At 41.8% G+C, this 114,585-nt stretch overlaps 10 protein-coding genes, 1 non-coding gene and 3 pseudogenes across 15 annotated transcripts in view; 2 read left to right on the top strand and 12 right to left on the bottom strand.

Moving 5' to 3' along the window:
• smad9 (SMAD family member 9) overlaps positions 1–5,234 on the top strand; it is a 6,040-nt gene extending 806 nt beyond the window's left edge. The window contains exons 2-7 of the mRNA XM_015968326.3: positions 1,313–1,528; positions 1,608–1,868; positions 1,952–2,062; positions 2,139–2,360; positions 2,441–2,697; positions 4,650–5,234. Of these exons, the coding sequence (XP_015823812.3) occupies positions 1,313–1,528; positions 1,608–1,868; positions 1,952–2,062; positions 2,139–2,360; positions 2,441–2,697; positions 4,650–4,793 (1,211 nt within the window). The 3' untranslated portion in view covers positions 4,794–5,234. The remainder of the gene's footprint in view (positions 1–1,312; positions 1,529–1,607; positions 1,869–1,951; positions 2,063–2,138; positions 2,361–2,440; positions 2,698–4,649) is intronic.
• Positions 5,235–5,652: 418 nt separating this feature from the next.
• On the bottom strand, positions 5,653–8,956 carry rfxap (regulatory factor X-associated protein). The gene is made up of 3 exons (XM_015968327.3): positions 8,301–8,956; positions 7,280–7,390; positions 5,653–6,033 (listed from the first exon to the last, which is right to left on the bottom strand). The coding sequence occupies exons 1-3, from the start codon at positions 8,721–8,723 to the stop codon at positions 5,926–5,928; spliced, it is 642 nt and encodes a 213-aa protein (XP_015823813.1). The 5' UTR covers positions 8,724–8,956; the 3' UTR covers positions 5,653–5,925.
• A 1,767-nt stretch (positions 8,957–10,723) lies between these two features.
• On the bottom strand, positions 10,724–12,157 carry LOC107390982 (olfactory receptor 1-like). The gene has a single exon (XM_070555998.1). It carries the CDS (start codon positions 11,870–11,872, stop codon positions 10,892–10,894), a length of 981 nt encoding a protein of 326 aa, XP_070412099.1. The 5' UTR covers positions 11,873–12,157; the 3' UTR covers positions 10,724–10,891.
• Positions 12,158–16,702: 4,545 nt separating this feature from the next.
• LOC107391185 (uncharacterized) lies at positions 16,703–42,483 on the bottom strand. 5 transcript variants are annotated; one of them, XR_011521730.1, is made up of 4 exons: positions 42,218–42,483; positions 37,854–37,990; positions 19,401–19,469; positions 16,703–19,251 (listed from the first exon to the last, which is right to left on the bottom strand). It is a non-coding gene; the product is annotated as an uncharacterized protein (transcript). The 5 variants fall into 5 exon arrangements; XR_011521729.1 differs by lacking the exon at positions 37,854–37,990; XR_011521731.1 differs by lacking the exons at positions 37,854–37,990; positions 42,218–42,483 and adding an exon at positions 30,287–30,403.
• On the bottom strand, positions 23,919–24,970 carry LOC107391183 (olfactory receptor 1-like). Its single transcript, XM_015968325.3, has one exon. It carries the CDS (start codon positions 24,897–24,899, stop codon positions 23,919–23,921), a length of 981 nt encoding a protein of 326 aa, XP_015823811.3. The 5' UTR covers positions 24,900–24,970.
• LOC107390981 (olfactory receptor 1-like) lies at positions 35,113–35,995 on the bottom strand (annotated as a pseudogene).
• Positions 39,503–41,108, bottom strand: LOC107390980 (olfactory receptor 5K16-like). Its single transcript, XM_015968005.3, has 2 exons — positions 40,155–41,108; positions 39,503–39,565 (listed from the first exon to the last, which is right to left on the bottom strand). The coding sequence occupies exons 1-2, from the start codon at positions 41,106–41,108 to the stop codon at positions 39,503–39,505; spliced, it is 1,017 nt and encodes a 338-aa protein (XP_015823491.3).
• A 1,666-nt stretch (positions 42,484–44,149) lies between the features above and the next one.
• On the bottom strand, positions 44,150–45,500 carry LOC107390979 (olfactory receptor 5K16-like; annotated as a pseudogene).
• Positions 45,501–48,037: 2,537 nt separating this feature from the next.
• On the bottom strand, positions 48,038–49,040 carry LOC107390996 (olfactory receptor 8G17). The gene has a single exon (XM_015968015.3). It carries the CDS (start codon positions 49,038–49,040, stop codon positions 48,057–48,059), a length of 984 nt encoding a protein of 327 aa, XP_015823501.1. The 3' UTR covers positions 48,038–48,056.
• Positions 49,041–53,884: 4,844 nt separating this feature from the next.
• LOC107390978 (olfactory receptor 4D11-like) lies at positions 53,885–55,262 on the bottom strand (annotated as a pseudogene).
• A 984-nt stretch (positions 55,263–56,246) lies between these two features.
• On the bottom strand, positions 56,247–57,194 carry LOC129152453 (olfactory receptor 1E16-like). Its single transcript, XM_054730831.2, has one exon. It carries the CDS (start codon positions 57,192–57,194, stop codon positions 56,247–56,249), a length of 948 nt encoding a protein of 315 aa, XP_054586806.2.
• A 27,354-nt stretch (positions 57,195–84,548) lies between these two features.
• LOC107373235 (olfactory receptor 1E16-like) lies at positions 84,549–85,586 on the bottom strand. Its single transcript, XM_015941400.3, has one exon. The coding sequence runs from the start codon at positions 85,584–85,586 to the stop codon at positions 84,606–84,608; it is 981 nt and encodes a 326-aa protein (XP_015796886.3). The 3' UTR covers positions 84,549–84,605.
• Positions 85,587–87,481: 1,895 nt separating this feature from the next.
• On the bottom strand, positions 87,482–88,450 carry LOC107373234 (olfactory receptor 8G17-like). Its single transcript, XM_015941398.3, has one exon. The coding sequence runs from the start codon at positions 88,448–88,450 to the stop codon at positions 87,482–87,484; it is 969 nt and encodes a 322-aa protein (XP_015796884.3).
• Positions 88,451–98,388: 9,938 nt separating this feature from the next.
• LOC139072046 (general transcription factor II-I repeat domain-containing protein 2A-like) lies at positions 98,389–100,137 on the top strand. The gene has a single exon (XM_070555239.1). The coding sequence runs from the start codon at positions 98,389–98,391 to the stop codon at positions 100,135–100,137; it is 1,749 nt and encodes a 582-aa protein (XP_070411340.1).
• Positions 100,138–114,585: the final 14,448 nt, after the last annotated feature.

Genomic DNA, 114,585 nt, shown 5'->3' with positions numbered 1-114,585 from the left:
ATTTCTCCTAACTTCTCTGATTACAGATTCCTGTATATCCATTTTAATTCAAAGTTGTTTGCCACATTGAAAACTTGTTTTCCTGGCCTTGTGTAGCTAAAAGGAGAAGATTTTTTTTTGTATAGCAGGAGCTCTTGCCACCTGGATAAGGGAGTCAAAGGCAAAGTAAGACTTCGAGTGTGTGGTACACGCGTGTGCAAATAATTGCTGAATTGAGACAGGGAGCATTGCGTTATAGACCATAATGCATGCCGGGATGCTGGTCGCTGTAATACTTAAAAAAAAAAAACCTTTAACAACTTTCAAACAACCAAACAATCATCTGAAATAAATTTACATTTGTTGCTGCTTTGTGTAAAAGTTTCAGAGCATCAACTAATCGTCCTAAAATGAACTATTTCATTAGAAAATACATATTTTCAGAAATGTAACTTGAGCCTTTTGTCTTACAGCAATGGATTGTGGGTAATACCCTTCACCCAAGTCTGCATCAATGACTCAAGGGTGCAAAAGGGGCGTGACCAACTTCCGCATTTGAGAGGGCACCCTATGCACTAGCACCCCTGGTCATGATTTTCCAATAGGGCACAAGCGTGGAAGTGCGAGTATTGGGATTGGGCCATGTACTCTCTGGCAATTGAGCACTCCTTCAAACAACAATAGATTTAAAGCCACACTAGATCAGATTCCCTACTTCTCCCTCCTACTGGTTGAAAGTGGAATTACAACGGTCGTAAACAACTCTGCCGCAGCCTGCTGTGGCACTAACAATGAGCTAACACTAAAATGGGCCAACTGATACTAAATAAGCCACTAAGTAAAAAGATCCACATTGTTGGACCAAAAATGTCCTTACTCACAAGTTCAGTAGCAACAAAGCCAGGTCACCATCAGTCTGTGACTTCATAGTATCCTTCAGATCCCTCAAACTAATGTAGGCCACACCGATGTTCACTCTGGTTTTAGCTCTTTGCTTTACCTTAAAAGACATTACTCTTACTTTTACTTCCAGACTCGGCCATGATGCCAACGGAAGAGCAATATTTTCTTTTTTTTTCTTGATGGTCAGCAAACTGAAAAAGCTAACTGCCAGCATTTATATTAGCAACGGTCAATGTAAACAGCCATAAAGCAGGTAGAGAGCTCCCCCTAGTGCACCTACCTGTGCCACAAAAGTGTTACGCTGTTCAGTGAACACTTGGTCTAGTTTCTGCTTCAAGAATCACTGAAACCAGTTTGAAAGCAGTAGCTTAAAGTGATAAAAACTCTTAAGTGTTGCTTTAAAGTTTTGTTGATGATTTTGATGCCTCAGGTAAATGTGTTACCATTCCACGATCACTGGACGGAAGGCTGCAGGTGTCCCATAGGAAGGGTCTGCCCCATGTGATCTACTGCAGGGTGTGGCGCTGGCCAGACCTCCAGTCCCACCATGAGCTGAAGGCCCTCGAATGCTGCGAGTTTCCCTTCGGCTCCAAGCAGAAAGACATCTGCGTCAATCCCTACCACTACAGACGAGTAGAGACTCCAGGTATTTAGATATTATTTCTAAATTTCTTATGTTTTGTTCTTGAGTCTTAAGTTTTTATTTATTGTCTCCCGTTCTTTAGTGCTTCCACCAGTTCTTGTTCCACGTCACAGTGAGTACAACCCGCAGCACAGTTTACTGGCCAAGTTTAGAAGTGCCTCCTTGAACAACGAGCCACTGATGCCCCAGAACGCCACCTACCCAGACTCCTTCCCTCCACTGCCCTGCTCCTCCTTCTCCTCTTCATCACCGGCTTCATCCCTCGCCCAGTCGCCCACCTCGCAGAGTTTCCCCAACTCCCCCAGCAGCTCTGCAGAGCCTGGTAGTCCATATCACGTAACAGGTAAGAATCAAAGGTTCAAGATGTGTTGATTTGGACGCTGATGAATGTGTGTCCTTTACTTTTTATGTGATTTGCTTTTCCAGCTGAGACTCCTCCTCCTCCCTACAGCATGATGGAGACTAATTCCCAAGATGACGTTAAGCCAAACAACCCCACAGAAACTACTAAACTTACATTTTCTGCTCCACACAGAGGTACTCAGAGGTACTTTACCCTTGCAAGGCTGATGTATTACATTTTTCTTCACCTTTAAGACTCTCTTGCCTTTAGATTTACGACCCGTGTGCTATGAAGAGCCAGAGTACTGGTGCTCCGTAGCCTACTATGAGCTCAACAACCGGGTTGGAGAGACTTTCCATGCCTCGTCCCGTAGCGTCTTGGTGGACGGCTTCACAGACCCATCCAACAACAAGAATCGATTCTGCCTTGGCCTGCTTTCCAACGTCAACCGCAACTCCACCATCGAGCACACTCGCAGGCACATAGGCAAAGGTGGGCAACACAGACTGATCGTAATACCATCCTGGATTGTTTGCAGACTTCAACAATGGCATCTGATGTTCTGTTTTCAGGGTTACATCTGTACTACGTGGGCGGGGAGGTGTACGCAGAGTGTCTGAGTGACAGCAGCATCTTCGTCCAGAGTCGTAACTGTAATTTCCAGCACGGCTTCCACACCACCACTGTCTGTAAGATCCCCAGTGGCTGCAGCCTCAAGATTTTCAACAACCAATTGTTTGCTCAGCTTCTCGCTCAGTCTGTCAATCACGGGTTCGAGGTCGTCTATGAGCTAACCAAGATGTGCACCATCCGCATGAGCTTTGTCAAGGTACCAGGGCATTTATTTGTGATTGATGTACAGGAAGTGTAATCTTAAGACTCATAAGTCACAGAGTGAGCTTTTGTGTTCTATGAAAATTTCTCAGAAGTTATCATATATGTAGGCCACTTCCTAAACCGCCCTTTTTCAGAAAAAAATGTTAGTTCTGCTGCCACCTTAACAGCTCCAGTGTCCAAACTTTCAGTTGCAGCTTTATTTTATAATTCTTTACTTTATTAAGTTTGCATAAGCATAAACATCACCAGCTACATGTCTAGTAAGCCCCAATCCACCCTTCCACCCTTACCCTCTGCCTCTCAGAAATTAAAAAATGGTTCACCTCCAACTTCCTTAAACTTAATGAATGTAAAACTGAACTTCTCCTGGTCGGTACCAAGTCCAACATTGCCAAAATTGACAGCTTCTCCATAACCATTGACAACACCACGGTTACTCCCGCCCCTCAGGTTAAGAGACTGGGTGTCATCCTCGACAGCTCTCTCTCATTTCAGGCTCATGTCAATAACATAACTCGGTCTGCATACTTTCACCTCCGATCTATAAATCATCTCCGCCCCTCCCTTACGTCTTAACGCTACAGCCATCATAGTCAATAGCCTTGTTACCTCCCGCCTTGATTACTGTAATTCACTTCTGTATGGTCTCCCTAGCAAACTCACTCATAAACTCCCAACTTGTTCAGAATTCAGCAGCACGTATTATTAGTAGAACTGACACTTTCCACCACATCACCCCGGTCCTCCAGCAGCTTCAGTGGCTTTCCATAAAATTCAGGTCCATTTTCAAAATTCTACTCCATACATTCAAAGCCATCCATTCCATATCCCCTCCATACATTGCCAGCCTCATTACCATTGTTACACTTTTACGTCCCTTGGCCTCGCTAGGAGCACGATGTGATTTAGGGAGTAAAGATGATTTTGCACCGGAATGAAACAACTTTTTAAACTCTCTCAAGGAAATTTATTAACATAAACGAAGCTCTTGGCAGAAAAGGGAAACAAAAGGGTCATCCAAGTACTGGGAATTAATAAACAAAAGGAATTTCTAACTAATAAAACGTTTTTTTATAAACAGAAGGCGCAGCGAAAAGGGGCTGGAATAAAGCTACATGGATAAACACAAAATCTGCACCAAAAGGGTGAGAAAAGTCTCAGTAGACGAGGACACACAGCTACTATTATTATTAATATAACCAAAAATACCACTCAGGTAGCAAAACAAGGACCACTCCAGGTGTCAAACGAAGACTTTAACGCCTATAGTGCAAAGAGAGCTAGAGAGGAGAGTATAAACACCTTCGTGTCAACGCCCATCTGTAACCTCTCCTAGAATGACAGGCAGAGCTCCCTTTTAACAGGGAGGCACCATTAGTCTGACAGCCCGCTGCTGTGCAGGCAGAGTACCGAGGGCCTCTTGTGGCCACAAGGTGATAGTGTCTGTCACATACACCATGCCGTTCTCTCAGATCTTCCTCCTCCATCCATCTGGTAATTCCCTCATTCCACCTCAGCACCATGGGTAGTAGGGCTTTCAGCTGCTCTGCTCCCCGTCTCTGGAACTCTCTCCCTCCTGACATTAGAAACACCGATAGCTTCAACCTCTTCAAAACCAAACTCAAAACCCATTTGTTCCGAAACGCTTACTGTTTGTGATTTAATCAATTTTATTCTGTTTACTTGTCCTTTAGTTGTTTTATCTGTATTTTTATTGTGTACTGCATTCCTTCTCCTGTAAAGTGACCGTGGGTGACCTGAAAGGCCCTTTTAAATAAAATATATTATCAGCACTTCAGGTGAAACCAGGGGTCATGCCCTACAGAAATTTAATATTTCTGCCACAATAATTGATGTAACGTGAAAATGTCAGCACGAGTATAACTTCACATAAACTTGATATCTTCCAAACATCTGAGATGTATGGCTGTTGCTGTTCTGCAGGGCTGGGGGGCTGAATACCACCGTCAGGATGTGACCAGCACCCCTTGCTGGATTGAAGTCCATCTGCATGGACCGCTACAGTGGCTGGACAAGGTGCTCACACAGATGGGTTCCCCACACAACCCCATCTCTTCAGTATCATAACATGAATCGTGTCTCTCGGTCTCACACAGGTAGTCGTTGATTCTGTATGTTTCGCTCTATTTTCTGTCTCACTCTAATGAGGCATCTCACAAAAATGACAAATGTAGCATTTTGTCCTTTTAAGCTTTAAAAATTGTCATTTAATTTCATTATGATGAAGCCTTGATCTTTAATTTAGTTTCTATTGAGACGTGGAACTGCACATTACATAAAAATGGGATATATTTGGAGGTACTTAAATGTTACATATTAGTGTTTTGTGCTGTATTTCTATATGCTGACCAATGTTTGAATGTACTGGTTGCTTTGAACCTTTTTTGTTACTTTAATCATTAGATTTGTCATTTGTTTAAACAATGTGTTTGAATCATGTTTTTCATAAATTGAATGTTTAAAGCTGCTCTTTTTCTCTCTTTCAAAAATAAAGCTTGGCTCATTTGGTCACTGACTTTTTTTTAACCTCAGCAAAAACCAAAACCTTCTCAGTGACCTAGAGGTAGTGTCTGTCCTGGGAGATCCGGTTTCCCATCCGGTCGGGTCATACCAAAGACTTTAAAAATGGGACCCCGCTTGACATTCAGCTTTAAGGGTTTGGATTGGTTGGTTAAACCACCAAATAGTTCCTGAGCACAGCCGCTGCTGCAGCTCACCTTCTCCACGGGAATGGATCACATTTCACCAGCGTGAGATGATGACTAATGTGAACTTTAAAACACACATTTCACCAAAAGAAGTTTCAAAAGAAAAACACAGATTTTCTGTACCTAACCTGAAGTTTACTTAGCTGACAGTATGACCGCTGACTGTCACAAGTAAAAATGTAGCACTCAACTATAAATAAGGATAAGAAAACCAGAGGTTCACAAGAAAACTCTAATCTGATGCAGAATCACACAGAAAAGCACAGGATCAACAAAACAACATACAAACATCACACCTGGGTAACAATCCAGGAAATAAAAAGACTAATTTCAGTAAATAGGATGACTTCAACAATGTGATTATATGTGGAGAGAAATTTTGGGGTGTACTGTAATTTCCTTAGCAGATGAAGGTTAACGTGCAGTGAAGAGAAATGTCCATCTATGCATCAAGTGCTGTTGTCTTTCCAAGTGTATGCAACACCAACGGTTCAGCAGCCCTGGAACTGCTGCTGGGAATGGATGCGGCTCTGTGAGGCCAACAGCTGCTGCTGCTGCTGCTGCAGAAACCGGATCACCTCCGGGCTCCTCAGCAGAGACTGGAAACACAAACGTATCGCATTTCAGAGAAGAAACATCGAGTCTGTCAACACATCAGTACATTTAAATGTGTGTTAGTTAATAATAAATCTATTGCTATGTTTTGCTTTTTTCTAGTCAATGAAAACAACTCCTCTGTAATAAATGGTAACTGTATTTATATACTACATGTTAACTAAACTGCTAAAAAAAAGTACCTCTGATGTATCAAACAACTTGTAACAGTTGATTAGCTTTGGTTCCTCTTTCTTCAGAAGAGCAATTGTTTCCAGATCTATACTTTTCTATTTCTTTTTTGAAAAAGAGAAAAACAACAGGAACAGGTGCAGGAATACTACAGAATTGTCACCCTGAGCCCTCTTCCTACCAGGAGCGTTTCAGATGCAAAAAAGCAGCTAAAGCGTTCCATGCAGCTGGTCCTACCAGTTCACAAAATCACAGAAGAACTGCAAGATCACGAGTGATTTCAGCAGTTCGTACAATAACAAAGAGAAAGACAGCAGCATGCACCTAAAAAGGTCTGTTTTATTTTATGTTCTCTACCTCAGCTACAGAGGGTTTCAAAGGTAATAGCATTCTTTTTTTTACTAGACAAGCACCTGAAATCTGAGTGTGACTTTTATTTTGAAAGTTTTCTGATGTTTTACATTGTTCTTGTGTTAGACTCCGTCTGTCCAATCTGAACTGCAGAGTTCTGGAAGCGTAGCACATAAAAATAGACTTGAAGCTGAAGCAACGCGCCTCTATGCTTCTGAGATGCTTCCAAAACATCATGCATCGCACCCGTCAACTACAACAGCGGCTAATGGCTGCAGACTATCTTTCGTAGGTGTTACACTTCTCTTATGCATCTGGTGGAAAGGCCTGGTCAAAGTGTGAAAACAGAAAAATGCAGAAAACTAAGATTTCTAAGAACCAAGATTTAATGTATTAAAAAAAATTCTAATAAAGGAAAAAAATGAAACACTGTCTTCAAAATAGCTGCAAGATTCATTTATCTTATGTCTGAATTTGGCATCGTTATAGGTTGAGGTATATAGACAGGTATAGGTTTCCAAGCACCTTTCATTATCACTACTTCCTGGTCTCATGTTAAAAACTACATGTTTAAAACATTTTCAAGCATTTCACATCTCTAAAATTATCCTAGAAGGCTTAATATCGCATTTCTTTCTTCTAGTGTTATTGAATGTTTTAATGCCCCTATTTTGATGTTTTTGTCTGATTGCACATTCAATGACTTACCAGTCTTTTCTGGTTGAGGACCTGCTCAATAAGTGAAGGTCTGGCAGGACGGTCTCCCATGGCACCCATGCGCTGCTTGTTCACTGACACAGGCCGCTCTTCTGAATTCTCCTGAACAGACACAAAAGGCAATCAACAGAAAAAATGTTAAAACTGTTTGGAAAAACATTAAATTAACTGTATTTACAAAATGATTCCCAGCCATGTGAGCCTTAATGAGTTATTTCACACACCAAATAACCACTGTATTCTTTTAAAAAGTGCTTCTCCCCCTTGTGTGTCTAGATTTGAACTATGTTAACATGTTAAGAAGAACGGTAAGTCGATATCAGTTAGTGTTTCTTCATTTTACACACATGTAATAAAACGTGGGACGACAGGTGTACAAGTCAGAGGCTCAAACGCCACAAGACTCAAGTGACAGTCATGCAGAAGGCAGTGATGATGAAAAGCACTCAGAAATGAGTAAAAATGAAAAAAATAAAATAAATAACTAAGAGCAGCAGACACCAAAGAAGCTTTGAAAGACCAAATCCCAGTATAATTAAGGATAAAACCAAATGACCTATCCGAGGAGTACTCACATACAATATGGAAGAATGTAAATTGAAAGCTGGGAAAACAGTAATTTTATTTCTTTATAAATAAATTACTAGGACATATGGAAGTGAGAGTATATTTCAAAGTAATTGAAAACAGAATCTGACCTTCACAAAAGAAATCATGTGATGACTTTGGAATAACTTTTTAACAAGTACCCATAAAACAGTGGATTAGGTCCAAAAACTATAATAATAATAATAATAATAATAATAATAATAATAATAATATCCCTTTACATCCCTTGTTTACATTGCAGATCATAAAATATGTTGCTCAGTCAAAACATCTAGTAAAGAGTGTTACTGTAAGACCAAATCAACAAAACCGGTGGCTAAATTATAGAAATATGCATGGTGGTTAAAGTGATGTTTATCAAGATGGATTTAGGTGCAAGTAATTTAAAGCACTTTTGTCTTACATCGAGTTTTCCGCTGGACATGGCCTGGTCACTTTTCTTCCTCTTGTATTTGTCTTTATACATTTTGTTGCGGTGTTTTTTACACATCCATGGCTTTCTCTGCTTAGCCACCTGCGTCGTTGTCTCCGTGCATCCCTCATACGTGCACTGCTTGGGGGCGCTGTCCCCCTCCGAGGTCTCCTCGTCGTTCAGCTCCTCCGGGCTGGCAGCGCTGTCTCTGGGATCCGAAGGGTCCAGAACGTCGCTCTCCTCGTCCGCATCATCCAAGCCATGAGAGGAGACGTTGTTCTCTGCTTCGTGCGGTGTTACCACATTTCTGCTGTCGACAACTCCGCTTTTGTTAACATAGTACCTCTGTCCATCTTTAGTGAATAGAAGGGTCGAGTCTTTGTCTTTTGCTGCTGAACTGTCCTCTTCACTCATGCCTGTAGTCAGCGAACACAAAGCGAGCGGCTGACAGCTAACAAGCTAACTGTTAGCTTTATGGTTAGCTCTTGCTAAATAGCATGATTAACTCAAAAATGTTTGAGACACTATTCTGTATTTGATTTCCCACATTTTAACGTTATATCGAATAAGATTTAAAACCGAGAATTGCTAATATATGTAGCTGGCGTCAGATGTCTCGTCTAGAACCAGCAGCCGAGAACTACTGGTGGATGTCGTCATTTCCGGATGAAACCGGAAACAAAAACAAAACAATAAAAAAATAAAGGTAGTAAAATCGAACAGAAATACATAGGTCAGATAAATGCAGGACTACCAACACACACGCGCGCGCGCGCACACACACACACACACACACACACACATATATTAAAATCAATATATATTACAATCATTGCATTGGCTCCCCGTATGTTTCAGGATCAATTTTAAGGTTCTTCTAATGGTTTTTAAGTGTCTTAACGGTGGGCATTCTTATCTCTCAGAACTGTTTTTACCATATGAACCCTCACAGCCTCTGCGCTCCTCTGGCAGGCGTCTCCTGGTCATCCCTAAAGTCAGGACACACACTCACGGCGAGGCATCCTTCCAGTGTTATGGCCCTCACCTCTGGAATGAGCTGCCAGAGGACCTCAGGGCCGCAGAGAACGTTCATGTTTTTAAGTCCAGGCTCAAGACCCATCTTTTTAGGTTAGCTTTTATCTAAATATTTACTACAGTTTTATTCCTCGTTTTACATGATTATATTTTATTACTTACTTTGCATGTTTTATATGATTATATTTTAGCACAGTTTTATGATTTAATATTATTATTTTACTGTCTATATGATTTTATTTATTACTTATTTTCTAACTTTTGTCATTTATATTAGCTATTTTATTATGGTTTTACTCATTTTAATCCAGTGTTTCCTCTGTAGGGGCCCTCTGCCCCGGGAGCGGTGGTCGACTGAAGCTTCCTGGGCGCTCTGTAGGTGGGGTCTATGCTCCCCCTCCACTGAGCGCACTGACTTAGTGTGGAAGACCTGATGCTGCCGGGGCAGATGGCTCCTCTGATGGCGTTTCCTTGCCTTACCTTACTTGGCTCATCTGGACTCAGCCAAATATAATTTTTACTTGTGTGTGTGTGTGTGTGTGTGTGTGTGTGTGTGTGTGTGTGTGTGTGTGTGTGTGTGTGTGTGTGTGTGTGTGTGTGCTTGCATATGTCTGTTAATTTTTTTAACCTGTTATGGGAATCTGGGGTCATTTTATAAAGCACTTTGTTTGAAAAGCGCTTTATAAATACATCTGATTGATTGATTGATATATATATGCATACACACACACACACACACACACACACACACACACACACACACACACACACACACACACACACACACACACACACACACACACACACACACACACACACACACACATATATATATATATGGATATGTGTATGAATACATATATGAATATACACATATACATATGTGTATATTCGTATATACACATTTACATATATGCATGTAGCGTCCAGAAATGGTCAGTTTTTCATGTACAGTTTGACCTCTTCAGTATCCGGTCATATGGAGACAGGAGGCTACATTTGTTGCCTTTAATCTGCCGGATCCTGCCATTCCATCAGCAGGAGTCCGGGCCTCTGCAGCTCTGAACACATGATAACATACTGTCAACAAACTGTTCTCATTGTTCATAAAGCTAATCAAGACATTACTCGATAGGACTTCCTGTACATTCCTTCAAAATAAAACATTTCGCTAAAGATTTACAACGAGTATTCACGTTAACTGAATAGTTAGTCTAAATAATGAGGAAGCCAGAATGTCTTCGCTTTTACAAACCAGTAAACATATATTTTTTATCTGTGTTCAACAAGATTAAATCAACGGCCTGAAGCAGGAACTATTAGCAGCTAGCTACAGCACTACAAATTAATGATGTCATACGCCATCTGGCGGCCAAAAGGCAAAAATAAATCCACAGATTTAGAGGGATTTAGAAAAAAAATAATTATTATTGTTAAAAGTAAATTAAGGTATTATTAGGTAATAATAAATAAAGTAATTTTGTTATAAAATTTTACCAGCATAAGTATATTGTTTCTAACCAAACAATAGTTTATAATCTTTATTTTTACTTCATTGTTTGAAGCCTGTTTCTTTTGCAAAGCCTTTTAATTTCACTCAGCACTTCTTCTGTCTGTAAAGAGTATATAATAGGGTTCATCAGAGACGGAACCGTGTGTGTCAAACTAGAGTTTATAATTCTGGCATTAGGATGAATATAGGAAGTAAGCGCAGCTACGTTAGTACCGATATAAGGCAGGAAAAAAACAGCAACAAGAATCAGATGAGATGTACAAGTTTTCAGAGCTCTGAGTCTTTGATTCCTTGATGTGGTTCTGCTTAGGGCAAGGGAAATGAAAGCATAAGTTGTAATTATCATTACAAAAGGAATACAAATTATAGTTACAAACGCAGTGATTGCAATTGTTTCATTAATATAAGTGTCATTACAGGCCAGACGATATATTGGTCCATGATCACAGAAATAGCTTCCTATCACTAAAGATCTGCAGAAAGAAAGGCGATTAAGAAGCCCAGCTATGATGACAAAGATACTCAACATAAAAGCCCAGGAAAACAGCAGCATTGCAACTACAGACTTTTTAGTCACAATACTGTGGTATCTTAGTGGGAAACAAATAGCTATAAATCTGTCATATGCCATGGTGACTAGAGTCCATGACTGCACAGCACCAAAAAATAAAACAAAGAACATATAACTCAAGCATGCCTCATAGAGAATATATCTCCTGTCAAACAAGAATGTGTCCAAGACTTTTGGGATGAGAGCAGTACTCCCACACAAGTCTGTCAAAGCCAGGTTGAAAACAATCATATATTTGGGAGTATGAAGAGTCTTTACCAGGTAGATAACAGAAAGGAGAAAACCATTTCCAAGAACAGTCATGATGTAAACAAAACACAAGAAGACATAATAATACTTGGCATAAGGGACGTTAGAAAACCCACTGAGGTAAAATCTTGCAGGGCGAACAAAAGTGGAGTTAATTAGATCAATTTCTCTTCCTTCTGTGTGCATTACCGTCATATTTTTATCATTAAGATATAAAAAGGAAACCACCAAACCCGCATCACCCACTAGCTGTTCTCAGGGAAGACATCTTCAAAAAGAATTGGTTGACTCTTTTGAGACCAGCACGTGTGTGGTAAACACTAGCTATCCCGAGCTGTACTTAGCATTTATGTGTTACCTCATGATCATAAACTACATCACTGTACGGCTGTCCAATGGCTTGATAACATAAATCATGTGATGGTTTGTTACTTAGAACATGGAGCAATTAATGGCAAAATACAAACCTGATTCCTATTCAACATTGAATGAGCACTTTATCATCGCCTAAGAATTACTTTTATTCTAATTGAACCAAAAGGCTGTTTTCTTTTGCTGTTTTTAATTCAAAGTTGTCTAAAATGAAAATTGAAAAATAAGCAAAAAATGTGACTTAAAGTTTCCCTTAATGTTTCTGGATAGTTGAAAGGACAGAAAAACCAAAAAGCCTAATCAAATTAGATGTAAAGCTTACCCAATCGCTCATAATAGGCAAGAATGTAGCGACAGTGGAGAGGAAAACTCGACCATCTGGGGGGTTTTGAAGTTAGAAAAGACACAAAATATGAAGATGCTAACAAGAGTAGGAGATATTTCTGTACTAAAGAAGGTATGGCTTGTGAGGGTACAGGCTTCAACTTGAACCACATGTAAGATCGACGGATTAACAATAAAGAGAAAAATAATAAATGGTAAATAGTCTGTATTTGTATAGTGCTTTCATAGGATTCTACAACCCCCAAGGCGCTTCACAACACAATCAGTCATTCACCCATTCACACACACATGCTGGTGATGATAAATAGAATAGAATATTCTTTATTGATCCCACAGTGGGGAAATCCACTTGTTACAGCAGCACCAACACCTAAGAGAATAAAAACTTGGGTTCAAACACTATGCAGCATACTGCAAGAGACACAGTCATGCAATGTAAATCCAGTATTGAACGAGTATTGAACCCATACTGAATATTGCATTGGTCTTATTGCGTAACAGGATAATGCCAGACTTAAACTGAGGAGTTATACACTCTCACAGCAGAGGGGGTGAAAGATCTACAGTTGTTTTCTGTTTTACATCTGGGATGTCTCAGTCTGCCTCTGACAGTGAGCTATGTAGTCACAGCTGCTCTGTGACAGAGGCAAGACCTGGCCTGCCATACAATGGTGCTTCCGGTCCCACTGACCACCACCAGCAGACAAGGCGTGTTGAGTGTCTTGCCCAAGGACACAACAGCAATTCAATTCAATTCAATTCAATTCAATTCAATTTTATTTATAAAGCGCCAAGTCATGACAAGAGTCATCTCAAGGCATCGTCGTCGTCATCTTCCTCCGCTTATCCGGGTCCGGGTCGTGGGGGCAGCATCCCAACTAGGGAGATACAGACTGTCCTCTCCCCGGCCACCTCCACCAGCTCCTCCGGCAGGACCCCAAGACATTCCCGGACCAGATTGGAGATGCAACCTCTCCAACGTGTCCTGGGTCGACCCGGGGGCCTCCTGCTGGCAGGACATGCCCGAAACAACTCCCCGGGGAGGCGTCCAGTAGGCATCCTGACCAGATGCCCAAACCACCTCAACTGGCTCCTTTCGATCCGGAGGAGCAGTGGTTCTACTCCGAGTCCGCCTCGAATGTCCGAGCTCCTCACCCTATCTCTAAGGCTGAGCCCAGCCACCCTATGGAGGAAATTAATTTCGGCCGCTTGTATCCGCGATCTCATTCTTTCGGTCATCACCCAAAGCTCATGACCATAGGTGAGGATTGGGACGTAGATCGACCGGTAAATCGAGAGCCTGGCTTTCTGGCTCAGCTCCCTCTTCACCACGACAGATCGGCTCAGCGTCCGCATCACTGCAGACGCTGAGCCGATCCGCCTGTCGATCTCCCGATCCCTCCTACCCTCACTCGTGAACAAGACCCCGAGATCTAGACCCGGAGTTGGCAAGCCACCCTTTCCCGGTCGAGAACCATGGTCTCAGATTTGGAGGTGCTGATCCTCATCCCAGCCACTTCACACACTGCTGCGAACCTACCCAGCAAGAGCTGAAGATCAGAGCTGGATGAAGCTAGGAGGACCACATCATCCGCAAAAAGCAGAGACGAGATTCTCTTCCCACCAAACTCGACACACTCCACACCACGGCTGTGCCTAGAAATTCTGTCCATAAAGGTAATGAACAGAACCGGTGACAAAGAGCAGCCCTGGCAGAGTCCAACCCTCACCGGGAACAGGTCTGACTTACTACCGGCTATGCGGACCAAACTCACGCTCCTCTGGTAAAGGGACTGAATGGCCCTTAACAGAAAGCCACCCACCCCATACTCCTGGAGCGTCCCCCACAGGGTGCCCCTGGGGACACGGTCATAAGCCTTTTCCAAATCCACAAAACACATGTGGATTGGTTGGGCAAACTCCCATGCCCCCTCCATCACCCTTGCAAGGGTATAGAGCTTGTCCACAGTTCCACGGCCAGGACGAATACCACTTTGCTCCTCCTCAATCTGAGATTCAACTATCGATCGGACCCTCCTCTCCAGTATCTTGGAGTAGACCTTTCCAGGGAGGCTGAGGAGTGTGATCCTCCTATAGTTGGAAGACACCCTCAGGTCACCCTTCTTAAAGATGGGGACCACCACCCCGGTCTGCCACTCCACAGGAACTGCCCCCGATGACCACGCAATGTTGCAGAGACGTGTCAAACATGACAGCCCTAAAAGATCCATAGCCTTGAGATACCCAGGACGAACCTCATCCGCCCCCAGGGCTCCGCCGCTGTGTAGTTGTTTGACTACCTCAGCAACTTCTGCCCCCGAGATTGGACAGTCCATCCCCAGGTCCCCCGGCTCTGGTTCCTCCTTGGAATCCGCATAGGTGTGATTGAGGAGCACCTCAAAGAATTCCTTCCACCGTCCGACTATAGCCCCAGTTGACTTCAGCAGCTCCCCATCCCCACTGTAAACAGTGTGAGCGAGTTGCTGCCTTCCTCTCCTGAGGCGCCGGACAGTTTGCCAGAACCTCTTTGGAGAGGATTGATAGTCTTTCTCCATGGCCTCACCAAACTCCTCCCATGCCCGAAATTTTGCCTCGGCAACTGCCACTTCTGCACCCTGCTTGGCTATACGGTACCTGTCTGCTGCCTCCGGAGACCCACAGACCAGTCATGCCCTGTCGGCCTCCTTCTTCAGCCTGACGGCTCCCCGAACCTCTGGTGTCCACCAGTGGGTACGGGGGTTGCCACCACGACTGGCACCGGCCACCTTGCGACCACAGCTAGCAACAGCCGCCTCAACAATTGCAGAGTGGAACAAGGCCCACTCGGAGTCAATGTCCCCCCACTGCTCTCAGGACGCGGTCAAAGCTCTGCCGGAGGTGGGAGTTGAAGATCGTCTTAACAGGTTCTTCTGCCAGGCGTTCCCAGTAGACCCTCACTATTCATTTGGGTCTGCCAGGTCTACGCGGCATCTTCCCCTGCCATCTGATCCAACTCACCACCAGGTGGTGATCAGTTGACACCTCCGCTCCTCTCTTCACTCGGGTGTCCAAAACAGAACAGATCAGATCAGATGATACGACTACAAAGTCTATCATCGACCTGCGACCTAGGCTGCCCTGGTACCAAGTGTACCGATGGGCATCCTTATGTTCGAACATGGTGTTCGTTATGGCCAAACTGTGGCTTGCACAGAAGTCCAATAACGAAACACCACTCAAGTTCAGATCAGGCGGGCCGTTCCTCCCAATCACACCCCTCCAGGTCAAGCTGTCATTGCCCACGTGAGCATTGAAGTCCCCCAGCAGGACAATGGAGTCCCCCGATGGAGCACTATCTAGCACTCGTCCCAGGGACTCCAAAAAGGGTGGGTACTCTGAACTGATATTTGGCCCATAAGCACAAACAACAGTCAGGACCCGTTCCCCGACCTGAAGGCGCAGGGAAGCTACCCTCTCGTCCCCCGGGGTAAACCCCAACACACAGGCAGAGAGTCTTGGGGCTAACAAAAAGCCAACCCCAGCCCTCCGCCTCTCACCCGGAGCAACTCCAGCAAAGGAGAGTGTCCAACCCCTCTCAAGGACTTGGGTTCCAGAGCCAATGCTATGTGTCGAGGTGAGTCCGACTATATCTAGCCGGTACCGCTCAATCTCTGCCACAAGCTCCTGCTCCTTCCCCGCCAACAAGGTGACGTTCCATGTCCCAAAAACCAGTTTTCTTGTCCGGGGATCGGACCGCCAAGGCTCCCGCCTTGGTCTGCCACCCGATCCACACTGCACCGGACCCTTCATGTTCCTCCTGCGGGTGGTGGGTCCACAGTTGGATGAGCCCATGTATCCGGTTCAGGCAGGGCCCGGCTGGGCCCAATGGGCGAAAGCCCGGCCACCAGGCGCTCGCTCACGGGTCCCAACCCCAGGCCTGGCTCCAGGGTGGGATCCCGGTAACCCTCCGGGCCGGGTACTCCAACTCTTTGAATTTACATCCATGAAAGATCCTGTGAACCGTTCTTTGTCTCACCCTTCACCTAAGACCAATTTGTCATGGGAGACCTTACCAGGGGCACAAAGTGCCCCAGACAACATAGCTCCTAGGATCATTAGGGCACTCAAACTCCTCCACCACGATAAGGTGACAGTTCAAGGAGGAGTCATCTCAAGGCACTTCACATAATAAACATTCCAATCCAAGTCATTTCATTAAGCCAATCAGGAAAAATGTTTCCTATATAAGGAACCCAGCAAATTGCATCAAGTCACTGACTAGTGTTAGATTGCCTGTTGTTAGTAGGTAGATGGACTGTATCAGGGAGGGAGTTGTAGTGTTAAAAAGTTACAATCTAATTAATGACCATAGACATTAAAGATCCATATCGAGTATGGATCCCATCTAATGGACACTGGGTTATTTAAATCAGAAGATTGGTTCTTTTTATTACAGGGAAATTAAATAAACACTTTGCATGAACTGAGAGACAAGAGAAGAGAGAGAGACTTTCAAACGTTTAAGAAATTTTATTACTAAAATTAATTTTAAACAATTTAACAAAACTAACTCTAATGATGGACGTTTGTGGAATGGAATGTGAGGTGAAGTGTGTGTTGGTGCGATGTCAGTTCAGAACCTCCGTTCCGGAGAAGCGAGTCTGAGTGGGAGATGTTTTGCTCCTAACTGATCAACGTTTGAACCATGGTCATAAAAACATGAGACGACATTTATGTCGCATCCACATGTCCTTCAGTGAGACTCCCATACAGATCAGGATGCCAGGTTCACAACCTTCCACTGGTACTGGAGCCGATGAAACAGCGTCGACAGCACGACAAACCAGTCTTTGGATAGTCTCCAGGTGAAAAGCAACAGGTGTTTCACAGCGTCAAAAGGGACCCCCCTTTGGTCAGCGGATTCAGCTTTTATTCTGAAGGAACCGTTGCTTGTTGATAATAATGACAGGATTCCCCAGCTTGGCAGTTCTTAGCTTAAAAAGGAAAGTATAGATGGTCGGTCCATACTTCACTTAGCATGCGGTGAACTTCAGGGGATCTTGAGATGTTGTTGAATACTGGCCTTAAAAATGGCGTTGGACTGTTTTATTAATATTGATGTTTATGATTCTGGACGAATCAAAGCTGACAGATTAAATAAACACCACAGAGACTCTGCCACGCTTCAGATGTGAAGGTTCTGATTGGATCAGTGACAGCAATGTGTCATGTGATTATTTACCTTAATGTATCAGCGTGTCTAGTGGCTAGAATAAGTCATTTACTTATTATAAACATATTAATCATAATATTGTGATTTCACAGATCGTTCACATGGTATTATTTGATTAACAGTTGTTTTGATTAGCTTTTATTGAAAATAGAGTTATTTGGCTTTTAATAAAAGAAAAGAAAGCAGTCTTCATCTTCTGTCTTCATTGCTGGAATGTAAACAGTTTAGAAGTGAATGCATGACCATGAGGCTGTTTCATGCACTCTGGTGCTGTGTCAAAGGGACTGTGGGAAAGATTAAATAACCTTGGCTGAAATAGCTCCTTCATCACGTTACATACCCCCCTTTTCAAGGGCACAGTGGTCCGTCCAGAGACCACCTGGTCATTGAACAAACCAGAGTTATGAAGGACCCCGACAACAGAGCAGGGTGTTATCCCACAGGAAGAGGCCAACAGTGGTGAGGTACGAACCCCACGCCGAAGAACAGTCTCGCATACTCCTTGGGAAGCACACAAGTCAGTAGATTATCATACATTCCCATGGAAGCAATAATTGAAGCAGCAGCAACTTATATCTCCACAGGTCTGGAATAATTCTAAACAGCAAACTGATCTTTGTAAGAGCACTTATCATAATCCAGCAAAAGGGAAGAGCAGCAGACAGGTCGTCCCAGCGAGCGAAGTATCCCAGCAGCCATGCCGGAACCAACGGACGTCCAGGTCCAATGAGCCGGAGCACCAACCAGGAGGAGTAGATTCCGATGACGAGTCTCGGGTCCACCCTCAGGAAGCAGGATCATCACGAACTCAGCAGGAAAGAGAGAGCACAGCACAGGGCACTTCAATGTAGACACAACAAAATAGTGCCTCATGCAAATCAACAAACAAATATAAACCTATCACTGTGAGTACCTGCAAGTACTATGTGAAGGGATTATGTGAATTAGCTCTAAGCGAAGAAATGGATGCAACCCTCTCTACATGAGATGCAAAAAGGGTGGTGCAAAAAAGCATAAAATTAAAAGAACCCTATACTGCGTATGGGAGAACTCACTGCACTACACAAAAAAATATAATCAACTGAAGGGCAAAAATGGCTGTAGCCCCTGATGGTAATCAACCAAGCTAATCATAAAGATTTCAACTCATTCACTGTAACAAAATTCTACAAAAAGATAGACGTGTGATTGTCTAGGAGCTAAAAATGTACATCAGTGGTTAGTAATCACCCTCATGTGAATGTTCCCATAAGGAATTAAGATTAGTGAGACTAAAAAAAAATTTGGATAACAGTACTATGTGGCCTAAACCAATCTACTGTTACCTGACTGATCACCTGACTTCAGGAACCCACAGCATGTTCATCTCAACTCACCCCAAGTCTGCACGTCATGTATAAACAGGAAAGACAACCATGCGCACACACAAACATAGACAAACTTGTGTAACTCGAGATAGAAACTATGGAACCGACGAGTCTGGCAACCGAAATCACTTCACCTTCTACGTCCTGGCAGACGGAGGAGGAGGTGGACCGGCCGGCTCAGGCGGAGGCACCTGGGCAGCCGGTGCTCCATGAACCGGCGCTAAGGCTCGAGTTAGGCGTCCTTTGACATCACCGACCGAGTTCCCCAGAAGGTTCAACTGTGCGGAGAAATAATGGAATAGGATAAAGAACACACCCCAGAGCAAGCTGAGGTTTAGGCATATAATGAATATCACGACAGAATCAGCAAAGGACCAGGAGTAAGACACTGGTTGAAACTTGGGACCAGGATCTGCCGACAACTCACGTAGCATTCTGTTCACCACACCCACTCGAACCATGGTTGGACCGTCGAATGTAACACGATCCATCGTCGCTGGAGAAAGAGCAAAGGAGATGTTATCGTAGAAAGGAGAAAACTCTACTTCAGCCCTATGCTCACCAGGATCCAAGTAATATAGAGAGACCTCACCCACATGGACCGTAGTGCCACGTGGAACTGTTACCCATAAGGTTTTAGAGGGAAGCACAACTCATGTAGACACACCAAACTGCTCATAGAAAACTTCAGCTTCTCTAGCAGGGGTATTAAGTAACCAACGGTTACCAACAACAACAGCTTTACAACTCACAAAATGTGAACGTGGTTTTGCAGTCATAGGACATTTAGAATCACCTGACAACTCATCAATGCCACACACACAAACAAAGGGTGTCTTCCTGGGGTGTCGGTAAGAACACAAGTTCAGGCTTCATTTTAACTTGGCCTCTATTCTCAGGTGAAAAGTAATAGAAACAACAATGCACAGGGGCACGCAGAACAATGATGCAGGGCTGAGCAATGAATATTCAACTCATTAAGAATTACCCAGAGTTAACAGGGATGTTGGTAGGTGAGTGTGGTCTAAATGAAAGGAAAGAATAATACAGGAAGAACAGATTAACATAAAATATATTCTGCCCCATTTGTTCAAACACAACAACATAGTAGGAGAAAAAAAAAACCTCTAAACAGAAAAGAATATAATAATCAGCAGGTCCAGATCACCTTGGTCTAGGCAACCCAGTCTACATGGCCACACAAGCTAAAAACCCTCTGGGTAAACTGCCAGCGCAGACATGTTACAAGGAGGACATCTAGTGGCCATTTCAGGGATTTACCAACACTCAAATATTCTGAGATTCTAAACCAAATTACCCACTTTTACAGCTATAAACCACCTCACATCCAACACTGCAACCTACACACATGCATAAAATAGGCAACAGGGACCTACACTCTCATACAATAAGGCAGTGCAGATTCATGACAGAACTGTCAAGCATAACTATGACATGAGAACATTCCAGAACATCACGAGGCAAACAAACTTATTCCTCACACATTATGTAAGCAGGTCCAGTAAACAAAGGATTACTTACTTAGCAGTCATTCACGCACACAAAACTGATTTAACCTGGGAACTAGCAAAGTAAAACTCTCCTCCATTCTGCTGTCTCATGTGCTTCTCCACATGCTCTGCTTGGTGGTCTCCTCTGCACTGTCGTCAGCTCTGCTCTGAGAGAGTGAGAGCGTGAGTCCGCAAGTGTGCCACCTGGTGGCCTTTCCAACAGACTAGTGTCAGAGTCTTTACAGCAATCCTCATACTAAGCAAGCATATAGCGACAGTGGAGAGGAAAACTCCCTTTTAACAGGAAGAAACCTCCAGAGGATCCTGGCTCAGTATAAGCAGCCATCCGCCTCCTCAATCCCACCGACACGTCTTCCAGTGAGGAAGCAGAGTCTGGGGACTTTGGGTTGGCCTCTCAAATCTCTGGTGCTGAGGTCACTGAGGTGGTTAAAAAGCTCCTCTGTGGCAAGGCTCCAGGGGTGGATGAGATCCGCCCAGAGTTCCTTAAGGCTCTGGATGTTGTGGGGCTGTGTTGGCTGTCGCGGCTCTGCAATATTGCGTGGACATCGGGGGCAGTCCCACTGGACTGGCAGACCGGGAAGGTGGTCCACTTATTTAAAAAGGGGGACCGCAGGGTGTGTTCCAACTACAGGGGGATCACACTCCTGAACCTTCCTGGTAAGATCTATTCAGGAGTTCTGGAGAGGAGGGTCAGTCGGATTGTTGAACCTCAGATTCAGGAGGAGCAATGTGGTTTTTGTCCTGGCCGTGGAACACTGGACCAGCTCTACCCTTAGGGGGATCCTGGAGGGTGCGTGGGAATGAGCCCAACCAGTCTACATGTGTTTTGTGGGTTTGGAGAAGGCGTTTGATCGCGTCCCTCAGGGGGCCCTGTGGGGGGTACTCCGGGAGTATGGGGTACCAGGCCCTCTGATACGGGCTGTTAGGTCCCTGTATGACCGGTGTCAGAGCTTGGTCCGCATTGCCGGCAACAAGTCGGGCTCCTTCCCAGTGAGAGTTGGACTCCGCCAAGGCTGCCCTTTGTCACCGATTCTGTTCATAACCTTTTTGGACAGGATTTCTAGGCGCAGCCAAGGTGTGGAGGGCATCTGTTTTGGTAGCCTAAGGATCAGGTCTCTGCTTTGAGCAGATAATGTGGTCCTGTTGGCATCATCAGAACGTGATCTTCAACTTTCGCTGGAGCGGTTCACAGCCGAGTGTGAAGCAGCTGGGATGAGAATCAGCTCCTCTAAATCTGAGACCATGGTCTTGATTCGGAAAAGGGTAGAATGCCTTCTCCGGGTCAGAGATGAGGTCCTGCCCCAAGTGGAGGAGTTTAAGAATCTTGGGATATTGTTCAAGAGTGAGGGAAAACTGGAGCGTGAAATCGATAGACGGATTGGTGCTGCATCTGCAGTGATGCGGGCGTTATACTGGTCTGTCGTGGTGAAGAGAGAGCTGAGTCAGAAGGCAAAGCTCTCGATTTACCAGTCGATCTACGTTCCTACCTTCACTTATGGTCACGAGCTTTGGGTAGTGACCAAAAGAACGAGATCGCGGATACAAGCGGCCAAAATGAGTTTTCTCCGGAGACTGGCTGGGCTCTCCCTTAGAGATAGGGTGAGAAGCTCGGTCATTCGGAAGGGGCTCAGAGTAGACCCGCTGCTCCTCCACATCGAGAGAAGCCAGTTGAGGTGGCTCGGGAATCTGGTCAGGATGCCTCCTGGACGCCTCCCTGGTGAGGTTTTCCGGGCACGTCCAACCGGGAGGAGACCTAAAGGTAGACCCAGGACACGATGGAGGGACTATGTCTCTCATTTGGCCAGGGAACGCCTTTGGATTCCCCTGGAGGAGCTGGCCCAAGTGGCTGGGGAGAGGGAAGTCTGGGCCTCTCGCCTTAGGCTACTGCCCCCGTGACCCGACTCTGGATAAGCGGATGAAAATGGATGGATGGATAGAAATAAGTAAATTTGTCGGTCGGCTTCTAGTTCACATAGCCTGGATTTTTTCTGCGTGCAACAAATCGTTTTTTAGACCTCTTCCGAAGGCGATCTGCTTCGGGTTGAACTGGTCCGACACACCCGGTGACAACTGATTGGCTGGCTCAAATTCACACCTACCATCAGGGGGAGCTTTCGATTGGCAGATATAGTCAGCCAGCAGGGGCTTCCCGTATGCGCAATTCATTATCATTCTGGTTACTGAGGAGGAAACATGCCTCTGACTGAAGCCATTTCTTTTTTTACTCTCTCTGCTGTGAGCACACACAAATGCACACACACGCAGCTCTGCAAGACTTGAGCTGCCCTGCGGGAAGACAGGCAGAAGTTCAGGATGTAATATCAGAGTCAGTCTCCAAAAGCATCGCTGCTCACGGCTGCCTTTTTTGTTTACCGCGGACTTCTCCATGCATCTTTTGCCCCGCCCATGTGCTCAGAGGTGCGCTCATGACATCACTGATATCTTCGCGCAAATTAAGGAGATGGCCCACATGCTCAGTCATGTCCGCATTCCTAAAGATGTTTGGATTTAATGTGTGTAATTAACATGGCCAAGCTGGGGCGGGCTGGGACTGACTGGAGGGGAGCCAGCGCTAGTGTGGAAGAGACATAAGTTTTATAAATCAGGCCCCAGTTAGAATAAAGATAAACAACAAAAGCAACTATAATTCACACAATGTGTCTGCTGTTGCCAGATGATCCTATGCAGCACGAACAACTTACCAGGTGTGAAAGACTCAAAATAAGTGCTGAATTGATTCTGGGAGCGTGGGGCATTGTGCATCATACTCAGTGCTGCTCAGATTAATACTGATAGAAATCCATATTACAAATTACTAATATAGTATAAAAATAGGAAGTTAAGATAAACGTTAATGGAAAAAAAACATGTTTAATTTTAGCAATAAAAGACAACCTGAGGACTAAAGTAACTAATTACAAGATAAGGAAAAACTCATAGTACAGCTAAACCATAAAGATAGCATTGTATCCATTTTGAGGGAAAAGAAATACACAAGAATGAACACAACTCAACTAATGGGAATCTTAGGATTTTAATGGAGGACTTCGGGAAGGACAGTCATATTGAGGAAAGATACAGGTCCAGTGATTACTAACATCAATTAGAGTTTGTTATGGTATGAATTTAGAAAAGGCCCTCTGAGAGGAGTTGCATTAGGTACATTGAAACATGTCCTGGGGATTCAGTTTTCATGACAGACTGTCGATGCATTTGTGTTTGTTGCAGTCAAGAAGACTGATGTGTGTCTAAGGGATCCACTTTGAGCAAAACTGCTGGGAGACAAAGTCAGCTGTCTCTTGACAATTCTTAAGGCAGCAGGTGTGGATTTGTAACACAGGAAGGATAACAAAGCCACTAAAACAAAGAAAGCAACATATTAGCCTAACTTATTTTAAAACAAGAAATAGACTTTATGCTCTATTTAGAGGTCTGTTTCTTTTACAAATCCTCTTAATCGCATTCATCACTTCTTCTGTCTTTAAAGAGTATATAATAGGATTCAGCAGAGATGGAATTGTGTGTGATAAACTGGAATTTATAATTCTAGCATTGGGGTGAATGTAGGAAGTCAGAGCAGCTAAGTTAGAGCCAACAAATGGTAGGAAAAACACAGCAACAAGCAGCAGGTGAGAAGTACAGGTTTTTAGCGCTCTAAGTCTTTTATCTCTTGAAAAATTCCTGCTCAGTGCGATGGAAATACCAGCATAAGTAACAATAATCAGTACAAGAGGGATGCAAGTGAATATAGTGAAGGCAATTACCCCTGTTATATAACTATAAGATGCATCATTACAGGCAAGAAGATAGACGGGTGCATGGTCACAGAAAAAACTTTGGATCACTAAAGACCCACAGAAAGAAAGCTGATTAAGAAATTCAACCATTGCAGCAAAATAACCCAATAAAAACATCCATGAAAACAGCAGCATTGCAAATATAGATCTTTTGGTGACAATGCTGTGGTATCTTAACGGGAAGCAAATTGCAATAAATCTGTCGTACGCCATGGTGACAAGAGTCCATGCTTGCATTCCTACAAAGAAATAAACAAAGAACATATAACTCAAGCATGCCTCATAGAGAATGTATCTCCTGTCAAACAAGAATGTGTCCAGGAGTTTTGGGATGAGAGCAGTACTCCCACACAAGTCTGTCAAAGCCAGGTTGAACACGATCATATATTTGGGAGTATGGAGAGTCTTTACCAGGTAGATAACAGAAAGGAGAAAACCATTTCCAAGAACAGTCATGATGTAAACAAAACACAAGAAGACATAATAATACTTAACAAAAGGGATGTTAGAAAACCCCCCAAGATAAAATTTTGAAGGACGAACAAATGTGGAGTTAAATAGAGAAATGAGTTTTTCATCTGAGGACATTACTGTCATCTAACAGGATATGAAAAATAGCTAATCACACAGAAGATGCTGTAATCTAATTCCCTCCAGACAACAGCACATGTATGGTGCTCCGAAGTGAAATCTGCTGTTGCTTTCGAGATTTATATAATCTTCCTCACCATTGTGAATACTGACATCAGTGGGGACTAAAGGTTTACATCACTGGTGACATGATGCAACTGATTTAATTTTTTTTCATTTTGTTACCAAAAAATAAACAAAACTTGAACAAAATGGACACAAATTATGACACCCGATTGAAAATCTTTCGACTGTAGGGACATGTGAAACAGAATGTTATCCTTTATTTGGATCACAGACTTATTTAATCCAGTAATTAGTCAATCTGTGTATTTTAAGGGGTGACAAGTAGTCACACTGCTGTTTGATATCAGTGTGTACCACAATGAGCTCAGGCTATAGAAAGCTTGGGAGAAAAACAACTAAGTTTCAACCTACAAGACAAATAAATGAAATAATTGGCCTTAAATCAACAAAAGTCATAGGTATAATGGCGGGTCAGTCATGGATGTGGAAGAAATGAGTTGGTTTTAAAGAGCAAGTCATCCCCAAATGAACTTTTTTTGTTGATAAACTTTATAGCGTCTAATAGTGGTGTAAAAGTGTATAGTCATCATTTTAGCTTTTTTAGTGCAACATAAGTCTGCCTAAACTACAATCTTAAGATGGCGCCGCAGACGGCTGCCTTGGTACTTTGGTGCGCTGTTTTTGTTCTGTTTTTGTGCGTAAATTGCGTATCTGGGTTCTCCTACTCAAGAGAAGAACTCATAAGTTACAACACTATGATTCTGGTGGACTTCACCTCAATTTTTGTTGCATCCGTGGCCGATTCAATATCAACTTTGATCAGGAAAGTGAGACGCAGGAGGAGAGGTAAACGAGCGGGCGTGCTCGTGCGTTTGAGGAGACGGGGACTGCGCATGGCTCTACCTGGGATCTTCCTCTCTAATGTGCGCTCACTTCGCAACAAAATGGACGAGCTGACCCTGATGAGGAACATAAACAGAGACTTCTCCTCATCTGGGGTTCTATGCTTCATTGAAACATGGCTCAGTGAGGACACTCCCGACTGCGCGCTCCAGCTGGATGGGTTTCACCTCATCTGCGCAGATCGGAAAGTGACTCTCTCCGGCAAGACCACAGGTGGAAGTGTGTGTTTTTACATCAATAATGGTTGGTGCACGGATGTCACAGTGATTGCGCAGCATTGTTCTCCATCTCTGGAATATCTTTTCACAAACTGTAAACCATTTTACTCTCTGTGGGAGTTCGCCTCATTCATTCTAGGCACTGTTTACATCCCACCTGATGCGGACGTGCACGAGGCTCAGCGTACGCTCGCGGAAGAGATACTGTGGAGCGGACGACGTACCCGGACTCCCTCATCATTGTACTTGGAGACTTTAACAAAGCAAATCTGAGCCAGGAGCTTCCCAAATATAAACAGTATATCAAATGTCCAACCAGAGAGGAGAAAACCCTGGACCACTGTTACAGCACAGTAACGGGAGAACTATCATGCAGTGGTGTGCGCTGCGCTTGGACTCTCTGACCACGTGACCATCCATCTGATCCCAGCTTACAAACAAAGACTAAAACTCTCCAAGCCTGTTGTGAAGTCAACAAGACAGTGGAACACAGATGCCACAGATGAGCTTCGCTCATGCTTTGAGACCACAGACTGGGAGGTAATGAAGGCCACCTCAGACAGTTTAGATGAGTTCACAGATACCGTCACCTCCTACATCCACTTCTGTCAGGACAGCATCATACCATCACACACCAGGGTGAGTTATAACAATGACAAAGCCTGGTTTACCCCTAAACTCAAACAGCTGTGGTTAGAAAAGAGAGATGCATTTAAAAGGGGGGAGAAGGACTCCAACAGAGACACTAAATACAGGTTCAGCAAAGAATTGGTCAAAGCAAAACACCAGCATCATGACAAAATGCAGCAGCAAATCACTGAAAACGACCCAACCTCTGTGTGGAAAAGTTTCAGGAACATCACCAACTACAAACCCAGAACCCCCGCCTCCACCGATAATCAGCTCTTGGCAAACAACCTAAACAATTTCTATTGTCGGTTTGATGAGCCATCAGGCAGGCCTCACTCCTCGTCCAGCCCCAACAATAGTCCAGAAAATACGGTATGTTAAAGATAGTGAAAACTTGCTCAAAGCAAAATATATTTTCATTATGGAAATAACTTATAAACGTATCGATTTAATATTTTTTTTTAATCCACAGAAAGGTACTTTTCATGAAAAAGCGCTGCAAGCCTCCACCTGAACTCCATGCAGTTGATGGGTATTCCACAGAGTTAGCTCTGGTTGTAGCTAGGTGGCTACATCCGTTAGCTTGGCTCTCACCTCTGCGTTAGCTTTGGGTTAGCCAGGGTTAGCTTGTAGCTAGTTAGACCGGGTGTTGTCAGTTGATCCCAGCCTTAAGGTTGGTTTATGCTTGACGCGTCCGCGAGGTCCGCACGGCTCCGCGCGGAAAAGTTGCGTCATTTTGCGTCATTTTAACAACCGCGCCCCTCCACCGCGTCTCCGCACGGCCCAAGATTTCCGCAACGCGCACCTCGGAAAATTTCTAACCAGGCGGACGGTCGGACGCGGAAAATCATGGCGGACCGGCACGGCAGAGGTTCGTAAATACAGACATTTGTATGATTCAGCTCTCAGAGATCACCGTGATCAACATGTTGTTAATAATTCTTGGAGAGAAATAGCTCGCACTGTCGGAAAAGACGAGAACGCTGTTAAAAATGCTGAAATACCATGTTGTAAACAGTAAATTCTACTTCTACTATGGTGTAGTGTTGGATGCATGCTGTAGAGCTCCATGCTGCCCCGTTCAGTTTGGGAGAATATTGGCTCACCGCAGAGACAAGCCGCACAAACCATAAACGCTGCGAGTTGTGAAGCGCGTTCCAGCCGCGAGCCGCATCACCGCGCGGAAAGTGAATGCGTCAAGCATAAACCAAGCTTTACAGCCCCACCCTCAGCTCCACCTCTCTTCCCTTTTTTTGGAAATGTCTGGGCTTGACGGAACCTGTGACACGGTCAAAATGGCGGTGGTGGCCACCTCTCATTTGGCCTCAAAAACGTGTTATTGGAGCCTATGGAAATGAATTGTCCAGTATATATGTTGATGGTCCCAACAGACCACTGTGACACTGTAATAAAATTTACCAAAATTGATTGAACACAAGATAATTTAAAGGGACTTTACGGAGTTTTGAATTTTTATGCTCGTGATTGCCCCCTCAGGCCAAAAGTGTAACGGCAGCTTCAATAGTAGGCTCGTGCACGAGGCGCGCATGCTGTACGTGCACACTCATTAACAAAAATAACAGCTGAGACAGTCAGCTCCGTGTGTGTGTGTGGCCAGGAGGACAGAGGACAGGAGAACGCGCAGCTAAAGCCGGGCGTACACTGTGCGACTTTTTCACTTTTTTGAGCCGATTTTCCAGTCGTGCGAGAATCCACAACATCGGGGCGAGTTTTGCGCCGAGGGGTCGTGTAGTGTACAGAGGGTTACGAGAGGCGATTAACACCACGTGACCAGCTACCGATCAGCAGTCGTGAGGTCGCACGGACTTCTGGCGTGTTTAATATTTCGCTCGTCCCTCGTGAGGGTATCGCACTGTTGAAGCGGCGCTGCGAGCAGCTGCGACCCAAAAAGTATCAGAACCGCTCACGGCGCATGTGCAATCCTGCATCAACACCGGTCCCCGCTATTTCCCTAATAACACACGCTGTTCGTTTTTATTTCTACACGTTTTTTTACTCACAAAGATTGTCAAGAAAGCGTGTTTGTCGTGTTCATGTCAAATTAAACTGATCACAAAACACAGATTTACTTTCTTTATTTTGTTTTCCTCATCCAACCCCCATAAATCCCTGTGTGTCCTCCTGCAGCACTCCCGAAGGAAAACAGGCAAAACAAGACAAAAAAAGTCTGACGTGTTGAGTAAAAACTGCTATTTTTAGCATATTTTTAGGGCCGACGTGTTGCTACCAGACGTACAGTGTGAGCAGTCAGATCGCATCCGAGAACTGGGTCGTGCAGTGTGAGCACATGACTCGTGAGATCTGCTCTGCGAGGAAGTCGTACAGTTTGAGCTGAAGCTGAGTGCTACGAGTGAAAAAGTCGCACAGTGTACGCCCGGCTTAATTAATTAAATATTTTGGTTCTGTACCTTTTTCTCTTCAGCACAGCCGACAAAGGTTTAAGATGGGTCAGTCCTCCTGCATACTCTTGAAAAATTGTTCCAAAATGAAAGTTGAACCCACATCTTTTTTATCTGTGAATTCAATGCCGTTTGGCGAGTCTCAAATAAAAATTTGGGCATCTTACTGTAAAAAAAGATACCATTAATGTAAAAAAGAAACTCTAAATAAACTATATTCACATCCAGAATCGAACCCAGGTCTTCTGCATGAAAGTACAATGTCCTACCTGGCAAGCTAACACGCCAGTGACATCATTTGTATCTGTACCACTTAAGAAGGGTTCGAAGGGCTATGCCTGAGCGTGAACACGCATGAAGCAGCGTGCTCGACCTGAGCAGCTTTCTTTTTCTGTGATTTTACAGAAAAATAGGCAATCACAGTAAAAATGCCAGGGCTCATTTTATAGGACCAGGGCATTGCAGGAGAATGTATGAAGAAGAAATTTATTATTTCTTTACATGTTTTGGCTGTCAAACTTCCATAATGCCCCTTTAAAGAAACAGGAAAATAGGTACAAAAAGGGAGTCGGGCAGCCCTTACAAGACTCTATCCAGATCTTTTGGTCTATAGGCCATGCAAGGCTGGGCAGACCACCCCAACTCAAACAAAACTGCATTAAAGGACAACAGGAACAGTTCAGTCCCTGTAAAACAAAACATATTACACATCAAAACAAACATTCAGTACACACCATTAAAACCCCGTCCCTTCAGTTAACACACATCCTTAAAATACCTGATGTGTCGATCCCCATGCCCCAACAGAAACACACTGCTCACCCTTGTTGTGGCCACATTGCAACATCCACAACACTAGCATTACCAACAGATAAAAAATGGTCTACATTCCACACCAAGAACACCTTACCTACATTACCACACTGCTTTTCCTTCACAGAGCCTTACTGAACCCCAGCACTGCTGGCAACTACTGACAAAACATTTCACCCCACTGCCACGCCCACAGCTATTTCTCAGCTCCCATCAGCAGTGGAGTATGTCAACCACCTGGTGGCAGTTGTCATGCCAACCCCACCAGGCGCCAATGGCTACACTACTCCCCACCGAAGAGCATCGGTGACCCGCCAATGAACAGAGAAACATAGCCCCCCACCTTTTAGAAGCCCTTGATCAGTGCAGACAGCATGCAGATCTAGGCAGTCTGTAGGGGTTGGAATGCTGCCCTGCAGTCGATCTTGTCGAGCGACTAAGTGTGCCACCAATCCGAGGTGAAGAGACCTCCCCCACTCCTGACTCAGCCCCCCCCCCCCCCCCCCATTTTAATTTACCTGGCACAAAGTGCATTAAAATGCTGTGGCTCCAGCATTTCCCAGCCAACCCTGAACTCACCATCTCTCAGCACACACTTGATTACATCATCAAACCGCGTCTTTACTTGCAGCAGAACGTGTAGCATGTAGCAGGTGAGAAGAGGATTCGCCAGCATGTCTTTGGAATTATTTCAAAGTGTCTCTGGACAATTAAATTGCCATTTGTGATTACTGTAAAGAGGAGGCTATGCGAAGAGGAATCAAGACGTCTTCTTTTAATACGTCAAATTTAACTGCCCAGCTCAAGAAGAATCATCCGGAGCTACACGCAACGTTTCTGCAGCAAAACGAAGAAAAGAAACAACACGCCCCCCCCCCCCCACCCCAAAACAAACAAACAAAAAAAAACATCCAGTTGACTGTTAATGAGCTGATCGGTAAAAAACTAAAATACAAGGACCACCCCAAAGCGAAAGCCATTAATCAGAAAATCATGGTGTATAGCACTAGATAACCAGCCCTTGGGCACCTCCTAGGGTCTTTGGTGGAGTAAACAGAATTAATTCAGTCTTATTTTGGTTGAAACACAAGTAGTTCTGAGCCATCCATAGCTTGAAATCCTCCTGGCAGTCCAGTAAAGGTTGAATGGTGCATAAACCACCACGCCTAATTGGAAAAATAACATGGCAATCATCAGCATAGGGATGGAATGATGCGTCATGCTTGTGAAATAGGTCACCCAAGGGTAGGAGATATATGGAGAAAAATAGTGGGGCTAAAATCGATCCCTGGGGCACTCCCCAAGGCAGCTCAGCCAGGTCGAAGGAGCAGTCCCCCAACTTCACACAGAAACTCCTCCCTGTCAAGTAGGATCTTATCCACTTGAGTGCCTGGCTCGTAATACCCACACACTGCTCCAGTCAGTTTATTAGAATGCCATGATCAATGGTATCAAAGGCTGATGTCAAGCCAAAGATCACCTGAACCACAGCATCACCAGAATCATTGGCCAGTAAAATGTCATCAAGGACCTTCAGCAGTGCAGATTTGGTGCTATGAGAAGGTTTGAACCCAGATTGAAATACTTCTCTAATTCCCCTTTTCTGTAGAAAGGTCTAAAATTAGACAGGGTGCAGTCCTGGTTTCTTTAGCAGAGGTTTTACCACTGCCGGCTTTAAGGAAATGGGGACTTCCCCTGATGGCAAGCTGCTATTCACAATTTGCAATACATGGTCACCCACTACCGGAAAAACTTCCGTCAGTAGCCTGGCCGGTGGAAAATCAGTTGCCGCCCCTGTTGGCTTAAGTCTCATGACCAGATCCTCAAGCTCTGCAAAGATTAATGATTGAAAACCTTCCAGTGCCTTTGGAACACAGAGTCGTGTAGAGGGGTCATGCTTAAGTGGTGGAATCGAGGCCCTTGTCCCCACTACCTTGTCCACAAAGAAATCCAAAAGATTGTTATATGACTCAATTGTGTACTCAATCGCAAGGGCTCATTCACATTTAAAATAGAGTCCACTGTCTTAAAAAGTATCCTAGCATTCTGTGAGTTTAAGGAGATTACGTTGGCAAAGTACTTTATCCTTGCATCTTTCACGGCTTTCTGATAGCCAATCCAATATACCCTTAGTAGGTCAAGCGAGCTCTGGAGCCCATCCTTTTTCCACCTTCGCTCGGCCTTCCTACACATCCTTTTCAGTACTCGAGTACTCTCAGTTAGCCATGGCTCCTTTTTAGACTTAGGGTCCTTTACCCTTACTGGGTCTACCATGTCAAGCGCCATGGTGCATACTGAATCAAAGTGTATGACAAGCTCTTCTGTGGTCCAAGGTCTTTAGGATTGCACCACACCCCCCATAGAAAACACTGCGGCAAACTCAGCAGCTGTAGAGTCTTTTAACACCCGACAGCGCTTCATCGGAGCATATTGTTTCACATGTTGGTGATTCCAGGCCACATCAAACAATACCGGCCTGTGATCTGAAAAATAGGCCTCTTGGACTTGCAGGTTGGAGACTACTACACCCAGTGACAGCACCTCTAAATCTAAAATATGACCTCTAACTTGTGTGGGTTGATCCACTAACTGAACTAAATTAAAAGAGTCAACAAGATTTAAATAATCTTTCACCATAGGCTTATCCTGACAACACACATGTATGGTAAAGTCCCCAAGGAGTAACACTTGATCATACTTAGGAATCACCTCGCCAAGCAATTCAGTGAAATCATCTATAAAGTCAGTGTTTTGTCTTGGTGGGCAGTTTAGGAGAGCAACTAGTGGCTTCTGAGAGCATCCCAGCTCACAAAGGCAGAGTTCAAAGCTGGTGGGCACAAAGGATGGATATACCTGCCTACACATAATTGATGACTTAAATGTTACTGCCAACCCTCCACCATGCCCCAAGGATATCGGAACACTTAAATATGTAAAATAATCTGGAAGTAGTTCCACAAAAGCAGCAGTTTCATCTTTAGGGACCCAAGATTCCGTAACACACAGAAACTCCAGGCCATTTGTTTAAATAAAATCCTTCAAAATAAAAGTCTTATTCATAATAGGCCTGGCATTAGTCAGAGCAAACCTGATGATGGAAGAAGATGCCGTTATACTCGAGCCTTTCAGATCCACTGGCGAGGGCTCAGCCGATCCACATATCACCTCACACAGATTTTGTTGGTGAACTCCTCTCCCGCAAGCTTGCCGCTGTAATGCAGGACGCCGCGACCAGATCATCCCGCTGCCGCACACAACTTACACCAACCCGGAAGCCATTAGATCCAACGGCACTGGGTCCAGCTAATGCCCCGGCGTCCCATGAGCCCCATCGGAGCTGACAATTCCCCACACAGCATCTGACGTACCACGTTGAGCCGCTCTCTCTACCTCCTGAGCTACTGCTGCTCAGAGAAAATGGTACCCAAAGAAAATATTGAAATTAATGAAACTGTAAGGACATGTCATTCAGTCTAAATTATGGGGTTCTCAATCCTGGCTGTGCAGTACTGCTATCCAGCATGTTTTAGTGGTACAAGCCACCACTAATCAGACATCATACTGATGTTTATGCCAGTAAAAGTTATGTCTAAAGGGAGAAAATGTCCGTGGCTGAGAGTAAAAGCAGTAGATGTGACCCTATGAATACCTAGATGCCCCAATGGGCGCTGGAGAGCGTAACAGCGTCACCACCATATTGGATGGTTTTCCTCACTCTCTAGTGAGCAACTATGCCCGTTTTTGTGCAGCCTATGGTTTCCACAAACGGCAAACAATTGTAAACAGATCACATGGGGTTACCAGTGACTTTTGTAGGCTACCTGATAGGATTTTATATTTAAATATATTTTATTTTAATTATTTTAATTATCAAGCCATACCTTGTGTCTGATTTTGCAAAAAAAGCTTGATAAAATGTGTTTTTGAGTTGGGTAAGCACCTTCCTCAGTAGAAATTGATGCACTGTGGGCGAATGGACACCCATCTAAAATGGCGACCGCCCACTACGGCAGCGCCAGTCCACGGCACATCTACATATAATACGTCTGTGGATGTGATGATCTGAAAAATATTTGCTTTGTCAGTACACATCTGGGGTTTCCCCATGGCTATAAAAGTTTTAGGGTGTTGTTAGCAGCAGGTAGCAGCTAGTCGTGTTTACAAATAATACTGCACATTATACAGATTTTTTATTTTATTAATATTGAGAGGCACAATTTCTAACTGTCAGTGTTCATTTTGGTATTTCCCAAAAATGATTGTTACAGAAACAATTATAATTATAAATTTCTATTGATCCAAAGTGTGAAGTGTGAATTATTTCATATTTCTTTACAACTTCAAGTAGGAGTAGTTAACATTTCCTTTACACAAGTTGAAAATGTTTGCATTATATATATATATATATATATATATACATATATATATATATATATATATATATATATATATATATATATATATATATATAATTTTTATTTTTATAAGACTATAGTTAAAACTAATTGGATGACTGAATTGTGACTAAAATTAAAAATAATTTACTAAAAAGACTAAGACTACAACTAAATTAAACATTTTTTGTCAAAATTAACACTGAACCCCCTTAAGTACAAACATGAAATTCACTTGTCATGCATTGTCTTTAAATGTACTTTTTTTTCATGTGGAATATTAGGTTCAAGCAAAAACAATTTACAATATATCACACATGTCTATACTATTTCTCTCAAAATTGAAAGGAAATGGAATAACTGACTTGAAATCAACAAGTCAGAGAAGATCTGAATTCTAAAACTAAAAAGTTGATTAGGAAAAATTGATTGTTGAGAACAGTTTTAAATAATGCCTTGGGCTTTATTTATGGAATCTTTATAATGCACGTGCTTCAAAATAAAACCTGAAGGTCTATTCATTAAAAACCATCATGGTTGCACTTACTTTGGTTGCAGCTGAGATGAGAGATGTATATAGTCACGAGGTCAGTTGCAGCATTTTGTAAGAAAAATAAGCAGTTGTCTCAAACATTGCAAAGGGCAAGTAAATAAAAAATTAGCTTAAATATTTTCCTGACAGGTGTGGGATTGTAGAAAGATTATATTACAAAGACAAAGAAAACAACAACATAAAATAAAAAAAGTACCTTTATAGTGAAAACAGTAATCAATCTCACTGGTTTGTCACTGTGTTAAATAAGTTTCTTTTGCAGAGCCTTTTAATAGCACTTATCACTTCTTCTGTCTTTAAAGAGTATATAATACGATTAATCAGAGATGGAAGTGTGTGTGATAAAGTGGAGTTTATGATTCTGGCATTGGAATGAATTTTAGAAGCAGCTAGGTTAGTGCTAATAAAGGGTAAGAAAAAACAGCAACAATAATGAGGTGAGATGTACAAGTTTTCAGAGGTATAAGTCTTTGATGTCTTGAAGTGAATCTGCTCAGTGCGATTGAAATTCTGACATAAGTTATAATTATCTGTATAAGAGGGGTACAAGAAAATACAAGGAAACCAATAATACCTATTATGTAGCTATAGTAAGTATTATTACAGGCCAGATGATATATTGGTCCATGATCACAAAAAAACTTTCTATTACTAAAGATCCACAGAAAGAAAGACGATTAAGAAACCCAACCATGGTTGCAAGAAAACTCATCACAAAACCCCAGGAAAACAGCAGCATTGCAACTACAGACCTTTTAGTTACAATACTGTGGTATCTTAACGGGAAACAAATAGCTATAAATCTGTCACATGCCATGGTGACTAGAGTCCATGACTGCACAGCACCAACGAAATAAACAAAGAACATATAACTCAAGCATGCCTCATAGAGAATGTATCTCCTGTCAGACAAGAATGTGTCCAAGACTTTTGGCATGAGAGCAGTACTCCCACACAAGTCTGTCAAAGCCAGGTTGAACACAATCATATATTTGGGAATACGAAGAGTCTTCACCAGGTAGATTACAGAAATTAGAAAGCCATTTCCAAGAACAGTCATCAAGGGCGTCAGTTTGTTGTCAGAATTGCTGGGGACAATAACCATACACTTGAGTGGGGTTTAAAAATTGCTGGGGACAATAAAGTAGGCTAGCTCAGGGGTTGGCAACTCGCGGCTCTGGAGCCGCATGCAGCTCTTCCATCCATCTGATGCGGCTCTCTGTGCTTGTAAAATAATGACTGGATATTTAAATAAAAAGCTTTATATTTTACTGCATTAATTTTACATCTGTATGCCAATTCTAAATGTAAAGCTTGTCTGCGTAAACTGGAACAGTTCCAACCCGGTCTTACTGTGGGATCGGGTTGACAGGTCTATTTATATTGTAGGCAGAGACGGGCTACAACTTCTGGATCCATTTTATATAAATCGTTTTATTGATTATCGTCTTATGAAAGATAACTTTGATGTACATGAGCGACCAGGCGCGTTGCAAGCTTTTCAAAAGTGTGGGGGATGTTGTCTGTGCCTAAAATAATTTCATGTTATTCATCTTATTAGTTTAATTTCCATTGTTACGTCCCTGACATGAGATGTTAAAAGTGTGAAGGATGGGGAGAACATAAGAACTGGTGGAGGAGTTTAAAATGGGTTTATTTGTACAAAAGGTATTAAAACACGAGCAAAACTGATTTCTCTAAAAGGTTAACAGTACAAAGCAAATTATCAACTATAAAACACCTGGTAAAAACTTATGTTAAAAGTTTTACCGCATCGAAGGTGTTTTAAAATCCTGAAGTTGATAAAAGTTCAAAACAATCCACTGACTAAAAACACCTGGTGAAAACGTATCTTAAAAGCTTTACCAACACGAAAGGTGTTAAAATAAGTCAGGAAAATTGCCACAAATAAAGTAACCTTAAAAACAGAACATACAAAAGATCCCACTGGATCATCCTCAGTTTCTCATTAAGAGTTAAAAACAACCAAAGTTTAAAACTCAAACAAATTCAAACGAACAGGGGTTAAAACTACACAAAACCAGGACAGCAGAACCCCTGCACTGCTGCCTCTCAGACTGCTGAAGGCACAGCCTTTTTATACAGGTGATGGCAATCAGTGAAGATTCCTTGCAGCTGTGCTCCTCAGCAGCCCGGGAGAGAGGAGGAGGAGGGGCAGTGTCAGGCTGATTCAACAGAGCTGGGTGATTCTGGCTGCTTCTCTCCACTGGTCAGCCTGGCATCCGTAACACACCCACACATAAACAAGAAAAAAGATAAAAGTTAGTAACACCACAACACCAACTTTTAAAACTTTTTCTTAAAAACACTGGAGGACGAGGGGGGCGACAAAGACTCTCTGAAGACTCTCAAGGGCGAAGGGGGGCATCGAAGACTCTCCAAGGGCGAAGGGGGGCATCGAAGACTCTCCAAGGGCGAAGGGGGGCATCGAAGACTCTCAAGGGCGAAGGGGGGCATCGAAGACTCTCAAGGGCGAAGGGGGGCATCGAATACTCTCAAGGGCGAAGGGGGGCATCGAAGACTCTCAAGGGCGAAGGGGGGCATCGGAGACTCTCAAGGGCGAAGGGGGGCATCGAAGACTCTCAAGGGTGAAGGGGGGCATCGGAGACTCTCAAGGGCGAAGGGGGCATCGAAGACTCTCAAGGGCGAAGGGGGCATCGAAGACTCTCAAGGGCGAAGGGGGCATCGAAGACTCTCAAAGGGCGAAGGGGGCATCGAAGACTCTTGAGGATGGGGGACGAAGACTCTGGGGGATTAAAACAGGAGAGACCCAGATAAAAACAGAACAGGCCATTTAAAAAAATCCCTACTCTTCATGCACTTTGCGGGTGGGCAGATTAAGCACATGTGCCGAGGCACATTCAAACCAGCAAAGGGAGGGGGTTAGCCCCTGTCCTTCCTGGGGTGCTTCCGAGATGGTGAGGTGAATCACCAACACTAACCCACTAGGTGAAACATCTGGGCCTGCCTGTAGGGGTCATCTCTGGGTCCACTTCTGTAATGCTTGGCTGGATCCTCCTGCAGGGGTGGGGCCTCCAGATGCACCCGCCAGTCATCCAAGTCATCTGAAGCTTAAAACCTTTAAAACAAACAAAACACCATTAAAATTACCACCACCAGGGGATTTGTACATTCCTTCACGGTCTGTTTTTATTAAAAATCCCGGACGAGCCCCCATTTATGTTACGTCACCGACATGAGATGTTAAAAGTGTGAAGGATGGGAAGAACATAAGAACTGGTGGAGGAGTTCTAGATTTTGATGAAATGGGGCTAAATACATTATAAGAACTTTATCGAAAAGACGGCAATCAACATATTGAATGAATGAATGGATGTATTTACATAACAACTAAGGAAATATACAGATGAATTCCACATTTATACAAACAGATATGGCTTCACATATAAGAACTGTTCTGTTTCTTGGCAGTCTGAGGTTGTTTTATGTAGTTTCACATTCTTTACAAAACAAAGATAATATAGTGTTTTATGAACAAATTAAAATTATAAAGAAAATATTTAGGTTGTAACAAGCAAGAATTTATTGACAAAACTGCTGTTGTCTTTCCAAAACGTGTGTGTGAAAGCCAAGTGGGTTGGTATTAATGTGGCGTCAGCAGGCGCATGACCCTGAGCCGATCTGGCAGCCCTAGCAGATCTGGCACCAACAGCGGCAGTAAGTTGGGCTTGATCATGGTGAGAGTTGGACTCTGCCAAGGATGCCCTTTGCCACAAATTCTGTTCATAACTTTGAACCCTCTGGAGGCAGGCGTTGCAGATTTGCAACTTTAAAACCTACCTACCTGGTTACTCCACATATTTATTTCATGATCATTTTTTAACTCAGAAGTACCCCTGAAGGACTTAGTTGTTCGTCCTTTTATCAAAACTTATTTTGAGCCTGAGAGGGTTAAGGACAGGGTTTCTTGGTGCAGCCAAGGTGTTGAGGGGATCCATTTTGTTGGTTTAAAGGGATTTTAAGGAAGTTTAACAACCAGTATGTGTAAAGAAATTAAAAATTTCTGTCTTCTTCTGTTTTCAGGCTTCATGCCAGTGGTAGGGTCACCCATGGCAAGTTTCTTAAAGTGACATGAGCATTGCCAACCTACAAACGCCTTTTTATGTTTTTTATTGCCAAATTTATTGACACGGATAAAATGATATTGAGCAGAGTCAGAAATTTCGATAAGGATATACTACTAATTTATTGCCCAGCCCTGGTGTGAACACACATTCATGCATCATTTATGGGTAATTACAAGCTCTGGATCTAAAAGTTACATTTACCCCTAAAGAGAACCTGTTATCTCAATTAAAATGTTTGGAGAATCTGACTGATGTGCAAACCAGAAAATCACTGGTCATGAACATTATTTAAATGTATGAATATTTTTATTCAGGCAAATGAGGAAACATGACAGGATTATATTACTAAGACATAGAAAACATAATATAAAAATTTTAAAGTTTTGTTACAGTAAAACCAGTAATAGATATCAAGAAATTGTCACTGTATTCTTAAGTCTCTTTTACAAACTGTCTTAAAGGCATTGGTCACTTTTTCGGTTTTTAAAGAGTTTATATTTGGGTTAATAAGATATGATATGTGTGTTAAACTTGCATTTACGGTTCTGGCATTGGGATGAATAGAGGAAGTAACATTAGTGCCGATACATGATTGGAAAAAAACTGCAACAAGAAACAAATGAGATGTACAAGTTTTAAGCTCTCTAAGCCTTTGATCGTTGATGTGGATCAGCTCAGTGCGATTGATGTTCCAACATAAATTGCAGTTATCGATATAAAAGGGACACAAGCAAATACAATGAAGGCAATAATACCTGTTATGTAGCTATGAGATGCATCATTACAGACCAGACATTATACATGGGCCATGATCACAAACTGGTTGTTGAGAACAGTTTTATATGATGTCTTATGCTTTCTAGATGGAGTCTGCTTAGAAAAGATCCTGAAGGTCTATTGTTGAAGAATCGTCATGGATGCACTTGTTTTGGTTGCAGCTGAGATGCATACACTGCAAGCTTGTCTAAGAAAAAGAAGCAGTTGTCTCAATCATTGCAAAGGGCAAGTAAATAAAGAATTAGCTACAATCTTTTTGTCAGGCAGGTGTGAAATTGTAGCAAACTTCTATTACAAAGACAAAGAAAACAACATAAATTACAAAAAGTACTTTTCTAGTGAGAACAATAGATTTTACCACTTTGTCACAATGTTAAGTCTGTTTCTTTTGTAGAGCCTTTTAATTGCACTTATAACTTCTTCTGTCTTTAAAGAGTATATAATAGGATTAATCAGAGATGGAATTGTGTGTGTTAAACTAGCATTGATGATTCTGGCATTCGGATGAATATAAGAAGTCAGCGCAGCTACATTAGTGCTGACATAAGGTAGAAAAAACACAGCAACAAGAATCAAGTGAGATGTACAAGTTTTCAGCGCTCTAAGTCTTTCATCTTTTGAAGTGGTTCTGCTCAGTGAGATTGAAATGACAACATAAGTTATAATTATCAGCATAAGAGGGATGCAAGAAAATACAAGGAAGGCAATAAGCCCTGTTATGTAGTTATAAGATATATCATTACAGGCCAGACGATATACAGGTCCATGATCACAGAAAAAACTTCCTATCACTAAAGATCCACAGAAAGAAAGACGATTAAGGAAACCAACCATGGTTGCAAAAAAACTCATCACAAAACCCCAAGAAAACAGCAGCATTGCAACTACAGACCTTTTAGTTACAATACTGTGGTATCTTAACGGGAAACAAATAGCTATAAATCTGTCATATGCCATAGTGACTAGAGTCCATGACTGCACACATCCAAATAAATAAACAAAGAACATATAACTCAAGCATGCCTCATAGAGAATGTATCTCCTGTCAAACAAGAATGTGTCCAAGACTTTTGGGATGAGAGCAGTACTCCCACACAAGTCTGTCAAAGCCAGGTTGAACACAATTATATATTTGGGAGTATGAAGAGTCTTCACCAGGTAGATAACAGAAAGAAGAAAGCTATTTCCAAGAACAGTCATGATGTAAACAAAACACAAGAAGACATAATAATATTTAGCATGAGGCATGTTAGAAAACCCACTGAGGTAGAATCTTGCAGGACGAACAAATGTGGTGTTAGATAAAGTAGTGAGTTTTTCTTCAGAGGACATTACTGCTATCCTATGAGATATGAAAAGCAGCAAATCACCGTAACCCAACTCCCTCCAAACAACAACACATGTGCATCATTCTGAAATGAATTCTACTGTATTGTTTTCTAAATTTATATTTTCCACCTTACCACCACCAATTAGATGCTGACGTCAGTAGTGACTAAAGGGTTTTGTCACTGGTGATACAAAACAACTGATGTCTTCTCCTTTAGTTCGCAGAAAAATATAGGTCGTTGTGGAAAAGGAAACTTAACCTTAATTATCTTTTTTTCTTATTTAACACAGTGATGTAATTAGATGTTTCTTTACCTTGTAAATGTATACATTTTTAGCTTGGGAAAAATAATTATATTCATTTTATAAACTACATACTGACTCTGTCTGAATTAATACGAAATGTGTTTATGGTCCCTAAAGAAGCAAAGGACCCCAGAATCTTCTGATTAAACATTTAAAGATCAATCAGATAGATATTTCATATTTATATGGGATAATCACATCTTATTGATCATTATTAATTAATGTCATTAACTCATCCCGCTGACTTCTGTCCCATCATTCCTGCCACCAACGTGGCAGCTGATGTCATCACGCTGTAGCGTTGTGGTTTTATGCTCTTTTATGAAAGAGGAACCATGCTACGTATTAATTCGGAATATTAATTTTTAATAAATCAATAACCAAATGTTATATTGTTCAGAAGACTCAAAGGTTGTTTTCATCGATATACTGCCGATAATATCTTAGTGTCTGTGTTTCAGTTCAATGAGGAAACCAGTTTGAAGGATTAAAAGTTTTAATTCTTCAAATTAAACTAATGATTTTGAAAATTGACAAACAGGAAATAACAATCACATTGGCAACTTTGTGGGACAATCTTTTAACAGTTTATATGCTGTTCTTGCTCAAATAGACCTTCTGGTGAATTTATGAAGATTGAGAATGTTGTGAGTGGTGAGAGTGATATGAGGTGAGATGGATGCGTGTGTGAGTCTGATTTTGCTTCAGGAAGAAACAGGTGTCTGAGTGAAAAGTGATGGTTTGAATAAACTTAGGTTTAGTCGGAAAAGATGCATCCAAACGCTAAACACCGTGTTCTGTCTCACCGAACTCTTGTGGACCCTCTTTCGGATTCGGGCCGTGGAGGATGTTGTGATTCATCCAGATGACACCGGCGGCTGACAGGAGACGTAGGTGTCGAACGGAACCGGTCCAGAGTTGCCCTCGGTACACGTTGATGGTAAAGCGTTTTGTCGACGCGCTTTCTTAAGTTAATTCACTCAGAAATCAAAAGACTTGGTAATGAGTCTGCGTTAGAAGTTGCGATTCAGCTATTCTGCCTGGCTTGGCAGAAATAGCGTGAGAGAGAGGGGGGGGGGGGGGGGGATTGAGCCCATGGGCTCCGTTCCCCGTTAGCGGTTGTTCACACGTCCTCTCTCTTTCGTAGTCAAGCACGAACTGGAATCATAAGGACTGAAACTTACCAAAAGCCTTTCTCTTCTCAAAGCAAACATGTGCGTCATCAAATGTGTCTGGAGTTTACTGTGGGAAGATGTGTGTGGGTGTGTGTGAAGGTCAGTACCAAACATTCTCAACATTATCTACTTAAGTGTGGATTCATTAATCCATTATAATTACCCAAAAGCATAAGAACCATTCATTTGATTAAACACATTTATAATGAGCAAAATGATAATGGTTACTTTAACATTAAAATCAAGAAAAAGAAGTTTAAACTTTATGTTTTGATTTGTTATGACTACTTGTCCATGAGAACTCCTTCTTCTGGTACCGCAGGTGGCAGATGTTATGGTTTCCTCCCAGACTCGCTGGCGTTCAGGTCTTAATCTGTGGGTGAAAGTTCTCAATGACCCAGCTTTGACCCAGCTGAGTCCAGCACCACCATTGTGCCAGAAAACCCATATTTCCTCACGTTACAACTCCGACACTACTTAAGGAAGTGCCGGCGTTTCATTCATTACTCAGTCATCGTTCTCACCAGACTTTGTATCGAGTCTCCAGGCTTACCAGCCCTCTAAACCTTCCATCCAAACCTTCAGGAGATAACCACGCTGGTTATTTCCATCACTCTGCATCTGGGCAACAGATCCTCTCAGTCACGCTTCAGATCTGCCAACGAACCTAACAATTATTATGTTTTAACTGCTACACCAAGTGACAGAGAAGTCCGAAATTAAAATGTCTCCATCAATGCGTGTGCGTCTCTCCCTTGCAGAGCTGACAGAGAAGTATAAATTGGGCTACAGTTAAAAAGTTGGGCATATCCCCGTCAGCCTGTGCCTCTCATTCTAGTACCAATTGTATTCTTATTGGGAAATTGCAAATTAAGACATCAACAGCTATGTTGTTACTTGTAAAAAATTATAATCAAAGATATCCATAACTGCAAAAGTAGGAACTGAATTTAAGATATTGCAAAATCCTTTAAAACCTAAGATGGCTTATTTTTTATTTATTTATTTATTTATTTTTACATTTATTAGGTATAGTGGATATGTATTCCAGATATCTGAAATTCTGTTGTTCTTAGTACAAACTAACATTCCAGATATTCATAAGATGATTCTTACTGAATGAAATTCATATATCTGAAATGTTTGTTAAACACAGTAAGAAACATTCAGTTAAAAACGTGTTGATGTTAGATATAAACGAACGTAACTGCGTTATAGAACATTAAAATAATATCACAATTACATTGCTAGGTAACTAATTACTTTTACAATGTGGTAACTGAGTTTCTAACTGAGTTTCCAACTCAGTTACTTTTTTGAAAAAGTAATTTGTAACCATAACCAATTACTTTTTTAAAGTAAGATGCTCAACACTGGTCATAGGAAGAAACCCTTCAGACCTGAGACAAGTGGCACAGTTTGCACAGAAGAGGGCAAGATTACCTGTAGACAAGTGCAGACATCTTTTAATGAGTTTCAGAAATGACTCGATTTTAGTGATTACCTCAATATGTTGGAAATGTGGGAATTTAAAGGAATATATTACGTTTATAGTAGTAGATCTCATTGGTTTGTCACTGTATTTTTAAACCTGTTTCGTTTGCAGAATCTCTTAATAGCCTTCATCACTTCTTCTGTCTTTAAAGAGTATATAATTGGATTAATCAGAGATGGAAGTGTGTGTGTTAAACTAGCATTGATGATTCTGGCATTGGGATGAATATAAGAAGTCAGCGCAGCTACATTAGTGCTGACATAAGGTAGGAAAAAACAGCAACAAAAACCAAGTGAGATGTACAAGTTTTCAGAGCTCTAAGTCATTGATCTCTTGAAGTGGTTTTGCTCAGTGCAATTGAAATTCTGGCATAAGTTATAATTATCAGTATAAGAGGGATACAAGAAAATACAAGGAAACCAATAATACCTATTATGTAGCTATAGTAAGCATTGCTACAGGCCAGAAGATATATTGGTCCATGATCACAAAACAAATCTTTCTATTACTAAAGATCCACAGAAAGAAAGATGAGTAAGAAACCCAACCAAGGTTGCAAGAAAACTCATTACAAAACCCCAGGAAACCAGCAGCATTGCAACTACAGACCTTTTAGTTACAATACTGTGGTATCTTAACGGGAAACAAATAGCTATAAATCTGTCATATGCCATAGTGACTAGAGTCCATGTCTGCACAGATTTAAATAAATAAACAAAGAACATATAACTCAAGCATGCCTCATAGAGAATGTATCTCCTGTCGAACAAGAATATGTCCAAGACTTTTGGGATGAGAGCAGTACTCCCACACAAGTCTGTCAAAGCCAGGTTGAACACAGTCATATATTGGGAGTATGAAGAGTCTTTACCAGGCAGATAACAGAAAGGAGAAAACCACTTCCAAGAACAGTCATGATGTAAACAAAACACAAGAAGACGTAATATTACTTAACATGAGGGATGTTGGAAAAATCTCCAAGATCGAATTTAGTGGGAAGAACAAATGTGGAGTTAAATAAAGTAGTGAGTTTTTCTTCCACCATTTAACAGGATATGAAAAGTTGCAAATCACAAAATTATTGTCCAAAGTCCCTCCAGACAACAGCTAATGTGCAGAGCTCTGAAGTTAGCAGTTCTGTGCTGCACTTCATATTTATATGTCCCTCCTTGTGGTGATTACAAGTTATCGTCAGTAACCGACTATAACGATATGGATGGCTTGATGTAGCTAACATAGTTAGTAGCCCTGTTGCCACCAATCGCTTAGTTTCCTATTGAATGGAGCTCTGTGGTAGAGTCCTGCACGGGCCTAAAATCTGAGCCCGTGTCCGGCCCGGCTCGAGGAGGTGAAGCCCCAACCCGACCCGGTCCGAAAAGGTTTTCAGGATTCTCTGGCCCGACCCGAGCCCGACTTTTTTTTAACCAACTAAATGAAAACAAAGTGCATCAATCCTGACCAATGTGTGAAAAGACGTGCAGGATCCAATCAATTTGTTTTTCCCTCATTTACCGTCACGGCGATAACGGCACACTGGCTCTGTTGGTGATCAAGTTAAATTTGATCTCTTTCCAACAATTTTCACAAGAAAACAAAACAGTCAAAAGCAGGGATTGTGTTGTGTTGACCGGACAGTTCCCGTATTTGACCGTTTATTTTGACGGAGAAAGAATAGAAAGAATTACCCGGCGCATGCAGACGAACTGACATCTTATTCGTTATGCACATTGCAGATGTAGCTAAATCACCCAAGAAAAGATTCCCATCTGAACATCTGAGCTGGACACTGCTCAGCGCAGCTCGTTGTCAGCGCATATGTGCAGAGCGAGCTGAAGTTGTGGAGACTGGCTTGGAGCGCGTCGCAGAACCAGAGCGCATGCGGGAAGGTTCCTCCCACTGAAGCGAGTGTTTTCCAAACCCTGTCGCTCAGAGAGACTTGCCACTTAGAAAATGCTCCCTGATAATGAAACTTTGGCTGAATAGTGCTTGTTCCTGTTTCCAATGTGGCGACACATCCATGAGCCGTCTGAGGAGAAGCCCAGAATCTCATATCCTCTTCAGCTCAGAAAGCGCATATGATTACGCACAAGCGTGACCCATCAACCCGGTCTCACAGTGAGACTGGGTTGGCCCTGTTCAGGTTTACACACACAATCTTTACATAGAATTGACTTACAGTTATAAAATTAATTCAGTAAAATGTAAAGCATTTTATTTAAATATCCATTCATTATTTTACAAGCACAGAGAGCCGCATCAGATTCAGATCAGCCGACCCCCGCATGCGCTCTGGTTCTGCGACGCGCTCCAAGCCCCTCTCCACATCTTCAGCTCGCTGTGTACCTTATGTAGTACACGCTGACAGCGAGCTGCGCTGAGCAGTGTCCAGCTCAGATGTTCAGATGGGAATCTTTTCTTGAGTGATTTAGCAACATCTGCGATTTGCGTAGAATAAAATGTCAGTTCTTCTGCATGCATCGGGGTAATTCTTTCTATTCTTTCTCCGTCAAAATAAACGGTCAAATACGGGAACTATCCGGTCAACACAAGCCCTGATTTTAACTGTTTTGTTTTCTTGTGAAAATAGATAAAATTAAACTTGATTAACACCAGAGCCAGGCGCCCTGCGCCATTATCTCCGTCACTGTAAGTGAGGGAAAAACAAAATGATTGGATCCTTTTCTGACCTTCCCCACTTACAAAGTTTAATTACAACAATCAAACAGGACAGAGCCTGGATTTGTAATCTGAACAGTCTAAACATGTTTTAAAAAGAAACGTATGACAAAAGTGGCACCTGCTCAGTAAAACCATCAACAGGGTGAAAAATATCAAAATATTGTAGGCAGAGACGGGCTACAACTTCTGGATCCACTTTATATAAATCGTTTTATTGATTATCTTTTTATGAAAGATAACTTTGACGTACACGAGCGACCGGTACCGGCTGCTGTCACCTGTTGTGAGCAGCTCTCTGCTGTCTGAGGGTAGGCCCCGCCCACAACGCCGCGGCTGCTGTGGCTCCCGGTGTTTTCTTTACTGTGGGAAATGGGTAATAATGGCTCTTTGATGGGAACAGGTTGCCGACCCCTGCTTTAAGTGTTTCAGTTTTTTTTACGAATTCGATTAAAAATAAAGGCGCCCGGCCCGGCCCGGCCCGTGTCCAAGGTAATTACACAGTCGTTGGCCCGAAGGCCGGCCCGAGGGCCGTCGGGCCGGGCCGACCCGACCCGAGGGCCTAGGGCTTCAGTGCAGGGCTCTACTCTGCGGGGCAGGGGGCGTGCTTAGCAAAAAATTAATAAATAAATAAAGATGTATTGCTGACATTTAATCACAGTACATGATGAGATAATCACTTTTATGGATTTCTGAAAAATCATACTTCATTTCTGAAAGGAGGAAAGTCCGGAAAGCAGCTTTAAGGGTTTCCCACACCACAGCTACACGTGTTCTTAAAATCAAGGTAAACTAGTAAAAATAAGGTATATTCTGATCTAAATGATAATTTACTGTTTTTCCTACAAATAAAAATAAACTTCAAGGCAACTTCTAGTTTGTTAGAAATAAATTGCATGTAAACATGATAAGTATAATCTTTTTTATTAGTATGAGGAAAAAATATTTGTTAAAAGTTTGAGGACAGAAAAACTACTTAAGTTTTCACATTTAATGAAACGGGAGAGGTTGCATTGTCATTTAGTCACAAATCATTAAAAAAAAACTTCTAATTACCAAAAGTAATGTTGGATCATTCAGTGAAGGTGAACATACATTTAGTTTTCTTTGTAGCTGTATATAAAAAAGGACAGTACCTAGTATCTTTAAAAAAGATGTTGATAAAAATATTTGCATTTACTCCAAAAAAACTTAATCAATTTTAATATATATTCACCAGTATCAAATGAGGCCACATAGTAAATATCTCACAAATGCTAGCTAAAATAAATTGTCAGAGAATCACATTTAATGAATGAGTCACATGGTTGGGGGTTTTCGAGCTCTAATTTTGTTTTTCAGGCAGCTTTTTAATATTTTTTTCATTGATACCTTGATTTCTTGTGTTTGCAGAACATAAATGATTGGGTTCAACATGGACGGAATAACTGAGGTCAAAGATAAGTTTATAATCCTGTAGTTTGGATGGATTTTTTCCATCAAAGTGAATGTAACCAGCAGCGGGGTGAAATAAATGACCACTAATGAGAGATGAGCCAAACAGGTCTTAAAAGCTTTAACTCCTTGTTGTAATGTTGCCACTTTCGCTAATGTGTATAATATGTAAAGATAACTTAACAGGATAAAAACCAGCGGAAACCAAAAAAGAAAAACAGGATACAGAAAACTGAGTACATCATTAGGAAAATTGTCATTGCACGCAAGCCGGTAAATCTGTCCATGGTCACAAAAAAAGCTGTTTACAACTAAAGATTTGCAGAACGAGAGTCTTGTGATGAGACCGACTGCAATTAAAACAGCAGTTATGTTAAAGATCCAGAAAGAGGCGATTAAGGAAAACATGAACTTGTAGGTCATCTTCACCTGATAGTGCAGGGGAAAAATGATGGCAACCAGTCGGTCATAGGAGAGAGCAACCAGGTTAAAAGACTGCATTGAAAGACAGATGTAGCAGAAAAAAAGGAACGTCAAGCAGTCATTATAGGGAATTATATTGTGGTTAAACAAAAAGATGTCAATCACCTTTGGCACCAGAGCTGTACTACCCAACAGGTCCACAAATACAAGGTTGAAAACTGCAATGTATTTTGGAGTTCTTAAGTTTGGATCTAAATAAATGACAGTTATAACAGCAGCGTTGCCCAGCAATGAAACAATATAGACAAAAAAGAGAAAAACATAGTAATATTTCATATTAGGTAAGCCAATAAATCCACTTATTATGAAGTATGGGGGACGCACAAATGTGATATTTCTCCCTAAAGCAGAGTTGAATAATTCCATTGTAAAAAATATTTAAGAGATGAGAGAACAGCGATTCATTTAGCAGTGTCCTTTTCTGACAGTCACCCTTGATTTGTTGAGTTGCAGAGGGAACCCGTCTCCTGATTATATTTGAGAGAAATAAGTCAAGCTTTTAAATTATCTGACAGCTTCTCTCTCTTTACTTTGTTTAAAAACATAACGTCATTGCCTTTTCCCCTGGTGACTGCAGGTATTTGCATCATTATCAGACAAGCCTGACTGAGGTGCTCTCACTCATTGGGATTTTGCAATTCTCTTGAAAGTAAAGTTGATCCAAAACACACTGGTTTTAAATGTTACATCAGTCAATCAGGGTTATTTTGTTCAGATAAAATGGAAAAGACATTAAATGCAACTTGGTTTAACCGATTTATATTATGAATGTAAGTGGAAGCACAAAAACATTTATGGAATTTTATTTAATTATTTCCAGACAATTTATCCAATTGAACCATTTAAAAAAATTTTTAAGTCCCTCATTTTTTTATTGGTGAAACATGCTCACACTATTATAAAAAGCTAGAAAAGCAGAAACATCCCAATCATCACCCTATCCTTCATTAACTCAGTGCCTGAAAATACTTTATTTCCAAATAATAGACATAATCTAGGTGTGCAAGAAAATATCAAAACACAGAAAAATGTGATATTTCATGTTATGATACTGATTTGATATAAAAAAGCAATATATCATTTTTTTATGGATAATTACATGCAAACATTTTTTGTGTGCAATTCCAATTTAAGCTGCTAGGCGGCAGCAAATTTGATCACATTCAATCTGACAAATCAACAAGATCTTTCGATAACAGCAGTTGTGTTCTGGAAACGTCTGGCCTGAGTTTTCCAACTAATTTGGTCTTAAAAGTACAATTTGTAAAACCATTTGACTTTTTGCACCACGCAGTTCAAAGTAGGTATTGCAACGGAAGCCATGGTAAGCGCGAACATTCCCCCCCCCCCCCCCCCCCCTACTGGCGGATATGAATTAATAGAATAGAATAGAGTAGATTTTATTGGTACCACAGTGGGGACATTCAGACATTACAACAGCACACACAGATTACAGGCAAAACTGATCCCAGCCATGTTTGCTTTGATAACTTCAATAACTTCATGCTGATGACCCACATGAACATAATCCTCTGTTTAGTCGATGCAACTACATGAATGAAGTTAGCTTAACATGATAGAGTTTTTTTTCTTTATTGGAAATAATACAGTAACTGGTAAAATTATGAATGACATGATATTGCCCACCCCTAGATGGAAATTTAAACATTTACATTAATTATAATTAAAAGTTCCTGTGTGACATTTGTGACATTTAGCTGTAACTATTTACTGCTGATAGATAGATAGATAGATAGATAGATAGATAGATAGATAGATAGATAGATGATAGATAGATAGATAGATAGATAGATAGATAGATAGATAGATAGATGATAGATAGATAGATAGATAGATAGATAGATAGATAGATAGATAGATAGATAGATAGATAGATAGATAGATAGATAGATAGATAGATAGATAGATAGATAGATAGATAGATAGCAGCAAAGCCGTTGGCGCGTTCTGTTCAATGGCGAAATCGAATCTTCCGTTGTTTTGATTGGCTGTGTCAGGTTGGAGGTTTAGCGTAGGCAAATTGATGATTTTTATTTGTTATGACCAGGAAGATGTAATATTCAATATAAATGTAAAATATTAACCTGCTAGGTCTTTATTTTATATTATCAGAAGATTCTTTATTTTAATTATAAGAAGATTCTTTATTTTAATTATCAGAAGATTCTAGGATTTAGTTCAGAAGATCTAGGTTCTTTGCTTTTTCAGTGATCAACCACACTTCTTGTTACTTCAAGAAAGAGTCAGGTTTATAAAAGTAAGAATTTATTTTGCAAACAATTAAAACATGACTAATTAACTAAGCATTTACTGTGAGTGGATGTAACTAAACGTGATGAAGGAACCTATGTGTGAATGATGTCAGTCAGAGCTTCCTTATCAAAATAAGCTGAGTTCTGGTGAAAATAATTTGGTTTGCTCTAAGCTATGAAGTTGTTATCATCAGAGGAACATCAGACATGTTAATCTGTCATGTCTACTTCACCCGTTTTGAAGAGACCCTCTTGGTGGATCTGAAAGTCGCAGGGGTCGGCTGACCTCTGGCACCGGAGGGCTGTAGAATACCGTGGTACCGACTCTTCAGTCCAGAGATGTCTCTGGTCAAAACAGCTGGATGGAACCGTGCGTCTGGCGGACTCTTATAGGCCTTTTCCACCAACCAAACTGGCATGGAATGGGAAGGATCGGGTCGCTAAATATTTTGTTTCGATTGTTGAACCAGTCCAGGAAACCTACCCGGACCGGGCCGGTAGCGGGCCAGAGCGGGACCCTTTCTGTTGTGGGTCCAGAGATTTTTGGTCTGGGTGGAGCCACAGCGTAAAAGGTCTAGAGTCCTCTGATTGGGGGAGAAATTACGTAACTACCTGCGACAATCCCAGGTGATGGAAAAGAGCTACCAGTGTTCCAGTGATTGTGTTTGGCTGTACTCCTTGTGCGCGAAAATTCCTGCAATAATAGCTTTTGGTCCAATGCCTAGCTTCAAACGTTCCTCACCATCATCGGAGATAGCAACATTCAGGCCGAGCTGGATGGGATGATAAGAAATGAGAAAGTCTTTAAAGAAGTTTCTCAGCACATGGCAGCTGAAGGATTCCAGCGCACCTCCGAACAGTGTCGTGCGAAGCTGAAAAAAATAAAAGTCCACTACAGAAAAGTTAAGGACAGCAACGGTCATAGTGGGAATGGGTGAAGTACATGGAAGTGGTACGATGTGGTGGACGCTATTTATGGACACAGACCGTCAAACCTAGGCAGCGAAGGAGGCCTGGACTCAGCGACCAGTATCCTGGAGTCACTCGTAAACCCTGTTGGTAGGCATTTCTTTTGTTGTCTTTTTAGCTCTACAGGCCATTCATTGCAGCACCAAAAACACTGAATAGTAGCAGCACCTATTTAAGAAATGCCCAGCAAGTAAAGAGAGGATTTACCCCCTCGTGTTAACTAGGCTTAGCATCCCCTCGTGTTTATGTTAACCTTCATTTAGCATTCCCTCATGTTTTTTAACACGCTGTTCGTGATATAAGCCTTTCATGTTTAGCATGTCCTTGTTGCGTACATGAGGCTGGAGTGGAGTTTGCCTTTCTTGTTAGCGTCTCATTGTTTAAAATGTGGCAAAATCAGTTAGCCTTTCACGTTAGCATTTCTTTGTTTTAAACAGCTGAGCACCCACAGTGAGGAGCAGCGAGCCGATCTAATATTATAAAGATCCCAAAAGTCGCGCCAGCAGTGTTGTTAGCCTAGAGTGGACTTTTAACAAGTATATATTTTTCGAATGAATAAGAATATAACATAAAATTGCAATTAATCTGTACATCACTAGTGAATTACTGCCATCTAGTGGACACATTCCAAATGACAAAATGGCCTTAACTCATAGTAGTTCTATTAAGTTTACTATATGCCTATATGCTCTTTTACTGTAAAAATATTGTGCTTTTCTTACAGATAAATTTTGTGATGTTTTCTTACTGATTTATTTTTTGATCTGTGTTTTTCAGACACATCTGAAGCGGAAAACACTCCCTCTTCAGAGGAACCATCCATTTCCTCAAGTAACTTTAGAGTTACCCTCCACCGTGAGGGCAGCTTTGCTCTGCAAAAAAAAAAACCCCACCTCAAACATATATGCAACAGACCTCAGACAACACAACATAAGTGTCCACTAGGTGGGGTGGTGGGTTGGGACTATCCCCATTTCAGTTCCTGCAGCCGCGTTAAGAAGCGCATGTCACCTCAGTGTGGGTAGAGAAAGGAGCATTAGTCGGCTCATTGGTCCTTGGAAAAATGAAAAAAATGAATGCAAGTCAACGAGGCGGAAAGAACAATTTTCTAATCCGTTTTGCCTTACGCCCTGGATCGCACATATGTTGAACTGCAATTTTAATGAAAACAAACGATGGGTGCTTTGACCACGCCAGTCACACACTTTGAGATTTATCAGCTTTTAAAAGTTTATAACTAGCATGACTACAAACCAGAAATTGGCACGTCACATATGTGAAATCACCACATAATCTCCCTCCTCTCCCCTGGCGTAGCTGCTACTTACCAAATGACCTGATTTTTGGTTGTTCTTTCCTCCTGTGGGAAGGATTTGAAGTTTGCTGGACTTACAGCCATTTCCCTTTGTTTTTCTCCATGTCTGGTTCGATGATGTCACTTCCTGGACTTATTTTCACACAAAAGCTAAAATAACATTTCCCCCTGTTTGAAAATGAGCTCTTTCTTGGTATCAAAATGCTTCTTTAAAATTTGCAAACTTCATATGTGAAATCCATGCTACAAAACAAGCGGAATTAGAAAATGGCCTTTTTAGCCCCATTGACTTGAATTCATTTTTTCGTTCTTCCAGAGAGCCATGGTCCGGAAGTCGATGGGCGTGACTCAGGGTCCCTATGAAGCAAGCCTCGAAGCGGGGCTTCATAGACACGCCCCCTTCCGGCTCGATACAGACTTCGAAGCTTTGCTTCATTTGTCCCATTACTAATTTGTTGTTCCTGAAAGATTCTTAATGTTCATGCAATCTTAAGTCAACTTGCATAATATTCAGAATCCATTGGTATAGGTACTCAGAATATGGGGTTCATTAGATATTAATTAAATTTAATTCTTTATAGCAGTTGAGATACGATTTTGTTTTGTACAAATTAAACACATAATTTGGACTTTTGATATTATATGATAGTGGTTTAGTGTGCATACAGTGATAAAATACCTAATGCAGATTCAGTGAAACATCATCACCAACCCAACACGACCCTATTGAGCAACATATGTGTTAGCTTTTAAAAGAAAAGCTAAAGCTGGAAAGCTCATATGCCAAATAATAATTCATTAGAATTTCATGTTGACAAATCTCCTTTTTGTTGCACTAAGATGAAAAATACCCCTGTGAAATATGTTGAACCTGATCTTGCAGCTTTTGTAAATATCTATGAAGCTCAACAACCAATCCAACTGATGTTTCATGATGTTATGAGATAAAATTGGAGTTTTAAACATAACCCACACAAAATGTAAAATGAGATTTTATTTTAATCTATTGTGTTTTGTTTCTCAAGTTCTCCTGTTAAAGAATTTGCAGTAAAACCTTTTGAAATTACAATATAGAAAATAACTTGGAGTTGCACCAGAACTCATCTGAACATAACGCCTCCTACTTTGTAAAAGTTTCCTCAGTGAAGTTTTGATTTCTTGTGTTTGTAAAACATAAATTATTGGGTTAAACATGGGAGGAAACACTGAAGTCAGAGACAAGTTAACTGTTCTGGCATTAGGATGTATTCCTGCACTCACTGTAAATGTGATTAATATAGGGATAAAGTAAATGATAACTAAAGAAAGATGAGCTGTGCAGGTTTTCAGTGCTTTCATTCTGTTGTGAACTATGGCTGTACTTTAGCCAATACAAAGATAACTGGCAGAGATGAGAGGAAGCCAAAAAATGAAAAATGGCAACAAAGTACTAATGACCAAAATGGAAAATTGTTGTTGCACGCAAGTTTGTATATCTGATCATGATCACAGAAATAACTGTTAATCACCACTGCATTACAGAAGGAGAGTCTGGTGATGAGACCAACTGCTATTAAAACAGCAATTACAGAAAATAACCAGAAAGAAGCTATTAAGCTAAACATAAATCTGTTGGTGATCTTTGATAGTGCAGAGGAAACATGATAGCCACCACCCAGTCGTAGGAGAGAGCAACGAGGTTAATGAGGGGAAAGTAAAGCAGAAAAACAGGAATGTCAAGCAGTCGTTATAGGAGATGTTAAAATGGTTAAACAAAAAGATGTCAAGCACCTTCAGGACCTGAGCTGTGTTACCCAACAGGTCCACAAGTGCAAGGTTAAAAACTACAGCATGTCTACGAGTTCTGAGGTTATGATCCAGGTAGATCAGAACCACCACTACTGTGTTTCCAAGGACTGAAGCAATATAGACAAAACAGAGAAAAACATAGCAGTACTTCATATATGGAATGCCAATAAAGCCACTGATTATGAAATACGCAGGACGGATGAAGGTGATATTTCTGCTAAGAGCAGAGCTGAAAAGGTCCATTTTAAAATTGGCTTGTGCCTAGCTCTGTGCTGCTGCAGATGTCAGTGCTGTTCTGTCATCTGATGTTGCCTCTTCCCGTTGTTCTCTTCAGTTCAAGGTATGGGAAGCTTAACTCTTTATGATGCCTTTTTATTGTTTTAATACCAGTCCCTGCACAAGCATCAGAAAACAGTTGTGCTTTTGTAGTTTGACTCAGTACAGGTTTATGTTCCTCTTTATTTATTTTACAGAATCAACAGGATTTTTAGTTTAATTAAACTAATTAGGCTTTTTTTTCTTAACTTCACCCTTCTGCCTCTTTTTAAAAATGAATCATTTTGGTTATTCCACCAAAAAGCATCAACTAAATCCACAACATTTCCAGCTATGAAACATAAAACATAGAACATTTCTTATACAATAACTCAAGACAATATAATAGTCACTTCACACACTGTAAGAAAATATGTTTTTATTCAGGAAATGTTGGATTTGATCAAATATAATACAGAAAGGGGCAGAACCATAATCTGCTTTCTCTGTGGGCCTATTTACTCGAATCCTAGCTGGCCTAATCAAAGCAAGTTAAATAAAAACAACATTTTAAAAAATGTGTAGTTGATGTAAAAAATACAAAATAAAATCTTACTTCACCATAGTTTAAATAAGCCAGTAAAGGTCACACATTTCTGATATAATGTATTGAAATAATCGTTGAGGAAATATGAGCCCATAACATTTATTTTTCATCATCTCACTAGATTTTAAAACATAACTTCTCAATTCAAGCACGTAAGCACACAATATTACTAATAAAGTTAATTCAACACCAAATCTTTCCTCTTAATTGTCTCTTGTTGGTGCTTATAGATGCTAATTTGATCGTGCAATTTGGCATTAAAATTTGAGTTCTCTAAGAAACCTGCAATAAGTACAATCAAAATAAATGTAAAAACAAAATTGAATTTTGGACTATGTCCGATCTCTTTTAACTAAAATTCTGGATCACCTGATGAATTTAAAATTTTTCTTCAATGAACTTTTGATTTCGTGTGTTTGCAAAACATAAATAATTGGGTTTAACATGGGTGGAAACACTGAAGTCAGAGACAAGTTGATTATCCTGGCATTAGGATGTATTCTTGCACTCATGGTAAATGTGATTAATATAGGGATAAAATAGATCGCCACTAATGAAAGATGAGCTGTGCAGGTTTTGAAGGCCTTCATTCGTTCATTAACTGTCACTACTTTAACTAAAGCATAGCCAATACAAATGTAACTGGACAAGATCACAAACAGAGGAAGCCAAAGAATGAGAAATGGCAACAAGAAACCGATGACAGAATTGGGAAAAGTGTTGTTGCACGCAAGTTTGTATAATTGACCATGATCACAGAAATAGCTGTTAATTACAACTGAATCACAGAAGGAGAGTCTGGTGAGAAGACCAACAGCAACCAGAAGAGCTATTATAGCAAACAGCCAGAAAAAGGCGATCAAACTAAACATAAATCTGTGGGTAACCTTTGTCTGATAGTGCAGAGGAAACATGATAGCCACCACCCGGTCGTAGGAGAGAGCAACTAGGTTAAGAGCCTGCATTGAAAGGCAAGTAAAGCAGAAAAACAGGAATGTCAAGCAGTCATTATAGGAGATGTTAAAGTGATTAAACAAAAAGATGTCGAGCACCTTCGGCACCTGAACTGTGTTACCCAACAGGTCCACAAATGCAAGGTTAAAAACTGCTACATATTTAGGAGTTCTGAGGTTATGATCCAAGTAGATCAGAACCATTACTACTGTGTTTCCAAGGACTGAAGCAATATAGACAAAACAGAGAAAAACATAGTAGTACTTCATATAAGGAATGCCAATAAATCCACTTATTATAAAATATGCAGGTCGGATGAAGGAGATATTTCTGCCAAGAGCGGAGTTGAACAGGTCCATTTCAAATGTGTAGTCAACCTGTAGCGAATCTAAGCTCCGTCAGTCGAGACAAAGCTGCTGCAGACACTGGAGCTCTTCTGTAGTGTTTTTCATATCCCCTTCTTGTTCATTATCTAAGTCCTGTTGTCCATTGGCCAACTTCAGAAACACAAACGTCCAATCAAATAAGCCTGCTGTTTTCATAATTGTTGCCTATATTGGAAGCCCCTTAATAAAAACTGAAATTATAGCTTTTTACTTAGAATTATCCTACCAAATAATACTCCCTATTTTTGACTAAAGTCTTTTTAATGTCATTCAAATTTAGTAGATTTTAGTAGATACTTGTTTGTATGTATTCAGCATGCCATGTTATGTTCTTTATATTATTTTCAAAACAATGTTTGCATAAAAGACTGCATGGTTGCACAACTGGTATAACTGTTGCCTCGCAGCAAGAAGGTTGCAGGTTTAAATCTCAACTACAGCCTCCCTGTGCATACATAGTGTTTCTTTTATCTTTTTTTTTTAACCTTGTCCTGTCTGGCTGTGAAGCAAACAGAATTGATGTCTGAATGCTGGTAACAAGCCTTACAGATTTACTCTCAGGTGGAGCATCAAAGCGTCTGCTTTTAATGCCACGCCTGATACTTAAAACTTTATTGTTATTGTTTTTGAATGCTTTGTAATTCCGACCACACACGGAGTCAGAGGTGAAAGAGAAAAGAAAAGACAAAAGGTGTGGAGGGGGAGGGGGGGGCACAAAAATAAACAATAATGAAGAAGAGTCTGCTTCTAGACCTGCAGAGAGAGACAAGAAAAAAAGCAAAAAAAAAAAAAAAAAAAAAAGGGACACAACAACAATACAACAAGGTCAAGCTATCACTGTGTCAACTTAATGAAGAAATATATAATCAACATTGTTTAACTGAACAATCACACGATAATAAATCACAGTGCATTAAGTGCCCACCATAGTCTTAAGACCTGTGTTGAATGTGCCCAAGCCCATACTTTTGAGAGCACTATGTGAGCACCTGTGTGTACACGCGCTTGTTCATGTAAAGTTTCTCTATAGGAGCGTCCAATTGAGTGTGAGGGTCCACAGATCTGCCCCCCAAAGATGTGTAGGAGACGGGGGGAGCTCCAAGTCCCAGAGATCCAGGTGCTGCCCCAGAACACAGGAACCCCAAGGAGACTGCAACCAGAAAGGCCCCCGCCCCCCTCGAGAGTCACAGAGGATCGCCCCCGAGGGGCCACAACCAGCAGCCGGCAGAGTCCCAGGAGATATCAGCGGCAAGCCCACAGGCCCGCCCGCAGCCTCCCACCCCCTAGCCGGCCGAGCCCGGGACCCAGCGACCCGGGACCCAGGGGCGACCACCCCCGCCGGGGACCCAGCAGAGCCCAGGGACCCATACCCCACCAGGCAGCCACCGGGATTGATCAGGCAGACCCCAAAATTCTTAAACCCCCTCACCCGGGAGCCACGAACTCTCAGGCAGACCAAGGCACCACACCCCACACCAGGTGTGGTAGGGGGAGGGGAGACGAAGATCTATATCATCAAAAGTAGTCCCAGGAGAGGGGAGGAGTCGAAGGCCCCACCTCACATACAGTCATACACAAACACAGTCACACACTCCCTCCCTCATGCTCACACATGCACATACAACCCAAGACTTACAAAAATGCACGCCGGACACCCACTCATGCTCCCCATACACACCCTATTCACTCTGGTCCCGGTACTGCTGCACATTGGGTACAACCATCACCGATTACCAGAGTTTGACCCTTGCTGCTGGGGTGCTGATGAGCAGGTTCCCCGCCCAACGCTGAGCACAGCAACCCACCACCCCAGACCCCATTCAGACGGCCAGATCTCCCTCCTAGCCTCCAGCCCCAGGAAGCCAAGCAACAACAGAGGTGTGCTAAGACCCCTAGTCTCCCTCCGTCTGCTCCAATACAGTTGTGTGTTGATGAGGTGTATTCCATGGCTGTGGTAAGCGGGCAGTGCAGGCATTGCCTGGCCTATGCCAGCTGATGCCACCACACCACCCCACTTGCACCCACAGCCCTCGGTGTCTTAAGTGCAGTTTAAAATTGGAAGTGGGCACCGGCATTCGGGAGGAGGCTGAGAAACCTCCCTGCCGAGTGCCGTTGAATGTGCTCACTCCCAAGGCCCTAAGTGTGCATTTGCGTGAAATGTCGTCGGTGGAAGAGTATAAGATGCAAATAAAATCGGGGGGCAGGCTGCCACAGGAATGCGGAAATGGGGTCCATACCCGCACTCCCTGACTTGTCCACCCCCCAGGTCCTATGTGCATGTTTGTGTGATGATGTGAGGGAGCAGGAGGAGAGAAAAATGTGGGGATGGGGAGGAATGGCTGGTTGGGCTTAGCCCTCCAGGGAGCCAGCTCCCCCACTGGCCCCAATAGGCACCTCTGTTGTCAAATTGCCACCCAGGGCATGGGGACCCCAGCCCATCCTGCCAGGGCCCAAAGCAGCAGCATTAGAGAGCTTCACAGAGTCCGAGGGCACCAACCCAGCCCCACCCCAGCAGAATATCTATGCCCATCCCTGCATTTGCAAAACTTCCAGAATATACAAGACATAGGACATCCAGGTAAGGTTGGGTCCTCCCCCTTCTGGACCTCCCCCTCCCCTGTGATGGGACAGCAGAGGAGCCAAGGTCTACCCAAGGCCCGTGAACCCGGGCCAGGCACTGCTGCATGTTCCTGCCTTCTTCCCGGCAGCATACATGTCAGGACCCGACCCCCAAGGCCCCGCCCAGATCCCTACACGGGGCCAGCCACCCCCACACTCCCAGCCCCCAGGCCCCCACCCAGACCCGCCCAGGGGCAATGCAGCTGCCAGGCAGTGACTCATGGCCACTGCCAAGACCTCCAAGGGGCCCCACTCACAACCGCCAGTAGTCCACCCTCCGAGGCAACCCAAGCACCTCCAGAGTGGGGCAACGGCCCCCCAGTCCCAGACACCCCTAGTGAACCCACCCCCAGGGAACATCCGGATACTCCAAATTCAGACCCTCCACCCCCACATCCACATCATCCCGCAGGACAACATCAATGGTCCCCCATCATCGCTATGTGATGGAACCGATCAAAGGAGCCCAGAGAGATTGACTTGAAGTGGAAGCAGAGGCTAAATCAAGTGTAATATGATCTAACAAAAGAATTCTATACTGGTTAATGCAGAGAATTTCTCTATTTTTCCAATTCAAGAGGATTTTTTAAAATCTTTTATTTCATTCACAATGTATAAAATAAACACAAACAAATACAACATACATTAACATATTGGAAAAAAAACATTTGAATGAAAAGGAGCAGATAGAAGAAAAAATCTTATGATTTTTGCCCCTTTTTACGAAATAAAATTATCCGCCAAACAAACACAGTATAACCTCAGTCACTTTCTAATATTTTCATGTCTAATCTTTGATATTATAATTCTCCTTTTCATAATTACTAAATACATTAGATTTTATACATTTTTTAAATATAGCAAGTGTAGTTGATTCTTTAAATTCCTTGTTAATGGCATTCCACAATCTTACACCATTTACAGAAATGTTACATTCCCTCACTTTGGTTCTGAATCTAGGTTTCTTAAAGACATCAGTTCCTTTTAACGTGTACCCACTTACTCTCTTATGAAACATTTTCTGAATATTAGTTGGTAGATTACTCGTATTCGCTCTGTACATTATTTGCAATATTTTCCACTCTACCAAGTCAGGAAATTTCAGTATTTTGTATCTAATAAATAATTGATTAGTGTGATCTCTATAGTTACTGTTATTAATGATTCCCAATGCTCTTTTTTGCAAAATGAACAATGGTTGTGTAAAAGTTTTGCAAGTGGCTCCCCAAATTTCTAAACAATAAAATAAATATGGTTCAATCAGTGAGTGATACAATGTTAATGTAGAGAGTAGAAAATGGCTCTCTAGTAAAATCTGGTATCAGAAATAAGATGGAGAAAACAGCCCCATATCAAAAAAAAGGCGGGGGAAAACAGCCCCCCCCCCCCAAAAGGTTGTTGTTATGATTGTATGTGTGTACCTGCCAGTTTACAATGCTATTCCGCATACAGCCGCTAGAGGGCGCATTACGCGCAGTGGTATCGAGTAGCGTTTTGGGGCACAGAGGAAGAATAAACCTTCCTGTTGTGAAACTGACATCAGCTCAACACACACGTTATTGAACAGGAAACCAGTTGCCCCTTTGGTCATCATCTTAGGGAGGAAACAATTCTGGGGGCTTGTCCGGGATTAGCGCCATGGTGGTCAGGTGCTAATCAGCCAAGAATCGCGGGATCCATATCCTTCTGATGCACAACAGTAGTGACGGTTGACGCCAGGTATCCAGACATGGCCACTCTACATGACCTACAGTGGGAGATCCAAAACCAGCTTCATCAGCTGACCAGAGCCGCTAACAGGGACCTGCTACATAAACTTGTAGTATGATGTCAAGAAGAAGAGGTGGAAGATGTTCCCGGTGAGGATGCAACCGAGGTGGAGCTTTTTGACTTTATCGTTGACTTTCTGAGAAGTAAACGACTGAAGAGCCTCGAAGATCAGGGCATGTCTCGTCTGCTTTCATTTTGTGACCTCATTGATGACCTGCAAGCATCCCAGGTAACTGTTGAACGTGGTCAAGCATCTGATGAAGGGGATGCTGTGGCTGTATCAGAGACTGAACCAGCAGTAGTAGCATCAGTAATGAATAAGGGAGTCTCAACATCAGTGATTGCTGATCCTGTAACTGGTTTAGTGAAACTGACAGATTTTGTGGCATTGTTACCACATAGAGAGTTTAAGATACATGGTGGTCAAATCTCAGACTCAGCTTCTGATTTGAGTTTTAACTGTCTGTGTAAACAAATTGATGAAGGTCTAGCTGAGGGGTTCTCAGAAACTGAGGTCGTCAGAACCGTGCTCAAGGTAATTAAGCCTGGTACCTTTAAAGACATGCTCATGACCAAAGACACCCTGTCCCTTGCTGAGTTAACAAGGTTCCTTAAAGCACATCTTAGGGATAAAAGCAGCACTGAATTGTTCCAGGAACTAAGTAACGCAAAGCAAAATGACAAAGAAAGCCCACAACAGTTCATGTATAGACTAATGGGGGTCAAGCAGCATATAATGTTTGCTTCTAAACAAGGTACAGACTTTCAATATGATAGTATATATATCATTCTCCAGTGACCTTGGAGAATGCAGCGTCCCCAATCCCAGAGAAGCTGCATTCCAAAGAGAAAAGTTCTTCTTCAACCAAGACCTCCAGATCGTGCCAAGTGTCCAAAAGGGAGTGTGTCGCTCAGCTGATTGGGGGTAGATGTATGGTAACCTGTTATCTTGATGGGGTCAAACTTCAAATGTTGTTGGATAGTGGGGCCCAAGTAAGTATTGTGGAGAAGTCTTGGGTGCAAAAAGCCTTACCAAACGTGACTATTAGGCCACTGGAAAGCCTATTTTCAGACCACCCACTCAAAGATACTGCAGCTAATGGTACAGAGGTGCCATTTGAAGAGTGGATAGAAGTTTTTCTTGAGATCATAAGTAGCAGGCACGGCTCAGTTGCTATTTATGTTCCCATGCTAGTAAGTAGCAGAGGGTTAAGCAGCCCGCTACTAGGCTTCAATGTGATACAGGAGATGATTGCCGGGAATGGTGATCAAAGAGACGATGGCCACTTAGTAAGTCTCCTTTCGGAAGCTCTGAGAATTCAGAAGATTAATGCTGAAAGTCTGGTGTCGGTGGTTCAAACAAAGCCACCCCTGGAAGAGTCAGAATGTCCAGTATTAAGAGTTGGAAAGAAGGGACTCACAATCCCCCGCAGTCAGATCTGTCAGGTAAAATGCCGCTTGAGCCCAATGTAGACTGCCAAATGCCAGATGGGTTGGAGTTATTTCCTGCGCTTGTTGATGTGCCGGCTGGCGCCTCAAAAATAGTGAGAATACCAATCCAGAATTCCACAAGGCATGAGGTTTTTTTTTTACCTCCAAAAGCAGTGTTAGGATCCATTGAAGAAGTGGTGGAAAGCACGCCTGTAAACATCCATCCAACGATACAGGGGCCTGGAGAACCACACCATGACACCCTTCTGTGCGCTACCCAAACAAGTCCAACCAGTGAAGAACAAAGTAATGGTAAGGAAAATGGCCGTGCTGGTAGTGCGGAGGAAAGATGGCATCCAAATGTTGATTTAGATCACCTGCCTGAGCCTGACCAGAGCACGGTACGGCAAATGCTTTATGAGGAATCAGACGTGTTTGCTCGTGAGGAAGGAGACATAGGGTGTGTCCCTGGCTTACAGCTCAAAATCAATACGACTGATGACACTCCAGTCCAAAAAAGCTACAATTCCATTCCACGGCCACTGTTTAAGGAGGTGAAGGAGTATATACAAAATCTCCTGAACAGGGGATGGACTAGGAAGTCTGTTTCCGCCCATTCGTCACCTGTAGTGTGTGTTGACTTCCGTGAGCTTAATCGCAAAACTGTCCCAGATCGCCATCCACTCCCACGGATCCAGGATTTGTTGGACAGCCTAGGGGGCAATTCATTGTTCTCCATCTTGGACCAAGGGAGTGCGTATCATCAAGGGTTTGTGAGTGAGGTGTCAAGACATCTAACTGCCTTTAGCACACCCTGGGGACTCTACGAATGGGTACGAATACCCTTTGGACTGACGAATGCACCAGCTGCCTTTCAGAGGTGCATGGAGGGAGTGTTAGAGGGCATCAGAGATGAGTGTTGTGTGCCGTATTTGGATGATGTCCTTTGCTATTCCAAAACGTTTGACGAACATGTAGACCATCTAAGACAAGTGTTCTACCAGATGCGACAACACGGCATTAAGCTCCGCCCAGCTAAATGTGAGCTCTTCAAGAGACAAATTCGATATATTGGGTGAGTAGTGTCAGGAGAAGGGTTTCAGCTCGATCCAAAGGATTTGGAAGCAGTGCTAGCCCTGAAAGACAAGAAGCCTTGCACAGTGGTAGAAGTCCGGACGTTGCTTGGATTTCTCAGCTACTACCGGTCCTTTATCCAAGACTTTTCATGACTAGCGAGGCCCTTGTTTGAAATTCTCCAAAGCCCAGCTGAGATAGGTCATGCCATCAAGCCTCAGACTGTTAAGGGGAAAAGTCCAGCGACCAAAGGGAACAAGGGGCAACTTCCCTCTCGCTCACCTGTCACCTGGACTACTGAACATCAGAATGTGGTGTCCAGGTTGGTGGACATGTTGACAAACCCCCCCATCCTGGCCTACCCAGATTTCGATCTTCCCTTTGTGTTACACACAGACGTTTCAAACGAAGGTCTGGGAGCTGTATTATACCAACGCCAAAACAACAAACTGCGTGTCATTGGGTACGGCTCCAGGACCTTAACACCGGCGGAGAGGAACTATCATCTGCACTCGGGCAAACTTGAGTTCATGGCACTTAAATGGGCTATTTGCGACAAGTTCCGGGATTACCTGTGTTATGCACCAACTTTCACGGTCTATACCGATAATAACCCCTTGACCTACATCTTGAGTTCCGCAAGACTGAATGCTGTGGGCCATAGATGGGTTGGGGAGTTGGCGGATTTCCATTTTGACATTAAGTATCGACCAGGGAAGAGGAACGCGGATGCCGATATGTTGTCCAGGTATCCCGTGAACCTGCAGCAGCAGATGAATGACCATACAGAGACAGTGTCACCAGAGGTGGTCTCTGCTGTGTGGCAGGGGGCAAAATCGGTGCAAGACAATGATGTTCCCTGGGTGGCTGCATTGCAACTAAACGGTGATGATGGGAATGCTGTACCACACAATAGCGTTTCAGACATCATTCCCAGGGATATCGCCGCTGCACAGCAGGTAGATCCAGCTATTAAAGAAGTTATTTCTTTGAAACTGAGAGCTTTGACTCCAAATGAAAAAGAAAAAAAAACAATGTCTAAACAGACAAGGAGACTGCTCTATGAGTGGAACAAGTTAGAAGTAGAAAATGGACTACTTTACTGAAAAGCAAACCAAAACCGACAACTGGTCCTCCCTGAACAGCTCAAATCAGTAGTACTGAAAAGCTTACATGACGACATGGGGCATGTAGGTTCTGAAAAGGTGATCCATCTGGCCCGAGAATGGTTCTATTGGCAGTACATGCAGCAAGATGTGGAAGAATACTTGACAAAAAATGCCAATGTATTAAACAGAAGCATCCCAATGTCCCGCAGAGAGCTCCAATGGGATCCCTCACCACCAGTGCACCTTTTGAGTTGGTCTCTATTGACTATTTGCACTTGGAGCCAAGCAAAGGAGGATATGAGTATATCCTTGTTCTCGTTGATCACTTCACGCGCTTTGCGCAAGCATACCCAACGAGAAACAAATCAGGGAAGGCAGCTGCTGAAAAGATATTTCAGGACTTAATTCCTCGCTTTGGGTATCCAGAGAAGTTGCATCACGACCAAGGACGTGAGTTTGAAAACAGCCTGTTCCAAAGATTGCAACAACTATCAGGAATTGCACACTCATGCACCACTCCTTATCTCCCTCAGTGCAATCCAGTGGAGCGGTTAAATCGCACACTTCTTCAAATGCTGCGCACCCTACAAGAAGAGAAAAAGAGTGAATGGAAAGATCATCTGCCTCAGATCGTGCATGCCTACAATTGCACAAGGCATGATGCAACAGGGTACTCTCCATTTTTTCTCTTGTATGGCAGGGCTCAACGGCTACCAGTTGACCTACTTTTTCACCAAGGCAAAGACACTGAGGCACAAAACCACCAAACGTTTGTTCAAAAGTGGGCAGAGAGGATGCGAGTTGCTTACCAAATATCTGCAAATAACAGCCGGCAGTCCTCAGCCAAAAGCAAGAAGCAGTATGACAGACATGTAAGAGGTGCCACCCTCCAGCCAGGTGACAGAGTACTGGTGAAAAATCTGTCCAAGAGAGGAGGGCCAGGAAAACTGCGCGCATATTGGGAGAAAGTGGTACATCGTGTGGTGGAGAGACTGGGAGATGGACCCGTCTATAAGGTACAGCCAGAGAGAGGTAGTAAAGCCATGCAGGTTCTTCATAGAAACTTTCTACTACCAGTGAACGACTTACCTTTCGAGGAAGAACTTCCTGTGGAAGAAAAGACAAAAGCAAAACGGCGAAGACAACCTGTAGGAAAGGTCCATGAAACAGCGACAAGTAGCTCTGATGAGGAAGATAGTTATACCTACCACTACGGCCTCCGGAGCAAGATTCCCTGCTACAGACTCGTGAACCCTCAACAATAAGGACCTGCCATTCAACAGGAGCAACCTCAGCAACAGGAAACTGTCATTCCAAAGCAGAAGTCTATCAGTGAGCCCAAGCTACGTGTGACAGCAAGAGAGTTCTGTCCACGTGACAGGCCAGAAGATGGGGGAGAACAAGATGTTGTAGAAGCTGAGGAGTTAGCAGAAAAAGGCCAGGAGGAAAGTGATGGAGAAAGCAGAGAAAATGACTTTGTAAGGAGGTCACAAAGGAGGGGGAGACCAGCGGAAAGACTCACGTACAACGTACTGGGTCAGCCATCATACTGCCACTGGAGGGCAGATATGAACACCCTTTCGGCTAGCCAACCCTGGATGTGGACACACAGTGTCCCATCATTCTTTCACCCCATCTATTCACAGCCACGTTACCACAACAACTTCGCACCCATACACTGATGGGTCCACACATGAAGAAACAAATGTCAGGAGCCATTCCTTGAAGTGGGGGGAGAGTGTAGAGAGTTGAAAATAGCTTTCTAGTAAAATCTGGTATCAGAAATAAGATGGAGAAAACTGCCCAGTATCAAAAGAAAGCGGGGGAAAACAGCCCCCCCCCCTAAAGGTTGTTGTTATGATTGTATGTGTGTACCTGCCAGTTTACAATGCTATTCCGCATACAGCCACTAGAGGGTGCATTACGCGCAGTGGTATCGAGTAGCGTTTTGGGGCACAGAGGAAGAATCAACCTTCCTGTTGTGAAACTGACATCAGCTCAACGTGTGTCCCTTTTTCTATTCTTTATCACAGGTTAGTAAAGGCATTTAAGTGAATGTATACTGCAGACCTTACAAACAGAGTATGTTGTTTATATGGGTAATGAGCGCAACTCGCTAAAGAAATTGGATTCGTTCTGAGTTGTGTCTGAACTGTGGGTTGAGGCTGCGGGTTAAATGATGCTAATTAACTGTTAGGTATTTTATATGCGCCACCTGAAATAACACACCTTACACAATTAGAAACAGAGGGGAGAGAGAGAAGGCCCAAACCCTCTCCGAAGTTTGCCATCGTCTCTCTCCCATATTACCTTTCCTCTTTTACCTTAAAGAAAGTCAAAGCACATACAGATAATTTGGCAAATCATAACAAACCTCAAAATACATTACAAACCTCCCTTTGCAACGGGTGAGGGCTTTGTACCACATTAATACCAAATCATACTTTACAATAAAGGCACCTTCTAATTCTGTAACTCATTCATCACAAAAGAGAAATTTACAAAGGAGCATTAGAGGAACTATTTAGATCTAAAACCTACGTGATCTATTCATTTTGTTTACTGGTTTAGTAACCAAACGTTTCTTTACCCTTGTTTGCCCCTATTTCGCATTTTCTTTTCCTCATTTCCCCTTACCCTTCTCACTCTCCTCTTCCTTTTCCCCATACCTCTAGATTCATACTTTCTCATACATGTACAGACAGACAGAGAGAAACACAGATATGCACACACACCGATGCTCAGAACTGCAGTTGAGCCTTACACACACACACACACATACGAATACACCCACTCAGAACTGTATCCGAACCTCCACACACAACATTCCTAAAGTCTCGAGACATGCACCAGAACAGGACCGTACAGACTTAAAACCACGACACAATACAGACGAATGACAAGGGTGAATTATGACTCCCAACTCAATGACTGTACTCCTCCCGGATTTGTTTACCTCTCCAAACCCCGTGGGTCGGGCCGCGGCGGTGGTCTCGCGATACTCTATCGCGAGACTTGGAAGGTCCTTCCCGTAAGCCTTCCTCCTCTCACCACTCTGGAATGCCTCGCCTGTCAACTCTCCGGCCCGACCCCCACAATAATTGTCACTGTTTATCGTCCCCCCAAGTTCAGCCCTGAGTTTTTAAATGAACTCTCTGCTCTTCTGTCCCATCTGTCCTCCCTTTCCCCAAATGTAATTTTACTTGGTGATTTTAATATTCATATGGACAATATGGCCCTCCCCCTCAGCAAAGACTTCTCCTCATCTTTGGACAGCCTCAGTTTTCATCAATATGCCAATTTTCCCACTCACATTAAAGGTCACACCCTGGATTTAATCTGCTGCTCCGGCCTGACCCCCTCCAACTGTACAGCTGACCCGCTCCCTTTCACGGACCACTTCCTCATCTCCTTTTCTGTTCCCCTCCGTCTCTCCATCATCAAGTCACCACGTATCATTTCTTTTCGTAATATTAAGGACATTGATCTAGCCTCCCTGTCCTCCAGTTTTGCCACCTTGACCCCTAATTTGTCCTCTACTCCTGATGATCTTGTCATTCAGTACAATAACGGTCTGGTTTCTATCCTTAATTCATTTGCTCCCATCAAATCCCGCTCTGTACATTTTACTCAGTCTGCTCCATGGTTCACCCCTGCCCTTCGCTCCTTGAAAGCTACCAACCGGAGGCTTGAAAGACTCTACAAGAAAACCGGTCTCACCATCCATAAAGACTTATATTCTGCTCAGATTTCTCTCTACAAGGACTCCATCTCCCATGCCAAATCTCAGTATTACTCCGGTCTCATCTCGTCCAACTCCAGCAACACTAAAACATTATTTTCCATCATGAACAGCATTTTTCAGCCTCCCGACTCCTTACCCATCCATCTTTACTCTTCAGAAACCTGTAACTCTCTCCTTCAGTTTTTTAATGAGAAGGTCAATAGAATCCATCTCTCTTTACCTCATTCCTCCCTTCCCTCTCCTGATTTATTTGAACCCACCATTCCGTTCTCCTCCTTTGAACTTCCCCATCCCTCAGAAATATTAGATTACATCACCAAATCCAAACCTTCCACCTGTCAACTGGACCCTATTCCAACTGTTTTAGTTAAATCGTGCCTTTCTTCTCTGCTCCCTTTTATAACAGCCATTATTCATTCCTCACTATCCTCTGGTACGGTCCCCTCCCTATTCAAATCCGCTTCAGTCAGCCCTATTCTAAAAAAACCTGGTTTAGATCCCAATGATTTCAATAACCTCCGTCCCATTTCCCATCTTCCCTTCATTTCCAAAGTCCTTGAGAAAACTGTTGCATCTCAGCTCCATTCACATCTCACCCGCAATAACCTTTATGAACAGTTTCAGTCTGGTTTCCGTCCCCACCACAGCACAGAAACAGCTCTCATCAAGATCACTAACGACCTACTCATTGCTGCTGATTCTGGTTTAATCTCTATTCTTATTCTCCTCGATCTGAGTGCGGCCTTTGACACCATTTCTCATCCCATCCTCCTCAATAGACTCTCTTCCTTAGGCATCACTCACACCCCCCTCAGCTGGTTTCAATCTTACCTTACTGGCCGCACTCAGTTCATCCAGTTAAAATCCTTTACCCCAGAACCCTCCCCAGTCAAGTCAGGTGTGCCCCAGGGCTCTGTCCTGGGGCCCCTCCTCTTCATAGTATATCTCCTCCCTATCGGCAAAATCTTCCGCAAATTCAATATCCAGTTTCACTGCTTTGCAGATGACACCCAGCTCTACATTTCCAGTAAGCCCAACTCAACTCTCCCACCATCCTCCCTTACACTCTGCCTCTCTGAAATCAAATCATGGTTCACCTCTAATTTCCTCAAACTCAACGGCAATAAAACTGAACTTCTTCTAGTTGGCACTAACTCCACCCTCTCAACATCTGACAGTTTTTCTTTAACTATTGACAGCGTCACAGTCTCCCCCTCACCTCATGTCAAGAGTCTGGGTGTCATTCTCGACAGCTCACTTTCTTTTCAGGCTCACATTAATAACTTAATTCGGTCAGCATACTTCCATCTACGTTCCATAAACCGTCTCCGTCCCTCACTGACCCCTTACACTGCCGCCATTCTCGTCCACAGCCTCGTCACCTCCCGTGTCGACTACTGCAATTCACTTCTTTATGCTCTTCCCAACAAACTCCTTCATAAACTGCAACTGGTCCAGAATTCAGCAGCCCGTATTATCACCAGAACCCCTTCCTTTCACAACATCACGCCGGTTCTCCAGCAGCTTCACTGGCTCCCAGTTAAATTCAGGTCCATCTACAAAATTCTCCTCCATACCTTCAAAGCAATCCACAACCTCTCTCCTCCATATATCTCAGACCTTATAAGTTTTCACACCCCGTCCCGTTCACTCAGATCTTCTTCTTCCATCCATCTTGCAGTTCCTTCTGCCCGACTCGCTACCATGGGGAGCAGAGCTTTCAGCTGCTCTGCTCCTCGACTCTGGAACTCACTTCCCCCAGACATCAGGAACGTCGACAGTTTTACCCTTTTCCAATCAAAACTCAAAACACACATGTTTAAATCTGCCTACAACCTCTGATTTTATTGAAATGTTTCTCTCTGTTTTTTCTTCTTTGGGTTTTATTATTGTTTTATTGTATTTTATTACGTGTTTTGTGTAAAGTGACCTTGGGTGTCCTGAAAGGCGCTTTGAAATAAAATGTATTATTATTATTATTATTATTATTATGAACAGTTTGGATTCCTTTAGCCAATTATAACGATGATTAACTCTCTGCACCATGACATTTTATTTAACAATACAATCGTCAGTGAGTTTACATAGTGATTGCACATCCAACCCTATTACGACCCACCCATCTCTCTCATTCTCTATTCGCTGTGGGGTGCCTGTGTACGTACGCACAAACTGGATTACAACCTTCCTCGCGTTCCTCTTCTCAAATTACTATCCACTTTAACGTGGCTACACATCACTCTCATTGCAGTGCCGCATGCTAGTTGCCGTCCTTCCTGTCAGCAGCTGAGACCGTGTGTGTCTATGCCAATTGCGGTTGGCCGCTTTAACGCAGCGCTGGTTTAACTGAGGCAAACGGAGGCCAGGATAAAGTTCAGCGCCAGCCAAGGCCCGAAACGTCTTTCGAGCGTGGATGGCAAAAAATCACTACCATCGTAAACCACACTGACAATTAGTTATAAAAATAAAGGGTGCAACTTAATTTAGGTACTCACTTGGCGTTCTTCGTCCCGGTAGAGCGAGAGCCATAGGTGGAAGCTCGCCTGCGGAGCAGCCGGCCGGAGAGCAATTCAGCTGGCCGGACTTTGATGAGGAAGTGGCCATGCGGCTCCCCGAAGGCGATCCCCCACCGGAAGGCATCTGCTATCCCGGGTTTCGGCACCAATTAACTGTTAGGTATTTTATATGCACCACCTAAAATAACACACCTTACACAATTAGAAACAGAGGGGAGAGAGAGAAGGCCCAAACCCCCTCTGGAGTTTGCCATCGTCTCTCTCCCATATTACCTTTCCTCTTTTACCTTAAAGAAAGTCAAAGCACATACAGATAATTTGGTAAATCGTAACAAACCTCAAAATACATTACAAAGCTCCCTTTGCAACGGGTGAGGGAAAGGTACAGAGACACACTGGAGTCAGAAGCCATTTTTCCTCTCACCAAGAGCCGAAGCTTGTGGAGGGCATTTATTTGAACATACACACCCACAAATAGGTGAAACCCCTGTCTGACCAGTTTGCTTTAACTAATGGAAAAACACCCCAAGCCGAAAGGAGTTTTCTGAAAACACCCAAACGTAAACAAGTAACTAGGTCAGGGTTTTTCCTAACAACATTTCACTGTTTAAGGGTGAGGTAACTCAAAGGAAAAGATTTCACAACAAAGATGATTTCACAACAAAGATGAACAATTAAAAATACCTATCAATGCTAGCGGACTGGGCTAATGTCGGATACTGAGTGTGTGTGTGTGTGTGTGTGTGGAAGCTAATCGGACTTGTGAGAGACTTCGGGACTGTGATCTCTTAAGGTGGTAGGCACTCTGATAAATTGGTTTTATACTACGTTTTAGTTTTCTGGTTGATGTTGTGGTTACAAGAACAAGTTTGTGGTTTAAGATGAAGACATTTATAGAGTGTTATAAGGAAACTGTTTGATCAATGCTGACTGCACAGTAGTAGTGAACGCCGTTAAAGGAGCATTGCACTCTATATAGTTGTAGATTGTATAAGAACAGTGGAAATACATTTCACATAAATAAGTTAGTGCTGAACGAGAATTGAAATGTTTAAAAATGAGTTAATTTTATGATGTTGTAAATGTAGTTAAAACAAAGTACAGAGTACCCTATTGTGTTTTGTTTATCTTGGTGAAATAAATGTGTTCATTGTGATCCATTGTGAATCTGATGTTGTAAATGGATTTAAGCCACCCTTTGTTCATGTTTTGTCAAAATTGGATTGGAAGAATAAACCTTCCTGTCGTGAAACTGACATCAGCTCAACGTGTGTCCCTTTTTCTATTCTTTATCACAGACACACGTTATTGAACAGGAAACCAGTTGCCCCTCTGATCATCATCTTAGGGAGGCAACATTAACAACCCCGACAAGTTTAGTAGAAACTTGACTCTATATAATACACCTATGGCTTTGGCGATTTTTCCCTTTATATAACCTACATGTGATTTCCATGTGAAACTCTCATCAAACATGACTCCAAGAAATTTGGTTTCTTTTACTCTTTGAATTTCCATTCCATCTATCATTAAAGATACATCACAGCTTCTTCTATTATTAAACAGTATAAAGTTTGTTTTGTTCAGGTTCAGTGACCGTCTATTTATATCAAACCATTTTTTAACTTTATTCAATTCACTTGAGTTACTTCATGTGCATTTAATCCTGAATAAAACAATGTAGTATCATCCACAAATAAAACTGTGCCAAGTAAATTAGATACATTTACCAGGTCATTAATAAACAATATGAACAGTTTAGGTCCGAGGACTGACCCTTGTGGCACACCATAATAAATATCTTTTAATTCAGATTTAGCATTATTTATTTGAACAAACTGTTTTCTATTGCGTAAATAACTATTAACCCATTGATGCGCCACCCCTCTTATTCCATACCGGTGTAACTTAAGAAGTAACCTTGAATGATCAATGACATCAAATGCCTTTTTTAAGTCAATAAAAACACTAATAAAATAGTTTTATTGTCAATTGCTGATGAAATTTTATCTACTAAATCCATAACTGCCATTGCTGTTGAATGTTTGGTCCTAAATCCATACTGTTCATGATTTAAAATTGAATTTTTATCAATGAATTTGTCCAACCTTAATGCAAACACTTTTTCTAATATTTTGGAAAACTGTGGAAGCAGTGACACTGGCCTGTAATTAGTGAAACTCTGCTTATCACCACTCTTAAATAATGGAACCACCTTGGCAATTTTCATTAAATCAGGGAAGACTCCTTTAGATAGTGACAGATTACAGATGTAAGTGAATGGTGGCAGAGGAGGAGGCGGCGACGACGGGCTCTTGGGGGCCTGCGTCTGTGGCAGAGGAGGCGGCGACAGGCTCTTCGGGGCCTGCGTCTATGGCAGAGGAGGAGGCGACGACGGGCTCTTGGGGACCCGCTCCTGGTGAGGGCAGGAATGGCGGTGACCGGAGGCAGAGACGCCGGAGGACACGTCTTTGACTTTTGGACTGGAGGCGGCGGCGACGGCCACTGGACTGGAGGTGGCGGCGATGGCCACTGGACTGGAGACGGCGGCGGCCACTGGGCTGGAGGCGGCGGCGTCGGCCTCTGGGCTGGAGGTGTCGTCATCGACCAATGGGCTGGAGGCAGTGGCATCGACCAATGGACTGGAGGCGACGGCGTCGACCAATGGACTGGAGACGGCGTCGACCACAGGACTGGAGACGGCGTCAACCACCGGACTGGAGACGGCGTCGAACAATGGACCGGAGACGGCGTCGACCACTGGACCGGAGATGGCGTCGACCACTGGACCGGAGACTGCGTCGACCACTGGATCGGGGACGGCATCGACCACTGGACCGGGGACGGCGATATTGACCACCGGACTGGAGACGGCATCGACCAATGGACCGTGGACGGCGTCGACTGCTGGACCGGGGACGGCGTCAGCCACCGGACTGGAGGAGGAGGCGTCGACCACTGGACTGGAGACGGCGTTGACCGCTGGACCGGGGACGGCGTCGGCCACTGGACCGGGGACGCCGTCGGCAACTGGACCACGGACGGCGTCGGCCACTGGACCGGGGACGGCGTCAGCCACTGGACTGGAGGAGGAGACGTCGACCACTGGACCTCTGTACTGGAAAGAGCGTCGACCTCTGGACTGGAGAGAGCGTCGAACTCTGGACTGGAGAGAGCATCGACCTCTGGACTGGAGAGAGAGTCGGACTCTGGACTGGAGAGAGCGTCGACCTCTGGACTGGAGAGAGCGTCGACCTCTGGACTGGAGAGAGCGCCGACCTCTGGAGTGGACGAGGCGTCGACCTCTGGAGCGGATGAGGCGTCGACCTCTGGAGTGGATGAGACGTCGACTTCTGGTCCGTCAGCTTCTGGACCGCCGGTCTCTGGAGTGCTGGTCTCTGGACCGCTGGTCTCTGGACTGCCGGCTTCTGGACCGCCGGGTTCCGCACCGTCGACTTCTGGACCGGGGGCGTCGACTTCTGGTCCGGGAGCGTCGGCTCCTGGAACGCCGGCCTCTGGACCACCGGTCTCTGGTCCGACAGCCTCTGGACCACTGGCTTCTGGAGGGGAGGAGGAGTTGCTGCAGACGGGACCGCTTGGACAGGCTGGACCGGATGCAGTGTGACCTCCGGGTCCACCGCTGGAACTGGATGCGGTGCGACCTCTGGGACCACCGCTGGAACTGGCGTTGACTGGACTGGTGGCGTAGAACCTGGTGGAGCCGGTAACTGGAAAAGCAGGGTGGATAGATTGTCCAACTGGAACTCCTGGAGGATGAGGATCTGACGGAGTCAGACCAGCTCAGCTCGGAGACAGGCGAGCTCTGTTGGATGAGCTGCAAGCTCGGTCCTTTGGCCTGGAGACGAGAGAGCTGCTAACTGGACCGGAGGCGGGGCCGCTGGCTGGACAAAAACCTTCTCCTGGAGATACAGGGAGGATAGGGTGTCCAGCTGGAACTCCCTGGAGGCTGATGAGCTGACGGATCCGGCCAAGCTCCGCCTGGAGACAGGCGAGCTCTGTCAGCTGGGCTGTAGGCGTGGTTCCTCCGCCTGCAGATGACGATGGCACTGATTGGACCGGAGGCGGGACTGCTGGTCTGACAGGGGGCGGGTCCAAGCTGGTGCGCCGAGCTGGGGCAGCGGCGAGCTCGCGGCTCCGTCCTGGGACACAGGGTTGCGGTGAAGCCCGGCATCCTTCCCCACGCCGTGGGCCAACTCCGGGGGAGCACACAGCCAGTCTGGTGCCCATGTAGCAGGAGCGGTCTGGCAGCGTCTCCCGGTCCAACCTCTCATCTGGCTCCGGGAGGGTGGAGAGGATCGCCGAGTCTGAAGTCGGGTGACGGGGGCTGCGGCAAGACGACGCCGGAGGAGGAGAAGCTGGCCGGTGGTCCGAGGAGAGGAATTGGAGCAGGCACTCCCAGGGGAAAATCTCCCTGCTGGATCCTTTAGGGGGTTGCCTCATCCTGTTACAATGCACTGGTGAGTGGAGCGGAGGTAAGGATCCAAACGCTGGGGAGGAATCAGGCAGGCAGACAACCTGGGACAGGTAAAGTCTTTTAATAATAAATACGCGCAGGACATGAGAACAATGAGGCAACAAGAGACACAGAACTGGAGGGGTTTAAATACAAGAGGGCTGGGATCTTGGGTGATTGGGAAACGAGAGGCAGGGGGGAGCAGTCAACAGAGACACAGGCTGAACCAAATGGGGAGACAGGACAGGGTGTGACACACAGTGCATGAATGTAATTGTCAGGAACGTTGTTTGTGCAGTGTGTACAGGTGTCAGACGACACAAACCCCATCTTGAACATCCGATGACCTGTATAGTCAAGGGCGTCAGTTTGTTTTCAGAATTGCTGGGGACAATAACCATACACTTGAGTGGGGTTTAAAAATTGCTGGGGACAATAAAGTAGGCTAGCACAGGGGTCGGCAGCTCTGGAGCCGCATGCGGCTCTTCCATCCATCTGATGCGGCTCTCTGTGCTTGTAAAATAATGAATGGATATTTAAATAAAATGCTTTATATTTTACTGCATTAATTTTACATCTGTATGCCAATTCTAAATGTAAAGATTGTCTGCGTAAACCTGAACAGGTCCAACCCGGTCTACTGTGTGACCGGGTTGACGCGTCACGCTTGTGCGTAATCATAGGCGCTTTATGAGCTGAAGAGGATGTGAGATTCTGGGATTCTCCTCAGACGGCTCCTGGATGTGTCGCCGCATTGGAGACAGGAACAAGCACTATTCAGCCAAAGTTTCATAATCAGGGAACATTTTCTAAGTGACAAGTCTCTCTGAGAGTCAGGGTTTGGAAAACACTCGCTTCAGTGGGAGGAATCTTCCGGCATGCGCTCTGGTTGTCTGGGTGGCTCTGGGGTTAATCAAGTTTAATTGTTTCTCTTTGCAACAATCTTCACAAGAAGGCAAAACAGTTAAACGGCAGGTTACAGATATTTCCATTTGACTGTTTATTTTGACAGATGAACTCAAGGATGTTGCTTGGTTTGAAAGAATTACCCCGACGCACACTGATGCGCATGGATGAGCTGACATTTTAATCGTTAACGCACATCGCGGAGGTAAAATATTCCCATCAGAACATCAGAGCTTTATACTGGACACTGTGTTCAGCGCGGCTCGGAGCGCCCACGGTGGACAGTGAGCTGAAGATCTGGTTCGCAGCGCAGTGCAGAACCACGGCGCATGCGATAAGATTTCCTCCCACTGAAACAGTCTGGAAACCCGGTCTCTCTGAGGGATGTCACTTGGAAAAATGTTCTTTTTATGAAATTATGAAACTTTGGCTGAACAGCGCTTGTTCCCGTCTCTAATATGGAGACGCATGATGCGTAGACATTTGATCACGCACAAAGTTTATGTGGAGCAGAAGCGGTCGGGCCACGGCAGGTGAAATGTTCCTAGCCTACATGAAGGGAAACTGTTTAATTGTAACATTAATACATTACTGGACACGCTGGTCTGGTTGGTTAGACCAGTGTTTGAAGTGGAACACACACACACACACACACACACACACACACACACACACACACACACACACACACACACACACACACACACACACACACACACACACACACACACACACACCAATTAAAATAATGCTGATAGCATGGACTAGAAGCCAGGTGATGGTTTACGTATTTAAATGATGATCAGGCTGCTGTAAAATGTAATCTCCATCCACATCCAGACAGAATTATCCTCTAGTCTTTCTCTATTTGCTCTGCTCTTGTCTGGGCTGATCAGCTGATGGTGCGCGCGGCTCGCCTAACTAGCGGCTGATGCACATTTTACGCATTTGGAGAGGTGGGCTGGATGCTTTGCGTTTACTGGAAGATGGTCCACTTAACGCACAGGTGTAGACTACATATTAATGACAAATGAATGAAAATTAAATTGTGAGTTTTTACTTCATATTTTATAAATAAAAATGACGGGGGAAAACATTTATGACGTCTTTTTAAACTAAATTTTCTAGCGCAACCTGCCTGCTTCACTTAAGTCACTGCTTATTAAGGTCCGTCCAAACTTACCGTGGGAAACGGGTAATAATGGCTCTTTGATGGGAACAGGTTGCCGACCCCTGGATAAGATCTGAGCTGGTAAAACAAAAATCCTCATCAGCAGGCATTTTTGAAAGTAGGGGAGGACACAGCTGCCAATCACAAACTTTGCCGGGGACATGTCCCCGGCGTCCCCGGTTAAAATGACGCCTATGTGTATAGTGTACTCTGCGTAGAATTTTGTACTGAATTAATTGTAAATTGGAGTGTCTGATCATTTTAAATTTTTTCAAACAAGTTTGGGACCAGAAGTTCTGGTCAAAGCTGACTTTTAGATCCACCTCCCATTTTTCAATAGGGATTGCTAATCTATCGTCTACTTTGGACAGTGTCTTATATACTTTAGACAGTAGTTTGGGGGGTTTGAGATTACAGAAGTCTAATACCCTTGGTGGTGTTTGTAATTCTATTTTATTGAGCTTAAATTTTTGTTTGACTACAGATTTAATTTGGTGGTATTCTAAAAAGCTATTCTTATCTATTCCAAATTGGGAGACTATTCTATTGAATGGGATGACGTCCAATCCTTCATATATGTGTTCCAGGTATAAGATTCCTTTATTTTTCCAGTCCGGAAGGTTCATCATTTTATTATTTTGCAAAATATCAGGATTATTCCAGATAGGTGTGCGTCTGCATGGTACTAGTGAAGACTCTGTCATTTTAAGATACTCCCACCATGCTGTCAGAGAGGTGCTGATACTAATACTTTTGAAGCCTTCATGTTTTCTTATGCTTGAGCTAATAAATGGTAAGTCTGAAAGCTCTATCGTATTGCAAAGTGTCTGTTCTATGTCTAACCAAGACTCATCTAGTGGGATATCTTGCAACCTTCTTGGTAAATATTGCAGCCTGTTGGCTAAGAAGAAATAATAAAAGTTGGGTAGATCCAGTCCTCCTCTGTCTTAGGTCTTCTGAAGTGTTTTTAAGCTAATTCGTGGAGGTTTATCCTGCCAAAGGAATTTGGTAATTGAGGAGTCCAGAGATCTAAACAAGTCAGCTGGTGGTTTGTTTGGGATAATTGAAAATAAGTAATTTATTCTGGGTAAGACCATCATTTTAATTGTAGCAACTCTCCCCATGAGTTATATCGGTAAGGATTTACATCTTGCAAGATCATCTTCCACTTTCTTTAAAAGTGGGATGTAGTTTAGTTTGGTTAGATCTGCTAACTTGGGAGAGACATAACTAACTAAATAAATAACATAACTATCAAAAGCCTTTTCTGCATCTAGAGATAATATACTAGTTTCTATGTTTCTACGCTAAGAGAAATCTATCAAATTAAGTAATCTACGTGAGTTAGTGGATGACTGTCTACCCTTGATGAAACCAGTTTGGTCAGGGTGTATTATGAAGGGAGTTACCTTTTCTAATCATTTTGCCAGGGCTTTACAAATTATTTTGAGATCAACATTAATAAGAGAAATTAGGCGATAGCTGGCAGGAAATGTAGGGTCTTTGCCTGGTTTTACCAAGAGACTAATATTGGCTGCGTTCATGTTTCGCTGTAATCTGCCACTCTCTTCGATTTCCCTCACCATTCTGAAAAATATTGGAGCCAGAATGATCCAGAATTCTTTGTAGAACTCTACTGGAAAACCATCTGGACCTGGAGCTTTCCTATTAGTCATGGATTTAAAGGCTTCCTGGAGCTCAGCTGATGTTAGTGGCGAGTCCAGGACTGTAACTTGGCTGTCTGATAATTTAGGAAGTGTTACCCCGGCTTTCCACAGGAGCCGTCAGCAGCACGTTACTGCAGCAGCACGTCATAGCTGCTGATAGGAACCGCTGTGGTCAACAGAACCTTTTCCACTGGAGCCGTCAGCAGCGGTCAGCAGCGGTCAGCAGCGCGAGTCGGACGCGTCTCAGGAGCAGCATGTCGCGGCCTTTACGCGCCGGTTTTATTTTCTACGCGCGACGCCTCTGAAATGGGTCAAGTTCGACATTTTTGGGGAAGGAAAGACAGGAAATCGGACGTGGAAATGGAGAGACGCTCCCGAGATTTTCAGAATAAAGAACGTACTGCCTTCCGGTTGCTTTACTTTAAAAAAGGTTACTAACTGTGCGGCCCCGTGAGAAGTTATCACATAGCTAGTGGTCTCCTTTTTTTGTCAGGTCCGTATTGGCGATTATAAAACGGACAGAGCATAGTTTTATGCTACATAGTTTTAAAACTACAACAAACCATGTTGTAGTTTTCTCCTGCTTGTTGTGTTTATTGACGAAGTCACTCGTGTGACTTCGTGCTCTGTCGGTGACAGCTGCTCCCCTGCTGCTTCGCGTCTCATGGGAAGGGCAGAGCAGCAGCTTACGCGAGCAAGACGTGCTGCTGCAGTAACGTGCTGCTGACGGCTCCTGTGGAAACCCGGGGTTATCCTGTCAAGGAACTCATTGATCTCGTTATCTGATGGGTTTATCTGTGGTGAGTACAAAGTTTGGTAAAAGTCTCTGAAAGTGTTGTTTATTCTTTCAGGGTCATAAACTATATTCCCAGTTGAGTCTAACAGCAGATATGGTAGTTTTCTATTTAATAATTTTTAATTGGCTAGCTAAAAATTTACCTGATTTATTACTATGTTCAAAGTTTTCTATTCATAGTCTTTATGCTAAAAATTGCGTCTTTTTGTCTATAACTCCATGAAGTTCTAATTTAGCTTCACGTAATTTGCTCATTAACTCTTCTTCTGTGGATGCCTCTAAAGACTTAATGATTTCCTCTAACTCCTGAATACGTTTGTTTTCTGTTTTTTTCTTATGTGATGAGAAAGAGATTATTTTACCTCTCATCACTGCCTTTCCAGCCTCCCAGAGAACAGATGCTGATGTTCCAGGCAGGTCATTATGTTCTAAATATAAAGCCCACTCCTTTTAAAAAAAATTCTATAAAACCTTCATCTTTAAGCAGTGATGTGTTAAACCTCCAGTTTTTGCTTGGTGGGATTGTCTTCTTTTTTACCAGAGTTAAAGAAACCGGAGCATGGTCGCTGACAACTATGGGGTGTATCTCAGTGTCTGAAATGTCAGCCAACAATGAGCTGCTGACTGGAAAATAATCCAAACGTGAATGAGAGTGATGGGCGTGTGAAAAAAAAGTATATTCTCTACGGTTAGGATGAAGAGATCGCCATGCATCACAAAGCCCATAATCACTCATGCAGGGGGGCTGCCAGAGATTTTGGGCCCCATGAAAAAAATATCAAGTTGGGCCCCCTGGGGGCTCGTCCATAGCTGGAGCTGGGGTTCCACCCTCCCAGATTTGAAGGGAGAAAAAAAATATAATATATATACTTTATATTAGTGTTTCAGTTTTGCTTAATTATGTAATGATATTTTCTTCTGTCTTCTTCTTCTAATTAAGCACAGAGACACACAGGACAAACAATCATGCACACACACTCACACCTAGGGGCAATTTAGACAGACCAATCAACCTAACAGTCATGTTTTTGGACTGTGGGAGGAAGCCAGAGTACCCGGAGAGAACCCACGCATGCACAGGGAGAACATGCAAACTCCATGCAGAAAGATCCCAGGCTGGGAAGCGAACCCCGGACTTTCTTGCTGCAAGGCAACAGCTCTAACCACTGCGCCACCGTGCAGCCATCATGAAATAGTGACCATTAAATTTTGACCAGCAGCAAAATTGCTTGTGCTATTTTTTATTTTCAGTTTAGACTAGTATGAATGCTATATGGACTTGGATAAATTATATTACTGCTGTTTTAAATGGGATTTACAAAGTGGTAAGGCTATTGAATAACTGTTAAAATGACTTGCCATATTTACTGAAACTAAGCCACTACACATCCTTTTATTAAAGATACCATGATGAAAAACTGATATGGGTTCAGAGAATGGTTTAATTTACTCTGCAGTTGTAAAACAAAAATCAGGTTTTGTTGTTTATTTGTTGATTGTTAAAAGACGTCTCCGCTATCTTTTTTATATTGCATTTTAATAATGTGGTTCATGGACAAATGTATTTACCAATATTGTCATTAATGCAAAAATATCCCAGTGTAACAATAATTGCTCCAACAACTCACCCCCAAAAAGCTTAAATCATTTAAAAAGATACAAAGAGTCATAAACAATTAGCTGTAATTAGCTGAATATAAAGGACAAAAAGACATTTTAGTCTAAATGTGGCTTTTTTTATTGAAAGATAGTCCCATATATATTAAAATATAAAAATAAGTAGCAAGCAGATGGGGTTTTATTAAAAAAAATGAATTAAATAGAAAAGGTCTTAAGTTAAAATAATTTATAATAAAGTCATCAAGAAGTATATTGTGCAGTTGTGAAATGTTTATAAAAGAAAAATAAATATTGAAAGCTGAGTTTGATGTTGACAAATAAAATCAAAAATTCCCTTTTACTATTTTTACACTCCAGACAAATAGTCCTTAAGGAACCAAACCCCGTTGAAATAGAAAATTGAAATAAATACATAAAAATATAGAAAAACATAAATTCTATTAAAGGAGTAAAATAATTTTTGATATATGTATGTTTAGGATGTCACTTGGAGTTGTCAAACTAGAATAAATGACTACAGAAGCAATTTTGCAGATGTTTGAAGGGATGTATTACCAGTGTCACCTCGGGATAATTTCTAAAAGCAAGTACATAGTTAGAAAACTTACAAGAGGAAAAAAAAAGATATTTTTTTATTTTTATTTTTTGTTATTTTTGTGTTTGTTTGCCTTTTCGGGTTGAGCAAAAAAATGATAAAGTAACGATTAGAATTTTTACAAAAGGAAAAAACACTTTTTTGGTGATTTTTGGTTCAGAAGCAGGGAAAAAGCTGAAAAATGCCACATTAAAATCTGTTGCCTTTCAGGGCTTCCATAAAGAGGAGATACAGAAGAAGACTTTGATGGACAATATGTGCATTGTATGTAAAAGTTGGGTAATTAAAGAAGCAAAAACCGATACCGATATTTTCCAATATTACATTCTAATGCCAATATCGGCCTATATTATTGGTCGCCTGATAAGGTCAGACATCCCTACAGCAAGCAAATTACAAATTTATCATCCAGTAATCACCACTGAATTACAGAAGGAGAGTCTGGTGATGAGACCAACTGCTATTATAACAGCAATTACAGAAAATAACCAGAAAGAAGCTATTAAGCTAAACATAAATCTGTTGGTGATCTTTGATAGTGCAGAGGAAACATGATAGCCACCACCCAGTCGTAGGAGAGAGCAACCAGGTTAAGAGCCTGGAGTGAGGGGAAAGAAAAGCAGAAAAACAGGAATGTCAAGCAGTCGTTATAGGAGATGTTAAAATGGTTAAACAAAAAGATGTCGAGCACCTTCGGCACCTGAGCTGTGTTACCCAACAGGTCCACAAGTGCAAGGTTAAAAACTGCAGCATATTTAGGAGTTCTGAGGTTATGATCCAGGTAGATCAGAACCACCACTAGGACTGAAGCAATATAGACAAACAAAGAAAAACATAGTAGTACTTCATATAAGGAATGCCAATAAAGCCACTGATTATGAAATACGCAGGACGGATGAAGGTGATATTTCTGCCAAGAGCAGAGCTGAAAAGGTCCATTTTAAAATTGGCTTGTGCCTAAGCTCTGTGCTGCTGCAGATGTCAGTGCTGTTCTGTCATCTGATGTTGCCTCTTCCCGTTGTTCTCTTTCAGTTCAAGGTATGGGAAGCTTAATTCTTTATGATGCCTCTTTATTGTTTTAATACCAGTCCCTGCACAAGCATCAGAAAACAGTTGTTTTTTTGCAATTTGACTCAGTAGAGTTTTATTTTCCTCTTTATTTATTTTACAGAATCAACAGGATTTTTAGTTTCATTAAACTAATTAGGCTTTTTATGTTAACTTCACCCTTCTGCCTCTTTTTAAAAATTAATCATTTAGGTTATTCCACCAAAAAGCATCAACTAAATCCACAACACTTCCAGCTATGCAACATAAAACATAGAACATTTCTCATACAATAACTCAAGACAATATAATAGTCACTTCACACACTGTAAGAAAATGTGTTTTTATTCAGGAAATATTGGATTTGATCAAATATAATACAGAAAGGGGCAGAACCATAATCTGCTTTCTCTGTGGGCCTATTTACTTGAATCCTAGCTGGCCTAATCAAAGCAAGTTAAATAAAAACAACATTTTAAAAAATGTGTAGTTGATTTAAAAAATACAAAATAAAATCTTACTTCACCATAGCTTAAATAAGCCAGTAAAGGTCACACATTTCTGATATAATGTATTGAAATAATCGTTGAGGAAATATGAGCCCATAACATTTATTTTTCATCATCTCACTAGATTTTAAAACATAACTTCTCAATTCAAGCACGTAAGCACACAATATTACTAATAAACTTCATTCAACACCAAATCTTTCCTCTTAATTGTCTCTTGTTGGTGCTTATAGATGCTAATTTGATCGTGCAATTTGGCATTAAAATTTCAGTTCTCTAAGAAACCTGCAATAAGTACAATCAAAATAAATGTAAAAACAAAATTGAATTTTGGACTATGTCCGATCTCCTTTAACTAAAATTCTGGATCGCCTGATGAATTTAAAAATTTTCTTCAATGAACTTTTGATTTCGTGTGTTTGCAAAACATAAATAATTGGGTTTAACATGGGTGGAAACACTGAAGTCAGAGACAAGTTGATTATCCTGGCATTAGGATGTATTCTTGCACTCATGGTAAATGTGATTAATATAGGGATAAAATAGATCGCCACTAATGAAAGATGAGCTGTGCAGGTTTTGAAGGCCTTCATTCGTTCATTAACTGTCACTACTTTAACTAAAGCATAGCCAATACAAATGTAACTGGACAAGATGACAAACAGAGGAAGCCAAAGAATGAGAAATGGCAACAAGAAACCGATGACAGAATTGGGAAAATTGTTGTTGCACGCAAGTCTGTATATTTGACCATGATCACAGAAATAGCTGTTAATTACAACTGAATCACAGAAGGAGAGTCTGGTGAGAAGACCAACAGCAACCAGAAGAGCTATTATAGCAAACAGCCAGAAAAAGGCGATCAAACTAAACATAAATCTGTGGGTAACCTTTGTCTGATAGTGCAGAGGAAACATGATAGCCACCACCCGGTCGTAGGAGAGAGCAACTAGGTTAAGAGCCTGCATTGAAAGGCAAGTATAGCAGAAAAACAGGAATGTCAAGCAGTCATTATAGGAGATGTTAAAGTGATTAAACAAAAAGATGTCGAGCACCTTCGGCACCTGAACTGTGTTACCCAACAGGTCCACAAATGCAAGGTTAAAAACTGCTACATATTTAGGAGTTCTGAGGTTATGATCCAAGTAGATCAGAACCATTACTACTGTGTTTCCAAGGACTGAAGCAATATAGACAAAACAGAGAAAAACATAGTAGTACTTCATATAAGGAATGCCAATAAATCCACTTATTATAAAATATGCAGGTCGGATGAAGGTGATATTTCTGCCAAGAGCGGAGTTGAACAGGTCCATTTCAAATGTGTAGTCAACCTGTAGCGAATCTAAGCTCCGTCAGTCGAGACAAAGCTGCTGCAGACACTGGAGCTCTTCTGTAGTGTTTTTCATATCCCCTTCTTGTTCATTATCTAAGTCCTGTTGTCCATTGGCCAACTTCAGAAACACAAACGTCCAATCAAATAAGCCTGCTGTTTTCATAATAGTTGCCTACATTGGAAGCCCCTTAATAAAAACTTAAATTATAGCTTTTTACTTATAATTATCCTACCAAATAATACTTCCTATTTTTGACTAAACTTTTTTGTAAACCTTCCACTGTCTTTATGGGTGTGACCCCGCGAGGAAAGTTGACCATTGAGCAGGATTGATGGTTTATCGCTTGAGGTCCACGTGGCAGGGGTGAGGCGGTGCTCACTCCTCACCCCTGCCACATGGACCCAAGGGATAAACCATCAGTCCTGCTCAATGGTCAACTTTCCTCGCAGGGTCACACCCATTAGGACAGTGGAAAGGTTAATGTCATTCAAATTTAGCAGTTTTTAGTATACACTTGTTTGTATGTATTCATCATGCCATGTTATGTTCTTTACATTATTTTCAAAACATTGTTTGCATAACAGACTGCATGGTTGCACAACTGGTATAACTGTTGCCTCGCAGCAAGAAGGTTGCAGGTTTAAATCTCAACTACAGCCTCCCTGTGTATACATAGTGTTTCTAAAGGCATTCCTAAACACCAAAAGGATGCATGTTCAGATTAATTGATGACTTTTGGTTGTACGAGTGAGTGAGTGAGTGAGTGAGTGAGTGAGTGAGTGAGTGAATAGTTGAAAAACTTGGAAATTGACCTTCATCAGATTCATCCATCAATGGCAGAAAACCAAAGATAAAATCTCCAGGGCACCATGTGGCCATGTACAGAAGCATATTGCTGCCAGAGCATGAACAAAATTAAGTAGCAGTGTCTTGTACAAAGTATACCAAGCAGAAATTACAGTTTATAGTTTAAAATTCATTCAAAATATCAGAACTCATATATCATTAGAAAATTTAGATTTATTTTAAATAAGCTCTTTCAGTTAAAATTGCAGTTACTACACCCTAAACAGTTTTCATTCAAAGACAAGAATGGTGCAGTTACTTAAAAATACTTTGTATTTGACTTTAAAAATCGCGTACAGTCTATAAAATGCATGATCTACTTACAAGATATTTAAAATTTGTTGCCCCATAATAATTATTTTTTAACAGAATAATTTCCACGTCAGGATAAAGCATTCACATTGTAATGCTGGCGTCCTTCCTCTAATAACAATTATATCAATATGAATTCTTTAAGAAAAGACAGTGTTGTTGATTATTATTAGTGTTGTGGGTCTAAACAAACATTACCATGACACACAGTGACTTTCATTGGAAATGCAAATACAGTATGATAGTACATCAATTCAAAAATCATACAAGAAGGTTTTTCAATTCAATCATTTTCTAATTTGTTTTAAAAAGACTTATGTTGCAAAAAAATTAAAATGTTACAATCACTTAAAAGTAAAAATTAAAACAAGATTCAAAAACATGTTTGCTCCAGATCTAGGCTCATTTATCTGCAACAAATGCTGTTGTGACAAGAATTGTTTGAAACAATCAGCTAAATGTAAATCTTTTAAAAACATTCTAGGAATTTCTGAAATTCCGCTAATTTTGCCAGAGCTTATTCAATTTTAATAGAATTTATGAAGTAAAAGCTATTGAAAAATGACTTCCATTAGATGTTCCTTTGCTATAATTTAGAAAAGAGAACTAATTTACAAGAAAATATGAATAAAATCTAGTTCTTGTGAACATAAATTAGAACATAGACGTTTTTAACACCAACCCTTCTTCACAAATGTGGCAATATTTTGTTTTTATTATTTTACTATGATTCTAGATAGCTTTCTGATTTCTAACATTTTCTTCAATGAATTTTTGATTTCTTGAGTTTGTAAAACATAAATAATTGGATTCAACATGGGAGGAAAGATGGAGGTCAGAGACAGGTTTATTATTCTAGCATTTGGGTGTATTTGCGGACCCCTAGTAAATGTGATTATTACAGGGAAGAAATACATCGCCACTAATGAAATGTGAGATGTGCAGGTTTTCAGTGCCTTTGCTCTTTCTTGAAATGATGCAACTTTAGCCAAAGCATAGCCAATACAAAAATAACTAGATAAGATGACTAATAAAGGAACCCATAGAATAAGAAATCTCAACAAGTAACTAATGACAACATTGGGAAAATAGTCATTACACGCCATTTCAAATATCTGACCATAATCACAGAAATAGCTGTTGATTACCACAGAATTACAGAAGGTAAGCCTTGTGAGAAGAGCAACTGAAGTTAAAACAGCAACTACAACAAACAGCCAGAAATAACCCATCAGACTAAACATAGATCTGTTGGTAATCTTTGTATGATAGTGCAGAGGAAACATGATAGCCACCACCCGGTCGCAGGACAGAGCAACCAGGTTTAGAGCCTGCATTGAAAGGCAGGTGTAGCTGAAAAAACAGAAAACCAAGCAGTCAATGTAGGGGATGATGAAGTGGTTAAACAAGAAGATGTCAATCACCTTCGGCACCAAAACAGTGTTACTTAACAGATCAACAAATGCAAGGTTAAAAACTGCTATATATTTAGGAGTTCTGAGGTTGTGATCCAGGTAAATTACAACCATCACTACTGCATTTCCAAGGACTGAAGCGATATAGACCAAAAAGAGAAAAACATAGTAGTACTTTATATTAGGAATGCCAGTAAATCCACTGATTATGAAATATGCAGGATGGATAAAGGTGATATTTTTGCCAAAAGCAGAGTTAAAAAAGTCCATCATACACCTTATTGTGTCTAAGCTCTGTCAGTAAACGTGCTGCAGATGACCCGTTTGCAGCGCTGTGTTCTCTGTTGTTGACACTTATATCATGCTGGCATCTAATCCTTCAGGTCAACATTAGAAAGAAAAAACTTTCCCTCTTACTTATGCTCCAACCCCAGACACTTTTTCCTCCAACCAAATGTGAACCTGAGAGTTATTCATGACTATTGAGCCTTATGATGGGCTACCAATTTTTATTGTGCATACAATACTGACCTTTGAACTAGAATAGATTTGAGTCTAACTAAACTTCATGTATAAATGATATATTTTAAGGCTTTTTAAAAAATATAATTTTACAATCCTTGTCAATGCAAGTCTGATAAGAAAAATCTCTTTTCTCTTTCAGCTCGTCCCTTCAGGAGTCGTCATAGCCAATCATCCGTCTCCATTTAGTCCTCCATTTTGCATCTTTTACCCTCATACCAATTAACTCATGTCCTCTTTCAGCCTGGTGGCTCCTACCTCAGCATCCTTCTACCTATATCGTCAATGTCTCTCCACTGGACACATCCAAACCATCTCAGTCTGTCCTCTCTGAATTTATCTCCAAAACATCTAACATAAGCTGTTCCTCTGATGGATGATTCATGATTCTATCCATCCTCGTCTCTTTCTGTAAGCCATCTCTGCTGACATGTTTTTAATCACATAAAGTGCGATTTAAAAAATAGCAGCAGAAAATAATACTTTAGACTTTGCTGAATGGTCAGTAGTGCTATTTTTTTTATAACAGGCCTGAGGGCACATTATAGAGTTCCTGGGGGCAACAGGTTGATGACGCCTGGTCTAGAGATACTTCAGCTGCGTTTCAACTGTAGGAGTTCAGGGAAGTTTCTGGGAGGGTGTGTAGCACTCTGTCCTCTCAACTGTTGTGTAACCACACAAAACTGATGCTTTAAGAAATTTACTAAGACATCAGAACATTGAGACCGTTTCAAAAGTTAAGAACATCACTGATCAACACCAAAAGGTGTCCACAGCCATAGACATTAATACAATTGTGGCCATTTTCTTCATTCAAATTATGTTGTATTTTATGGCGTTCAAGGGGATATGTTAAGAGAGTGGCTGTGTGATGTTAAAAGCTTTGTTAAATTACCGGTGTTACAACCCCTTCATGTCCAGGAGGGTATGGGGTCAAAACATAACAAAAGGCGAGACAGTTAAGGTTATTTAAAATGCTTTTTATTTTTAAAAGCTCTGCCTGATGGTCTCCTCCCATAGCTCTGGGTGACAAAAAAATAACCAAAAATCTCCCTGAAACTAAGGGGAAAGGTCAAAACACTCAATAAACAATAAACAGTCCTTTAATTAACAACAGTAATCAACCTGGGGGAGCTTAAGAAGACAAACCAGCTATTTACACAAACAAAGGGGAGGAGGATGCCCGGCTTCAAAACACAGCGGGTCATCTAAAACCCCACGAGGGAGAGAGCAAACATTCCTTTACATAAAACCACGATCAAAACACCTCCAAAACAGAGGGCCCAATCTCCTTGTCAGCAGAGATAGATAGATAGATAGATAGATAGAGAGAGAGAGAGAGAGAGAGAGAGAGAGAGAGAGAGAGAGAGAGAGAGAGAGAGAGAGAGAGAGAGAGAGAGAGGGTGGTTGGGTGGGGGTGAGGGGTCCCACTCTGGGAGTTATTTAGCTCAGCCTAGGATTTCTCCTTATTTACCTTCCAAGTCCCTAGCAGAGACAACACACCAAAAGGACTTCAATCCTAATCAGCAGCATTCCACACAAGGGCATCCATTTACTCGATATTGATGGAGAGCATTAGTCTGGTGGTAAATAACACACACAGCACCAGTTAGAGACCGTCTAAAAGCCATAAACCCAAGACACAGTCTGTTAGAACCCTAGGAAAGCAGATACTCATCGGCCAGAAGCTTTCCTCTGGGGTGTCGTCGCCAAATACGGGAAGCAGCAGGCTTCCCGTTCAGCTCAGGGATCAGCGATGGAGACCCGTCAGATTTCCAGGTCGTCTCTCAACTCCAGCTTCTCATCGCATCTCTCCGTCCTCATCTGTTTGATCAGGTCCGTCTCCCAGTGCAGGAACTTTCAGTTTATCTCAGAGCCTCGCTCTCTGTGTCTCTCGCTCCTTAGCGCTCGTCTTTTTTTTTCTTAGCTCCTCACACGACCTCTCTTTTGGTGGCATCCTCATTAGCGTAACAGCTCGCAGCCGCGGTCCATCAGGGCTCTAGCACTGAGCTGTCCAAGGTCCTGAATAGGGTTGTCACGGTAACCGGTATAGCGGTAAACCCCGGTAAAAAAGTTGACAATAAAAATAACCGTCCAGTTTTTAAAAAACTATATTATCTCGGTGGGTTTACCGTGGCCGCGGTTTCGGCGCGATGACCCTTACCAGCCACCGTCGCTTCAGCTGAAGTTCCCGCTGTGCGCACACGCACTTTTTAATTTGCAACGGCACCAAAACTTTGAAGCTGAAATAATGGCCGAAGGAGGCGACGGCAGCGCCCAGGACATCCATCAGCCCTCAAAGAAGACTAAATCGGAAGTATGGGCATATTTGGGATTTCTGAAAAATGCTGAGGGACAGTTAATAGAAGACGGCTATCCCGTTTGCAGAACGTGCAGGAAACAAGTGTCTGCAAAAGGCAGCAACACTTCAAATCTCATGGCACATCTGCGTGACGATCACCCACGTCTCTACAGCCAGTGCAAGGTAAGTTAACATTAGCATTTTAGCTTAAATGCATGACGCGAGGACTTTTGGTTGAGGGAGAATGCAACGAGTCACTATATACTGCAGCCGCAGCGTCCTCTGCCAGCATTTAAACCGTGTCACGGACACCCTGTTGCTGGATGAAGCATCTTATTTGTTGATGATGAAGAGAAATATACAATTAGTTCCTTGTCATGGATTTGTTTACTTATTCAATGCCATTTATACTTGAACATTTGGATTTGATTACATAGTGTAGTAGTTATTTTAGTAATTTGTTTAAAGTGGATATTTATTTTAAATACATATTTTTTAAGGTTGACTTGTACAGTGCTCAAGTCAAGTGTGGACTGGAGTTTTAGATTTTCATTTTGATAATGAAGAAAACAAGTATATGAGAAAACAAGTGGTGTTTCTTTGATTTGTTTACATATTGTTTATGTTTTGAATGTTTGGATTTGTATAATTTAAACCTGCACTGACTACTGTAACATGTTCCAGAAAAATCAGCTGTTTGTTCCTTTACTTGTGAAAAGTTGCACTTTTGCTAAGGCTTTGTGTTATTTTAGGTTTAATAAACACTGTTAAACCTTTTCAGAACTATTTCAGTTTGTGTAGAACAGGACTATCAATGCTTTCTGAACATATGCAACACCGTTTAAAAAATACCGCGATAATACCGGAAACCGTGATAATTTTGGTCACAATAACCGTGAGGTTAAATTTTCATACCGTGACAACCCTAGTCCTGAAACATGCATACACTGAAAACAGAGTTGCAACCACGCGGAGAGGCCTTCCAGGCATCTGGGCAAAACTGGTGATGTAACAACTGGAAAAAAACCTGTGTGGCTCTGTTCCAGTCACTGACATGAAGCAACACATATTAATATAGGTTGTTCTCCTTTTACTTTAATTCAGGGGTGCCCAATCCTGGTCCTAGAGGGCCGGTATCCAGCAGGTTTTATGGTTTCTCTGCTCCAACACACTTGATTCAGTGGTTGAATCACCTGTGCAGCAGCTCATCAGACTCTACAGAAGCCTGTTAATCACCTGCTGATTGAATTCAGGTGTGTTGAAGAAGGGTTAAACCTAAAACCTGTTGGATACCGGCCCTCCAGGACCAGGATTGGGCACCCCTGCTTTGATTCATTGTTGGCTATGCACAGTAGACTCTAGACTCGCCAGCCATTATGTGAAACTGATATTCAAATTCAAGAAAGTGTAGTCTAATGATATTAGGAATGGACAATATGGCCTAAAATCGATATTGCAATACATTTTGAAACACATGCGATAATAATTAGTACGTCACAATAAATTATTTTCTTCTGTTTATACATGTCTAAATAGCTGTTTCTGAACAATCTCACATAGCAGATTAATTGCAGAACAAATAATTTTAAAAAGTATACAATGACGCAGGGCTGCACAATATATCGCAAATATATCATTACCACGATATCAGCATGCGCAATATGCATATTGCAAAGAACAAATAAATATTGCAATGAATGGTCAGCTCAAATGTTTGCTACACATAATGCATTCTGTCAGTCAAACGGAGGCATGATGTGTTTTTAACAAATCAAATAGAGCTCTTCACCCATTTGGCCAAATGGGTGGGTTCTCATAGGTTAGATGCCCGCCCCCAAGGCAGACGGCACTTAATTTTGATGTTTAGCAAACACCTGAGTTAGTTTTGTTCTGCTCTTTCTGCTTCATTCTGCTTTTCCCAGGATCCACTGAATGTCTTTTTTTGTTCATTTTCCTTTTCCCTTTCCTCACATCTTTTGATTTTCTCATTTTTTATCATTTTTTGTCAGTTTTTAATTTCTTTGTTTTTGATTATTTTTGTTCCAAAGTTAAGTTTTTATTTATTGCAAGTAATATCGTCATCGCAATATTAATCACTGTTATCACATATCGCAGGCTTTCCTAATATCAATGCAGCCCTAGAATGGCATTTAAATAACATTTAACATTCAAAACTTATGAAATTATTTCAAATAGTTTTTATGTCAATGTTCCTTTTCAAACAATTCAAACAATTTTTGAATGTAAAAAATTCAAAAATACTTTGAACAGAAGTGGGAAAATGTAAAAATAAAAGTTCTTTCTGCTTTCTTGATTCATTCATTCATTCATTCATTTTTTATGTTTTTCTTTTGCTCATAGGAGTTAAGTTTTACCTAAGGAATGAATAGGTGCAGGTAAAATGATGATCTGCTGTGTTTTTGTCAATAATATTACAATTAGGTTGAAGGTTAATCCAAATTTCCACTTTTGTTGAGATCGGCTGATTCACAGATCTGACCCACCGTGTTATGCACCGGCAGCTCAGAGGCTTTAATGTTACATATTAGCAAAACTGAAGGAATAAATGACTGAATTACATTGAATTGTTTTATTGAGGCAATCAAAACAGTGATAAGTGAATTAAACACATTAACACTTGTTAAACTTGGTGAATTACTTTACAACATTTAAATTAAAATGCCTACAAACAGTTTCTTTTTATAAGTCATTTGAATCAGGTGTTGTGCACGGTAGACATACCATAAAGTAATATTTTTGTTTTATTTAGGCTATTTATTTCGATTAAGTCTTTATTTAAAGAGCAAGTAACGTCTAATTTAACTTTTTTTTTTATTTTATTTTTTTTTTTGCTGATGAACTGTATAAATGAGTGTCTAATAGTGTTTTAAGTGTGTGTATTCATTATTTTAGCATTTTGGTGCATTTTCTTTAAAAATTAAAAATTCTGCCTAAATACCACAGTATAGCGCCACCTTCAGCTTAAAACATAGAATTTGAGTCATTTTGAATAAATTTTAGCCAATGGCTAAAGAGTAAGATACTACGTAAACCAGTAGAGTACTACGTAGCAGCTCTGTGTCAAAGTTATAAAAGCATCGAGAGTCTCGGCCACGCATTGTGGTGAGTTGGGAGTTGGATTTGCAAGCGAGTGTAGGAGGTTAGCAGTTCAGCATTAGCATATATAGTATTAGCATATCCTAGTCTTTAGCATAGCTTTTAGTGTTATACATACTTATTTAGGGTTAGTTTGGCTGTTTGATATTGTAGTTTAGTTAGTGTTTGGCTGTTAGTGTAATTAGGAAAGTAGTTTGGGTTTAGTCTCCATACCGTGTTAGTATGGTGAGAAGGTGTAGTGTAGTGGGTTGCGGTGGCTCTGTGGGGTTGCACTCCTTTCCGCTGGACTTAGAAATTAGGCGCCAGTGGTTGCGCCAGTGGTTGTCTGGAAAACATTCAGCTCCCGCCTGGTGCTGTAGTTTGCAACCAGCAATTTACCCGCGACTCTGCACATCTCCGTTTGAAGAGGGAGGCTGTGCCCACCGTGGCTCTTCCGCAATTTAGATGCAGCCCACCGACTCTGCTCCCCCACCATGGCGGGCTCCAGTCTGAGGTGAGTAAGCTAAATAAAAGTTTTAACATCTTCTAAAGACAATTCCCTACCTAAATGCAAAGTTTGAGAGGCGTGGTTCACTCCATTTAGCTAATATCAGCCTGCACTGCCTTCGGACAGATTTGTCAAGTTCACAAAATGTGGAACGGGAAGTAAGGTTAGAATCAGCGGCGAATCAGAACATATCTCGAAGCCCTGGCAGACAAAGCAGTCCACATGAATACTACTGTCAGGCTCGGAGAAAATTCGGGTTGTTTTTGTGTCAGTCGGTAATTCTGCAACAGTGACTAACACAGCACTAGTTGACAGGCAGCATTACAGCGTGAAATCCAGCTTGTGACCCGGTTCCGTGAGGAATTCTGTACAGGAGGTTGCATTTCAGGCTCTCCACATCATATGTGACTGACTTTTACGTTATAATAACGATCACACACTAGGAATGTTATAAAGTGCCTATATGTTTCTTTTGTATATTATCTGACTTTATAAACTCCAACAACAATGTGCTTCTATTTTTTTTTTCAGGCTAAATCTACCCAAGACACTGGCTGTCAGACTGATTTAGCTGCAAAAATGCACTTGTCCAGGCTGACGTGAAGCCTTACCTGTTGGGAAAAAAAAAATTGTTTTTTCAAACAGAGTTCATTAGCCTTACTCATATTTAACGTGGTAAATATGATTTTGTCTGGGATCCATCTGGTGTGATTAAACCGGGCCCTGCTGCAGGGGAAAGTCGACCTTGTAAGTCTGCAGTTTTGTTATCACAACAAGCTCCCTATTGAAGTCCAGATGGAGTGTTTCTCTGAACCTGGGAAAATCTACTGTCTGTGAAGGAGTGGGTGTGGTGATCTTTCAATGTGTGTGTGTTTTGTCATATGTCATCTGTGAATAAAACCCTTTGATGGGCCCCCGCTCGTCGAGAGACTAAACCGACCTCCCTCGACTGGTGTGTTACTTTACTCTCTCCGATTTTGCAAAATCTGATTATTGATTATTTGTGTTTATTGGTAAATGGTATTAATAACATTATCTCTAACCCCCTTGTGTGTTTTGAACTTTCTTTGAGGTACGCCTGGATTGAATAAATAAAAATACCCAACATTTTGGTGTCGAACCCGTCGTGCGAGCCGGAAGCTGGGTAGCAAAGGGGAATTATTTTTAATAATCGTCTATGTAAACATTTTATTATCACCTTCTAGTTTTAATTTGTTTTACAGATTATTGTTACGCATGATTTTATGCTCTTTTAAACATTTATAAATGTGCTACTTCTTTGTTTTTTACATAGCCACCCAGAATAGACCTCACAGCCGTTGTGTGTCTTTTGACACAGGGACCATGATGGAAATTCATCTTCCAGAAAGTCCCAGAGCAGCGTCCACACCCCCTGAAAAGACCAAGATGTGAGGTGTCTGCTGTTGATTCCAGCTTCCACCTCAGTGGCAGCGCAAGCTCAGTGAACTGTTCATGGCAGGGGCGGATTTAGGACTGAAGAAGATCTGGGGCTTAACACACACACACGCACACACGTGACATGCACTAGTGAACATCATATATGTCTTGTACCACATAATTTTTAATCTGAAGCTACATATTAAGCACTTTCAGGGCAGAGTGTTGTTCCTGTTAGTGTTTAGTGTGAGATGATAGTAAATATTCCCTTTCTTTCTCCAACCACTTTACCTGATAAGCTAACTTTAGGCAAACCAGCAGCACAACAAATATTTTCAAATAAGACTCACAAACCTGAGTCAACACCAGTCTCATCAAAGCTGGGGTTCTGTCGTTGTACTTTTTGTCTAAAAAATGTCCTTATGTCCATCTTCACACATGCGTTTCAGGCAGAGAGTGTAGAAGAAGCCGGCTGCTGAAGGGCTTCTTTTTCAGTGGTGGAGGCTCAGGCAGGCTGTATACAAACTACTGCCAGCTGCTCCCTCTCTGTTGGACTTTGGTACTGCATGTTACTTCCGCGATAGATCCGGGGCTTTTCATAAAACATCCGGGGCTTCAGCCCAAGTAGCCGGGCCTAACGCCGCCCCTGGTTCAAGGTAAAAAAAATTAAAACATTTCAGAATTTTTAAGATATTAACAATTAAATAAGTATGTGATTACATCATGACATCATGAAGGAGGCTACTGATTCTGGCCATGTGACACTTGGTGGTGACGTGTGAGCTGATTCACCTGGTAAATAACTTTTACATTAAATATTTTGTTTTTGCTATCAAAAGTAAATTAACTAATAACCTGCATTACTGCAGAACACTCAGCAAAATATGGAATCTACACCATGAGGCAGGCACACGTTAATACTCTATAAGAGCACATAAGGTGAGCAACACCACAGATTATTGTTATTACTGTACACTGTCCTGGATTTGTTTTCTTTCTGCATCTCATCATTAGCCTGGCTGATCACCTGATAACTCCTGTCATCTGGTTGTGACAGCATGAGGATGTCCTCACACACCTGTAACCTATCAGCTCATCTGGCAGAATAGAGAGAGAAGAGACAACACCACATCTCCTGTTCCTGGAAAGCCTTCAGCCATCCTTTGATGACTGAGAGCCTCCATCAGCTCTGTCTCCTGTCTGCCTACAATTATTATAATAAATATTGTGTTTGACAAGTTTTTTGTGCTGCCAAATATCTAATTTAGATTCCAGTTTTGATATTTTAATGGATATTTATAAATTACATTGATTATCACATTGTTGCATGTTTAACTAGCTCTATTGTGATGAATTAAACTAGCACCTCACTATTAAAAGCTTGTTTTAATTTCAAGCATGTTTAAGTATTTATGGACATGAACAAAAGCAGGAAATATATAAATTGAGATTTATTTAATTAATATAACAAACAAGGGGGAAAGAGTCATTGAAAGGCACATTCTTCTGGAAGCTCCTGATCCTGACGACACCAGCAGGAGACCGGCTGCAGACACCAGAGGATCACCTACAACCAAGAGAGCAGCTAGTATCAGTAAATAAATAATGAAATCAGGGCAGTTTTAGTGGGCTGAACACATTACAGAATAATTTTCTCATGGGGTATTTTCATAACTTTCTATGCAGCAGACTGTAGCTTGAGCCCAGAGCTCTTGGAGAGCTGCAATCCAGCAAGTTTCAGTGGTTTTCCTACTTTAACAGGTTAGATTAGCTGTTAAGCAGCTCAGCTATTTGTTGCTGATTAAAACCAGGTATGTTGAAGCAGATAAACCTCTAAAACAGGGGTCACCAACGTGGTGCCCGCGGGCACCAAGGTGCTCTCGGGGTAACCACGGGGTGCCCGCAGGCTATGTTCTAAAAATAGCACTAGTCACCACTGAACTTGACTTGATATCTCCTTTTTTTTATTGTGTTGCTTTTGTTTTTGAGTCACAGTTGCATCAATGCTTATTTGAAAATGAAACTATAAACGAATAATTTTTAAGAACAAAAATATTTTATATTTTGTATGTTTTTATATTTTACCATCGACATATAAATAGTACTTTACCGTACATGAATGTGGCAGTAGTGCAATCACATAGGCTGCAAGCTGTCATTAAAAACCGTAGAAGAAGAAGACGTAAACATGAACTTTCTTTGACCTACTAGTTCGATTCGGCGCGGCGTTAAGCTAGCGGGCGGGTGCTGTCCCAATGAGGAGCTGGATACCAACCGAAAATGGCTGAAAAACGAAAGAAAACATATAATTTTCATAGTGATTGGGAGGAGGAGTTCTTTTTTACGCTCGTGAGAGAAAAATGTGTGTGTCTCATTTGTGGAATGACTGTGGCGACAGCAAAGAGGCACAATGTGGAGAGACACTTCAGTACTTGTCATAAAAGCTACAATGCTAGCTACCCACCTAGCAGCGCACTACGGACAGAAAAAGCACGTGAGTTAAAGGCAGCTTTGGGCAAACAGCAGTCTTTATTCAAGAAGCCAGTGGAAAAGTCACAAAAAACAACAGAAGCGTCATTTAGAGCCACACATTTTTTGATTAAGAACAAGAAGACATTTTCAGATGGAGAAGTTTTCAAAGAAGCAATGATGATAATCACAAAGACTGTATTTAAAGATGAGAAGAATGGAACCGATGTCATCTCCACTCTCTCCAACGTCCAACTGGGCGCAAGTACAACGGTAAGAAGAGTGACGGCTATGTCAGATAACTTAACAGAGCAGCTGGAGCAGGATGTGGCAACATGCAAGTGGTTTAGCATCCAGTGTGACGAGTCTGTGGACTGCAGCAGTTCAGCACAGCTGATGGTCTTTATTCGTATGGTTTTTGATGACTTCTCCACTAAAGAGGAACTTCTGACATTACTGCCCCTCCAGACAACTACAAGGGGAGTTGATATCTACAACACAGTTAAGAGTTTTCTTGTGGAAAAAAAAGTACCACTAGAAAAGCTGGTGTCCATGACTACAGATGGGGCTCCTGCCATGATCGGCCGGCACGCAGGTTTCATCGCGCACTGCAAAGGTGACACAGACTTCCCAACATTTCTACATTACCACTGCATCATTCATCAGCAGGCGATATGTTCAAAAGTGACCGGATTTGAGCATGTGATGACTCCTGTTGTGAAGATCATAAATAGCATCCGTTCCAAAGCCAAACAGCACAGGATATTCAAAGTGCTATTGGAGGAGCTGTCAGCGGAATATGGCGACCTGTTACTACACACAGAAATCAGATGGCTCAGCAGGGGATGGGTTTTACAACGTTTTTTTTTTTCACTTTTGTGTGAAATCAAGAAGTTCATGCAATCCAAAGGTGAAGACATCTCATTGCTTGAGGACATTGAATGGATACTTGACCTTGCATTTTTAACGGACATCACTGGGAAACTTAACCATTTGAACTGTGAGCTGCAAGGCAAAGGTAAAACTGTTGCTGACATGATAAGTGCTGTAAATGCATTCAAAGCCAAGATGAACATTTTCTCTGTGCATTTACAGAAAAAAAGGGTGCTGCACTTTCCTGCTGTGCAGTCAGTGCTGAATGACAATGCTTCTGCATCTGAGACTTTTGACAAAGTTGTTGACAAATACTCTGAAGTCATTAACAGACTTGGACAAGAGTTTGAGAATAGGTTTCGTGACTTTGATCAACTTGAGCCATGTGTGTCATTCATTTCCAATCCTTTTGTGCAAGTAGACATTGCATGCATTGCTGAGCAGCTAAGTGCAACATTCAGCTTGAATGCTGGGGAGGTGGAGATAGAAATTATAACACTGCAAAACGACCTCCATCTCAAAGCCCATCAAAGTGAACCAAACTTTTGGTGCCTTGTGGATACAGAGAAGTACAAAGGTGTGTGCACAGCAGCTATGAAGGTTGCCTGCATGTTTGGTTCAACTTATCTCTGTGAATCAGCGTTTTCTGACATGAACTTCATAAAGAGCAAACACAGAACACGCCTTACTGATGCTCATCTACATGACTCAGTCAGAGTTGCAGTATCAAGTTACACCCCAGATTACAGCAAACTGGTGAACAGCATGCAATGCCAGGTTTCCCACTAATAGAAAAAGAAATGTGCCAGATGATTTCAGCTAAACAGCTGCATGGCAAAGTTCCAAGATATTCAAGCTGTTATGTACAGATTTAGTTTAAAATGCTAAAGATTTTGTGTTAAAAAGTTGTGTTTTGCAGGACTGAAAGGTTACATAACTGACAATTTACCTAGTCTGCTTAAGATTGTTTCAGAAGTAGTTAGTAAAAATGGCATATGTTTTTCCAAGAAATGTTGCAGAGGTGATTATTTGAATATGAGAGACAACTGAAATGCACTGAGATAAAAAAAGTGTTACATGTTGAGATTTATCTGTTTCCTGCCTTAAATCATTATTATTATTTGAGAAGCAAATAAAATGTTGTCAGACATATCAACATTGAATTAAAAATAAAAATAAACTAAGTTTTCAGAAGTGTGTCATGTACAGGTAGCCCTTCGTATTACTCCGTACCCTTTAAGTTGCTCTCGGTTTCAAAAAGGTTGGTGACCCCTGCTCTAAAACATGCTGAATACTAGTGTGGGCATTTTCTGTTATTCTTAAAGAAAAAGAGTCGAAGAGGGAGTTTTCAGCCGAGACAGCGTGGTCTTTTTATTTATCTGCTCACATCTCAGGACAGCCGAAAAAGACCCAGACCATCACGAGTGGTCCCCTTCTTATAGCTTACAGCCTTTGAACATTCAACAGTAAACAGGCGAGAACCAGACCATATTTGGTAGCACATCTCTCTGTGGAAACTGTGAGTGGAGACTTCCTGTCTGGGACACAGGAACATTTTGGAATCACATCAAGTTTTTAGCAAGTCAGATAAGCGTCCAGCTTTTACTGGAAGCAGGCAGAGACGAAAACAGGAAATTCCTTCGGAGCTGATGTTGGAACAACACACGAACTCTAGCCAGAAACCACTTTCAACCTAAGAACTCAGCTTCAACTCAATACATTTTGTAGATGACCTCTTGACCTTTTTGGCGACAACAGTCCTCCCTTTGGTGGACTTGTCCACCACACATTACTATCGTAAACAAATTAGCAAGGTAGGGTATACCAGTAAATGAATGCTTAACTAAGTAACAGAACAAATGAGCAACAAATAATGATAATGTAACAATATGACCGAAGATAGAGACAAAAGGGCATAACATATGACCTTGAATCAAAAATGCATAAAGGAGAACCCATGCCAAAACACGAGATGATGTTCCAGACTAACACAGCAACGTTAACATGTATATGTAATGAACAATGATTAAGAAACTGAAAAACAACCGATGAGTCACAGCTGAGACAATGAAAAAATATGAAACAATACATGAAACATGACTTTAGCATTAACTGAACCCATTACTTCACGAATGTATTGCATGCACACTCCATATGGAGGCGAAAAACCCTGTCCACTGTACTTTAACAGGGAAAATTCCTCCATGTCCTCCCCGACCCCAGGGACGAACGCCTGCAGCACAGAGCGGGCATGCGAAGACATTGGTGACACATATCCTCGTCAGTGATCAAAAGAAAAAACACACAAATCAACAAAAGCACATGAAGATAAACAGGTGACAAATATGATGAATAATGAACAATTTGCTTTACATAATGAAACAGTAATAAGTCCGGTTGAAAACTTCATTCAAAAGAATAAAACGGAAAATACAAGGTCAGCATCCATGTCGGCATTGGAGGCCTTCTGCTGTAGGAGGGCTTTATGTGGACAAGTGTCCTTTATTTGTCAGCAAAGCAAAGGCATAAGCCCTTGGCTCAGTCCTCCCTTTGTCCATCTGCGTGCAGCGTGGTGGTGCCGACTCCATCCTCCCCACAGCGAGCAAAACACAACATGTCATCAAGAAAAACTTGAATTAGCACGCCAATTGCCTATAAACCTATTACCACAAAAACGTTCTAAATATTAGACCCATAGACAAAGCATCCATCCCCACATTCACACCCCCTTTCTATACTACTCACTATCCTAAATTAAAGAGCTAGTTTGCCAGCACGGCATGCAATGATTCACTCAAACATCTACGGGCTAATGGTAAAAGCAAAACTCACCTGATTGTCTTGATAACTAGGAGCAATGTAAATGGCCGCTCGGTAAAACGACCAGAAATAAGTCCTTAAAACCAAATTTAAAAGTCATCCAGCCAATTTGACCTAAACTCAACCAGAATCACCTATTCTGTTCCTCAACCTTCAAAACCACCGTCAAACCCTTCATGCAACATCCACACGCCCTCAAAAATGAGCACATGCTAACCCATCACTATAAGAAAACACTAGTCAAAACGTGACATCCAGCACCCACCAGAAGATCTGTCGCACCTGAAATGGAGTACTAACAGACATGGTTATGTCATCACATTAAGTTAAAGAACTTAGACACAAACGGGAACAAAAATGATGTGAAACCTAAGAATATACGGTAAACTCACATGTTGAGTCGCCTATCATCAGTAGTTCTGAATCCCCAGCATACGAGGAATTAATCCGCAGCATTATGATCTATAACATTGTCATTAATGTGCTCTAAGCACTTATCCAGAAACATGTCAGTTCTGGGCTCATTATTGGTAGTTTACCAGGAATACACACATGCTATATTCTGTTAGGATTTATCTCTTTATTACCTCAGATCTGCCTGGCCCCTCCGGCCCATGCAAAAGCTTTACGTACACCTTAAACCTATAACCTCCCCTCGGACAAATAAAACAATCAAAGTTGTAAAACTGGAACAAAAGTAATTAAACATCAGCTAAGTGACAACGTCATTGTATGGTTAGTGAGACTAGTCAAGTCCTTGCATCTACAGATGTGACTATAATGACGTGAATGCAGGTATGGAAACCAGTCTAGGGTGTAGAGTAGTTGCATTTTACTCATCTTTCATTGTGAACAATTCCTCTATTGGTGTTGCGGTCGTCAGATGGCCTATAAAACGATAATACATTGTGGTGATGTCTTTTTCCTCTTGTTATGCTTGTCCATCGGTTATCCTCTTCACCTCCTCCAGCAGAAACCCCATTGTAATTAATCAGGGGTGGTTCCTAGCAGCATTCAAGACAAGAACCGTCACAAAACTCAGCAAACGTCTTCTTAAGTTAGTTAATCTAGTCCCAGTAAGGTGAGAAGCAACACTATCCTTTATCCTTCATCTCAGGTATCGACGTGAGTCCATGAGAGTCCAATCTTCATCTTTTTCCATCCTCAACCTTGGTCACCGTGCAACACCAGGAAGACTCGCAGTCCGGCCGGACCAGACGTCCCCCGAGCCGATCGCCTAGGGATTAATGGTTATGCACAAAAATGTCCTAACTCTTACTGACCCTAGCCTCTGATACCTTCAACATCAGACACATACAGTTACAAACAGCAAGCGCAATTAAAGGTACAGTGACATCATGACATGGACACCCACGGACACACAAACACATACACATGCACATACACACACAGAGAGAGATAGAGAGAGAGCAAGAATGTGTGTGGGAGAAAAAATGAGTGGGATCCACTTTGCCACCAGCATCTCCACCTGTGTCACAGAGAAAAAATTGCAAAGAAATTAAAACATAAAGCAAACAACAATAATTCAATGAGTATAAATGATTCAACTAAAATATACAACCATGCATGGATTTTTAAAAACAGTTCCAGTAACACTGACGATGCCTTGTGCAATGAATTCTTAAGATGGTCTTCATCAATTAGAGGTTATAACCGAATTGTTTCAGGATCCTGAATTTGAATTTGAATTGGTTAATTTACTCAGAATAGTCCAATGGCTTCATTGATGTTTCTCAAGGCTCGGCCACGCCCATATAAATAAATGAACAAACAAACAAAACAAACACAGTCAAGCACACGGTCCATACACGTCTCTGTGCCCTCACACACCAAGCAAATGTCAGACTTAAGCGAAAGTGTGAAATTCCTCATTTAAGTAGGCATGCATGTTAGTAATTACATCGAGAGTTTCCTTCCACTTCTTAAACACCTAGATTATTTCCAGAAAACGCTCAAACTGCAAGAGCGGGACATGCACAACTAAACTACTTATTCTCTCAAGTCTGTGTCTCCGCTTGGTTTAAATGAGCCACTTAACCGAACACTAAATCAGTGGAAAGAAAAAATAAGACCTAAAGCGTATGATCAAATTAATCCAAAAAACCTTCCCATCACTACTGTTCTGAACTCATGTTATGGTGTGATCTCTCCAATTAGAAATTAGGACAACCACTTTACTATCAATTAAACAAAATAATTTCAGGTTTTCCAATGTCCCTTACTATTCACCCCAATTATGCACCTCAAGGCAGAAAACGTGACGAGCAAATATTATTCCCTAACCAGGATTGAATTCATAATCTCTAGGAGCCAAAACTACCGTTCTTTCTTACCTTCTTTCTTATTTTCATTCCTTTTTCCTTTAAGAACCTCACTAGCACAAGAAATCCTAAAAATTAATTCACTACTTAAGGTTAATTCATAAATAACGAAACTGCAGTTACAGGTTTGTTTGTATACGGCATTGGTCATCAGCAGTTTTTCGTTATTTCCTCACTTAGAAGTGTGTTTCTGTGCTACTTCTCCATCTATCTGAAATTAAGCTGCATTGCTAAATCAATAACGTGATTTGTGCTAAGAAATACTCCCCTATCCTCTTTTTACCTACTCCTTTTCCCAGTGGCAGTGATTCCATGACAGATTTAGATCAATTTAACGTTTTATTACTATTACGTTTAATTTAATTAATTTTCCTTTTTCTCTCTTATTTTTATTTATTTATTTATTTATTTATTTTATCATGCCATCCTGTGATGATAAACTTAACGACTTTTTCCTTTAGCCAATTGTCGTCCCATTCTCATCCCTCCTACAGCAGTTATACTCTGCTGCTGGCGCTGTCAGGCTGCACGTACGCAGCAGCTGGGCTGATAAACAGGATGTCAGTTCGCACGTACACAGAACACTGCTTTTAGCTCCTACACTCCAATTCCCATGCAGCATGAATATAGCTTTGTTTACCTTCAGTGACACCTAATTTAAGTCAAACCAAAATTTCAGTTTAGCCAATTTCGGCTGTAGCCAAATCCAAATGTTCTCGCAACGCCATTCCCGCAAAAGGCCAATTAAAAATGTTATGTTAAAGATTTCACAAGATGAGAAAATGTGAACATAATTATTATCGAATGAGAGGTACAATGATTCAATATTTTGTAACATTATTTTCTACGTTAGAACTTACAGCTGATAGAAAAATATAGGATCAGGTTTGGCTAGATCTGTTGGGAAACTCAAAGGAGCTAAAACAACACTGTTGTCTCGGATGAGATGTACCATGAATCATTTAGTCAGCTAAATGCCTAATTATTAATTTAATTGTTGTTTATATTCAATTTATTGATGATGTACTCTCAAACGTACTTCAAAACTGGTGGTTAAGGAGAAAAAACTGTTGAAGCCTAAAGCGTTCTCCTAGACTTATAAATAGGCACTGTTTCCTTGACCATTGAAAATAAGCGATGATGCTGATGAATCGTTATTTTTTTTTAAAGAAAATGAGGCTTTACTGCATGCCCGCTGTAGCTGAGTATCCTACGATTTGCAGAAATAAGAAAAGTCATTCAGTCAACTAAGAAACCTGATGAATACCGAGAAGTTGTTGTGCAATGAGTTATCTACTTTACCACTATTTCATTTAAATTTTGTTAATCATATAAGCTATGATAAAAAGCTAGGATAGGCTATAGAGCAAACATAGAGAAACTTGACACTTGCGGTTTTCCAAATCTCGAATCATACTTACAATAAAGATTATATTGACATCCAATGGTGATTTGGACCAGGTTACTAATCCTATTTTTTAAGGATAACTTCCTCAGTTAACTATGTTCTGCAGTAGTTTAGTAAATTTTTCACAATTCTAACATTTCACCAAATCAACTGATTGTTGCCAAAAAGCTTTTTCCATTACCTAACTGCAGCAAACACACTTCACTGGGTGGACCCTACCGGGAAACAGTCTCTTTGAGCATCTGTTTGTAAGTTCAGTATGACCCCAGTCATTGGTTAAAGTTCACATGTTGGCACACATGCTCCTCCCCTTTGTCTTTGTTCCACCAGCAGCCGGGCAAACAAGCGCCTGTCCCAATGTGTCCATCTCGTAGTGCTGCCCCATCTAGATGTTATAATTCACAGCTTGTGGTGGGGACTTCCTGCTCTGTTTGTGTAGAGCCAGATCCAGGAAACTTTCATTTGCGTCCGCCTCTGTGACGGGCCGACCCAGTAAATCTCATGCCACCACAGTTATCAGCAAAAGTCTCCCTTAAATATGTTGATTGGGTTGAAATGACAGAACTGTCTTTTTTACAAATCAACGATGGCTTCTAATAATTAGTCGACTTTACTGACTCAAAGGTAAATCTAGACTACTTCCTGGGCACAATTGTTCCTTAATCATCAAATCAGTTCTACACAGGTTTTAATCATTAGGTACAATCTATCCCAAAATGCAAGATCCCTCTTTTCATTTTTATTTTTATCCATCTTATTTTGGGAAAAGAACTACCAGTTTTTAATTCAGAACAGCCTGGTACAGTTTCTAGCCAGGTTACAGGAAATAATAGTTAGTTTATCTGTTTTTTCATTATTCAGCGTCTCAAAATCCAGGCATTAACGTTAATGGTTCTTAAAGTTGAGGCAAGGCAATTATTGGATTTTTATTTTATAGCAAGATTTAACAAATATTTTATTTCCTGACTGATTATTTGTTAATTTTATGGTTTTCATAAAGACGATCCTGAGCAGTCCAGAGCTGCTATTCTGCAGCTCCCTGTGCTATTTTTAGACTGCAGAGGTCTTGTGTGTAAATGTGGGTGGAGTCAGGTCCCCAGGCCTACACTCCGGTCATTTTCATCTCTGACCGTCCAAGAGGAAGGATCTCATGAAGACCAACCACGAACCTACGGAACGCCCAAAACACCAGAAAATATCTTTTCTAAAGTCACAAACTGCTTAAAATTGCATGTTACAGAAAGCAAGCAAGCCTTGGTTCCACCATGTGTGTGTGTGCAGGCAGGAGAAAAAGAGAAAGAGAGAGAGAGAAAGAGAGAGAGAGAGAGAGAGAGAGAGAGAGAGAGAGAGAGAGAGGCTCCAGTTACAACACGGCCTAAAAGCTGATAAAATACTTCCTTTGTATAAACACGACCATGCAACTTTTATATTTTAAATGATTTTCTTGTCATCACACTAACTATAAGTTCTTTTTCTATTGTCTTTCAGTCGGGTAAAGCCTGGACTACACCCCGTTTTTTCCAGCAACTCTCTCTATTAAACACTGCGTCATTCAACAGAGGATCCAGCCAGAAGCAGCATTCACTTCTCATGCAAGAAACACTCACATCCACTCACTCACAAAGGCACAGACAACATTTTTTTCTGTTTGTCACAGTCTTTTAAACAAAAGTAAGTCAGTCTGTCACTTATTTATTCCCATTATATATATATGTATTAAATGTTTGTTTTACCTTATCTTTTCTTAATATCTTTGTGTAAGCTGAACTATTATTATTATGTTTTCTCCTAATTTAAATTTAACTGACCCAAATTGGCACTTACTTTTCCTACTTTACACCAAATTGACAGGACTTCCTTTAACGGCTTTTATTTGTGTATTTGTTTTCTAAGCACAGAATTTGTGTAACACCGCAATGGTAATTTTCAGAACTTAATGCTTACTATGCTTTTAAGCAGGTCTTATTCAACCATTAGAGCAAGTCAAATTGCAATTTTTTGAGAGCGCTCTGAGAAACAGTTTATATATTTATTTTCTACAGATCTGTTTTTATCTTACTGTTTAGCAGCTGTCTGTCTTTCAATAAATGTATATCTAAATATTCTAAAATAAAGCTGTCATTTACAACTTTCCTTGTGTTCCTTGTTTTCTCCCTTTTAATCTCCAGGCCACTACATATATATATATATATATATATATATATATATATATATATATATATATATATATATATATATATATATATATATATATATGTGTGTGTGTGTGTGTGTGTGTGTGTTACTTTAAAACCTTTTATTTATTAACTTATGGTACTCTGTTCAGACTGATCAGAACAGGATTGCAGAATTTGAATTTTGCGTAACTTCAAACATTAAATTTAGCACTGCAGTGAACTTTACATATGCGAGTTGCAACTTTTAAAGCTCTTATTTATCTTATTTATTTATTTTCCTGGTACCGCATCAGGCCCTCACACTCACACATCATCCAGCGCTGACCACCCACACGGAGCTCCCAAACCTCGGCTCTACATTCTGCACTCTCCTAGTGCTCACACTGAGAGCCATACGCAGCCTCTCGCTGCAAACTCAAGACGTCTTCTCACAGGCCTCACTACTGCTTTGCAAACACTCTTAAATTTGTTACTCCTCGAGGATAAGCCGAACTCAACAAAGACTTCAACTTTTTCATACAGGCCTCTTTTTCTCTTTTTCCTTTGCCACAAACTCTTATTAAATTTACCAATCCCCGGGGAAACACCGAACTCAGGCAAAGATCATCTCTCACAACTTCAGCGCTTTTTCTTCAATATCCCCGTCTCTGCTCTACCTAGTCAGCAGACTGGATTAAAGAGTGTCGACCTCTCAGAACCATCAGCTGTTAAAATTCTATTCCAATTTGCTGTCCCACCTTTTAATTTGACACTTAAAATTTGTCCGTCATCAAAATGACACAGCTGTTCACACGGTGTGAATATTTCACCACTGTCAGACATGAATTCCCTCTCCAACTGATATTTATAGTATTATCAGAACAGGAGGACACCCCTGCCCAGTGACAGAGGCCACAAAAATGAACAAAAACATGCTCACCTGGGCACTTAGTTCGGGCCTCAGCCACTGGACAGGAGCCAAGGGACACCACGGAAAGTCCTCGCTGTTCACCCATCTGGGGTGCCAATGTGTGGGCATTTTCTGTTATTCTTAAAGAAAAAGAGTCGAAGAGGGAGTTTTCAGCCGAGGCAGCGTGGTCTTTTTATTTATCTGCTCACATCTCAGGACAGCCGAAAAAGACCCAGACCATCACAAGTGGTCCCCTTCATATAGCTCACAGCCTTTGAACATTCAACAGTAAACAGGCGAGAACCAGACCATATTTGGTAGCACGTCTCTCTGTGGAAACTGTGAGGGGAGACTTCCTGTCTGGGACACAGGAACATTTTGGAATCACATCAAGTTTTTAGCAAGTCAGATAAGCATCCAGCTTTTACTGGAAGCAGGCAGAGACGAAAACAGGAAATTCCTTCGGAGCTGATGTTGGAACAACACACGAACTCTAGCCAGAAACCACTTTCAACCTAAGAACTCAGCTTCAACTCAATACATTTTGTAGATGACCTCTTGACCTTTTTGGCACCAACACTAGCTCTCTAGGGCCGTGGAGCCAAACCTTGTAGCTAATCCAATGCTTTGGCTAACGGCTACTTACTATTCAGAGCTGGTCCTGTTGGGTCGGTTCCACTAGTTTCAGGCAACTCACAAGCTCAAAACAATAAGGCTCAGGTCCGCTTGTCTCCTCCAAATAGATTTGGTCCATTTCTTCCCGACTGTCTCGGTAAGGAGGGGGGGAAACGTCCTCCACTTCTAATAACTGCTCAGAGTGAAGGGAGCTAGCATCGTCTAGTTAGCCATCGTCTTCGTCACTGCCGCGGCTCCGCCCTCTCGGTCCTCCAGGCAACGCCTACTAATGTTGCAGTTTTTAAAATTGATACGTGGGTGGAGTAAGACTCTGAGGGGGGCATTACCACTTCTTTTAATAGTAGGTAATTTTGACCAGCAGCAAAATTGCTTGTGCTATTTTTTATTTTCAGTTTAGACTAGGATGAATGCTATTTGGACTTGGATAAATTATATTACTGCTGTTTTAAATGGGATTTACAAAGTGGTAAGGCTATTGAATAATTGTTAAAATGACTTGCCATATTTACTCAAACTAAGCCACTACACATCCTTTCATCAACGATACCATGATGAAAAACTGATATGGATTCAGAGAATGGTTTAATTTACTCTGCAGTTGTAAAACAAAAATCAGGTTTTATTGTTTATTTGCTGATTGTTAAAAGACATCTCCGCTATCTTTTTTATATTGCATTTTAACAATGTGGTTCATGGAGAAATGTATTTTCCAATATTGTCATTAATGCAAAAATATCCTGGTGTAACAATAATTGTTCCAACCACTCACCCCAAAAAGGTTTGAATCAATTAAAAAATATACAAAGAGTCATAAACAATTAGCTGCAATTAGCTGAATATAAATGATAAAAAGACATTTTAGTCTAAATTTGGCTTTTTTGTGGAAAGATAGTCCCATATATATTAAAATATAAAAATAAGTAGCAAGCAGATGGGGTTTTATTAAAATATTATATGAATTAAATAAAAAAGTTAAAATAATTTATAATGAAGTCATCAAGAAGTATATTGTGCAGATGTGAAATGTTTATAAAAGAAAAATAAATATTGAAAGCTGAGTTTGATGTTTACAAATGAAATAAAAAATTCCCTTTTACCATTTTTACACTCCAGACAAATAGCCCTTAAGGAACCATGTTGAAATAGAAAATTGGAATATGCATAGGATGTCACTTGGAGTTGTCAAACTAGAATAAATGACTACAGAAGCAATTTTGCAGATGTTTGAAATGGGATGTAACACCAGTGTCACCTCGGGATAATTTGTAAAAGCAAGTACATAGTTAGAAAACTTACAAGAGGGAAAAAAAAGTATTTTCTTATATTTATTTTTTGTTATTTTTGTGTTTGTTTGCCTTTTTGGGTTGAGCAAAAAAAATGATAAAGTAACGATTAGAATTTTTACAAAGAAAAAACACTTTTTTGGTGATTTTTGGTTCAGCAGCAGGGAAAAAGCTGAAAAATTCCACAAAAAAATTTGTCGCCTTTCAGGGCTTCCGTAAAGAGGAGATACAGAAGAAGAGTTTGATGGACAATATGTTCATTGTATGTAAAAGTTGGGTAATTAAAGAAGCAAAACTGATACCGATATTTTCCAATATTACATTCTAATGCCAATATCGGCCGATATTATTGGTCGATCAATAAGGTCAGACATCCCTACAGCAAGCAAATTACAAATTTATCATCCAGTAATTTTTACACAACTGAGATGGTCCAGGAGTTAGGAGTTCACCCTGTAACTACTGGTTTCTGTTCTGAACTCATGCCCTGGCCACAAGGCCGGATTAACCATATGGGCAACTGGGCAATTGCCCAGGGCCCACGAACTCTAAAGGGCCCAGGGCAGCAAGGGCACGAGCAAAATACTGTAACTGTAATCTCCTGCTTTATATTAAACTAGGGTGACCATCCTGTTTCCCCCGGACATGTCCACTTTTCACTCTCTGTCCGGGGCGTCCGGACTGGGGGTTCTTGTATTGATGAAAATGTCTGGCTTTTCATCCAGGAGCAGGGATCGAATTATGGAGGAGCTGTATATCCTACACATCCAGGGGAGCCGGAAAAAGTTTTCCACCTATATTACATCATTCATGGACTCTTGAGCAGAGAGCACAGAGAGCGGCACAGCGCGTTGTTGCGCAGCGCTCCAGGCTGCTGCTTCCAGCGCACGGCCCATTCTCAAATTGGCGCAACCAAAAACTATAATTAACACACGATCGTTCATGTCCGCACATGTTCTCTACTTTCTGTCTTATTTGTGCCTGAAGCGCTCTGCTACTGTGGAGCTCATCACCTGTGCTGCGGTGATTTCACCTCACAGACGCAGCATCGAAACGCGCTCTCCGCTTTGTAGTCAGGAGATCCCTTTGATCTGCTCAAAAGTAACTGATGAGGTGAAAAAATAAGAATCCAGGCAGCAGTTTTTCTGGAGAGTTTAGAGGAGATGCAAGAAGATGAGAGACAGACAGAACAGGAAAATAGTTCAATAAAAACAAGAAAACAAAGTAAAATGTAGGTAGATTTATCTCCACTACATGTTTTTACCTGTATAAAACAATAAGCTATACACATGTAATATTTATACATCTGATACAACTCAGATCACCTTCAAAACTCAGTCACACACCCAGGGCCGTTTCAAGACATTCTGGGGTCCAAGGCTAAATGACCCCCTCCACCCCCCCAATAACTGAGCTCCCCAGAAGCCTCTGTGTAATTCATACCCATCCAGGAGTATTAGTTATACAGTGTTTATAAAAGCCCCTCAGACATTACTGACATGTTCTAGTATTATCAGACGAAAAACTAACTTTTCACACATGCTGTCTCATCTGCTGCTTTTCTAAACTTGCAAAAAGTAACAAAACCATTTGAAAGCCACTATTTGTGGATTCTCTGAAAGGTTCCATGGAGTGTGTGACAACTTATTTTTTCATTGACCCTGTCGTCTAATCTCACAGCTGAAACAAGCATCCTTAATAATCTGTGCACAGGAAGCTTACCGATGTAGTAGTAAAACAAAATGTATAATAATTTATTATTATTAAAACCTTGTTGCAGCACTAAAGCGGAAACATTAGATTTTGCAGTACATATGCTAAATATTTGCATATGAATTGTTTTGGAGCCCTTTTATTGGCAGAATCTGATATTCATTTAGTTCTTACAAAAAATGGGCCCCAACGTGGTTTGTGTGGCGTTGCCATATGACATCATAGGCACAGATCCCCTGTCCTCTTTTTTGGAAATGGAAATTTGGTCACCCTACATTAAACAAACTGTCCACCCGAGCTTTTGCGCTGCACAGAGATGCTTCGCTGCCTATGACTTTTAACGTCAGTTGAGAGTCAGTCTCATGCAGACTGACCAATGAAGAGAGGGCCTCAAGTTAAGACCCTCTCCTCATTGGTCAGTCCACATGAGGTAGGTCAAAGATTACCCTGAGTGGGTTACGTGATATCAGGCATTCAAGTATTGAGTATATTTACCGCATATTACAGTAAAATATTATGTATGTGACCATATTATGGTGATCCTTGGGTCGTGATGATGGGGCCCTTGAATATTGTTGCCCAGGGTACAACAAAGTGTTAATCTGGCCCTGCCTGGCCATGTCTGTCGTTGTGTTCTTGGGCAAGACATTTGAACCTTCTAGCCTGCTGGTGGTAGTCAGAGAAATTTCTGTCTTCTCCTTTAGCTATAAACTGTAATTCTATCAATGTGTATTTTCATTTGTGTTTTTATGTTGCTTTCATAGCATGTCCTGATAACTATAAAGTTCATTGAATTGCCTCTGTGTATGAAATGTGCTCTATAAATAAAGCTGCCTTGCCTAAATTTGAGAATAAGCAATAAAAAAATTGCCGAAAAAACAAATACAACATTATACATCAGTGAAAATATAAGCATCTTTTTAAAAAAAAATCAGTCCAAGAAAATATACATTGTGCATGCTCAGAAATTAAAGAAAATTAATCTCCTCATATCCTCAGTTCTTTATCATAAGGCATGGTGAAAGCTGTCTGTATGGTGGGAGTGGGGGTGCCGGGCACTCGCCCACATTTAGTACTGTAATGTTTTAAATCCTGCTGTGTGACTTGCCAGTGACACAGTGAAAGCAAAATTCAAACTTGAGGAAGTGTGGTCTATTGGATATTTAATATTTAGAAAATAGGTAAGGGAGACATGGTCATTGTAAAGGAGAAAGTCATTGCACTCCAACTGCAACAGTACAACACAACTACTACACTGCTAGCATAATTTTCCATCGTGATAAGGGTTATGTGAAGGCCGTGGCACTGGTTTCAGTCCATCTGAAATGCTGACCCTTGTCAGAAGAGGGATAGCAATGGTGTCAAATCCTCTGACATAGTGATAGGACGACTCCAGCATTTTCTCCATAAGAAGTTTTGTTGAGAGCACAAACAGTTTTCACTTTAAAGCAAATCAAAAAACACATTGCAATAAATGGCAAGTAACATGCACATTTATAATGTTGCTAAGCTATATTATTCCAGTACACAAACTTAAAAAGGATCATGTTTAAACTTTTTCATCTGAAAAAATAACACAGACATAAAACACCAGCCAAAAAGAGCACACGTCACTCCTCTGTTCATTGAGCTCCACTTGCTACCGCTAGCTTCACGCATCAAATTCAAATTGCTAACCTTCCAAGCACTACCAGAACAGGGGCTTCCTTTTCAATTTTCAAGAAACTCCTGAGGACCCTGCTCTTCAGAGAGCATCTTCTTAACTAGCACCTTCCCTGCACCCACCCCCCTCTCTACCGTCCACTCCTTTGTTCCCTCCTCTCCATGATTGATGTCAAGTTGTTGTTATTGTTGTTGTTAGCCTCAAGGGCAACATGCCGATTATCACTTGTAAGTCGCTTTGGACAAAAGCGTCTGCTAAATACATAAACACGCATAAGCATACAACACACACATAAAAAGCAAAAAT

The sequence above is a fragment of the Nothobranchius furzeri genome, chromosome 10 (genome assembly GCF_043380555.1).
Source record: "Nothobranchius furzeri strain GRZ-AD chromosome 10, NfurGRZ-RIMD1, whole genome shotgun sequence".
Classification (NCBI taxonomy): Eukaryota; Metazoa; Chordata; class Actinopteri; order Cyprinodontiformes; family Nothobranchiidae; genus Nothobranchius; species Nothobranchius furzeri.
The sequence above is the reverse complement of the archived record's forward strand: the minus strand, read 5'-3'. Positions and strand labels throughout refer to the sequence as shown.

Coding starts and splice junctions, on each gene's coding strand:
- LOC107373235 (XM_015941400.3), bottom strand. CDS start 85,586: ATGGACCTGTTCAACTCCGCTCTTGGCAGAAATATCACCTTCATCCGA.
- rfxap (XM_015968327.3), bottom strand. CDS start 8,723: ATGAGTGAAGAGGACAGTTCAGCAGCAAAAGACAAAGACTCGACCCTT. Junction 7,391..8,300: donor TGTCCAGCGGAAAACTCGAT/GTAAGACAAAAG, acceptor GTGTCTGTTCAG/GAGAATTCAGAAGAGCGGCC. Junction 6,034..7,279: donor TCCTCAACCAGAAAAGACTG/GTAAGTCATTGA, acceptor TTGTGTTTCCAG/TCTCTGCTGAGGAGCCCGGA.
- LOC107373234 (XM_015941398.3), bottom strand. CDS start 88,450: ATGGACTTTTTTAACTCTGCTTTTGGCAAAAATATCACCTTTATCCAT.
- LOC129152453 (XM_054730831.2), bottom strand. CDS start 57,194: ATGGACCTGTTCAACTCCGCTCTTGGCAGAAATATCTCCTTCATCCGA.
- LOC107390982 (XM_070555998.1), bottom strand. CDS start 11,872: ATGACGGTAATGCACACAGAAGGAAGAGAAATTGATCTAATTAACTCC.
- LOC107391183 (XM_015968325.3), bottom strand. CDS start 24,899: ATGACAGTAATGTCCTCAGATGAAAAACTCATTTCTCTATTTAACTCC.
- LOC107390980 (XM_015968005.3), bottom strand. CDS start 41,108: ATGTCCTCTGAAGAAAAACTCACTACTTTATCTAACACCACATTTGTT. Junction 39,566..40,154: donor GGCTCTACAAAAGAAACAGA/CTTAACATTGTG, acceptor TAATGTTACTTC/CTCTATTCATCCCAATGCCA.
- LOC107390996 (XM_015968015.3), bottom strand. CDS start 49,040: ATGGAATTATTCAACTCTGCTTTAGGGAGAAATATCACATTTGTGCGT.
- LOC139072046 (XM_070555239.1), top strand. CDS start 98,389: ATGACTGTGGCGACAGCAAAGAGGCACAATGTGGAGAGACACTTCAGT.